The 144,179-nt window shown below is 37.3% G+C and overlaps 1 protein-coding gene across 2 annotated transcripts; it reads right to left on the bottom strand.

The window, feature by feature from the left end:
* Positions 1 to 11,580: 11,580 nt before the first annotated feature.
* LOC131043577 (uncharacterized) lies at positions 11,581 to 112,207 on the bottom strand. Of its 2 annotated transcripts, XM_057976795.2 has the most exons (9): positions 111,566 to 112,205; positions 88,564 to 88,625; positions 61,726 to 61,780; positions 35,253 to 35,351; positions 34,848 to 34,934; positions 32,916 to 33,032; positions 25,541 to 25,633; positions 12,202 to 12,232; positions 11,581 to 11,964 (listed from the first exon to the last, which is right to left on the bottom strand). In XM_057976795.2, exons 1-9 carry the CDS (start codon positions 111,659 to 111,661, stop codon positions 11,738 to 11,740), a joined length of 867 nt encoding a protein of 288 aa, XP_057832778.1. In that variant the 5' UTR covers positions 111,662 to 112,205; the 3' UTR covers positions 11,581 to 11,737. The 2 variants fall into 2 exon arrangements, with proteins under 2 accessions (XP_057832778.1, XP_057832779.1); XM_057976796.2 differs by lacking the exon at positions 35,253 to 35,351 and having other exon boundaries at positions 111,566 to 112,207.
* Positions 112,208 to 144,179: the final 31,972 nt, after the last annotated feature.

The following is a 144,179-nucleotide window of genomic DNA, read 5'->3' on the forward strand; positions in this document are numbered from 1 at the left end:
TCTAAAAATCTATTTTTCGGGCGGAATTTTAAAATGATTAAATAGACTAAAAATCAAATCGGAAAAGTGACACGAATATGGTGACGTGCCAGAAAAATGGCAGAAGTCGTGGGACCCACTACATCTTAAAATAGGTACCATCGACCGTTGGATGAACAAAGATCAATGGCTAGGTTGGATTTCGACCCGAATGTGGGAAGCAAACACCTTTTTGAGAACTTCGCCCGGAATTGGACATTTTAAATTTAATTAAATATAATTAAGTCTAAAAATCTCTTTTTCGGACGGAATTTTAAAATGATTAAATAGACTAAAAATCAAACCGGAAAAGTGACATGAGTATGGTGACGTGCCAGAAAAATGGCAGAAGTCGTGGGACCCACTACATCTTAAAACAGGTACCATCGACCCGCGACCGTTGGATGAACAAAGATCAACGGCTAGGGTGGATTTCGGCCCGAATGTGGGAAGTGAACACATTTAGGAGAACTTCGCCCGAAATTGGACATTTTAAATGTAATTAAATACAACTAAGTCTATAAAGCTTTTTTTCGGGCGGAGGTTTAAAATGATTAAATAAACTAAAAATCAAACCGGAAAAGTGACACGAGTATGGTGACGTGCCTGAAAACTGGCAGAAGTGATGGGACCCATGACAACTAACAACAGGTACCATCATCGTTGGATGAGCAAAGATCAACGGCTTAGGGTAGATTTCGGCCCGAATGTGGAAAGTGAACACATTTGGGAGAACGCCGCCCGGAATTGAAACATTTTAAATTTAATTAAATATAAGTAAGTTTGTAAAGCACTTTTTCGGACGGAAGTTTAAAATTATTAAACAGACTTAAAAAACACACCCGTAAAGTCACAACAGGTACCTTGGTCCCTCGTCCGTTGGATGAGCAAAGATCAACGGCTTAGGGTGGATTTCGGCCTGAATGTGGGAAATGAACACATTTGGGAGAACTTCACCCAGAATTGAACGTATTACATTTAATGTCCTCAGAAATTCAGAATTTATACTAAAGTATTGAATGTTTTGTCCTTCGTCATCGAATAATTAATAATAATTAATAAAATTACAACATGATTCTTAATGTCCTCGGAATTTATATTGAAGTAATGAATGTTTTGTCCTTTGGCATCAAATAGTTATTAATAGTAATTAATAAAATTACAACATGATTCTTGATATTTTGCCCTTTAGGTTTTACTTTTCTACTTTTTAGAGTTTTCAAAATAAGAGACTCGTAAATCATAATCGTCTTTCATTTCTTGGATAAACCTGTAAATCGAGGGAGATTCAGAAACAGCTACTAGATTGAGGAATGCAAGTTGCAATAGAGACTGTCTGCGCCAATCTAGTGAAATAGAAATTCCAATTTCTGGGTAAAATCTAGAACACCTACATCCCACCTTTTTTGCTTTTGGTAATCTCGTGGTCTAATTTAAGGGTTAGCATTTTCAGGTTTTTATCTAGCTACCTAGCATTATTTTGAATTATTAACAATAATAGTGATGGGGAAAACGGGAAGCAGTAGTTCAACAAGAAGCCAAGTGAAAAACAAAATGTACCTTAACCCAACTGAACTGGTTAAAACACCAAGTTTCACTGATGAATACCATGATATTTATGACCCTGCTATCCATGGTGAAAAGCATATCATAGATATTAGATATACATTGTCTAGTAAGGCGGCAGATGCATCAAGGGCAAAATTTACTGTTTTCAACCCAATGTTACAACAAAAAACAAATAAAATCACATCGTGGGATGTTGGATTGGGAAGCATGGTGTTACCTGAAGTATTCCCTTGCCCTGATTTTGTCATGGTCTGCGTCGAAAATTATGATGAAGATAAAAAAGCAATTGTCAATAAAAATACAAAAGAGGAAATTATATCCATAAACAAGGGAGAATTTGCTCATTTGTTGAACCTAAGATTTGAAGCCCAAAATTCAAACGTCCAAATTGACCTTGAAAAGCTAGCAGGGAATTATGAGAGTCTCGATCCAAGTCGCAGAGATTCATTTATCAAAGGTCTAATAAAGATTGGTACTGGTATTGTGTTGGATCAGAATCATAAGCCTCCTTATGATTCTAAAATTTTTGTTCCATGGGTTGAGGATACTATTTCCTTGCTGTCATTTTGCCTGGGATTGGAAAATGATAGGAAAGTGGGTGCAAGCCTTCTTGAAATGATTTATAATATCCATTATGCAAGTCAGCCAGTAAGATATAATTTTATTGATCACATTGTAAAATCCATGCAAAAACAATTACTTATGATCAAAAAAGGTTCCTGTAAGACATTTAGGTTCTCATCCTACTTGTGCTATCTCCTTCTATCCAAGTATCGTGCAATATTTGAGACCAACAAGCTTCAAATTGTGAGCTATAAGATTGATGAGAAGACTGGGAAGAGAACAGACTGTCCAATATATGATTGGAGCCCAAAGATAAGGATGCATGATAACAGAAAGAACTACAACCATTTTGTAGACTTCTTTTTGGCACCAATGTATAATGAAATTACAAGCACTCCAATGCCTAGGTTGCCTATGTCTTGTAGAGATTGCATTCAACTTGGAAGTCAAATAGAATTGGCTGACTGGTTCTTCATGGAAGAATTCACTGTGTTAAGGTTTTACGGATCGGCAGTAAAACCATACAAACTTCCAATACATGTGACAGAGAGGGTATTTGCATTAGAGTATGTACGGCAATTGGAGAGCACAGATAGGCACTTCCATGGTCAGCAAAAGAAGAGCATATTTCCTTCCTTGCCTTTCTCATGTGGAGGGTTCACATTTGAGAGAAAAGCATTCATTGTGGCACATGATTTCTTGACAGTTTTTAACTTTGGTGACGAGGTTCTCTGGCAGTATGATCCAATCGGTGTAGTTCAAGCAAGGCTTAAGAAAAATGGGAACTCTTCAGCGTTATGTCAACATGAAAGTAAACCATTGCTAGAAAAGCTTAGAAATAAGTACTCTTGGGATGAGGTTAAAAAAGAGATGGAGAAAATTGCAGCTGACAATAACATTTCAACAGAAGAAATTTCAACACAAATTATGGAGGGCCAGGGCATCCAAAATAGGAGGTCCTACAATTTCTACATAAAATCTGCTAATCCATCTAAGAAAACTATTCCCAAATCAATTCTGCACGAATGTAAAGAGAATTACTGGACTCAAACCAAAATAAATGATTTTTGGACTATGAGGAGGAATCTCGGTGAACCAAAGACAAGTGCAGAATTTGATAGCATCGACGAGGATGAAGAGTTTAGCAAATTGTGGAATATGGAGCATCCCACAACATCATATGACAGGAGTGAAGGTGTTGATCAGTATGAGCTTGAGGTTGAGCCCACTCAAACAACTACTAAAGTCCCTAAAATATTAGGTGCAGTCAATGAGGCAATGAAAGAGAAATATATCAAAGGGTCAAGCATTGCGGAAAAAATGGGATTTGAAGGTGGTGGTCTAGGTCCCAGAGGAGAGTGCATTTGGTATCTACTTCAGGTACAAAATCCATCATGGTCAAAATCAAAAGGTCCTTATAGACCAGTCATTGGACTTGATTCTTCAGATTCATCAGGGATAGGTACTACTCATTACCCTCAGGGTCCACCTACATTTGTTTATGGTTCAAATCCACAACCACCACCATATCATGGTATTCCCATTGGTGGTGAATTAAGTGCCACTGCCACTGGTGGGGAATCTGGTGATAGTATTCCTATTATTGTTCAGTCAAGTGTCGTTGTGATTGGTGTTGGACAAGGGCAACAACAAAATATCTCTCGCAAGAGGCCACTAGAGGTAGATACTCAATCTCATACTATTGAGAATCCTATATCAAGTGCCACTGACACTACAAATCAATCATTTGCAGCTTCAAATCACACACCTCAAAAGACTATGAAAACTACACATGAAAGTGTCAGTGGGAGTGGGACAGCATCAGGAACTGTTGTTGGTAATCCTAATCCTGGTCAAGCATTAGTTAAAACCACAGGAATAAGTGGAACTGGAGCCTATGGTATTCCTATGTCACCTTTCAAACATTCAATTGCTTCAGCAACCCCAGATTTTCAATTTCGTGATTACTATGAAAAATTTGAACACACGACAAAAGTAAATAAAGAAAAAAATAAAGCATTTCATAGGAATTCCATGTCTGAAGTTGTAAACGAACAACCTGCAAGGAACAGGGTATTTCCAACATATGACCCACAGAAAGATATGATGGAGTTCATGGTTGTTATGCCCCCGGGCCCATCTAAAGATAAAAATCCACCACACAGTCAGATAGATTCCTCTCAATTTCAAGTTAGCACCCTCCAAATGGATTTCTCCAAAGTACATAATGTGGACAAAATTAGTGTGTCAAAAAGGACTAACGAAGTGGTCTACACTTCACTGCTAAAGGTGGAGAGAGAAAAATAAACTGGAGAAACAAATAAAAAAGTTACAGGCAGACCTAGAAAACGAGAAATCAAGGAGGAAAGCAGCAGATAGCAAGTGCAATGAATTACAGAAAAGGATAAAAAATTCGAGCTCTACAGTAGAAATTGCAGAGCAGGACAAGAAGGATGCAGAATTGAAGGACCTAACACAAAAACTGGCTAAAAGCAGTAATAAAATTGTTGAGGAAAAAGCCAGTTTTCAAAAATTATACAAAAGTTATGAGTCTGCTGAAATGAAAAAATTATAGGACCTATTGGATCATGGGAAGGAAAAAGAAAAACATTTGCAAGAGGAAGTAGAGGAAGAAAGAAAAAAATGTGCACAAATGAAAGAAGACCTGCACAATGCAAATGATAAAATAAAAACTTTGGACGATAGATTCAAAGATAATATGAAAAATACAACGAAGTATATACAAGAAAACATTTGGCGGCAAATAATGAAGAGGAGTGAGAAGTTGTGTGAATGGTTTCAATTGACTGAAAGTATGAGACAAATTTTTTAAAAAATCAAAGGGCACTATGAGAAGAGCACACATGTTTATTCAAAAGAGGAAATGGCAAAAAAGATTTTGAAAGTAGTCTATAGTTCCAGTGACAGCTACTTGGCATCCAAGGGAATTAAGAGCCGCATTGATGCCACAGTTAAGACATCATCTATCATTCAAAAATGCCAGAAGCTAAGGGAAACATCAGAAGTTATGGACAGTTGTGGAAAAAAGATAATGGAGCTGCAAGAAAAGAAAAATAATTTGATTAAACTTGGTTTGCCTAAGCCTGTTGACACAAAAAATAAATTCATTAGACAAGAAGCTTACAAAAAAATCATGGAGAAAAAAATGAAGTCTGATTTAGACTTGCTTCCAAAGGACACAACTCCCAAAAGCTTTCTGGAATTCATCCAACCATTTACAACTCTAAATTCGCTATTGGATGAAACAGTGATGTCAAGTAAATCTTCTAAATATGGAATGTTGACGAAGTTGGAATTGACTTTCCATAGTTTACAGAACATTGACCTTCCATCAGACGAAGAGTGGAGCACCCTACAAAAACTGGCACAGAATTCTTAAGAATCATAGTAGGTATTGCACAATTTTCTTCTTTTATTCTTAATTTCAAGGTTTTTTTTTTCCTGTTTGCTATTTTGCTAATCCAGCTTATGAATCTAATTTATGAATAGGAAAAAACAGCACTCGCTATTGCTATTTTGCTAATCCAGCCTATGAATCTATGATGCACAGTGCAAAACTTCAGCCAGTAAATTTATATTCTCAAATTCTCCCTTGCTTTAACATTTATGCATTTCTCTATTTTTGATTAGTAGGTTTTAGGCACTGCTATAGCTATTATCTATGTTTAATTTGTCATGACACATGGCGTGAATTAATATTTAATTTTGAACTCTGTTTTTTGAACAGGAGACATCAAACATGTAGCAAATGTTAAATTGCTAATACGGCCTGTGATGGCCATATAAATATATGCTAAGTTTGTGATTTTGATATTCAGTGTTCACATGTTGCAAACTTGCAATTCGACCTGAAGTTGTTGTTGCTCCCTTGTTTCTATAAAAGGGAATTCAGGGTCATTTGCAATTTTGCAAAGGGTTCTGAAACTTTGTATTCACTTTTGCATGGACATTGAAGAATCACACAGGAGTTGTTGTTGCTCTCTTGTTTCTATAAAAGGGAATTTAGGGTCATTTGCAAAGGGTTCTGAAACTTTGTATTCACTTTTGCAATTGGCATGTAGAATCACACAGATTGGTGTATTACTATTGAATGAATTGTATCATATGGCTATATTTTGAAAGAATTAATGAAAATCTAAGTTCTCGACATGTGTATTACTATTGAATGAAATTTATCATATGGTTCTGAAATATATCACACAAATTTGAGAATCAAACATGTATAAATAAACAATAAACATCTCTGTATCAATAAACACATTATGGTTTTTTTTTATTATGCTATTTTAAATCTGGAAATAAAAAGTTGAAAAATAAAATTACAAATCAATATTAAATTCTAATTGCAAAAAGTAATATGCTTTTGTAATATGAATGATGTGATACAGTAATAAGATTAATAAATACCAATCTCTTACAGTTGCCATTCATCCTCATCAAATTCAGTGCTTTCTTGATTCTCATCTATGGTTTTTTTACTCTGAGACTGAGTCTACATATCTTCGCCGAACTGCATCTCAATGCTACCAGTAGGTCCACTAGTCCCACTGGCACTTTGGTTTGAAGTGTTGCCCAAACCTCTTCTTTCACATTTGGACCTCCATATTTGCAATGCCCTATCGTAAGGAAAAGTGTGGACATCATACCTAGATGTATAGAGCCTCAAGCAATTTTCCAAATTTTTGTCTAGTTTGTTTCTTAGCTTTCATTTTAGGAACCCCAAAGCACTGAAAACTCTCTCATCTTCCACCGAACCCAATATCATGGTAAGACATAAAGCAGCAACCTTCACATATTCTGGCATTGAATCACGCAAGGATGCATTCTCAGCTATATATTTCCAAACCCTTGTTACTGATCCCTCTTCGCGGGGGTTCTCCATTTTGGCATATTGTTGTTTCATAGTGTATGCAAAACGAGATGATTGTTCTCAAAGATGAGTTTCGTCTAATATTCCATTTATAGTTACTCCATTCAATTCTTTGGATATGCAAAATTGTTTTATCAAAGTCAATAGCTTACTTCGAAAATCAGATGCACTGTTGAGGCTCCAATAATGAGAAAACACAATAGACATGGCTTTGAGTAGGTTGTTAGGAGGGAATCTGCTTCTAATTTCTGAAGAAAGATCATATGCAATTTTCTTCACAGAAGTAGTTACAGTCTCAATAATCTTGTCAAAATATTCCTTTGTAACTCTTGCTAGTTTCTTCCTGGGGCGCTTTCCTGGCTCCTCGAGGTCAACCGTGGCATAAAAGTGCATTGGTATCTCAACTCCCCGTACATTGGCACATACCTCCCCGTCTGCACCGATTTGTAAAAAGTAATCAAGATTGTTCAAATCTGTGAGTGTCCGCCACTTAACAAATTTTTCATCAGATAGTGTTGGTTCATTTCGATAGAGATTGTCAAGGGTCATGCATGTCATCTTACGCAGCGTAGCATATTCTGCAATATACAGAGCTCTTTTTTGGGCAGCCTTCATAATATTCCTCATTTCCTCTAGCATGGGCAGAAGAGCTACTAAAGTTAAGAGTGTCTCTAAATTACTTAACCTGCCAAGAAGTTCAGGAAATTTCGGTTGATCTGATTCGTCGCGAGTTGTGTGAAATAGTCCAATCAAGGATGGATATTCTAAAAACACTCGATGCGTTGGACCATCCAAAGAGATCCATCTGGTATCATTATCCTTGAGAAGCTTGTTCCCATCAATTAATCCATCAGCAAAGTGTTGAAATTCCATAAATCGCTTGGGACTTCGACAAAAGTGTGAGTAGAGCTCTCTGATTAAAATTTCAATTTTTTTAACCAAAGCAAACTTGCTTACAATTCCAAAAGCTAGATTCATTCTGTGAGCCATGCAGTGAATTGCAATAATGTACGGTGCAAATGAAGTTTCAATCTTTGTACAAAGACCGTTCCTGTGACCTTGCATTATTGAAGCTCCATCTGCTCCAACACAAACCAATTTTTTGGCTACCGTCATGTCATCCATACCTCCATATTCAATTAAACTTCTCTTTACTAGTTGAAATAAATTTTCAGCTATCGCACTCTCCTTCATTTTAGCAACAGATAGTAGATGAGGTTGGCGGGTATGATTCTCTACAGTATAAACATGCATGCATACCCATGAAGTATTGTCTACTGCCGTAACTTCGTCTAAAGAAAATGCAATGAAGTTTGACTCTCTTATTTTTTCCTGTACATCTTCTATTTCAACCTCAGCAAGACAACTTGCCCATTCCCATCCACTGTTTACTGACCAGTGTCTATTAGGATAGTTAGGAACTTTCAAAAAGTGTAATAAACCACTAGTTGATGGGAAATCTGTCATAGCACGCCCTCTGCTCAAAATATGAAAAACAACGCTTAACTAAACAACTTTTCCCAGTTGTTCTATTTGCATTGCTTTTCCAAAAAAAGCTTCAATAGAACCTTTAACTACAGCAGGCTTTGTCTGTAATTTCTCATGAAAATAATACTCTTCGGCATTCCTCACATGCTTACATTCATCCTTTGTTTTCCATCTTATCACTGATTTTTCAACCCCGTCTATCATTTGTTTTTCATAAACTTTACCCATATGATTTTAGCTACAACCTAATTTCTTTCTTATTTTTCCAAGTGCAAATCTTACACCTGCATTCTATTGGAGGCTCGCCTTCAATTGGATTCTCCACTGGTTCAATGAATGGATACTTCGATGCCCAATTAATTTGAAAATTCTTGACTGACATATCCCACTCCTGATCCTTTTTTTATTATGGTTCATCGTTTTTTGATATGGTTTTTCTTTTCCCCTTCCATGCATTATTATCAATGGAATTATCACCCAAGTCGATTATATCATTCTGGCTAACTTGGGTATCTACCAGATAATCTTCTTCAAGATCATCCCGATCTGAGATATCAGGTTCGCCGCCATCTTCAACATGCGGTGCAGGTGGCGAATTTTGTACTTGTACTTGTGATGATGTACCTTCCTGATTTTCACCAATACCACAATCTTTTCCAATGCCAAAGTACGAAGACAATGTTCTTCTTTTTGTTGGCCTCTCCTGGCCTTCCCCACATTCAGGTTTCCTACCCCTCTTCTTGTTCGACATCTCCAACGAAATAAAGGCTGGCAAAAAAATATCAATTTGCTAAAGAAGCAATAATAGACTATAATGTATAATATACCAGTTCAAAAATATGATCACTCACCTTTAGGCTTTAGGTAACTAGCAGTCGCCAATACAATCAACAACAATGATTTTCCTTGGTCTGAAACTTCGCTATTGATCAGAATTCAGAGCCTAGAACCCACCAGATTGTGTTGAGATAGATCTGATCTTTGCATGTATTTATACCAATCCTTATATGGCGAATTCCACGGGAATTTACCAGTATACAAATATTCGGCGAATCTCGTGTAATTATAACACGACTTATGTAATTTTCGAGGCGATTATAGGTCGTCCAAATACGACTTACGTAATTTTCAAGGCGATTATAGGTCGTCCAAATAATAGGCGAATAGCGAATACAAATAGTTGGCGAAAGTTGGGGTGACTGGAGACACACGTCGGCAAGATGTCGAGCGAATTAGGTCCCCCTTGATAACAAATCTTCACATGCCTATAGGCGAATTAAGGTCATCTATTAAGGCAACCTCAGAGAGTGTAGGGGAAATAATTAAATTTACCATGTGTCCACCATATATTGTATTGGCGAAATCATCGCATAGAAACATTTAATTGCATAAAACATATGGCGATCGGGTCGTGACGTTGATGGAAATTGATAATGTTCTGGCAACATGGCCACCCCCAGACTATACAAAATATTCGCCATTTCCGACAGGGCTGACATGAAAAATTCGCCATTGGCTAATATTCGCCACTAAAGTAATCTCTGAAGAAGAGAGGGATGGAGAAAGAGACCTAGAGAGCAGAGAGAAAAGAGAGCTAGTAGAGAGGGATAGAGAAGAGAGATAGAAGAGAGATACCAATGTCAATCTTTTTCTATAAAAAAAAAAATTCCGAGAACTCGGCCTATCGTCGGAATTCCGACTCCACAGGGTAAAATTCTGACAGAGGAGTGTCGTCAGATGCACAGCATCCTCGTCGGAACTCTCCTAGAGGTTGTCGTAACTCCAGGAGAGTTCCGACGAGGATGCTGTGCATCCAACGACACTCTTTTGTCAAAATTTTATTCTTTGGAGTCGGAATTCCAACGATAGGCCAAGATCACGACGGTATTCTTTCTGGGTATAAGCATCCATGGTGGCCGTCGGAAAGGTTGGAGGTGATGTCGAAATTGCGACGACCACCAAAAAGTTTTCAACGGCTTTTTTTGTCGGTAGTGCGACGAAATGTCGTTGGAATTCCGACGATTTGCCATCGAAATTTTGACCCGAATGTACTAGTGCACGGATGCATATGAGTCTCCCATAGCCCACAATTTGAAACTGCAACCCTAAATAAAAAACGCTGAAAATTATGTGAAAATGACATTCATAATGAAAGCTTGTGTGGTTATACGAGGGGCACTGCCCCTTGACCCCATTAAGGGCTCTACCCCCAAACCCCCGCAAGGTGCACTACCCCTTGACCACGTTGGGGGCTTTGCCCCAAACCCTCACAAGGGACTACCCCTTGACCCCAAACCTCCACCCACCATTCTTATTATTAATATAATCATTGCAATGTTTGTTTTTATATCTATTAGTTTAAACTTCACATAGTATGCTAAAGTTTCATTTGCAATTCTAATAATTATTCTTAATTTGCTCCCAAAGTTCCAAAACTTTACCCATCAACATCATTGTTAATGTTCAAATTTTAATGCAACCATTTTCATGTTTTTAATGTTTATTAATGTAAACTTTACATAGTGTGGCAAAGTTTTATTTACATTTCTTATACTTATTCCTTATACATCTTTTCCCAAACCCCAACACACCCCACCATCCCCAACTTATGCCCTTGGTCCCACCGTCCCCAAAGCCTATCCCCCTCCTAAAACTTTGTGGAAAACTTTCTAAAAGAGATTATTTTACAAGTATTACTTTTTTCTTTTCTGAAAATCAATTCCTTGATTATTTTATTGCTAATCTAACTATGTGAAAGCATTAAGTAAAATATCTAGAAATACTTTAATCATCTATAAATGAAGTTTTCAAAAGGAAGCAGATTTATTCAGATTAAATGTCTTGAAAAAAGTTATCTTACGGGTTTTCCTACATTCATCTATGGAAAATGGAAAATGGCAAAAAAGACTTGTAATGCATGAAAGAGATTGAATTCATTTCTTACACTAGACCTACAGTATAAGTCAGATTATTTTGTGTAACTAAATCTTATCTTGCCACAAATAGAATGGGCATCCACTTATTTATAGCTTTACTTTCAACTCCAGAAATCAAAGATTTAAAAAATAAATAAATAAATGACCCGACCATAGTGTGGAACTTTCATGAATACACAAATTACAGCTATGTACAATTTTCACGAGAAAAGAATATTTGATTGTGTTCTACAAATACAATGAATAAAAAAACTATTTTGTCATTTATCGTTTACAATAGAATCTCTTTGTTTAGAAGTGCTTGTTGAAGATCCACATATGATTCATCTACGGTAGGATACTCTTTAACTACAACAGCTTGCTGGAAATCCAAGTACGGTTCATCTACAAGCGCAGAATCTACTGATATATAATAGCTCTCAGCATTGGCATTATCCTCCTCAACTGCCTCATTAATTGCCTTTTTGGCAATTCGAGTTGCCAAAACCATCAGGAGAACTACATACAATAAATAAACTTTTAAGTTGATGCTAATAGGAAAAAAATTCTGCAGAGCTGTATTTATGCAATTCGTAAACACGGTCTTGTCACAATGGCCATGTGAATTGAGAATGTCTAACAATTTACAGTTATCCAAACTTGTTACTATTATGTCCCTTCGCAAGAAAAAGCACCATAATTTCTAAAAAGCAAGAACAGAAAACCTGTTTAAAATGAAAAAAAAAAAAGACTCACTTGTTGCTATAACACTTGCTGGTAATATTATCTGTGTTGTCAATCAACCAAAGAAAATGTCAGAATCATATAAACAATAATGAAACAAAAAATGATTCGAGAGAGTTTTACTAGCCCATAAAGAAAATAGGGAATTTAGAAAAAGAAGTTCAATAAAATTGTAAAAATCTGAAGCGAATAACAAATTTGTTTAATTCAAATAATATGGTACAAAAATAATAATAATTCAAATAATAATTAAGATGTCCACAAACCACTTGTTAAGAAACTAGTCGATGCGTCATCATGCTGAATGGTGCAACGTTGCTTAGAAAAGTACCATGTGCCTTTAGAAAACTCAGCATGTACTCGGTCTCAATTGTAAGCATTGAAGCTTTTTGACATCAAACCATTCCCTTTTCCTTCCTCACCCCAGGGTCAACCAGGAGTTGATCTTGGCCTCTGCAAAGAGTTTATTGCATTTGCTTCCCTTTCAACTGCTTCACCTACTCTGACGGCTTTTGGGGTGGGCTCTCTCGTTCTCTTCCTAGTGCAAATTGTGCGTAGGCATCCTATCTAGGGTTGTCACTGATGCTCCCCAGGCACAAATCTCAAATGTTTTACATCTCATTTCATCCCCACTGTGCTAGACTATAATGTCCCCATCCTAGGTGCTTCTATTTCTGAGCAAGTATAGCCTATCAGCAGCAGTTCCTGTAGGCTATTACAATGATTAGAGGACCCATCTAGGGACTCGTGTATGTTTCCGGGAGCTTCATTTGGCATTATCAGGCCCTAGAGCCAGTTTCCTATTTTTTTTGTAGACTTTGATATTTTTAGCCATCACCTAGGGATCATAGGTGCAGCATCCGTCTTTAGTTTGCAATAGCCACATGATGTTTCAAAATAAAAATTAAAATATTAAAGTTATTCTATAGTTGACTTTAATGTTTTAATCTAATAAATTAAAGTTACTTTATAAAGTGACTAGAATAATTTAAGTTACTTTTAAATAATTCATAAAGTAACTTTATGTAATATCAAAAATCACGCCTTGTACAATTCAGCACAACAAATGGCACCTTCCTCCACGTCATCGGAGGTCATGTACCGCCGCTTTTGTCTTTTTTCCCACCTATATTGCTTCGTCAGCTCCAGACTGGAATCTTACCAACTCTGTTGACTTGTCATCCTCAGGGCACAAGCATGACGTGGAGACGTCAGCTCGACATGCTAGCGTCCCACGAATTTGACAGTCCACAGGTGGTCGTTTGAGCGTTACGCCTGCTCCTGGAAGGAATCGTAACGCCTCTGCATGCGCCCACCAACATCAGTTTTCCTTCCAAGGTCCATATCTCTCCCGTTTGAAGGCATTTTGGAGGATTCTGGATCATTTCTTGTAGGTTGAAGGTCTTGGCGATCTTGAGCAATATTATAGGTTTTCATAAGTCCGCCATCGTTGCAAGTTTGGAGAACACAACATTTTCAAAGCATCTTCTTTGGAGCTTCATAGGGTAGTTATCTCTTTTTCTCTCTCTCACATATTGTTTTATATATTCTCCTTGAATCCATATTTCGTTCATCTTTTATTATTTCTTTTCTATCCTTCTTTATCTTTCTTTTCTCGTTGAATCTACTGGATTGTCCGTGGAGGGGGAAACACCAAAACGGGGGTCTGACTGAGGCGGACTCCAAAACACAACCCCCAACATTTTCCTCCTTTGCATGTGTGCAGGTTTGTGTTTATGAGGAGCTCACTTAGCCGGAGGCTTCCTAGCTTGGACCTCTTGTGTGTTAATCTTTTTCCTTACCCTCCATCCTTTTATTTAATTTCTAGTATCTACATTTTTCATATCTTTTAGTTATTTTACTTTATATGCATCCTTTTGTATGGCTCTATGTTTCTGTTCGTACAGGACGCCAACGCGTCGCGCTGTAGTCTCAAATACACGCGCTCGTCCTGTCCACAAAGAGTTGCCAGGGCTGTCTAAGGGCCCCAACTGTCTTGTATTAGCCTAGCTTTAGTATCCCCTGGCTCACCCTTAACGCCAGTATAGAAGAGGTACTGGAGGGTCAATTTGTTCTCTAGGATCCAGCATCCTTGAGGCAACAAATTTCCTCCACTACACTATTATTTTATTAATAAACTGACTTACTTAAGTCATAAAATGTTGCAATAAAGTGGACATCCCTTTATGGAGAAATAAAGTGGAAAAATAAAATAAACATTTTAATGTTTAATTAAAAGTGAATTGCCTCCATGAGAAATCGTGGGTTTTGGGAAATATAAGGTAGAAAGTGAGAACGAAAGCATCATTCAACATATTTAATTTTGGGAGATTGGCTTTTCAGTGTGGAGGTGAAGAAGGGGGGTTTCTCAAAACCAGCTATCAGAAAAGGACAATTTTCTCTCTGATTTAGTGGCCTTCAGGTGTGAAAGATCACCCAAGGGTTGCTTTGATAGAAACTTCACACACAGGTTTCAATCGTGCTTTAATTTCAGGAAAAATTTAGAAGCATATTTTCATATCTGAGGAAGAAATTTGCAGCAGGTCTGAAGCATTATATGATTGCAGGTTTTCTAGGGTTGAAATTGCACCCAAAGGATACTCGTACCCTTTCCACAAGCAGGCGTCCCCTTTATGGTGGAGGTCGTACATTTATTGTAGGAAGGCGTGGGGTTTTAGGCAATTAAATCTGCATTTTCAGTCAACGGGAATTTCTATCAGCATACACTATTCTGGCCATACAGTTGCAGCAAGGTTTCCAGGGAATTCGCAGAGAATTTGATCTTCAACAGGGGTTGGGCTTTCCTGCCAACTTAGCACCCGCTAGGGTTTGGACTACATTAATTTCCAAATTTGTTGATCTTGTGACAGCAACTGTTGGAGGGTTAAAAACATCATTTCATGCTGGTTACAATTTGCCTGCAAGTGCGTTGGACTTGGTATGTACTCATATCACCAGTTTATGCAATAATATGATAGAGTTTGATAGCATTGTTGGTCAATAGTTTAGAAAATTGTTTATTTCCATTACGCTGCAATTTTATTTCAGTTTATTGCAAAATATCAAAAAATCAGCAAATCATCAAAAAATAATAATAAAAATAATAAAACTTTTCAAAACCCAAAAGTACAGCTTCAAGGGTGGTTATTACAGTGGTATCAGAGCTCAAGTTTTCCTGCCATCCTATAAAGCGGGGTTCTTGATGTGTGACAAAGAGTTTCAGACTTACACTAGGGAAGAGCATCACGTCTAGTGGCAGCCACCACAGGTTACAAAAGGAGAAACAGTTTTTGGAATTCTTGGCATTAACATGACTCTTTCTAGTTATAGTGAGCATCACAGGTGCCATGGCAGAGAAGGGCAAAGGGCATATTGGGTCCCTTAGTCCAAATTCTCGGGCAGAGTGTAAATTTGACACCATGATGTCACAATTGTTGGGGCAGATGAGACAGTAGATTGCTATGCAGCATACCTCTCAGCACACCACACATAGTGGTGAGTTCAGTGGGACTAAAAGTGGTAGTCAGAGAACTATTCGGGTTGGGCGTACCTGTTGTGACGTATTCACACATTGCCCCATTACAAATGGGGACCCCTACTTTTTTTGCTTTCTAGGGTTTGCTTTCTGGGTGTTTAGGGTTTGTCTGTTAGCCTTTGCATTTTGAGTGTCGCCAGGGGATCAATAGGATGGTAGGCTTTGCTTGAGCCAGGGGAGTCAGCAGGTGCCCCAGAATTAGGGTTTCTTTGAGAGTCTTCCTTAGGGCCTGGTTTTGCTCTCGTTGCTAATTGTGTCTTGCTTTGTGAGTGGGTATCATTCTTGAGGGTCTGAGTTAGGTCGAGTTGGTGAGTGATGAAGTCTGGAATGTCATCCTGATCTTCAAATGCCCTGAAATTTGGCTAAGTCTGGAATGCCCTGATCCTAAAATTTGGCTAAGTCTGGAATGTCCTAATCCTGAAATTTGACTAAGTCTGGAAAACTGAAGAATCCTCCAAAAACTAGATTTTGCAATATAACCCCTGGAGGTCCGAAACCACTCTCAAACATCCTGAAAGTATATATGGAATATAACTTAAAGTATAAGAATACTAAAATGTTATATTCCATAAAATGATCCTGAGGGAGAGTTCAAAATGTCAAATTTTGCTCCTGACCCTTCCAAAGGGTCCAAAGCGAATTTCGCTCCTGACCCTTCCAAAGGGTCCAGAGCGAAATTCTCCATAAGACATTCTACTTTGACCAAAACCTAGAACTAATGCATTCCTAGGCTTGAATGAAGGTAAAAACGCTTGTTTGAATGAAGAAATGTGAAAATGAAGTCAGGATCTTGGCCAAGATTAGGAATTTTGCTCCTGACCCTTCCAAAGGGTCCAGAGCGAAAATCTTTATAACTCTTGTTTTCCTCCTTATTTTGGCTAGGCGTTGGCTTGATGGGAGATGAATGGGTATGTTTTTGCCTTGAGAGGGAGTTTGATTGATTTTGAAGAACAAGATTTTGGCCTAAAGGAGAATTTCGCTCCTAACCCTTCCAAAGGGTCCAAAGCGAAATTCATCATAAACTCCGTTTGCTACCTTGTTTGACCTTGAAACCTTCTTCCTCGGGTGGAAAATGATCTAAGTTTGCTTCTTGAAGTGGTTCGAAGTTTGAAAAATGAGTAATCTAGCCTAGAATGAGATTTTCGCTCCTAACCCTTCCAAAGGGTCCAGAGTGAAAATCTTCTTAAAGCTCATTTCCTCCTATGTTTGACTAATTTTTGATTTGCAGGGTATCTTGGAAGGAAGGATGGACATTCTTGTTGCCTTTGAAGTGTTTGAAAGCATTGAGAAATGAAGGATTTTGGACCAAAATTGGAATTTCGCTCCTGACCCTTCCAAAGGGTCCAGAGCGAAATTCCTAAAAGCTCTTATTTTTACAATGAAGAAGATCAAGTTTTGATTTGTTATGACGTGGATGGAAGAGAAATAACTTGTCTTTGCCTCTTGAGGTCGTTTTGAAAGGGAGAAATGAAGAATCTAGCCCAAGTTAAGATTTTCGCTCCTGACCCTTCCAAAGGGTCCAGAGCAAAAATCTCTCTAAGAGGCATTTCTTTCCTTATTTAGCCAAATCTTGATGACCAAGACATGATGAGAAGAAGAATGAGCATGATTTATCCTTTGAGAATGTTTGGAAGTTATGAAAATGAAGGATTCTAGCCAGGAAAGTGAATTTCACTCCTGACCCTTCCAAAGGGTCCAGAGCGAAATTCCTTATTAGCCTACTTTTTTAACCTTTCTTGGACATGAAACCTTGTTCCTAGGGCAATGAAAGATGAAATCCTACCTTGCAAAGAAGTTTCAAGTTGAAAAAATAATGATTTTTGGTCAAGAATGAAAATTTCGCTCCTGACCCTTCCAAAGGGTCCAGAGCGAATTTTCTCAAAACTTCTTTTTGCTATCAAGTTTTTGCTAGGTCAAGTGTGGGATAAGGAAAAATCAAGAGGAAGTTGCCCTTAAGAGTGACTTTAAGTTGCTAGAGACCATAAAAGATGAAGGAATTGAGCCTAAAAGAGATTTTCGCTCCTGACCCTTCCAAAGGGTCCAGAGCAAAAATCCTTAAAATCATCTTTTCTTCCAAATTTTGAGCAAAGCCAAGCTTGGACAAGCATGAGAGAGGTCATTTGGATTGCTTTGGAGTGGATTTTGGTCACCAAGAATGCAAATTTTGAAGCCAAATGAGATTTTCGCTCCTGACCCTTCCAAAGGGTCCAGAGCGAAATTCTTAAGATCACCCTTTTTTCCTTGCAAATCAAGTCAAGATTTTGGTTTTTATACCCTGGAGAGGAGTGAGGCAAGATGTTCTAAGTCTTGGAGGTAATTTGAAGTTGAAAGGATGGCAAAATAGCCCTAAAACAAGATTTTCGCTCCTAACCCTTCCAAAGGGTCCAGAGCGAAAAACCTAAAATCTACCTATTCCTTTCAAATTTATGCTAAGCTATGCCTAGACCAAGGTGAAAGATGCCCTTGAGTTGATTGTTGTCTCCAGGAATGATGATTTTAGGCTAGAGGAGGAAATTCGCTCCTGACCCTTCCAAAGGGTCCAAGGTGAAAATCCTTCAATCACCCATTTTGCCTTGCAAAATCAAGTTAAACTTGGGTTGGACGTGAGAGGAGAAGTGTTTTCTAGCCTTTTGAGGTGAGTGCAACTTGAAATGATGGAGGAATAAGCCTAAATTAAGAAATTCGCTCCTGACCCTTCCAAAGGGTCCAAAGCGAATTTTCTCTAAATCACACCTTTTTTCCCAAATTTGTGCCAAGCCAAGTGCTGACTAGGGCGAGTTTTGATGGGAGAGGTCCTCAGGAATGACTTTGACTTAACAATGATTATCAAACTTGAAGGAATTGAGACAAAAAGTGATTTTCGCTCCTGACCCTTCCAAAGGGTCCAGAGCGAAATTCTTAAAACCTCCATTTTTGCCCCAAATTTACATCAAGCTTGGTGTTGGTTGAGAATGAGGACGTCCTTGGGCATGTATCTAAGCAAGTATGATCACAAGGTGAGAAGAATTTGAGCCAGGAATGCAAAATTCGCCCCTGACCCTTCCAAAGAGTCCAGGGCGAAATTCTTATGGACCCTGTCCTTGGAAAGGATTTTAAGCAAACTTCATTTTGATATCTTCTTGTTGATGATTTAAGGTAAGAAATGCTATGTTGAAATGAATTTATTATGTGTCCTTAATCATCTCTTGATTTGTTTTGCAGATGAAAGAAGAGCAGACATCATCAAGGACGACCTCCTCGAGCCCAGCATCGACAGGGACGACCTTTTCCAGCCTAGCATTTTAAGGGAAGGTACAACATCCATCCTGCACATCAAAGACAAAAGAGGATCAAAGTAAGGGTCCGTTGGAGAAGCAGATAGTTTCGAAAGAGTTAATTAAAGTTAGCTTCTCAGCATCACCAAATTGAGCATCAACCAAGTGTCAGACAAGGTGGCATCCCAGTCATCACTCCTCCAGTCGGGTTGGTCCACTTCAGCATGTCTAGATACAATGTACCTGACTCATCAAAAGATGGCACTAACTTCGATGTACCTACCCCGGCTATCCATTGGTCGAATATTCTAGAGAAGACGTGTCCAAATAATGCAATTATTTCATTGGTCAGAATTAAGTTTGTTGTAACAAACCCTAATTAGGGTTTTCATTGTAAAATCTCAGCCATTGATCTCAAATTGATCTGAGCCATCGAATTGTATTGAGGGCACTATATAAGCCCTAGCTCCTCATTTGTAAAGGCTAATAGTTAGTCATTAATAGTTAGAAGGTGAATAGTTAGTTCATAGAGGTTAGAATAGCTAATGATTAATAGCAAATAGAATAGCAGCTAGAGTAGAATAGGAGGACAAGGCAAGAAATTGTTGCCATTGATTGTAAATAAACTCCAGTTTCATTGAAGTTATGGTGAAGTGTGTCGTTTCTTGCAATATGCATGGTTTCTTGTTGAATCTTCAATTCTAGATGGTAGATGATTAGATTGAATGAAGAAAATTGTTGAATGCACCTATGTGGAATCCATCTAATCCAAACCACTAGCCTCTTGCTGATGGTAAGTGCGCCTTGCGTGATCAACTAGAATAAAATGAGCTTAATCTTAAGTCGTTACACGTCTATTGTTCATGCATTATCTTGAATGGTGATTAGTGTCTGATGGTGAACGATTTGAACATATCGGAAGCACCCCTTAGAAGATCGCATTGAGCTGGTGTCGAATTGTTCAAGCCTAATGGTGAGACCCAGCCCAGTAGGACTCCACCTGGTCATTCATCCATCTTATCGCATTCTAGGTAGTAGAGTAGACTTCCTGAACCCTGCATCTTTTGCCATTTGTTTGTCTTCCAGTTAGTAAATAGGACTTGTGATTCCAACAAATCAGACGTTCAGGTCATCGAGTGTAAGTCCCCTTGTGATTCCAGCAAAATCACATCATACCACGAAGAGCTTATCCACGAGTAGAGATCCTAAATAACAGAACCTTGGAGTTGCCTCAACTGATCCTTCGGTGAGATCTTCAACAGTCGGGAAACTTTATTCAAGAGAGGATAAGGTACCTTTAGGTATTTTATTTTGTGTTCGCATGTGCATAAAAAACACATCAACAGTACCCAATCTATAGGTTCATTTTTGAGACCCTTACAGCCTACATTTACTCATAGGGAGACACCACCAGTCACACCAGAGTAGAGCTAGAGCCACGGGGATCATTGGCAAATGAGATCAAGCTTCACTATGTGGAGTACATGACCCTTCCACTTGAGATCAGAGACATGTTATCATTGGAGTAGTTCCTTAATCAGAAGAGGAGACCAAGTACAGTAGCTAGAACAGAGCACCATACGGGTCAGAGGGACTTACAGCAAGTTGTGAGCAAGCTGAGCTTGCCACATTTTGATGGCAATAAAAGGTGTACTGCGAGGTCATGGGTTCAGAAGCTGGACAATTATTTGTCACTAAGGCCTATGCGCAAAGAAGATGCAATTAAGTTCGCCACACTTCACCTTGATGGCGTGGCACATGAGTGATGATATCATGGTTTGGTGACGTTGGGTCATCATCTCATCACCACCTACAATGAGTTCACAAACAGACTCATCGAACATTTTGACAAAAAGGACCTAGAGGAGTATTTCAAAGAACTTGCACAGCTTAAGTAGTATGGGTCATTGGAGATTTACATAGTTGATTTTCAGAGGTTTTTCGTAATGGTTCCCAACATTTCAGAGAGGAGGTTGGTAATACTCTTCATAGAGGGGCTCATAGAGCCTTTACGTGGTTGGCTTAAGGCCTTTGATCCACCGACCTTACTGAAGGCCATGAAGAAGGCCGGGAGTATGGAACTTGCTGCTCCAAAAAGCAAGTTCTCATCTAAGCCTTTTTCGAACAATAAGGAAAAGATACATTTCCACAAAGGGACTGGCCAGCAAAGGAAACCTTTCCAGAAAATTGATGATGTGCCACTAAATGACTTGAGATGCAAAAAACAATGTTGCAAGTGCAAGGGGCTATGGGATAGTAGTCATAACTGCCCTCTGAAAGGGAAAGCTAACAAGATGGAGAACCATTCAACAGATGGAACTAATTCTAAATATTTAGATAAACGAACTGAAACATGTAATAGTGAAGCAGAAAGTGCATCCAAGGAGTCGGGGAAAGAACAGGAGGATGATAAGTTTATTGCACAACTCTCTAACATTTTGCGAGAGGGTTCTTTCATGATACGGGGAGTTCTTGGTGGCCAAGGTGTGATCACTTTGTTGGATCCAGGTGCTACACATAATTTCATCGATAACGGGTTAGTGGCTAGAAGAGGGCTTAAGGCTGAAGAGTTTGAGGGGTTTAGAGTGGTAGTTGCTGATGGTTTCACTCTCACGTGCAATAGAATGATTCCCAACTTGACCCTTCAGTTGAGTGACTATGTGTTTCAGGCTGACTATTATGTGGTGAGTATGGGAGAATGGATATTGTGTTGGGCATGAGGCTTCATATGATTCAGGAGTTTTACCTCAATGTGCGCACTATGGAGATGAGGTTTGAGGTAAACAGCAGGAAACATGAGTTGAGAGGGATGCCAAATGGGAGCCTTCATGTGGTTTCCTTGAGGAGGATGGAGAGATTGATCAGACATGATCAAGTAGAGTGGGCTGCGGAGTGTGTTGTGATGCCTACAACAGTGGAACAGCGGAAGTGGGATTATCCTCTAGCCATTCAGGGACTATTGTCTAAACACAGTAAGGTGTTCAATGATATACCACCTGGGATACCTCCAAACAAAGGCATTGAAGTTTGAACACATCATTGAGTTAAAGGAGGGTGCAAAGCCCATTATCATTACCCCTTACAAGCATCCTAAGCATCTTAAGGATGAGATAGAGAAGACTATCAAGGAGCTGCTTGAGATGGGGCACATTCAACTGAGTAAGAGTCCTTCTGCATCAGCTATTGTGTTGGTCAAGAAGAAGCATAGGACACTTTGTATGTGTATTGACTACCGTGCCCTGAACAAAAGACTATTAAGAATCAGTATCCCATCCCACGCATTGATTAGCTGATTGACGAGTTACATGGGGCATGCTACTTCTCCAAGATTGATTTGAGATCTGGATATCATCAAATTCGGATGAGAAACAAGGATGTAGAGAAGACAGCTTTTCGGTGTCATTGCGGGCACTTTGAGTTTCTAGTTATGCCTTTTGGCTTAACCAATGCACCAACTACTTTCCAATCCTATACGAACAGGGTTTTCCAAAATCAGTTGAGGAACTTTGTCTTCATCTTCTTCGATGACATACTCGTTTTCAATCGTTCTTGGGATGAACATTTGAGACACCTTGATGAGGTGTTGAGCATATTCGAGAGGACGTCCTTGTGCGCCAAGGAGTCCAAATGTGAGTTTGACATGACAGAATTGCTTTACTTGGGACGCATCATTAGTTCAAAAGGTGTTAGAGTTGATCCGAACAAGATTTGGACTATTGTAGATTTGCCTCCACCCAGGAACCTTACTCAACTTAAGGGATTCTTTAGGCTTTGTGGTTTTTACCAGCACTTCATCAAGGAGTTCTCACAGCAGGCTGCACCACTTACTAACTTGACGAAGAAGGGGGCATTCCTTTGGACAGATCAGGCACACCGGTGTTTTGACAGGTTTAAGCAGTTGATGAGTTCATGTCCAGTTCTTGCCATCTCGGATTTCACTAGACCTTTTGAGCTTCAGTGTGATGCTTCTAGAGAGGGGATTGGTGTAGTATTGATGCAAGATAAGCACCCAATTGCATTTGAGAGCAGTAAATTCAGGGGTGTATGGCGGAGCTAAAGCATATATGATAAGGAAATGTTAGCCATAATGCATGCTTTGCCTAAATTCGGGCAGTACTTAGTGGGCAACAAATCTTGTGTTAAGACGAATCATAGTAGCCTGAAGCATTTTCTAAATCAGCGGGACCTCAATGACTGGCAACAGAAATGGGTAAGCTATAATATTACGACTTTGACATTGTCTATATCAAGAGCAAGAATAATATTGTTGCTGATCCATTATCGAGGAGTCCTCATTTGAGCTCCGTTGTTGAGATTACAGCTGATTGGAGAGTGTGGATTTCAACTGGTATGCCAAGGACCAGTGGGCCTTAGGCATCATTGAGGATAAAGTGCATGATGACAGGTATACCATTGTAAATGAGCTTAACATTTACAAGCCCGGGATTCTTTTGGTACCAAGATCGGAGATGAAGAAGAAGGCATTGAGGGCCATTCACAATGTTCCCATGGCAGAATACCTAGGGTATTTCAAGACATATAGACAGATTTGGGAACGGTTCACATGGAAGGGTCTCAAATCTGAGGTTCTTTAGTACATGAGAGAGTGTCCAGTTTGTCAACAAGACAAGCAAGTGCACTCTTTTTCGGCAGGACTACTACAGACCCTACCCATTCCTGATAGGAAATGTGAGTGCATATCTATGGATTTTATCACAAGCTTGCCCAAAGCCCAGAGTAGGGACTGCATTTATGTTGTGGTTGATCTACTTACAAAGTTTGCTCACTTCTTTCCGATCTCGTCCACTTATACAGTAGCACAAATTGCTGATCTTTTCTTCAAAGAGGGATTCGGGCTCCACAGGCTACCTCACAGTATGGTTAGTGATCGGGACAGCAAATTCCTTAGTCACTTTTGGCAAGAGTTGTTCAGACTCAGCATGATAGAGCTTACCATAAGAACTAGCTACCACCAGTAGACTAATGGTTAGACAGAGATTGTGAATAAGTGGGTGGAGGGATACCTCAAGAATTATATTGCAGGTCAGCAAAACAAATGGGTTAAGTGGCTACACTTATGTGAATACTGCTACAATACCACATATCTATTCAAATGTCACCCTTTATGGCACTTTATGGGTATGACGCACCCAACTTCTTGGATCTATTGTTTGGTAATAGTAAAGTGCCTAGTGCCAAGGACTTGCTAAAAGAGAACCAGGACATTATGAGGTCTGTTAAAGAGAATATTCAGAAGGCACAAATTCAGCAGAAGCAATATGCGGATCAACAGAGTGTTGAGCAGTCATTCAAGGCGGGTGGCATGGCGTATTTGGTGCATTTGAAGTGAATACATGCACAACACTAGCTCTTGAGTGCATCTTAAGGGTATCATTGTACAAAAGGGAGCACAATTGAGAGGGAGGCCCGCATAAGTAGGATGAGCGCATTCTAGGGGGTGTAATGCACAATGTTGCCTTGTGCGCACTAGGAGACCTAGTTTGCACTACTTAGCCAAATTTCATGATTTTCCCTTCTTGAGAACTATTGAAGTAGAGGTATGGCCAAGTTTGTACAAGCAACAAGTGGGTCACTTCCAAACTTGGACAATTTCCACACCTCCTTTCCTACCTAGGTTTTACACAAACATAAGCTTATAATGCATGACCTTAAGGTGTTATGCTTGCAATTCCTAATGAAATTACAAGCAAGCTTACCTATCCTTGCTCAATCATCCATTTCTAACAACCTCTAGCACCTTGACAACATCAACAACATTGACAACTATGACAACTTGGCAACTTTACAAGATGACAACGTTGGCAACTTCCCTCAATCCTAACACTTACAAAACACACCTCCTCTGACAAGTGAGAGTCGGCAACTAAGACTACTGCCAAGCATGACAACAACTAAACAAAAACACCCAAGCTAAAAGTGAAAAAAATGGGGGTCCCCATTTGCAATGGGGCATCTATGTTTGCAACATAGTATATAAATATGCATATATATATACACAAATACGTATATACACATATACATATACATATATATGTATGTATATATGTTATATGTATGTGTATGTATATGCATATACATGCATATGTATATATACATACATATATATAATGGCTGAGATTGACCATTTACTTAAGGCCAGTTGTCAAATATCAAAATGCAGGGGATGAAAGAACATTGATATATGATATTGGAAAGACATATAAGGTACTCTCGGGATATATTTTGTGTCAATCGCACAACAGGCATCAAAGAAAAGTAATAAAATGATGATATACCCATTACCTAAGATACTGTATCAAGCTTAAACAAAGATAAATCAGGGCTCTCCAAAAAGCCAACCAAAGATGATAAGCATAGAACAACTAGAAACCTACTAATTCTTATTTATGTGGATCTTGTTTTCCCATATCCAGGACAATGTTTGTCAGTTGCAAGTTGAACATGGCCTTCAAGTGTTTGATATTATTGGCATTTTTTAATATAATAAAAAACTCTTAAACTAAATAAAATAGATCTATATATCTCAAAATATTATGCTTACCCCATGAGTTGATATGATGTCTCTCCAAGTATGAGTGACACGAGATAGGTCATTGATTGTTGTTCCAATATACACAAAAAACAGGGTTATTGGCTGCACCATATAGCAAAAGTTTTGTCAGAAGCTGCTAAAGAATGCTGCCATAAATAAAGTTAAGCAGTCAAGATCTCACAGAAATTTTATATTAATCTAGCCACAAATCTACAGTGCAACCTTACTCCTTAAGGTAGAAAAACATCTCCCATTTTCGTGTGATGCTCTTTTTACATTCCAGTAGTTTATACATTTTATAGCACTGATAATGACATATCTGTAAGCGTTAAGCTTATGACTTCCAAGCATGAACACTCATGTAAACACCTATAAAATAGCCATTTTGAGTGACCTTATGAAAATCCAAATAATTAGAAGTTAATGATAACAAAGTAAAGTCAACACCTTTCACTGAAAAAGAAAAGACTCATCTTGGTACCAGATAAGATTGGCATCATCAGAATTATACTCATAGAATCTTAAAGTAATTGTTTGTATAAATCCAGTCTAGTATATTTCTTAATTCCATCTTGGATCACAGGAAAATTAATGATCGGGATCATTTCTAAGATTTGCATGTGTTTTCCTGATGCTAGAATATATCTATTAGTTTATATCAAAACTATAGGCACGCTCACATCCATCATCACATGTATGAGTCCAATACAGGCATGATACTTGGAAAGGAAACTAAACATATCATACCAAATATTTTCCTAAAATTCAACAAAACTTATCTATTAGCCAACAAGTAGGGAACAAAAGCCAAAATATAAAACTGGATTAGCATGAATGTGTATGGGGAAAGTTGCAAACAGAAAAATCCATTTAAAAATCCCACCAGTATTTTTACAATTTATCAAGAAAGATTTGTAGATTGTGAAAGGCTTCTCTATGTGAAATGAAAGCTAAAAAGGTGCTTATGAAGCTATTGTTGGTAGCACACTCTTTTGCCATAGAGAGGGATTGAAGCAACTGTGTTTATGCACTGGGTAAAACAAAACATGTTGAGATCAAAGGAGAAAGATCTACGTCTTCATGTATCTTAGACTTTATCATGTTTCTTGAAAGAAAGAAAGTACACAAAATGACAAAACAAAGATTGGAATATAGATCCTTAAAACATGTCCTTTCTTTCACTTTGATCTTGAGGATGATGTACATCCTCCCATTCAACTTCTACTATTAGTTTTACATCATATAAGTCTTCTTCTAGTGTTTTTCCTGCTTTTGATGACTTTGAATATTGAGAAGTATATCCCATGTAGCTCATTTTGGTTTTTAGCCTATAGTCTATAAAGGCAAATCTTTAAGTTCTTTTTGTTCTTTCTCGCATATATATCCTTATTTAGAAATTCTGACTATTGAAATTATTCATTGTAATTCTACATGGCATGGAGTAAATACTGTACTTCACAGCATTCACTGACTTTATTACTATTATGAATTCTGTGCGTAAATTTTTATATTCCTATTTTTTATTAATTAGTTATTTCCAGCGTCATTCTTCGTCTTCAAAGGGTTTGGGGGATCAAGTTTCTAGTTCTATATTGTATTCATTTTAAATTATTTTAAAACAATGACCATTTCCAGTATCATGCAATATAGAATTTTGGCTGGGGTAGTTTTGCTAGTACGTCTTATTTATTTTTAAAGATGTTTCCAAACTACACAATTCTATTTGCTTTAGCTTACTATCAACACAGCAGTTTCTAGTGATGTGATTCATATGAGATTATATAACATCATCTACTTTCTTCCAACACTGACTAATGACATGTAAAAAGTGAGGTCTTGTTTCTAGATGCCTTTCAAATTTGCAAAGGCTCTATTGAGAGTGTATTTCTTTGTCATGTCCCCATCATCACATTAGACCAAACATCGAATAAATCTTAAACCTTAGGCAAGAAATTGTCTTAGATAAGACTTCACAATTTCTCCAATGCTACAGCCATCTATCTTCCGCAAGACGAAGGTATTGCAGGCCGACTGTAGGATGCTCGTGAGAATATAATCCTTGAGAAGGCGCAAGTATAACTCTCAATATAAACAATCTCACTTTATAGACAAACAAATTGGTAAGGAGAAATCGGGTCATCAAGAGGCATCATCAAAAGCTAAAACACAGATTACAAAGGAGCATCGGCCAGCAAGAAGAGACGCCTCTTCCAAAGAGCAGTTGTGAGTGCAGGGGAAAATCATGACCCTCCACCGCCAATGGAGGGGTATAAAGGATCAACCAAGCAGTCAAAGGAAATCATTAATCAAGTAGAGATCTGATATAAGTGAATAACATTCAGGCATACAGCCACGATACATTATACAAGTAATTGGCATGAGATCTAGGTGTTTATGCATCAGTTTTCTTATATATTCACAGATATTGACTCTATTAAGATTTATAATTGGAAATGAATAAATATAAGTATATGTACATGTATGTGTGTGTGTGTGTGTGTGTGTGTATACATATATATATATATATATATATATATATATATATATGTATGTATATATATGTATGTATGTATGTGTGTATATATATATATATATGTATGTATGTATGTGTGTATATATATATGTATGTATATATATGTATATGTATATGTATATACATGTGCATGTATGTGTATATATATGTATGTGTGTGTGTATACATACATACATACATACATATATATATATATATATATATATATATATATATATATACATGTGTGTACACATGTATATGTATATATGTGCACATGTATATGTATATGTATATATATATTCTGTCCCATAATCAATTATGTGTGAAGTTGATGGAAATAAGCTAGGGAGATACACTTTATCAGTTCCCCAAAGCTGAGTACGCCACGCCAAGGGATGGAATTGTCTTAGTGGGGCACTGCATGCTCTTGGGCTTAGTTGGGCTGAGCAGTTTACCGGCCCCCTTTCAAGGTTTTCCTAATCAAACTGAGCTATGATTGGTTATGGAGTGGTTTATCATTCCATATGATGTATTTGTTCACTAATCCATGTATTTATTCATTGATTCTTAAGTTTATTAATGATTAGATGAATTTACTTTGGTATGTTATTGCTAAAAGATATATTATATTGTTGAAATTGTCAATTTGGGCAAACACGGGTTTATCCCAATTTGGGGGCATTACAATTGGCATCAGAACTAGATCTCGCCAGCCTGCAAGATCAGTGTTAAAGTTATGGGTGTATTAGTTCAGAATAGGGCATATTATCCCAATGATAATTGAAGATTGGAATTGTAGAGAATATATTATTTTCATACCTCAAAATACAGTAGTAAGTGCTTCATTGCAGTAGCCAAACATCATTAAAATAAGTAGTTCCTTTGTCTTATAATGGAGATCGCTCAGATTAATTCATTTTCCAACAAATCTCAAATCAAAATTTGAGTAACTGTCGGAATTGTTTGCTGACATTTTGCCCCGCATTGACATTTTGACATAACAATTATTATAAAGAATATGCACCTTCTGATCAAAAGATTGTGAATTATAATAACTAAATTTGGCAAAGTTGGAATTATGCTAGATGTGGACACAAACATATAAAAATGACCAAATTGCCTCAGATTTGTGGAAGGTGAATTAGAAACAACCTTAGCTATCAATCTGTACATTTTTAATTTTGGACTGGTGAGTCAAACACCCTACTTACCTATACACCTAGGGGTAAACTTAACCAAGAGTACTTGCCAATTGTTAGATGCCGGGCTAACTTGGTGGCTCACAGGTTAGACCTAGTTGCAAGATCAATCACCTCAGGCATATAAACCTCTTCAGCCCAATAATTATAAATCTATGAGCCAATGAGCTATGCCACATGGTCTACCAGCTTGAGGCTTAGATTTGTCAGAAACTAATTTAATTGCACCTAGTTGTTCATTTCATACCTACCTATGATTTGTCTACCAACTGTATCTACAAAGGTTTGTGAGAAATTTGTGAAGCACTTGCATTCTGTTGATTTCCATGTGTGAATTGTAGTCTGCAGGGATGCTGCTTGTGAGAAATTTGTGAAGCACTTGTATTCTGTTGATTTCCATGTGTGAATTATAGTCTGCAAGGATGCTGCTTATTCTAAGTCTGTTGCAATTAGCAATGACACTCTTCTATATTAGATGATCAACATTGTTCAATACAAACCTAAAATAAGACGAGGGATTGCATTGCATCTCTCATATAAATAACAATTAGCACAGAAGTAGAGGGAAAATCATATATAGAATTTTGTAGGAAACAAGTAGAGCATAATAAAATAGATAAGTGTACTAAGCAGACAACAAGCTCAAGGGATAGGGATATACTTAACAGATTTAAGGATTTCTGCCATGCTTCTATTGTCAGGACAAACAAATTTGATAACAAGGTGCTTAAGCAGATCAAATCTCATATTTGCAGCTGCTTGAAATTCAGGTTGCAATGGTATTTGATGAGAACCATGTGTCTATTATGGAAAAGATTTTGTTAAGAAGAGCTGTGATTCCAACCTTATGGAAGAATTAAGTAATGTAATAAAAAGGAATGATAATTAATGTATATCAAGGGATGTCTGAGTAGTTGCAGCTCTTGGAGTGGGGAGAAGGAAATTGAAGAAGAACAAGCAATGGATAAAGTGACACCAAAACTCTTCATTGTATCCTTGAGAAAATAGACAAGTTAGAATATCGTAGACCAATCATAATATAAGTCATAAATGCCTGCCTTACAAAATATTCAAATAGAATTGAGATCTCAAACTGCATCCTCCCAATTAGTAGCGGACACTATATCATGTATACTTGATGGTTGCCTTACACAAGGTTCTGAAAATAATCTACATGCAAGCCTTGCCTCCTCGCACACAAAATCAAGAGCTCATAATGATTCCAATAATTCCATGATTGTGAACTTGACTTGTCAAATATAATGCAATAAGACGACCTCACAAGGTGCCATATGAATTTAATAGTGTTTTGTAACTTTCCCCATTCAGCATGCTCTTGGGTCACAACCTTGACTGCACATATTCTTCTGGACAAGGTGAGAGGATTGTATAAGTACCCCTAGGCTCTACCATTATTTCAGTTACCAGAAGGCTAGGCAAGATGAAGCTTGTAACTGATTTGATCACCTTATTTCTGCAATAGTCATTCCAGCAATTCAGGCAGATTAGATGAAGCCCCCATTTTCCCCGCTAACCCATTACCTGGATGCCCTAACAAGGAAAAAATAGCATAGCCCAAACAGTTTATACAAAATGAATACATGAAGTTACATAACACAACACATACCCACCTATAGTAAATGCAGACTTCATTAGAGTCGACTTGATAAATGATCAGAATCCTTTAACTAACATGATCAAGATAATTCTTCTTCTCTTAAAGGTTAAAGTCTAATATCATACATAGAAAAGAGAAGCATTTTCGAAACTCTCTGATTGGCCCAGTTACAAAATGAAAGAATAACTAAGAGGAACCAAACAAGGTATGAATTAATTTAAGAAAAGAACATTGCATTTAAGGTTATAGATGTGTGTCATGCTTCTAATCCTCATCTTAATATGTGTCAACATTGCCATTGCTTCAAAGAGATATCCATGATATTGTGCAAACATAGGGCCAACCAAATGGGTTCTTGCAAACACTATTGATGCTATTACAAGATGTCCTTGTTCCTCCTTTAAAAAAAATGTGAGAAAACTTGTCATATTTTCATAATCAACTAGTCATGCTCAGTCATGCAGTATGATCAGATGATAAAATGTATTCTTTTACTTTACTTCTTCTGGGTCTCAAATTTGTGGCCTTCCAAACTTCATATGGTAAAGAAAAAAATCCTAACACATTGGGTTAAATTCAATTGTCCAATTCTTGAGGAAGAGCCCAGCTCTGTTTGGGAACATGACCCTCCTTTAAAGTCAGTTTCCTAGATTCATTTAGTGGCAAACAATATTGTAAGATGACCTCTTGGTCCTACCATTTTATCCATGTTTCCCCATATGGAGGTCCAATTATCTTATCCAGTCTTCTAGTTTGCTGAGGACTGATCCAATTTGCATGATGATCTTGCACATGCCTTCTGACTCCTTCAATGACAGGTACATTAACCCGTGCATGAGGTGCTCTTTTAATGAAAGCTACTATTAACCCTCAAGGTTCTTATTTTCTACAATAGTTATTTGATTTTTCTTTTGCTGCAAATTTTTTTTTTGTTTTTTTTTCTGTTAGCAAAGCCACTTCTCGAACTAATGCCTGCTATAAGTAGGTGAAGTGAAACAGAGAGCCAATCCCTATATGCAATCAAACAATATCAGAAAAAATGGAATATTTTTGTATGTTAGATAAATTACTGAAATATGCATGCATCAGAAACATCTAGCCATAAAGATAAAACCATTAAACATCATCAATGACAGGTTAATATTTTACAGTTTTGGATAACATGCCACAACACATCCCATATGACATCAGTTTTGGATAACAAGCCACAACATATACCCATGTGCCATTCAGTATATATTTTTAAATAACAGTGTTTATTTTGTAAATGCTGCAACTTGCTGACATTGATCACCATTATTTGATTTTTCTTTTGCTGCAAATATGTTTTTTGTTTTTTTTCTGTTAGCAAAGCCATTTCTCCAACTAATGCCTGCTATAAGTAGGTGAAGTGAAACAGAGAGCCAATCCCTATATGCAATCAAACAATATCAGAAAAAATGGAATATTTTTGTATGTTAGATAAATTATTGAAATATGCATGCATCAGAAACATCTAGCCATAAAGATAAAACCATTAAACATCATCAATGACAGGTTAATATTTTACAGTTTTGGATAACATGCCACAACACATCCCATATGACATCAGTTTTGGATAACAAGCCACAACATATACCCATGTGCCATTCAGTATATATTTTTAAATAGCATTATTTATTTTGTAAATGCTGCAACTTGCTGACATTGATCACCATCACACGCCCAGCAATTCAAAACATCTTATATCATACATGACAGATGAATATTTTCCATTTTCAATTAACATGCTAGAATGTATGCCCATGTGATAATTAGTATCTTTTAATATGAAGACGACAATTTTTTGGCAAATAGTGCTAGCTTGCTAGTTTTAATCATCATTATAATGGTCTTTTGGCACTACAAAAGGAAAATGTTAAGTTCAAAATATTAAGTACATATTCTTAAATAAAAACAGAACAAGAGACAAACAAGTCACGTGACAAATAACAAAATTAAGCATGGAAAAAATAGCTCAGTAATTGTGTTAATCTAAGGCAAAAAATTATAATAATAGACATCATCACTTACCACCATACCCATCCAAGAAGCTAATATGTAGTCTTGAATACTGATAGGTGTTACAGAAAGAAGGTAGTTTACAATGTTGAATGGAACCAGTGGTGCAAGTCGAAGAAGGAAAACAATCTGCAAAAGAAATAAGATAAAAATATTTACATCTATTCCTTGGATTCCAGAAGTTTATGAGTAAAAAACATGTAACACAAAAGCTTTAAATAAAAAGCAAGTGAAAGGAGCTGGGAAAGCGATTGAAAAGTCACATTAACCTTTATCTAATATAACACATAGGAGGCACAATTTTTTTACAAAGTCAAACCATATTGAATAATTTGATTGGCTCATAAATGTATGTGTAACAAAATCGAAACATAATTAAATGTAATTAGCTGTCCGATAATAAATACCATTGGTATATGCAACATAAAATATTCTCCTAAATACACTTCACAAACATAGCTTGATTGGAGAAAACTGCCAGTAAACAAGAACTATGAGATGTTTCAAAGCTCAGACAATAGTAACAAAAACCTTCTAGGAAATAAATTGGCAAACTAAAACATTAAAACCCTTATGAATTCTACGTAGTATTTGCCAATCAGAAGGACGAAATCCCTTCTGAGCTCACAGAGTTGGAAGGATGAAAACTCTTTCATGCTATTACTGAGTTTGGATCCAAATCTTGGTCAAGGAGGACAAAAACCCTCCAAGGTGGACTAAAGAGTTGAAAGGATGGCAATCCTTTCATGCTCTTTGGCAAGCTAAGGACAAAAGCCTTGGTATTATCACTGTTGAGTTAGGGATGAAACCCTCTAGTTTAGCAGATTTGCAAAGTATTTCTGGAGAATTCACAATTTAATCAACTTTGGGTATCGCGCCATGATTTATTGTTCTAAATATTATCATAAATTCTTAATCTTTGATAAAACTATTTTATCAGTTTTGAGTAAATATTATTGTGTTATGGCAAAAATCAGGAATATCCCAAAAAGGGGACACTACAAACTGCATTGTCTACTCAAATTGATAGGTCTTAAAGACCAATCTGGCCTGAAGAGCATTAGAGTCACTATCTTCATCACAGGTAAAGCAAGCTGATTTTGTCTGGCTCAAGCTGTAACAGATACGGCAACATCACTTGGACATAAAAAGTCAAGTCTAGGGATTAACCAAGAAGCTTAAGCCAAAAATTATTAATATCATGCTTTGAATCATAGATTTATGACAAATTTAATTCCATGATATCCTTTATGATTCATGTACAATCACAACCTCAGGATTAAAATGAGTCATCAAATGATTTATCAGGAATTCTAATCTTGTTAAACTATCAGACATATGAAAGACATGTCTTCCTAAGCCCTAAAACCTGTACCATAGAGTTTCCCAACTGACGGGCATGCTCAACTTCAAGCAACTTCTAAAATTTCTCTTTTCACGTGTTCAACAGGGCTACAAACTTATTCTGGACTTCATTATGTGCAATCTACATAAAAGGAAGATTTGACTGATATGTTACCATTAACAAAACAAATTCATTAAAAACACATTAAACAAAAACAGCACATGTTACAAGGTCAGTAGAACCATGTAACATTAATGAATCTCATCAAGAGCATCACCAGATATATAAGTTAACAGGAACTTGCATTTTATGCCCCTGTTTGGCCTAAGGAAACACCTCCAGATCATCCCACCTACAAAAAGGGTACATAAACCAGTGTTCAAGCAAAGATGTTTCAAAGAGATTTCACATGCAACCAAACAATAGCAAGCGCATATAAGCAGCTTGTAACAATCAATCAGCCAACAAAACCAGAGTATGTCTTGCCAGATGTGTACCTGAGCCTGGGAAATGAGAGGAGATTATCAAAAGTATACAAAGACATTAAGACATTCAGATTTCATGCAAGCATATTTAATAATTAAAGGATATGGAAAGACCTTAAATCCTGATCTCCGAATGGCTGTATCTATAGCTTGTAATTTTGGATAGTCCTTCAACACAGACATCACATGTTGCCTTCCAACCTACAATCAATATCAAGGATAAGAAAACTATTTTGCACAACATGTGATATTCAAAATGAAAATTGATTGTTTTTTGAAACAATAAAATATTGTTCACTGCCATGACAGAAAATAGCTTCCAAACCAAGAAATTAGCTACTTACCTACTGTTTATGGTACCAAGGGCAATTCAAATGCTAAAAACTCATTTTGATTTCTTATGGTAATCACTAGAATGAGAATAATTATTCCAAAAATATAAGTAAAAGTTGATAGATACATATATGAAACATTTTAAGGGAAAACTCCAAATTTATATAGCATTAATCAGCTACTGACCATTTTACCAATAAGGAATGCTGCTATTGCACCAAGAATAGATCCAACGGAATCTGCAATAAATCCAATAGGCAGCCCAAACAGGTACCCACCTCCTAACTGCAACATAATTACCATAAAAAAAGGTATGCAATGAGTCCTTCAATATAAGGCCCAAAACATTTTTCATCCAACAGAAATAACCTCATGCCTGAATTATTCGAGGGTCTGGGAAAGAGAAAGGGCTCTTTCTTCCTGGATCATATACACTAGTAAACGTTTAATCAATCTTCTATCTTGCTGAAAATCGTTTCTAATCTCTGGGCATAAAAAATAACTAGCAAACTGCACTTTTGTGCCATAACAAGTGAATTATTTGTTTTTAAGGAAAAGTTCATCTAAACTATGTGTTCATTTAAGCATCCAGTTTCACAATGGTAACAAATCTCTAGCAAAAAATATGAATAACTGCAGAAAAAAATTCCACCAGTAATTATTAAATATTGCTTGACCAGCATTTTTGTGCCATAACATGTAAATGTTTTAAGAGAAATTCATCCAAACCATGCATACATTTCAGGGTTCATTTTTTCTGATATGTTTAAATAAATGCGTTGTAGCACAGTGGGTTAAATATAAACTTTGATTTGTTTTAACACAGTGACTTGGAATTTTTAAAAATAAAATCCAATAAATACCTCATAATAGAACACAATCCATATAAAATGTACTTGGATTAGCAAAAACGGTCATTAAAAACAAGTGAAATACGTCTGTGATGCATGCACAAAGTTTCTAAGGCATACCCAACCCAAATCCACCCATCTCTAATTGGTTCCATACAAAGAAAATGATAGTAAGTTCACTGTCATTTTTAAGTAATGTTAAGGTTGTCAAATTTGTAAATAACTGACGAAGTTAGGAGAAAGTTAGGAATCTTTATAGTCAAAATCCTAAATCATATTCTAAAACACAGCCCAACGGAGATATCCTTATCAACAATCTAAGAGAGAGTGGCTCTGATGCCAATTCAATGTGGATGCAGCAGGTTCAGAAAATTGAGGATACATGGATTTAACAGTACATAAACAAATCAGTATTAATGGGAGCATCAACCTTCACTTGTATTTAAACTGCCACTCCCTGAATTTCTTGTTTACATAATCGATAAAATAAACTACAGTTTTGGCCCGTTATTGAGCCTAGACGGGATGATCTGTCTTCTTGCCCTCCTATGGCACAAAATATGATACAGTGGGCACCCCCGGACGAAGGATGGGTTAAGGCGAACTTCAATGGAGCTTCTAAAGGCAATCCGGGTGTATTTGGGGCAGGGGTAGTGTTTAGAGATTGGAAAGGAAATATATTAGCATTGGTTGCTCAAAAGCTGGATATGGGGGACAAATAATGAGGCAGAGGCTCAGGCAGCTCTAATGGCGATTGAATGGAGCCTAAAACTTGGTTTCTCTAAACTGTATTTGGAAGGAGATTCTTTAATTATAATCAATGTGTTAATCAAAGGGGAGACACAGGCTTGGATTCTAGATAATTTTGTTAAAAAGATGAAACATGATTTAAATTTTTTTGATGACTTCAAAATCTCGCATGTTCGTCGGACAAGGAATGAGGTGGCGGATGTGTTGTCGAAATGGGCCACGTCATTTGAATTGGAAAAAGCAACACGTTTTGAAGATTTTCGAAATCTAGCAAAAGATGATGTGGAAGATGATTTTTAAGTAGTCGTGCAGATTCTAAATAATGGCAAGTACGGAGAAGGAAGGTGGCAAACGTGCTAACTGGATGAAGTGTGGTGGATTAAATGCTGCCATAGTAGGATTAGAATATTTGTATCCTGGCAAGGACAATGCATTAATGAATTAGCATTAATGAGCAGGGTTTTTGATGGCGTGGGTTGGCGGATGGCTCTTGAAACGGCGGCCCTCTAATGAATGCTTTGGATTTTTAGGTGTGATTTTTTTGAGGCATGCAATTTGTATTTCTATCAGCTTCCCATTCTCATTTTCACAGAGTCTAGTTGCAGAGTGGGTTGCGAAGTGGGTTGAGTGTTGGAGCAAAGGTGGTGTACTGTAGAAGCGAAGGTGATGGAGGCAAGTTTTACATTTAAAACAGAGAGGGGGTTGGTTCCTTTCGTCGAGCGAGTATCTCACAGAAGATTGAAGGGCCTCTTTCGGTATAAGGACAAGAGGTTGTTTGATGCTGTGAAATTGGTTATGGGGAAGAGAATTAATCATATTAGCCACTAATATAGGACGAATATGGATGTATATTCGTTAATGGCAGCATGGGGTCTAGAATTTGCAGTCTCGGTGGAAGCTATGAAAATGGTTATGAAGGCTTTGGTTCCGAAGTATTATTTGTTAGGGATGGACTCCATCTTTGAATGGGCGGTGCCTGGAGATGGTTTTGATGTGTCTGATGGTGGTAATGGGGATACTCCTACAGATAAATTGCCATTTGTGAGATGGCAGGAGGGCGAACTAAAAGAGAAATTCCGAGCATTGGCGCAGCATGGGTGGGAGGCTCTAAAGACCTTCGTGGAGTTGATGCATGTGGAAGAGGAGCTAAGGGAGGCAATGGAGGTGGCTAGGCGGGAGGTGGGATACAAGTTACGTCCAAGAAAGAGGAAGACTGTGGCAAAGGGAACTCACCCAAAGTTGTGCGATGGCTCCGCCTGAATGTACTTTTTGTGTCTGTTGTGTGTGTTCATAGCTTTGACGTAACTCTGTTTTTTGAACCTATAAACTGGTAGTTTTACAGCTCTTGGTATATGTGTATCTGTATGTTATCGAGTAGAGTCGAGCTCGTTTTGTAGACAGTTTGGATGTTTTCTGGGGGGTTTTTGGTTGACGCGAAATGGCTGTAAGGGTAGTTTTTGCTGTTATGAATGGTATTTTTGGAAGCTCTGTAAGTTGAAGACTTTTATTAATAAAATCAAATTATTGCCAACCAGGAAAAAAAAAAACCTACAATTTTACAAGAGTTGTAGGAAAGGAATACTTGGTGATTATCACACAACTGCATCTACTAACTTGAACCTCTTAACCAAGCAAATAAGGAGACTATGCAAAATTCATGGGGTTCAATCAAGCAGATGAAGGGTATTGTTTTTATACTGAGCTATCTAAAGGAAAGTTCTTGTTCACAAAATAACAAATTATGCCTTTGATAAATTTGCTAGCTGCATTGATTTTGGCAATACATATAAAGTGTATATGTAGAAATGAACTAAAGTGGAGAAAATAGATTAGGCTAAATGGTATCTATACTATGGGGAAGGCTAAAACTCTATAATTGGCTGAAAACTTGTTTTAATATTGTTCATAAGCATGAGCCTGAAAAATAAATTGAATGAATGATTCAATAATCGGATAATTACATTGAACGATATACACACGTATATATAGAGGTTACAAGACAATGTTCTATAAATAGAACTAGTCGTTAAAGTGAAATCAAATAAGCTAAAAAGATAAATATGGCTTAAAAGGCTAAATAATAAAAAGTTAAATAGCTAAATAAGTCGACAACTAAGATGATTGCTAAAAATAGAAGATGACCATTATAGAAAATATTAATATTATTTTAACACCCTCACTAATGGTCATCGTACTCAATACCCTACAGAAGACACTGCAGGTGTTACGACCACAAATGCAAAGAACACTCTACTGCTATAGAGACCCTCCCAGGATCTGTAGAATATAAATGACCAAGAGTACCAAAAGTCATCCAATCTAACGTAGCCTTCACACGCAAATTAGAGATCTGGCACACACAAATTACTGAAACCTGAAACCATGATTTTGAGGAAAAAATCAGCAAACCCTTTTGCAGAAGAGTACTGAGCACTGTTTGCTCCAGCAACTCCTAAACAGACTGCAAGATACCAGGGTTGCAGATGTTCGCTCTGACAGTGCGACCCAAAACTGACTGCAACAAAGCATAATTTTTAGGAGAAAAATCGATCAAAACTAGATAACTTCGCAAATCACAAATCCCACATGAACTTCGCATATTACAGATGATTTTTGAGGAAAAAATCATAAAAACCAGCAAACAATTTTTGAAGAAAAAATTATGAAAACCTAGAAATCCCACACAAGCTTTGCGGATGATAGATAATAATTTTTAAGGAAACATTTTGAAACCTTGCGAACAATTTTTGAGGAAAAAAAAATGTGAAAACCAACCAAACAGGAAATTCGCTTATCACAAAGCATAGAAGGCTAACTCCTTCTCTCCAGCCTAGATTACACAGATGCCAACAATTTCCTGCATTCGTTCACCATATGGCCAAACTAGTGACAATAGTTACATTGTACACTTTTCTTCTTTGAAGATGGAGAATATTGACCTTGCCCCTTCTGCTGGAAGAACTGACCTTTACCCTTGTTCTTATCCAAAACTGTAGCTGTGAAGGCCTGTTCAGTGGACGAACTAGCGTTGCTTCCAAACTGCTACTTCCATCGATCCTGTTGTAGAAGCTTGTTGCAGAGATCAGGAAACTTCAAATCAACACTAGTAGATGAGATATTGAGAGTATCAATGAAATGCTCGTACGATCTGGGAAGGCCTTTCAATGTGATCACTACCATATCCTCTTCCACCATGGTTCGACCTATAGCTTCCAACTGGTCACGGATCTCCTTGATCTTCATGAGATGTGCTTGGATAGAAGACTTCTCATCTATCATGATAGTAAAAAACATATTCTTTAGAAAGAAAGCTCAGCTCTTGTTGGACGTTTCATGAAAATCCTGTTGTGACATTTTCACACATCACCCCATTGCAAATGGGGACCCCCTTCTTTTTAGGCCCTGTCGATCTTTTGGCTTTGTTTTTTGGGTCTTTTCGCATCAATCTCTGCAATCTCTCTGCTTTGCAAGTGTTCGGGGGTCAGATTGATCAAGTCTACTTTTTGTTTGAGCGAATTCGGCTAAGTCTAGGACTCGTTTTGTGAAATTTAGGGTTTTTGCCTTTTGTCCTAGATTTTAGGGGTTCCTGTTAGGGTTTCGGGAAAACTAAGCATACGACTGGAATCAGGACCCTTCAAGAGACCTCCCAGTGAAATTTGAGCCCAAATGGAGCAACTTTCTATTTTTAGAAAGTCCCTATTTTTTAGGGATTTTTCCAAGTCCCAGAATGTCGCCATTTGGCCAAAAATCAAACTTACTATTTTTAGTAAGTTCTATTTTTAGTAAGTTTCTATTTTTAGTAAGTGCTTTTCTGACCTATTTTGCTCAAACCTTGACATTTTGAAACACTTACTATTTGGGAAAATCTATTTTTGGCAGGATCTTCATAGGAAAACACTGAAGGTTGAATATCTCTGAAGACGCTGAAGATTGAACGTTCCTGAAGACCATTTCTAAATCCAAAAGAGTCAAAAGGCGGACAATTTGGGTCAAAAAATGGTTAAGTTTGGAACTCCTATTCCAGAAGAGGAAAGCATGCAAAATCATCCAAGTCCAGAAATTCACATCAATCCACCAATGTCATCCTGATCCAAAAATGGCCTGAAATTTGACTAAGTCTAGAAATTTGGAAGATCTTCCAAAATCCAGAATTTGCATTATGATTCCTATGGACCTGAAACCACTCTCAAACATCCTGACAATATATATGAAATATAACTTAAAGTATAAGTGGCATCACTTATACTTAAATGTTATATTTTATATCTATATCCTGACGAAGAGCATGGAACAAGTGGAAAAATCCACCTCTCCATGGACATGTTGAAAATGCGCCCAAGTCAGGGCTGGGGCGCCAAAACCAGAAATGCATTCACAAGTGGAAAATTCCACCTCTCCATGGACACCTCCAAAATGCGCCCAGGTCAGGGCTGGGGCGCTGAATTGAGAAATGCATTCACAAGTGGAAAATTCCACCTCTCCATGGACATCTCCAAAATGCGCCTAGGTCAGGGCTGGGGCGCCAAAACCAGAAATGCATTCACAAGTGGAAAATTCCACCTCTCCATGGACATGTTGAAAATGCGCCTAGGTCTAGGCTGGGGCGCTGAATTGAGAAAGCCATTCACAGAAGGAAAATTCATGAATCCTTGGCATGGTAAAAAATTTCACTCAAGCAAAAAATTTGAAATTTTCCCTAAGGCATGGAATCCAAGGAGTCGAGGAATTAAAAAAAAAAATTCCCCTTGGGCAAATTTTTGAATTTGCTATTTTTAGACACCGAATCTCGACAGGGTGGAGAAAATTTCATAGATTCAGAATCGTGGCAGAATTCTCCATCCAATGAACTAACTCCTAAATTTTAGGAGGATCCCTAAAAATAGGGATGTTGAAAAGGAGACATGGACAATTCACAAAGTAATGGAAATTCCTTCCTTCAGGACATAATTCCAGGAAAGATGAAAAATTGACTAAGTGTTGGAAATTCCTTCCTTCGGGACAGAATTCCAGGAAAGATGAAAATTTGGCTAAGTATTGGAAATTCCTTCCTTCGGGACAAAATTCCAAGCAAGGAAGAAATACACCCAAGGATGAATTGAACATAAAATTTCTAAGGCAAGGAAGGAATCAGGGATGAACCGAACAAGAAATTTCCCCTCCAAGGAAAAATTTGAAAAATCAATTCTCGGGCATCAAATCACATCCAAATTTCAAAAGTTTTGCAGATTTGGATTCGTAGGAGAATTTTCTCTCTCCTGGACCGTGGAACCCTAATTTGGAAATTTTCCTAAAAAATAGGAAATGTGCAGAATTGATGAAAAACCTTCTTCAAGCAAGGAAAGTTGAGGAGACTTCAAGAAAATTCTTCCTGAATCAAATTTTCCCTCTCCAACAATTCTAGATGTGCAGAAGCAGATATACGACAACAGAGTCCATTTGCATGGCAAGGATCTATTGAACGCATGGCAGTATGGTGGCGCATTCATTGCCGAAATATTTGACCAAATGGCAACCTGGTCATTGCATGTTGAATTTATGGTAGATTCCTTTTGCATGCAGTCGCCGCATTTGGAAATGATGGAGCATTTATGACATAATGGGGTGATTTTTGCATGGATGAATATTCAACACATGTTGGGCAAATTTGAAGGAGGTGGTGCATTTAATGCGCAATGGATGCTATTTTGGGTACTTTTGAATTAATTGTATATGGGCATGATGGGTTATTAATTGGAGATTCCCACCTTGTTGCATCTTGAGTGGAGAATCTTTTAGGGAAAACCCTAATAAGGGTTTTGCATGTAGCCAAGGCTTGAAGCCTATATAAGGGATGGCCCCCCTCATTTGTAAAGGAGGGAGCTTTGTATGAAATTGTTGCGATAAGTTTTTGAGAAAATAATAGTGAAACATTGTTCTCTGATGGTGTCCACTTGAGTTATTTTTTCAAAACTTGCATGGTTTCACCTTCCTCACTTAGATTAGAAGTAGTAAAGTGCTTTGATTTCAATGGAGAATGTAATGGTGTATGATGAATTTCCATGGTTCATACTTTTTGTATCTTGCTGATTGTAAGTTGCAGTGTAAACTTAGCCTGAGCCACTAAACTTGTGCTAAGTTCGGTTGTGGACAGTCGTTTGGATTGCGCCATTTTGGGTATTCAAATGTACATTCTCGATTTGAAAATCCTTCAATATCCTCAGAAGATTGCACCGGTTCTTGCGGAGTTGTAGTTGAACTTGGCGAAGCAGAGCTTGGTTTATTTGAAATTTGTCCACCAGAGCACTATTCATTGTTATCACTGCCCTCAAGAGTAGATTTAGATCCTTCTAACCCTTTCCCCTTTACTTTTAGTTCATTTTAGTCCATTCGAAGCAATAGCATCGCAAAATTGCCATATCCAATGATGGAGTTCCAGCCACAGCAAAGAAGTGAAAGAACGGTGCACACGTAAGGCCCCTTGGATTACCAGCAATCACATCAGCCAACTGAGTCACGTCCACGGATTGAAGGAACCTTGGAGTCAATTGTTTGAACTTTTGCAATCTTAGCATGCAATCGTACTTTGATCAAGAGAGAGTGAAGTGACCGTTAGGCAACTTTATTCGGTGTTAGACGTTGTCATAAAAAACACGTCAACAGATCCTTCAAAAGATCCTAGATCTCTTTAGTTGTTTTACCTGAAGGCACCTGAGGGAGTTGATCATCTGTGACTGCGAGTTTGATAAACATGACAGTCTCTCGATTCTTCGTATCATGTTTGTCTTGATCTTCACCTGCTGTTGTAGGACGAGGAACCTTGCCAAGAACAATCTGATCAAGGCATTGATATTCAAATATCGATAACATGCGTTGTTTCCAGGTATTGTAGTTGAGGCCACTGAACTTCTGACTATGTTCCAACATGATGTTGGTCAAAGACGCCATCACAGAAACCGAGGTTGAGCGAGGTCAACCTTGTGAAGGCAAGAGACAGAAGAATCTAATTAAAAAATCAAAATAGAATCAACTGCACAAAGAAAACTAAAATCTTGGAACGGAATTTGAGGCACGAATCCCAATGCGCAAATTTTGGAAAACCCAAAAGATTTTTTGACAAACCCAGAAAACCAAATTTCCTGAAAACCTGAAATGTCAATTTTTTTTTTTGAAAAATAACCAAAAAAATAGGAATATGCAAAAAAATTAAAAATAACTGATTTTTTTAATATAAAAAAAATCAGCAAAACCCTAGGTCGGATGTATAGCATAAACAACGCCCAAAAGACACCAAAATTCTCAACGTCCACAAAATTAGTAGAAATCGCAGACTGTTTTTTAATTCCAAGGCAAATTTGCTTGCACAAAATTTGAAGCATGGAAAACGAGGCACCCAGAAAAATATGAGACCAACCCAAAAAAGCTCTCGAAAAACCCTCCAAGAATCTGAAATCAAAATCCAGATCGGACGGCTCAAAAATCAAGGCACGGAAAATGATGCACCCAGAAAAATCTGACGACGACCCAGTTGAAGTCTTAAAAAACCCACCAAGAATCTGCAACCAGAATAAAAATTTCGACTTGAACTGAAGGGTCAAAACCCTTGTCGAAAATTGCAGAAACCCTAGGCAGCCATGAATGAACAAGATCGAGCAAAAACACATGACACGATTTGCAGCAAAAAATCCACGAACTGGAAGCAAACCACTTCAAAAAAACTTTTGAATTTTTTTCTAAAAAATTCCTTTCGAAAAGTTTTAGAATAACAAAAAAATTTCAAAAAAATTTAATTCTCTGCTCTGATACCATGAAAAATAAATTGAATGAATGATTCAATAATCGGAACATTGAACGATATACACACGTATATATAGAGGTTACAAGACGATGTTCTATAAATAGAACTAGTCATTAAAGTGAAATCAAATAAGCTAAAAAGCTTAAAAAGCTAAATATAGCTTAAAAGGCTAAATAATAAAAAGCTAAATAAGTCAACTAAAAAGCTAAATAAGTCGACTAAAAAGCTAAATAAGTCGACAACTAAGATGACTGCTAAAAATAGAAGATGACCATTATAGAAGATATTAATATTATTTTAATAAAGCCCAGATGGAAGACAAATTCTCAAACCATGTGGCTTCATCGTATCTATTTTTTTCATACTTGTATGTGCCCCATGCTTTTGAGCCCAGCGCAATTGGCTAAAACTTAGACTAGCTTACAGAAGCCTATAATATATAATTTTTCTGATCATTATTTATATAAACTAATATATTTAGCATATTTCTACTAATGTCTAGCTAGATGTATTTGGGCGGAGAATCCTTATGGCTTTGTCACAGTATCATCCTCCGTCATCATTAGTTTTGTTGTTTCACTTGTTTGGTGACTCTTGGAAATGGAAAAAACAATGACTTGGAATTCTCCACCTCTATGGAAAAAATAATGACTTGGAACTTCATGCCTCTCCTCACTGTGTTAACTTGCATCTGGTCAATACGGTACAAAAAAAAAATTTCAGTATGATTCATTTGTTGACATTTATAAATGAACTGCATGCCTCTCCTCACTGCATTACCTTGCATTTGATCAATAAGGTACAAAGATAAGGTATAAAGAAATTTTATTGTTTTAAAGATGAATTAGCAACTCAAGCTTGTGCTAAGATCCATTTATTGAAGCAGAAGCTAAGCTAGTAGTACTTTCTTGGATGAAGGGAAAAGGTTATGCCCTACATAGTTCTTGATCATTTAATCATCTCACTTTGTAAAATAAGATACTTCTTCCATTACAAAAATGTAGATAGCAGTAATCAGTAATGAGATTAATGTATTTGGAACCTTATTGTGTATAGCCTCCACCACTAACGATTGACAACAGCATTGCCAAGGAAGTTTTCGATATTTGTGGCAATTGAAGAATATGTTGTCACCACTTATAAATCAAGATTCACTGGCATATTCCCCAAGGTGATATAGAGATCCCAGAGTGTCCCTTGCTACCTTTTTTTGTACCCTGACTAGAGATACTTGGAATGATGCAACTTTACCTTCAAAAAGTAATCCCTCTCAAACAACACAACCTTTGCAAGGTACTTGAGGAACACCAGATTGGTTACCTCTTCCTTTGAAGTGCTGAGGCAGGGATTAAATCGAAGATTCTTGCTTGTTATGCCCTTAACCCATTAGATGTATTGGGATTTAATCCCTGCCTCAGCACTTCAAAGGAAGAGGTAACCAATCTGGTTTTCCTCAAGTACCTTGCAAAGGTTGTGTTGTTTGAGAGGGATTACTTTTTGAAGGTAAAGTTGCATCATTCCAAGTATCTCTAGTCAGGGTACAAAAAAAGGTAGCAAGGGACACTCTGGGATCCTTATTTCATCATTTATTAGTCCCAAGTATATTTATTGTATGTTAGATCACCATCATTGGGATTATGGAAATATAATATTGCCCAATGATATCTATACGAGAATGAATAATTGTTGAGCATCAAAGTTTTGTTCTTATTGCAAGCCTCAGAGATTGCCCCCTCGAAGTGGTTCATTCTAATTAAGTATTTGCATCTTCTTTTCTCTTATATTCTTCTCTTGCACTAAGTAATTCCATTCATGTGTTAGTAAAGCATGTTCTTGAAACCTTTAAGGCAAAAAAGAGCAAATTTATTGGGTTTAGGAGGTAATGTTGTCAAGCAAATCTCTCTCTCATAATTCCACTGTTTTTCTAAAATCAAGAGGGGTGATCAAGTACACATTAAAGAAGCTACACTCAAGATTTGAGGAAATTTGAAGAGTTTTTGACAGAGTCGTGAAATACAGATTTTTACCAAAATTCACTTCCAAGACAACAAAACACCAATTTTTTGGATGTTTTTTCTCCAATGCAAGGACTGGGCTCAAGTAGGTTACAGTCAAAGTTTCAGCAAATTTGGATTTCTTTTAAATCAATTAGTACAAAATTAGTTTGGTAATATCATCACAGGAGTGCAAAGGAAGGAATCCAGTCACACCAGAGAAGTCTCTGGACAAAGAAAACCCAATAATAGAAGAGATGGCGTCCCTAGATTTTGAAGCTACTCTGCATGTAGTAACCATCAAGGTCAAGGAGGAAGTTGTTTCAGTAAAGACTTCCAAGTCAAATTTAGTGGGCTTGACTAGAGAGGAGCTGAAAAGAGCAACTTGGAAAGAAGATATCAATGGGCAGTAATCTAACATCTTCAAACATCTTTTCTCAAGAATGTTATAGACTCTCTAAGGGTGGATTCACATCACAAGAATTGGGAAGCAAATGTGTCACCTAAAGGAAAAGAGGAATCTTCGTTTTCCTTCGATTCAAATCTAACTTTGGATCAACATCCAACTAATTCTTTGATCTTCACCAAATTCCATGTCAATAGAAAAAGTTACAATGGAATCCTTATATTTGGAACTAGATCAATTCATTTGCTATCATTGGTTATGTGATTAAAAGAAAAAAAGGTATGTGTTGTCTCATGGTCTATTTTCCTTGAGGAACTCGTGGCACATTATGGTGGTAGTCTAATGAACTACTTCAGCTAGTGCACCAAATAAGGCAAACAAAATTTCAGACCTTTGAGAGTTAAGCATGTTCCAAGGGAATATTTAATCAACTTTTCTAAAGGGATTTGTAATATCCCCTATAGATATTTGCCCACATTTTAAAGCAGCGATACTTGGCAACCAACACAATTATGAAGTTTCAATGAAATAGCCCAATTTCCTCTTTGAAAGCAATACTCAAAAACTTCACAATGATACTAATATAATCTTGCAAAGGATACCATGATATTACAAAACCACCTTTTATTGTAAAGAATTTCAAGATGAATACCAAAAAAATTATTTTACCTTATTATTTTGCAAATTTGTCTTTGAAAGATACTTCAACACATCTCCAAAACTTCATATATTGAATCCAGTTGCAAAATCTATGTGACTCCACCAACATCAGCTAGGGTGGATAGTTTCACCACCAAAACTAATCTTCCCAAGAGGGTTTGCGTCCTAGAGAGGTTGAGTTGGATCAAATCCCAACTCTAGAACCACAAGGGTTACAAGCAAAGAAAGAATAAAACTCAACATATCTCCAATGAGCCTCTTACTGCTCTTTTATAACCCTTCTGAGCAACTCTTCACATTTAACCTTTCCGCTTCCCTCTCTCATCATATTTACCTTCTTTTTTATTTTAAACTTTTAACTTGTGAAATAATAAAGTGGCCAACTTATAATTTCACATTGACACTAATGTGGTCACTTAAAGCTTTGGTAATTAAATAATTAAAACATAATTTTAATTATTTAATTATATTTTTGGGCCATGTAAAAGGGGACATTATAGTCCTCCCTTCCCAAAGATTGCTTTCCCTCAAGCAATCCTGAACTTGCATGCCAATACCACAATCCCAAATAAACCTGTAAAATGCTCCAACAAATATCCCCTGCTTCAAACTGATGCAACTGAACCCAAAAGTTTTGTCAGACTTTGTCAAACTGTGAAGCAATCCATTGTATATAATCTACCCATCAGAGAAATTGTTGGGTCCCAAGTAAGCGTAGGAGATCTGTAACACCCTCTGCTCAAAACACAATCCTGTTGAACACCTGTAAAAGAGATATCCCAAAAACCATTAGTAGGAAGAGCAATCCAATACTGCACAAATTCTGTCAACTCCTCAAAAAATTGCCCTTTGAAGAACTCAAACACCATAGGAGTAAGCTCATAATAGCCATCATAAGCCAACTCATCGCCAAAAGCTGCTAAACTGCAATCCCATGTGATCCTGGGATTCAAAGAGTCTCTGAAAAGAGTTACCACGCTGCCACTGTGCCACTTTGATCATAACAATCTGACTCTCATACCCAAACTGCATCCACCTCACTTGGAATCCTAAGAAATACACATTGTCTAAATTCAAACTAAAATACACGAAGGGGCTAAAATAGATATCACTATCACACTCATTCCTCGGTAATGACAAAATACATCTATTCACCACAGAATAGAAATCTCAACATATTCCCTCAAGGAGTTACGAGAGAAATTCCAACAAACTGCAATCATCATAGTGTTACTTGGAGACATGTATAACAATACGCTGGAACATTTATAGAAATCATTACTCACTATGGTGGAGACAAAAATCTGAATTGTACCTAAAGAATCTCTCACTATTAGCTGCCATAATGCAAGCAATGGCTCAAAATCCATCTGATCACAAACTGATGCTATCAATGTAGAACAACAAAGGCAGTGGCAATCATTATATAATCCCTTAGGAAACATAAGAGATATGGGTATGGACATAGCTGAAGAGTTATCTCCTCTACCTACCAAACTCAACCATACAATACTTGTCTGCTGGTCTGAAGAGGGAATGCCATGAATTGCAATTCGTGAAAATCGATTGGGAAGTGGACAGCAGTAACATCACTGAAATCTAACCCACAAATCCAATCCTATCTCATCACCACACTAATGGAAGACGCATTGGGATCCCAAATCATGTGCTCAACTCCTATCTCATCACTGGAATCAAAGAGAGTTTCTTCATCTAACTCAAAGAGTGGAATATCATGAGTTACATCAGCATCAACCTCAAACAAAGGATTGTCAATGAACTGAAGATTATTCTTTACTCCAAACTCATACCAAGATTTCAGCAGGTCCCAACTCCTATTACTTGATCTTTTGGGACAATGGTCCAAATCATAAGTCTCTTGTATGTTGTCAAGTTCCTTAATCACCTCCTTGATCTCCTCAATCCTTCCTTTGTTCTTCTACTCCCTGAAATGATTAGTGACAACAATCTGATTTTTTGCTTCTCTCAATTTAGACTTTGTTTCTTTGTATAAATCTATTGCTTCATCTACAATTTTAGTAGCCATATCTTTGTCATGGATTATGTGCAAGTATGTCGTCTTGATTCCTTCCAAAGTGTTTTCCATTGATTGCAAAACAGCAAGGGTAATGTTAATCTTGTTTTGATTTCTTGGTGTGAATTTAACTTTCCACTTGCTTATTTGTGCCATCGACTCTACATAAAACTTGCACTTCTTTATCAGCTGTTACCAAGAAATAACTTTTCCAATCATGATCAATTGCTGTCAGAATTAATCTCATACCTTCCAATTGTGTCTCCAAGGCTGTCATAAATCTTATGTGCCTCTTCCCTTTCCTGTTCAACAGAAAGTTGAGAACTCAAATCATCAAGGTCACCAAGATTTTGCTTTAGGCCATCAAATTTAGCTCCTTCAATGCCATCCTCAATGCAAGATGTAAGAAAAAAATTAGAACCTTTCTCCATTGATTTGGTTTATAAGTTAAACCAAAGACCTCCCATGTCATTGAAATGAAAGAAAGAATTATTATTAGGTGATTTGAAGCCATCATCTTTATAGTTTTCTCCATATCCATAATCAGAAAGCACATTTACCATTCCCACATTTGTATCAATTTCATAAAATAGCTCTACATATGTATTCATAGCTACTGTTTGGGCAATTTCATTGCACTCATCTTCAGCATGTATAGATGCATGCACCTCGAAGGAAACATCCTGGAAATCTGTCGCACCTTCATCACTTTACACAAGGAAGATTTCAGCTTTTCTTCACACTGTTGACCTACTTATAAGCAGCAATAGAGGCAACCCATTCTTGTTTATAAACAGCCAATAGCATAGACGAGATAGGTTGGGATATAACATCACTTTCATTTATACACAGGACCATAATCGTCTCCATGGCTGCAAGAACTTCTTTATCATGTTCTCTCCTAATCGTGACCAAAAAATGATGAAACAATTGTAGACCAGATCTTGCAATTCCAAGTCCAACATAAGGTTGCTTGCTCTGATACCTGCAAAGATCTTCAGTATGGTTACTCACTTCTAATGTCATCAAGGTCTTGAAAACTATCTACAACTGGGTGCAATACCTCCTTCATTAGATCATCATCATAGGGAACTTCATGTGCCAAAATTCTCATAATACCACTTAAGCATTAAGTAACCATCCACTTGATCTCATTATCAGGATGCCTCAACAACCTTTGTTTTCTTAAAGAGTTCACTACAGCAACAAGAGCTAGCTGCAACGAATTTGAAGGTGGCTACTCCACTAAGCACAAACAACCATCTGACCCATTCAAGGTGTTGAAGACAACATCTCTTGGTTGATGTTTTGTGCCAAGATTTCTACCAGCTTTGTGTAGAACTTTGGCCAACCTTTGTCTATATTTTGATGCCATGCTTCAAACTTTGATTGTAAACACCCAGTTGAAGATGATTACTCAAAAGGATTAAATCAGAAATTTGCACTCAGAAATTTAAGAACTGTTGCACCCAGAAAAATCAGCTATACCATTGTAGAATCCCCTCTGGATTTAACCCAAATTTTCACTTTTCCTTCTTAGAAATTTTGTCAAACAGTTTGAAGATTTGTATATAATCATTCCCAAATCTCATGCAAACATTTATCACCGTATAAAATAATGATTTAATACTGATAATAATTAGAACAAAATTACTTGAAATGCTGTTAAAAACTGAAAATAGCAGAGGGAAGACCCGATTGCTGACCTCAATATTAAATGACAGATTTATATTGAGATTGGCACAATAAATTTCCACACCTGGCCAAGTCAAGACATTAGTATTGCTTGATCCCACGTCACAATTATAAATAGTAATACACAAATCTGCAGTAGATTATCCCCAAGTAGCCAACTCAAAGCTCCACACTTTTAGATATACTCTGGACCAATCGCCCCTCAACACTAAGCCTTGACTGAAATTCCACCTTCACTCACCTGGGAGATGACAAATACTGAAAATTAAGGCCCCCTCAATTTGGCTTGGATACTCATGCCACTACCAGCATTCCACATGAATCTCCAATACTCAATAAATTAAATGGCACCCAAAAGAAACTGCAAAATGAAAGTAGTGGCTTTGCTCAGGCTCCACAATTCTCCTTTCTCCCACTTGCCTGATTCTGAATCTGCTCCTAAATGCACTGGATGCTCATATATCAAGTTCAGAAATATAGGTACTGTGCAGTCCAATAAAATGAATATCTTTATCCTCTCGAAAGCAAACCGTGATTCCCTTTAACTTCAGAATGCAAACCACTTCTACGACCAACAATGAAACCTAAACAAGAAAGAATGAAGGAATCATAATTGTAGATAGGAAACTCATTTTTCAACATGGGATGTCGTATCAATTCCCAATTTGATGGAATGTGAATTGGCCGGCGGACTACCACACCAAACTCCACTGTCTTCCATTACAGAATTCCTTACACCAAAGTGACATAGGTCTTTCGCATCAATGGAGTGGCTTGAATATTGAATTCATTTTTCAAATATATCAATTGCCAAATATGTCAACAATATTATTATAACAAAAATCCACAATTTTCCTAAGTAATGGTCAGCTTCAGGAAACGATATCTGAACTCAACGCGAAACACAAAGTGGCTTGCAACTAGCAGAACCTCACACAATCACCAGAACTACTCTGCATGGCAGCACATTAAGAAATGGTGCTCCTTTCTAGTTGATACCATTGACAATCTTTCCATTCGCCTTCAAAAAGCTCACATATTTAGAGATTGTCGTCTTAGAGAAGTAGCACTCAGTCTTGTAATACTCACACAGCCATAAATGGAAATTGTCTAATGAAATCCATCCAACAGGATGCCACAATGAAGATGCATGCCTCAACAAATATTTAATATAACTCAGAGTACGTTTTTACACTCACAAAATCTTCAAATTCCTCACGTCCCACTCCACAAGAATCTACCACTGTGCTATGAATGCAATTCCATCTTCAAGAATAACCACCACACATTCTTCCTTGCGCTGAGAAACATAAAATATGGCCAACAAGGAGTCAAAAAAACCACAAACTGTACAGCATGCAATCCTGCAAACTCAAAAGCATCACCATGCTATCCAATAATTCCAAGAAATCCGCACCAAGAAGTCACATGCTAGGATAAATTTCTGCAACAAGGAAAGATTACTCTTATACAGTTGTCTCCCTTCCAGAAGCTTTCGACCAGATACAATCACCAAAGAATTGTCTTTATCGTGTTGCTAACCAAGCAAATAACGGAGTCATGAAGGCACTCATAGAAAAAGAGAAATATCAATGATTTGCTTTATCAGCAGTCCAATTACTGAAGAATCAGAATGTTACACCAGTATTAGATGGTCAATCTTTTATCTCCTTCCACGATATGCCCAATATAAAGCTACTACTAGTTTTAATTCAATTCCTTTGGAAGCAGTTCATAAAAGAAAGTATTATGAATCACTTTAAAAAGACCTTTCACAAATTCACAAAATCGCATTCCAAAGAAAACTTTATCGAGCCTTCAATTCACAGCATACACCTTTATTCTAATGCACAGTTTCTTTTTTTATCATTCAAAAGACTCTTCAAGGAATATCTTATGCATACAAATTTTGAACTACGACCAGCAAAAGGAAATATTAAGCATGCACGCAAGTAGCTCAACATGGATATAAACACTTCCTTTCAATGAAATCTTCAAAACCAAACCAGCATCCAATAAAATATTATATATACATGATCTAAATTCCTTAACAAAGCTCATTGATGCTACTAAATGCTTGTCTTCTAGTGTCTAAAGACTTTTCCTCTACCTTGCCATAATAACGTATTGGGAGAGAGAAGTTGGATTGAGCTTGTGTATCTCATATTTGATGCGATCCTTTAATCCTGTAATGTCCCCTTTTACATGGCCTAGAAATATAATTAATAATTAAAATCATGTTTTAATTATTTAATTACTATACCTTTAAGTGACCACTTTTATGTCATTGTGAAATTATAAGTGGGCCACTTTATTATCTCGCAAGTTAAAAGTTAAATTAAAAAGGAAGGGAAATATGATGTGAGGGAAGCGGAAAGGTTAAATGTGAAGAGTTTCTCAGAAAGGTTATAAAAGAGCAGTGAGAGGCTCATTGCAGATATGCTGAGTTTTTTTCTTTCCTTGCTACGTAACCATAACTCTTCAACATATATTAGTCATCATCATTAGTCATTAGTTATGTACCGAATCATTCACCGTGCTCGATAGTATCGGGCTTAACAATAATACTTCAACTTCGATAGTCATCGGATAATACAATGATGATAGTCATTGATCTGCCGTAAGCAGTCGGCAATATGTTAATGTTACTTTCATTCAATATATATATGCTTGTGATTTATGATAAATATATATATATGTGTATAGTATATTGCTTGCTTCAATCCGAATGAGGCGACATCCATAACACTCCCTCTTAGCAAAAGAGGATTGAATTTCATAATTATGTTTAAGGAACAACATTCTAAATATATATTCATTTGGTATGAGCATATACATTCACTCAATAATGCTTACTAGTGAAATACTTCATATCTCAGGGAGATATGGAATATCTGATCTCCAGCACTCTGGGACAACAACTACATGAAGTCTATCATATAACAACCTTGATTCTAGTAAAAACTGTAAGATTGTCATTATCACAAGTATTATGTTCTTCAACATATTAATTGTTGTCAATTTTGTACCTTCGTTATCATGACTTCCAACACATCTCGGGACAACAATTTGTGTAGTCCATCATGATAATGAATCAAAACTTAGGAGCAATAATTTTAGTATCATGACATCCGGCACATTCCGGGACAGCAAATTAATGTAGTCAATCATGGTATGATAGTTATCATAATCTCTGATACATTTCGGGATAACACTTAATGATAACAAATCAATAACTCAAACACAACAAATTCAGTATCAAGATTTTCGGCACATTCCAAGACAACAACTTAATGTAGTCAATCTTGATAACAAATCAAGCTATTGTTGAGGTCGCCACCTTACAATAGCGATCTTACACATACATCACATGAAAGATCGTCGCCTTTCATGACATAACACACAAATGCAATATTGCATCCAAAATATTCATGAATATATCAAATTACATATGACTGAGATTCAATACCAGAAATTTCAATTATAATTTAGTCATACCAAGTTTACCTCTAAAGTACTCCACTTTCAACTTTGCAAGAAGTTTAGTGAATATGTCGGGACTTTGCTCTTAAGTGCTAATGTAGGCCAATTTGATAACATCTTTGTCTACCATATCTCTTATGTAATGGTAAGGGATTTCTATATGCTTGGATCGATTATGAAAAACTGGATTTACAGAAAGTTTGATGCAGCTTTGATTATCACAGTGAATCACTGTGGGGTTCAGGGGCTTCCCAAATAGTCCAACTAGCAATTTCCTTAACCACACTGCTTCACGAGCTCCCATGGAGGCAGCCATATCATCGGCTTCAGTGGAACTCTGAGCAACTGTTGACTGTTTCCTGCTAAACCAGGATATCATAGTTGATCCAAGACTGAAACAACACCCCGTTGTACTTTTACAATCAATGGAACTGCCTACCCAGTCAGAATATACCCTTGGAGTTGTATCTCAACATTTTCATACTTCAAGCCAAGTCCAATAGTACCATGCAAGTATCTCAGAATATGCTTAGCAGCCATTAGGTGAATCTTCTTAGGTTCGCACATGAAATGACTTAACACATTAGTAGCATAACAAATATCAAGGCGAGTGTTTACCAGGTACATAAGAGATCCAATAATTTGTCTATAGTATGTAGGATCTGTAGGTTTTGAATCTACTGCTTCACTTGTGAGCTTATGAAGATTTGTTTCCATTGGAGTGGATAGAGGTTTACAATCCATCATACCAAATATGGTCAAAATATCAGTGGTGTATTTTCCTTGATTTAGGAAAATATAATTCTCTTTTTGCCATACTTCTAGACCCAAAAAAAAAGTGCAGAAGACCTAGATCCTTCATATCAAATTCAGCCACAAGACCTTGTTTGCATTTTGCAATGAGATGATCTTCTCCTGTTATCAACAAGTCACAACATAGAGAATTAACATGTCACCATCCAATATTTTGAAGTATATGTTAGGATCTGCTTCAATTTTGGAATACTATCGATCCTTTCATACCATGCCCTAGGGGCTTGCTTAAGGCCGTAGAGAGCTTTTTTCAGTTTACACACGTAGAGGTTTCTATCATGTGTAGCAAAGCCTTCAGGTTGTTCTATATATACTTCTTCCTCAATAACACCATTCAAAAATGCGGTCTTTACATCCATTTGATGTATCTTCCACCCTTTAAATGCTGCAATGGCAATAATGGTTCTTACAGAAGTATATCGAGCAACTGGGGCAAATGTCTCTTTGTAATCAATTCCATCCTTTTGAGAAAACCCCCTGGCAACGAATTTGGCTTTGTGTTTTTCAATACTACCATCTAGTGCATATCTGATTTTGAATAACCACTTTGAAGAGACAACTGATTTGTCTTTTGGTATAGGTACAATGTCCCAGAGATCATTTTTTAAGATAGATTGGTATTCTTCAATCATTGCATCTTTCCAAGCTTGACATGTTAAAGCCTCTTCAACATTTTGATGGTTCAGATTTTGTAAGCTCAGTCATGAGCGCAACATAGCATGATTGACTTCTTGTTTTCTTATTCTCTCTGAAGATATCATCAGGTTCCACATTATTTTCTTCAATCATCTTCCTTGCCCATAGTGGTATTTTCTTGTTGTTAGGATTTTCAGCATTCTCAAAATTAGATGATTGAGGTTCATGATCTTCTATGCTATTCTCCCTCTGATTCTCAATTGTAAGATTTTCATCTGATTTTGTGATTTGATCATCTTCTGCACTTAGAGAGAGTTTATAAGCAGCATCTTCTTCAAATTTGACATCTCTATTGATTTCAATAGATCTTCATCCTGGAATATAAACTCTGTATCCTTTAGTGGTTTCACTGTAGCCAACAAATATGCCTTTCTTCCCGGAGGGTTCTAGTTTGGTCCTCTTTTCTTTAGGAACATGAATATATACGTGACAACCAAAGATTCTTAGATGGCTTAAATCTAGTTTATTCCCTGTAAAGGCTTCTTCAAGTGTTATATTCTCTAAGATTGAATGAGGGCATCTGTTTTGAATGTACACAGCTGTATTTGACGCTTCAGCCCAGAATGAGATATGTAGATTTTGATCATGCATCATGGCTTTAGCGGCTTCGATTATGGTTCTGTTTTTCCTTTCTGCGACTCCATTCTATTGAGGATTGTAAGGTACTATACACTCCCTCTTAATCCCAACAAAAATACAGAATTCTTTAAAATTTTCAGAGATATATTCACCCCCATTATCTGATCTTAGTCTTTATTTTCTTCCCAATTTGATTTTCCACTAAGGCTTTAAATTCTTTGAATTTCAATAACACTTCATTTGATTCTTTAAGTTTTATGAAATAGATCCAAGTTTTCCTAGAGTAGTCATCAACAATATCACGTAATACAAAAATCCCCCTAGTAATGGTAATGACATTGGACCACACAAATCAATGTGGACAAGTTCTAGTACAACTTTTGATTTGTGTTCACTTGAAGGAAAGGACCCTTTTGAGTTCTTCCCTAGAGCACATCCTTTACAAGTTCCAACATGATCAGATTTTAGATTAGGTAATCTTGTGGTGATCTTTCCTATAGAAGGTAGGGCACTAAACCGAAGATGTCCTAATCTTCTATGCCAAATTTCATTAGAATTTGATACTTCATGATTTAGTGCATGTTTTTCAGCATTACATAGTTTATATAAACTACCATCTCTAGATCCTATAGGAATAGCATTCTTTATGTTAGAATTTTTAGGCCAAAGTAGAACTTTATCTTCATGGAAGGTGACGTGATATCCTTGATCAACTAGTCCTGAAGTAGAGACCAAATTTATTTTGATACCCGGTACAAAAAGAACATCTTTCAATTGTAATGTAACTCTTGTTCTTAATTGAATTGAGCAGGTCCCAATTCCTTTTACTGGATAGGTAGAATTGTCTCCAATTGTAACTTCTTCAGTTGAGTGCCCTTCAAAGGTTTCGAATTGATCTCTAAATCCGGTTATGTGTCGTGATGCTCCGCTATCGATTATCCACATATTTTTGTTTGAATTTAGCTCGCTTGATAAGGCTAAGAAGAATAAAGGATTCTCTACTTCCTTGAATTCAGCTACGGTTGCTTGGGCTTTCTTTCTTTCCGGGTAGAACCTATGAGTGTGTCCAAATTTATCACACCTGTAGCATTGAATCTTGGAGAAGTCTCTGTTTTTGTGATTTTGATTGTTATTTCTTCTCTTCCGTTTGAACTTCTTTTTCTTCCCTTTGTTGCTTGTGTTAGCATGTAGTGTTTGAATTTCTCCCTCTTTGTTTGGACCCATCCCTCTTGTAATTAGTCGAGATTCTTCTTGAGTGCAATCGTTCTTGAGTTGATCGAATTTCAGTAGTGTAGTCCGAGCACTAATGCCTTGAATAAAGGATTCCCAACTAGATGGTAATCCCTTAAGTGCTATTAGAGATAGCTCCATATCATCTACATTATTTCCAATAGTTGACAATTGGTCTTTCAACTCTGAAATCCTCATGAAATAAGATGTGATTGTTTCTCCTTTGTTCATGTTGATATGCATTAATTGGTGTTTTAAAGTAAGCAATCTGCTTGCATTATTTATTTCATATGTATTTTGGATGGTCTTGAACATATCATAAGTTGTAGTTAGTTTTGATATGGTTGGAAGAATGTGATCTTTAATAGCATCAATTATTATTTTCTTAGCCTTGTTGTTGTGTCTTTTCCAAGTTGTTTTCTCTGGTTCATCTTCGGGCATCTTTGTGTCTTCTTCTATATATGCATCCAATTCAAGTTCTTGAAGAATTGCTATTATTCGAATTTTCCATGAGACAAAGTTGGATGCGCCTTCGAGTCTATCCTCCACTCTAACATTGTTCACCATGATTGTTCATCCTTTGATTTTGAATGCAAGTCTGAATTTTAATTAAAAAATGTCACTATTTTTTATTTATTTATCTACCAACTTGGCTCTGATACCATGTTAAGGAATTTAGATCAGTGATAGAGAAAAACAATAGTCTAATGCTATATAGTAAGAACAGACTTTCAACGTGACTGTTGATATGTATATATTGACCATTGATATATATATTTGATTCTGTCAAATAATAACTGATGAATATGATAATTATCGACTGCTTGTTGTATCATGTAATTGCCACTGTTATTGATTATCATCCACAACAAGCGTCAATATCATTGTATCTGTATGTCAGTGAAGGGTCATGTCTACGCATGACCCTACGTAACCATTACTCTTCAACATATATTAGTCATCGTCATTAGTCATTAGTTATGTACCGAATCATTCATCGTGCTCGATATTATTGGGCTTAACAATAATACTTCAACTTCAATAGTCATCAGATAATACAAGGATGACAGTCATTGATCTGCCGTAAGCAGTCGGCAATATGTTAATGTTACTTTCATTCAATATATATATGTATGTGATTTATGATATATATATATATATATATATTTCCATTCAAACATATATATAAATATATATATATATATATGTATAATATATTGCTTGCTTCAATCCGAATGAGGCTACATCCTTAACAAGCTTAACACCCCATCACCAACCTTCCCTTGACCTGTCAAGCCAACACCCACACAAATTGAAGAAAAAAAGGCGAAAGGGTTATATTTTCATTGTGGCAGTAAACATAATATGGGACATAGTCGCATAAGTGTGTGGAGAAGAAGCTTTTATATTTTGAAGCAGCGACAAAAGATGAAGATATAGAGACAAAAGTTGCGTTGGAGGAATCATTGGAAGAGCACAAACTGAAAACATCTTGCCATGCACTATCAAGCTATGTTCCATGGGGATGCATCCCGACCTACAAGCCATGCATCCCCATCCCGACTATCATCCCAAGGGCATGAGCATAGCAAAGGTCATCCCTGTTCTCTGGGGGAATCAAGGTTGCATCCCCTTTTTTTATAATTTTCAAACAAAAAAATAATTCAAATTTTCTTCAGAAAACAAAGAAAAGAAGTATACTAATCTTCAGGTTTTTTCATTGTGTTATAAACTTGGATCATGGTGATCCTATATTCATCAAAAGTAGATTTTGTGTTATTGGGTGGTATTCTTCAGTTTTTTGGTTCTACATAGTAATAAATTGGGTGCATCATATGTTCAATGCATCTAATGCTAAAGCCAAGGGCCATTGTAGATACTAAATGCATTATTTTGTCTCCTTAGGTGCTCATGATAAATATACCATGCACAATTGTAGTATAATATTTTAGATCCTTATGAAATGTAACATTTAAAACAGGTTTAATGTCATTTTCATTACTTATATGGGGGCATGCTAGTAGCTGCTTTTGTAGAATGGTTAGCAATTTTAGCCTTAGCAGTCCCATTTGAGAGTGCTTCCCATCATATAGGAATTTAACAAATCAAGCAACAACTAAAGTAAGACCAGAACTGAGTTCATTTTTTTGAGACTACTAAAGTAATTCTTAAACTTTAAGTAGCCAGTAAGACACTGCTTCATTTTTTTAATATTAGAGTTGACACCATCACTAGTCCTCCATTTGCAAGATTGTTTTTCAATCATTGTCTTTGCAGTTGATAGTGGAGACAACTTGTCATTATTTATCCTTAAAAAACTATCACTAGAAATCTCATTTGCCATTTCAATATCAGTATCACTTCACATTTTCTCAGTTTTTATCATGCTTAGACATAGTTAAATTAAAACCTCTAATGCAGGCTATCCAAAAGGGCACTGGAAAGAGCATAAAACCTATCAATCTTTCAGTAATTCTCTTTGTTATAGGTTGGTAGCAGTAACCTCAAATATATACATCTTAATGGAAGACTACCCTAATAGGTGAGGCAAAAATTTGCAACTTAAGCACTACACATGAAATGAATCGGACAAAAACTAATGTTACAATGCAGATATCTGTACTCAATAGAAAAAGCATTGACACTGGACAATGAAAAAATGCACTTGTTCAGACACAGATTAATATCACATAGAGAAATTCAAGAAAGCAGGTGGGCATTGGTGACTGAGAATACCTTAAGCAGAAATCTTTTTTCTTCAAGAAAATATCTACTGCCGTTCTCTTAAACATATAAAACTAAAGGGGATGCCTAGAGCAGAATCACCATGGGTATCAACCTTTTGATAAATATCACTGTGGGAAAGACTATTCAAGAATGTAAGAATTTTGGAAGCTTCTGGAACAGCCAAATACTTATCTTTATGGTGCACATGTTGCACAAAAAATACACAATTTATTGTATACATACAAATGTTTATCCATGTTAGACAACTCTAGCGGATTTACAATCAAACTGCAATGCTTATTGACTGGAGGATAGAAGAAAAACACAATTGTAGATATCTGAGAGTGCAAAAAAATCTGCACAGACTGACATGGCCAGACACTAGCTCCCAAAACCATTCCAAGAAAACTTTGATAGAAGCAGTGGAGCAATCCTGCCACAAATAGGAACATAAATGGCAAACGCTATCTAAGAACTAACAACAAAGATTTCCTTAACAACTTTGCATTCCATTTATAAAATCCTAGTATAAAACATCAAGAACCTAAGAATTGATAAGAAATTGTTTTTCCTGTATCTTGCAAGAAACAAAGAAGAGAATATTCCCATGTCCATGAAAGGTAGGAGCAAATAGCTGAGGTGCATATTCAAGAGATTTTCTTCACCTTTGTATACAAAGACTAGTTAATTCATGTTCAAAGACCTAGAAACACTTTCTCCTAATAGCCACAGAGGAAGCTTGTTACTAAACTGAAGCTAGCCTTTAATCCAACTGACAACAACATAAAGTCTTCAATATAGCACCCTTGCAGTAAAGGAAACATTATTATAGAAGTCAAATGATCACATGCCATAGAGTACAAAATACTTGTCACGGAAAGGAACACAAAATAAATAAGTAAAATGTAAAGGCAGTGGATCTTCTGATCAAGGCAAAAATGTATTGAACATGAGATATGTGCTTACTGTAAGGATAAAAGCTGGAACTCCCAGCACTGTCAATGGGATATAGGACAAAGTCCTGCATATTTTGTCAACACAGTCAAAAGTATTTCAGTGTGGAATATTTTTTCTCAAATGAATTTACCTGAATTGCAAAAGTTTATTTTTTGATTGCTTTAAGGCCCCTCTAATTATAAGACAATAAGATGCGGTTTTCTACTCATTAACATAGTTAAATCAGATATGAAATCAAACATAATAGTATCAAAAAAAATTATTCTACAACCAAAATCATTAGTTTTTGTCTATATAGCAATTAAGAAAATATGAAAGGTCCCTATATTACATAATGCAAATGGACAAAGTAAATAATAAAAGATGAATCTAGAGAACAGTTCTTATAGGATATTTTTTCCCAATTAAACCGAATTTATTCATATTTTTCATTTAAAGATCAGCCATGTCCAAGAAGATCAGTAATGTAGGGAGTTGAGCTGGCCGTTTTTCCCAAAAGATGCAAATGTTTAGGAAACCGCTACCATCCCAATTAAAGATCTCATGGGAGGTTGTTAAACCATGTTACAAATCCCAAGGGGAGACACTGGACACATTCCAAAAATATCCCCCTGAGCGTTACTTGAGGGGATTCAAACCTACGGCTCCATTCTAATACCACTTGTAGGGAGTTGAGCTGGCCGTTTTTCCGAAAAGATGCACCTATTTAGAAAACCACTACCATCCCTGTTAAGTATCTCACAGAAGTTGTTAAACCGTGTCACAAATCCCAAGGGGAAATTCTGTACACATTCCAACAAGTAATCTCTAACCATTTCATATATCAGATCTTACTGTAACTTGTAATATCTGCAATTTATGAATTAACTCTCCTAGTTGGATAAGATATTGTTTTGTCAATACCTGCTGAAGAAAGCTCTAATAAGCTATGCAATATTTAGGCAATATACTATTTTAGAGTGGTTGTTATACAAGTTAAAATTGTTCATCTTTCATGCCGAACAATTAGATATTCAATTTTCTCATAATATTTTATTAGTAATCCATATATATTTTGTCTGTTAGAATTAGAAATACAAGTCATATGGCTGAGGAGCAATAGTTCTTTTTTTTAAGATGATGAATGAAAAACTGAAATTAATGACCTGTTGGCCCCTATACTCCAAAACATTGTCCAAGTAGATTGGAAAGTGAAATGGGCAAGGCCTCACAAATAAGGTGGTCGCACTTTGAATTAAATTTCAGATTGCTTGACACCACATCAAGGCCAAAAGTGGCATCTATGATCACAATAGACAGAAAAAGTTGATTCCTATTGACTCTAACGCATCTTTCCTAACTTATTAAGTTGAAAAGTTAAACACAATTAGTAATTCTGATGCTCCATTCAACGTGTTCTTCATTTGAATATTCCCTACCAAAAATTAAGAACTATAAATTAGGAAGCTGCATATGATATTGGCGAATTCATTGTTTTCTCCATCACTATGTGATTTTAGAAGCAGAATGTTAATACATCTGACACTAACTTAAATGTCTTCCGTTTCAACAAGCCCATCCACATTAAAAGTAGGCATAGCATTTGAAATCTTATTTGTAAATCTAAAAGCCAAGATACAACAGTCAAATAAGGTTGCCAAGGGAAACTCTTTTTACAAACAGGTTGTCAGGAAACAGGTTGCATCCATTATAAAGAGACCCAACAAAGATGTGATCAAAGAGTTATTTCAAGTCAAACAAACTTTACCAAAAAAGCCCTTTGACAATTTCCCCAAGTAACAGTTGTCAAACCAACCCATGTTGGCCTGGTAAGTGAACCTTAGAAGAAAGATGCAATAAACTGCATTGCCAAAAAGTTGGGAATTAAAGAGATATTGTTTATTCAAAACCATATGAAATTAAAATAGTGATAGGGTCCTCCAATTATGGTCCTCTTAGGAATTGGAGGCTCAAACAGGTGTTGATGTCTTCACACCAATAAAACCTGTCTTTTGAAGGTCATTTTCTTGAGTCTTGCTGAAGTCATCCAGCAAGGTATCATGTAAGAGAGCTGAGAGTGTTGTATTATCCTTATTGCCTTCGTTGCATACCCCATCCATAACCAAAGTTGATTGTCCTAAATGTTCTTTTTTTTCTGTTGATCAGGTCATGTATGACAGCAAAAATGACGAAAGTCAGTCTAAAAGAAAGAAAGGCTTGGCTAGGTATTTGTGGAAGCAAAGAGATCGTGTTGTAAAACTCTTCTAAAGGGTTTGCCATGGTTCAAGTGATTATCATGATAGAGAAGTGGACCTAGGTAGGCCTGGAGATGCCAAGGTTTGAGTGGAACAAACAAAGAAGTGCACCCAAGGGAGTGCTGTCAAAACATAGGTGGCAAAAACAAGTAAAAGTCACACCTGTAAGAGAAATAACAATCCTTATGTGGCCATAGCTGCTTTGGCGTGTGCCCCTGGTAGTTTTGCCATGTTTTGAGTGTCACAAGCTCACAAGTGAAGGAATGGCACCCATGTGCATACATGAACTTAAGTGGCAAAAGTGAGTAAAAGGAGTGCACACCTCATGTAGTTTGTTAGGTGTTGAAGAGTTTAAGTGGTCTAGAAGCACACCTTTGAGGTATGGGCTAACTTGCAAATTGATAAACACATAAAACCAAGGCACTGACTTGCTTTTATGCTTAAAAACAAGAATATACACAAGGATAAGTGCCATTCTTCCTGTTTGTATGATTCAATTGGACCTTTGTTCCATATTCCACGTGCAGACTAGCATTCAAAGGCAGACTTTGGTGCTAGGGTTTATCATTTTCATAGGTTATTAGTAGATTTCAAGGGTTCCATTGCAACTTCAACGGTTTTTCTTCATTTCCAAAGGGTGACATACGTTATTGTCATGTTCTACATCATTATGCAGACATTTTCAGGCACCTACAAGGATTTGCAGACCCCTTTTCTATTTCTGATCCCCTTGTGCAGATATTAGGGCTCGCAACCATCAATTTTCAAAGTTTTTGCATCTATGATGAAGGGTTTTGGGCAGTTTTGATGTTCCTGATTTTCTTTCCTAACCATCAAGTGTTTCATTTTCCATGTAAAGATTAGAAGTCAAACCCTAGGAATTTGTCTTTGCTTTCCCAGCTTGGCTGCAGCCATCTTGATGACATTTTTCAGCAGATTTCTAGTCTTTTTTACTACTGGCTTGTGTATTAGTTGCAGGGATTTGTGGCATTTTTATCAAAGATTGGCACTAGGGTTTAGTTAAATTGTTTTCCAAAGGTTTTTAACTACATTTTCAATGTCATCAAACCATAGGATTGTAGTTTTCAGATTCTGAACAGTAATGGAAGCAAAAGATTGACTTTAAAACATGGCATTCCAAGAGCACGTTATTGAACCAAAGACACTCCTAGGAAATGGATTTCTGCAGATTTGTGACACCTTGCTAGGGTACATCAACATCCTCAATTTAAAGATTAGTGAGAAAGACAAAGTGGATAGCGAATTTGCTAAAATGTTAAGGGACAATGGATTCGTTCAGACAGCCTCTTTCCTTGTTTCAGTCCATTCTCTAGAATTGGTGATAGTGTGTGCATGCCACTATCATCAAAGACCTAGCTTGTGCATTCCACTATCACTAAGAGAAGCAAGCTTACCTCTAGGAGCGTGGACGAACTAAAAAGGCGAGTTTCTCTATGGCAAACAAACTAAAAACCTAGAACAATAAAAAAATAGATAGTGTGGTTGTCAATGGAGTATGTCCAAGGCTTATCTTGAAGGTTTGAAGGCCTGAAGAATGCATTGAATGGTTGATCCATGAAGACTTGTTCTTCCTCTTGCTCTCCCTATTGCAGCCTTGTTCTCATTCATAGATCACTCTTGCTCAATGCAATGGAAACTTGATAGTGATTCAGATTGATTGTGGAGTATCTTTTTATAGGTTTATGAAGTGTGTGGGACTAACGAAACTTTTAAGGTCAATGCTAGTGGGCCACTTTTCCCAAAAATATCCTTTTTAAAAAACTCGCTTTTTTATCATTTAACAATAGGGGACAAGAACAAATTTCCAAAACTTTCAAGGGACATGGGCAAGTTTCCTCAAGGTCTTCAAGACATCTCGGCATCCGTCAATGTCCCCATCAAGGGAGGATGCCCCAAAAACACACACCCCCACCCCTCCCACTAAGGAATATGTCCCAAGGACGTCTCCTCCCTATCAGAGGTGATAGGGGATAGCAAGAGAACATTTCATCAATCTGTCCACAAAGACAACATTTACTAGGCGGGACATATCCATGTGTTAACCTAGCAAGACAAACGTTAAATTTCCAATTCAAATTAGTCCATATAGGTGTGCATGAGTCATAGACACAAATTACACAAATTTGGAAATTTCTAATTTTAACTTCAATGTTAACCATAAAAGCACAACCTTCAATTCAAAAGGTCTCATGCTTGAGAGACTTAGAATGAAGTTTGCCCATGTGCCAAACATTGAGGATTACTAGACAAATTGTGCAAATGCCTTTGGAGCTCAAAGAAGGAAGTATAATCATATGACCTTGCAGCAATTGGATTCTTTCACCTCACTTTTGTTCATGCAAAGTTGGTTTTGAAAACCCTGTCACCAATAGTGGGGCTACCTGTTGTGACCATTTCACACATCGCCCCATTAAAATGGGGACCCCCTCTTTTCGCTTTTGTTTTGCCTGTTCTTCTCTCTACTTTTAGGGTTTTGAGTGAGTGAGTTGTCTGGGCTAGGGCTAAACCTTAGGGGTTTCTTTTGGATATTTTTCAAGCCGAGTCCAATCAAATTTTGAAAGTTATTAAGCGTCCTTCCGAAGGTTGATTATTGAAGTAAGATAAGTCTGTCAGGAAGTCAAATATGTCTTAGGTTAGGTCTAGTCAGGGTTTTTTGAGGGAAAATTCAAATTTTGTCTAAGTGTTAACACTTTGAAGATGAAATTGTATATTCTTGCCTAGGTAAATTTTGATCAAATTTCGGAGGCAAGATGATGCCTGAAACAGAGAAAGTGCTCCTGTCCTTCACTGGAGGCCCAAGGCGAATTTCATTCTAAGTGCAATTTCTTGTTTTGCGAAGGCTTGCTAACTGATTCCTGGCCTTGAAGATGACCTAACTCTGCCTTGCGAAATGATTGGAGACCTAAATTTTGAATATTTTAGCCAGAAAGGACAAAAGCGCTCCTGTCCCTCACCAAGGGACCAGAGCACAAATGTTATTTTATGCATATTTGTCACTGACTTTTCTATTTTGTTTTGTGCAAGGTCTTCCGGAATGATAATTGGACATGACTTGATACTTTTGAAGATTTTGAAGGCACAAAAATGGTGAATTCTGAAGGTTAAAGGGAAAAAGTGCTCCTGTCCCTCACCAAGGGACCAAGGCGAAGTGCTCCCGTCCCTCACTAAGGGACCAGGGCGAAAAGACTTATTTGAGCCATTCCTGGCCTTGTTTGGTTAAATTGAGACATCAAAGGCATGGTGAAGGACGAAATGAACATTATAGAGCATCCAGACTTGATCGAAAACAAAGAAATGATGAAATTTTTGCCTAGAAGGTAAAAAGTGCTCCCATCCCTCACTGAAGGACCAGAGCACTTTTCTTTATATGCACAATTTTAGACCTTTATTTGACATTAACTTCTATTCATAGCATGAAGTAAGATGAAATCTTCCCTAGCAAAGGAATTTCGAGGTGCAAAGTGAGACAATTTGGCTTAGAGGGCAAAAAGTGCTCTCGTCCCTCACTGAAGGACCGGAGCTTGAATTTCAAATTTGCACTGCCTTTACAAGATTAAAGTGATTTTATGGTTTGAAGAGGTTAAGGGAGGCATGTTTTGTCCATTGAATATAATTTAAGCGGATCACAAACGAGGAAATCAACTCAAATGACAAAAAGTGCTCCCGTCCCTCACGGAAGGACCATGCCACTTTTTCAAGTTTCTCCTCTTTGTTTGATATTTTATGGCAAAACTTGGCTTGGATAGGAGGGAGAAAGGATGTTCTATGCATTAGACGCGATCGAAGGTTTAAAAGACAAAGAAGTAGGCCAAGAAGTCAAAAAGTGCTCCCGTCCCTCACCAAGGGACCAAGGCAAAGTGCTCCCGTCCCTCACTGAAGGACCAGAGCGATTTTCTAAAAATGCAAATTTCTTGCAAAGGCAAGGCAAGTTTCGTGATTGAAATGAATTAAAGAATGTAAGATTCATCCATTGAAGATAATTTGGAAGACTAGCAAAGGATGAATTGGCTTGGAATTGCAAAAGTGCTCCTGTCCCTCTCCAAGGGACCAGAGCGATTGTAAAAAGTGCTCCTGTCCCTCACTGAAGGACCAGAGCGCTTAACATGTTATCCTGCCTTTCTCACCAATTTTGGACAAATTGAGGCCAAGGCGCAAGTTTGAAAAAGTGTTTAAAATGCCTTGAAGTGGAATTGAGATGCGAGAGTTGCAAATTTTGACGACAACTGGCAAAAGTGCTCCCGTCCCTCACCAAGGGACCAGGGCGCAATTTCCAAAAATGACCATTTACCTTGCATTTTGAAATGATATTTTTATTACCAAGGCTCAAGATGGAGTGAAATGTGATATTCTACGCCTTGAGGATAAATTGAGGATTAATGTGATCAAGAATTCATGCAATGGACTCAAAAGTGCTCCCGTCCCTCACTGAAGGACCAGAGCGCTTTTTATGAAAACAACTAATTCCCTCCAAGATTATGCTAAGGCAAAGTTGTATGAGATGGTAAGGATCTTCTAAAGCATGGTAAACAAAGGTTTGACTTCAAAAAATTGAGAATCCTAGCCTAAAAACGAAAAAGTGCTCCTGTCTCTCTCCAAGGGACCAAAGCGATTTTCCAAAAGGTGCTCTTGTCCCTCTCCAAGGGACTAGAGCGAAGTCATTAGCATTCTTTATTTTTGCCAGATCCCAACGTTGATATCCTCCAAATCGCATGAAATGCCAAAATCATCAGCTTCAAAATATTTGGAAAAAATTAAATTAAATTGGCATTTAATAAAGGCGCATAGCATTTAATAAATTAATTTTTAGCCTCAAAAAATCATTTTTTTTTTTTTATTATTAAGGCATTTAAAATTAATTTTTTTAAATAAAATTAAAAGATGGAGCACTTGGAGGTTTATTTTCATTCATTTTATTAGGTCGGCCTTCTTGTTTTTGCAAATTTTTTTTTTTTTTTTTTTTGGCCAATTTTGCCAAGTCGGCCTATGGGGAGGTGACGTGGTGAGCGCCCTATATAATAAGGGTGTTTTGAGCAATTTTAATCATCATTCATTCATTACTTCAAGTGCGATTTGAGGAGCAAGGAAGGAGGTGCGAAATCTGGTCTAGTTGGAGCGAATTATCCTAAGTGTTAGAGGCTTAAGGTGGCGGAATTGATGCTTGAGAAGACTAAAGGAGGCACATTTTGCTAAAGGAAGGACTTCGATCTACATTTCGCCTAGCGAATTCACCTTATTTTTGCATCATTTTTTAGAATTAATTCTCAAGTGGAGGTATGGCGAGATCATCCTAGTCCCAACATTGAAGTTTTAAGTTTTGAACTTTAAGTTTTTGAAAATTGCGTAGTTAATTAGGAAATGATAACTCAAGATTTATCATGAAGTTTCCTAATTAAAATCTTAAATCTTCCTTTCTACTCTATATTTCTACGTTGCAAAATATATTACTCATTATGAAATGTTGTGTAGGTGTCAAGATGGCGACCCCAAAGGCAGGAGCATCCACTAGTCGTCCAGCTCTCATGAAGGAAGATCAGAGGAATGACGAATTGGAGACCAAGATCGTGTCAAAGTGGAGCAACATTGGAGATACCAACTTGGGAAACTTCAGTGTGAAGAAGTTTCGAGAGGTCCCTTACATTGGAAAGCCATCACCTGTCGCAACGAGAATAATTGAAAGTGGCATCATCAAGGCAGCCGGTTTCCCTCCAACAATCCAGTGCCATGAGCTGATGATCGAGTGTGCTCGCCATTATGACCCACAATCAAGATCAATCGTGTCCAAGGAAGGGAACACTTTGCCTTACCTTTCAGAGGAGGCTATAAGTGAGGCTCTCCATCTTCCAAAGCATAAAGATATGATTTACAAAAGCTTAGAAAGAGCCAGGTCCATGTATGAAGATGATCTAGACTCTTGCTTGAGCATCATCAATAAGAGTTGGTTACTTAAAAGTTGTCCTCGCCTGAGCAAGATTCCTAACACACCACATAGGATCGACTTCCAGGAGGAGTACAGAGATTTGATAACTTTGCTCAATCGAATTACAGGGGCCCCTCAAGCCTTCTATTTTGAGAAGTGGATGTTCTACTTCATCCAAGTGATAGTTCAAGGAAAAGGAACAATTCATTGGGCTAGAATTATTAGCCATTGCTTGGACGTGCAGTTAAGAAGACTAAAGCCTACCAAGTCATTTCACATGAGCTCATACGTCATATATGCCTTGATCAGGAGTTTCGAATATGCAGGACTACCTCACAGAGGAGTGATCGGAAGAGGACCCGGAGAAGTGAGAGTTTGTGACTCTTATGTTCATTTGCATCATCCACCTGGGAGTGACTACAAGTTAGTCAATGATACCTTCACGATGAACATCACCAGGATATTGCAAGGCGGGATTCACAATCGACTATCTCTGGATGCACAAGAGCTTGTAAAGAGGTATGGCGCTTGGTTCATCCAGTTTCCAAAGTTTACATATATCAAAGTCCATGGATGTCCTTCACCCCCCTACATGTTGCCGAGGTATCCGATAGACAAGATAGTGCTACTCGAGGTGACTAGGCAATTGGCAAACTATGCGAAGGCATTCAGACACAGGCATAGAAATGGAGCTCCTGTGCCCATCATATTGGGGAATTTAGTTGAGGTATGTCCTAATGCTCTAGCCTTAGATGATGCAGAGAGGGAGTTAGCCTCATATTCATTCACGTTCTTTGCCTCAAGGGAGAATTTTGATCCTTATGGGTATATAGAAGAGACATATGGTAGGAAGTACAGGCACGAATTTCAGGTAGAAGACATTTGGATGAATCTCTCAAGTGATTTAGAAGTGAAAAGAAAGATGCATTCCAAATTGCCTTTAGATTTCATCAGGAAGTGCAAAGTTTACAGAGTGGCCAATCAAGCTCAGGACAGTGGCAGACATATCCAATCATCCTATGACAGGGAAGACAAAGCAGTAAAGATAGATTGGAACGAGCCTGAGATTATAGACTTGAGAGCTTTGATGGCTCCAGTTTTGTCATGTACTCGCAGATGGGTGGATGTACAACATCAAAAGTTAAGAGAGCAAAACGTACCAATGACTTGTACTTTGGAAGAAAGACTAGAAGAAGGAGGAGCAAGTGCAAGTGAAGACAATTCTCATCCTAGAGGCGCGAAGAGGAAAGAAAGACCCGAGAAAAGAGAACCCTCCAAGAAGAAGCAAGAGGCTAATCGAGATCGCTCATCAGGTACATCATCTCAACATGAGAAAAGGGCAAGTTAAGTTGAAGGACAAGAGATGACAATGCCTAAGGTGGATGAATCTATGGAGTCAATCGTATAGAATGATAGACCTGAAAAGGGGAAGGAACCTCAGCATTCGTCAAGTCGATCTCCACAAGTTAATGAGCTACATGAACACAAGAATGATGATGAAGTGACATCTCCTCTCCGACAAGAGGAACCATTGCCTAAAGAAATACAAGTTAGAGAGACAAGATCTGCCATTCCAGATTGGTTGAAGGAGAGACTAACAAGGGTGATTGTGATCGAGGATGAAGATAATGTGATTGACTTAGAGAGCCTTGTAGGGAATTCTCAGGAAGTAACGGAGAAGAAGAAGGCCACCAAGATGTCCAAGGTGATCAGAGACGAGACAGGGTCCAAGAAATTGCAGATAGCTACACCAGTAGTGGACAAGTATGAAGGTGAAATCCTTGCAGAAGAGTATGATGTAGAAACATTTGAGCTTGGTCCACTCACTGCTGAACAGGCACTGGATGAGGCAACCAATTCATTTGAAGTACTTAAGGACAAGCTTAAGGAAGAAATGGAAAAGAATAGAAAGCTTGAGAGAGAGAGAGGTGCTTGGAGAGGCTACTTTAGCCATCTCAATCAGCCCTTAGGACGTCAGGATCCAGCAATGTCTCCTGTGCAAGCACTTCCCCTTGAATCAGTTGGCGAGGCAGAGAGAGTCAAGAGCTTGGTTCAACTTATGAGCTCTTGGATTGACAAATCCCACACAGTTGTCGTTGAATTTGCAACAAGAATGATGCAGACAATCCACCAAGCTATCCAGGTCTTTGAGATCATCCACAACCTAATGATAACAGTAGCCGCTTTTGCCCACACTAGAAATGTTATCATTCCTGTTCTACAAGTAATCAGGCAAACACCAAGGAAGATCCTGGCACAAGAAAAGATAATGGATGGAGGAGCTCATAATTTACTCCAGTGGTCAACTCTACTCCAAATGAAGGAGGTTCTTTTCGAGGACATCAACACCAAATGCAATCAAGTTGAGGGCTTCATCCATCCAATTCAGGACAAGGTGTTTGAGGTGTTATGTACCATTCTTGGCAGGAGGATCGAAGTTGAGACAGATGTGGACCTTCAAGAGTTGGAGGAAAGAGTCAAGGTCATCTTTTGCAAAGATGAGAATGTCATCACAAATGAGCAACGGGATCAAATGTTTGCTACTATGCTCCTGATTGAGAAGATCAAAGAACTCGAACCTGGATGGGATGCAGCTCTTCTCAAGGCCTTTGATCAGGTTATCCACTTGGAGGAGCGAATGAGGAATCTTCCCAAGATTCCTATTGCTAAGATTGAGGGAATTGTGTCCAGATTCATTGCATATGCTAAGAAAGAATATTGGAAAGGGAATAAAGTTCTAGAAGAGAGGTTGTTGTAGATGATGTGGTGCCTTAATTATCATTGGTCTATGTTTCCTAGATTTTTGTGCCAATTAAATATTTGGCTATGCATTTAATATTGTTCGATAAAGGGGGAACTTTTTGTAACAAACCCTAATTAGGGTTTAGGTGTCAGAATCTCAGCCGTTGATCTTCTTTTGATCTAGGCCGTTCATTGTAATTGAGGATGCTATATATACCCTCACTCATTTTCATTTTGTCATTAGAAATTAGATATTAGAGATTGGATAGTTAGAAGTTAGAAGATTAGAGCTTTTGGAGAGAAGAAAGTTATTTTGTAGCAAGATTGAGCATTGAAGAAAGAATTTCAAGCAATTGTTGTCTATTTTGGCTTTGAGATCAATAAAATATTGAAGTTATGGTGTTTTATTGCAATTCTTGTGGCTATTTTCATGGTTGTTTACTTTCTTGAATCATTCTCGGTCAAAGTAGTATTTAAGTTTGAAGGACTAAGTGTTGGGCTTGATCTTTGGTGAGATTCACATTCCAAACCACTAGCTTCTTACTGATTGTAAGAACGCCTTGTGTGGTCAACTGGAGATATTTGGATTGCTTGAACCTTCAATCATTATTGAACTATTGATATGTACTTTCATGGTAGTGTCTATAATTCTTGATGATTTGAAAAATCATTAGTCACCTTAGAAGATCGCATCAATTCCAATAAAGTTGTAATTCCTTGGCGATACTGAAATTGGTAGAATTTTACCAAGTCTAGCCTACATTGAGTCATTCGTAGGATTAGGTTAGAATTCATCTCTTGCAAACCCTACCTTTTGATCTTTTTAAGAACTCGTTAGTTTTAGGAAATTCTGTTCCTACAATTCGGAAACGTAAGGCCCCTTGATGAAACAGCATTCACAACGACCACTGGTGCTTATCCACACATAGAGACCCTACATCAAAGAACCTTGGAGTCATCTTGATTGATCCTTTTTCGCGACATCTTCAGCAATCAGAGGCTTTATTCAAGAGAGGATAAGGTACCATTGGGTATTTTATTCTGTGTTTGATAGGGTACAAAATACACATCAACACTACCAAGGAAGGTACTTTCCAAGATTGGATGAATAAAGTAGTCATAGATAGAATAAGAAGTTTCTTAGAAAAGAAGTTGGCTGAACAAACTGTGAGTGCTCCAAAGTAAAAGAAATCAAAGAGTCCTAACCAAAATCATAACATTATAAAGAAGAGGACAATCACATGTACTCCAAGCACAAATAAGAATCAATGAGAATGTTATAGGTGGTAATGGCAGATATGACAAGGAAAGAAAAAAGAATTTGAAGGCTTCTTGCAAAAATAGTGAAACTCCCAAGGTTGGCAAATTCAAATTGGTCAAAAAGATGAGAGTTAAACCTCCTCCACAGACACATCTTAGTCCTACTCTTCCTACTCCATTTTCTCAAGTTCCCGCACCCATTCCTCCTCTTGTTCCTTCCAATTCTTCTATTCACAAATTTGCTTCTATCTAGCCAAAAGATACATTTTTAACTTATCTGCATCTGCTTCATGATCGTAATCCCTCTTCCTAATCTCCATTTATTCTACTTATTCAACCTATGAAAGAAATCTCTATACCATAGTTGAACCTTCTGAGAAACCAATTGTGCTCCAAAGTGGGTGAAAACATCTTTGGCAAGAAAGAGTTGGGATGTAATCATAAAATCCCTCATATTTAGGTATTGTGTCTACCATGATCAAGGAGGAAGTCAAAACAATGGAAAGACAACCAAACTCAAAAAAGAAAAAGGGGTATATCATTGCAAAGACAATTATTCCACCAACAAACAAGAATGTTCAAGAAGTGCACACCTTTGATTTCATATTAAACAAACTAATTAAGAGCCAATGAATAGAAAAGGTGATATGAACGTGTTGCAATTTGCAACAATAATAACAAGGAAAGGGTCTCAAAGTATGGAGAAGAAAAGGCATCCCTAAAGGCTGAAAAATAGAGAGTTGGGAGCTTATGTTACACATTTGGTCAATCCCTTGGCCAAATCCAGCTCATCGTCACCTCAAAGAGTTGAGAAGGATATTAAAAGGAAACAAGTGAGGCACTAAACAACGGGTTGGTCAGTTTTGTGTAGTGGTTAGAGGCTAATAGATGAGATAAGTGATTTTCTAAAAGAGATCAAAAGAGCTTGGCAATAGGCAATGAAATAGGAGAGTGTTGTGGTTATTGACATTTCATCTTCTAAAAATGGCATTACCCATTTGCAACCAATTGACTTTTTGGGTGTTGATGAGATAAATGGGATGGAGCCATTTCTAATGCCAAGAAATATCTTCTTCCAAAGTGGTTAGCATCTTTACAACTATTTTCAAATATTTGAGTGTCTATGTTGAAGATTGTGAATGAAAATGTCAAAATGATGCAGGTTGTAGAATTATTGTTTAAATGCATTGCCTTTAGCTCATCTATTTCTTCTGCATCTATAGAAAATAATCTAGAAGTAAGGTTGAATTTGATCAACTAGTTTGAGTGCACTTAGGAGGGCTCTTCTTTTGGTCCAAATAGAATGGAAGAATCGATGAATCTTGCAATACAATTATCAATGGAAGAGAAGGAAGAACAGGTGATCTAGGTTTTGGTTGAAGAAAGCAAAAGTTTGTTCATCACTAACTCAACAAAGATAAAGTAATCTGTAATTTATATACCTCTAGCAACTATTGCAAGGGTATTAATCGAAAACGTTAAGTTGGTGTTGGGATTGATGATTAGACTCCCACCACACCCCAAAGATCACCTACAATCAAAAACACCCTATCACAAAAGAGAAAAGGATTTGCTATGATGCTTGAGATTTCATTAGATACAAATGAATAACGATTAATTATTATAACAATAAACAATGAATAATCTTTGTTATAAAGACAAATATGAAACCCTGTAATATGATATAACTAGGTCATGACATGTCTTAATCCAACGATTTGAGACAAAATATCACATGACCTAAGTATGCTAGCGTGAATAGGACCTGATAAGAAACAATTAGGTGATAAACCTTTTTCACACTAACAGTTGGCACTTGAGAAAAATGGCACAGCTGCTCTAGCTTCTCTAGTTTCATCAAATTCTTTGAATTCTTCAAATTTAGAGGAGTTTTTAGATTAGCTATTTTAATTAACAGGTTACCTTATTTATTCTTTGTTTAGAACGGTCTTTCGCTTTAAAATTATTTTTTTGTAATGTCCCCTTTCTAGGCGATAGGAGATGAGCGGGGGTTGACCTATCATTCAAGTTCCCGTAGGTCAACGGTATGATTAGGGGACTCATTTTGAGGGTCATGGAGCTTTGCAGGGGCTCTGTAAGCCGTTTTGGACCTTCAGACATTAATTCCTACTTTTTAAGGAGGTCTCCTATTTTTTAGGGAGAACTGGCAGTTGACTGGATGACCACCTGAGGGACCAGGGAGCAAAGCAGGATCCTTTTGAGCAATTACAGGTGTTTGGAGAGAGGTTCCTATTTTTTAGGGCGAGACCCTACTTTTTGGGAGGAATTGTTAGTTGGCTTGCAGGACACGAGTAACATCTGTGATCACAGTGTTTCATACAGAATTCAATTCTGAGTCCAAATTTGGATTTTATGAATAAATTAGGAAATATTAAAATATTTCCTAAGTTGGATTAAATAAATAAATATAAACTGAAATTATAAAATCCCTTTATATTATACTAAACTGGCCCCTTGGCACATTTCCCTAGAAGTTATAACTTAAAGGTTATAACTTAATAATATGGCCACTTTTAATGAGGAATTAGACACTCAATGGGTTAAACCACTTAGGGGAAGTTATTTTTTAATAAAAAGAAACATTTAGCATGTTTTATGATGTCAAAAGTACAACCCTAACCCCAAATTCGAATTAGGGTTTGAGGCATGTTAAAAAGACATTTTGGAGGCTCATTTTGGCATTATTGTAATTCATTTTTTGGAGATTACTTTTCATCAACAGGTCTGCAACGTGGTTGACGGAGATCTGAGAGCAGATTGGAGACGAAAACCTCCATCTTTGTGACAAGACGTAACCCCTTTCACTAATTCAGCATTTGGACACACAAGGAACTTCATTTCAGGCCATTGGGGCCAAAAATCAGAAGTTTGCAGGGTTAGACAGCAATTACGAGGCTTTTACATCAGGTCTGAGCATATTTGGATGATCTTACCAGCAATTCAAACATTATTCCAGCAGCTCGTACCATTCCCAGCTGAGCCATACATCAAATTCTTGCCTAGAGTTTGTAGAAAATAATTACAAGGGTTTTAACTCAGCCAAATGCACTAAAATTCATTGTTGGCAATTAGGATCAGCAAATAAGAAGTTATTTTGGAGAAATAAGGTCATATGTGATCAGCATATTCAATAATACAGTGAAATTCTTCATTCCTGGAGGGCCACACCTGGCAAGGAGTTAGAATTTCACCTTGGTCTGCATAATTCTTCATCAATTGTTTTAGGTAATTAATTTTAGAGTCAATAAAGTCTTTCAGAGCTAATTCCACACTCTGGAAGCTCCCATATCAGCATGTATTGAAGTTCAGTCAAATAAGGAGGCTCAACCAAGCATGCTCAAGACTCCTGGTATGCAAATTTGCACCTTGAGCAAAATAAATTGTCTTTCCTTCTCAAATTGCACTGCTGTAATAAAAATCAAAGTTCTGATTTTCAATTTTCAGAATTAGTTTAGTTTTCTATTTGTATTGCATCTTTTGTGCAACATTCTAAAAATCAATAACACGCAAGTTATCCTCAAAATCTCTTCAAAACCCAAAACATCTACACGCTGGTCAAAGAATTCTATAGAAGCCAACCAATCAGATTGTGCCAATCAGCAGTTGGCATCCTTCATTCTTCCCTGTTTTTAGTAGCTTTAACCATTTTGCTGTGAATCAATGAGAGATCAATCAACACGCAACTAGTTCTCATCCATGGACATGCAAATATCCTTGGCTAGGCTGGTAGGACAAACACCCTGCCATTGTTGTGTTTTTTTTTAGTAAATTTCATATCAAGGTTGCATTTGAACCTACATCTGAGTTATTTTCCTAATTTTTCCACGCGGGCACTGTTCTCTAAAAAACGAAGATCTGAACCTAATAGGGCAGCGCATGTATTCACACTCCTTGGCGATCAGATATGGGTTGCTAAGCAAGTCCTTCACCATTTTCAGGGTCTTGTGAGCTTTTTACAGCAGCATAATCACCCCAAAGGCGGAGCTTTTTTTCAGTCTAACAATCTACGGCCATTTTGAGGCAACAGTTGGCAATCCAAGAGCAGATCTAGGGCAATAGAATAATAACAATTTGTCGACTGCAGTCCTAAGCAGAAAACAGAAAACCCTAGGTGATCATTGGCAGATCTAATGCAGAAAAAAAAATTGCAGACTTATTTGAGGGTTTCATGTCTCAATCTCAAGGTTAAACATCAACCAGGAGGCACCTACAAAACCCTTAGGCAATCATCTCCCATAGTTTTGCCTTACATTATCTACAATTAAGATCCCTACAGTGAAAGAGCATTGAGAGTCCTGTTAATTGGCCTAATTACTCAGAAATTGCGTTTCCTCCAAAAGAAAACAGTGAGATCAAACTCACCTTAGACCAGGTTCATAAATTACAAATTTATTTCTGATCTGAACTGTTCAAATATTTAAATTTTCAATTTTGAGGTTCATTGCTAAAATGAAGTAAACTACAATATCACAGTTATAGCATTTTTTTTCAGACTGAGTGTGTGATCAACAAACTATAACTGATTGAAGCAAAATATTAAAACCTATGGTTATTACAGATCATTGATATCACTTCTGCCAAACACCCTAGCTCCTCCACTTCCCCTCCCAACCTTGTCCCAAAATGTGTTCTTGACTGAGGTGTGTGCAGGCAATTAATATAAGCAGCAAATATTACATTTAGGTGCTACATTCTCTCCTCTCCATCTTGGTGTCCTGCTGCTTGCATTCAAATAGTCCACATTAAAAGGGGCATCTCAGATCTCATCTGCATGGTCCAGTTCAAATGCTTTCTTCCTAGCTGGTTTGGGAGTTCCAGCATATTTCTCAGTTGCCTAGGTGCTGTAGTTTCTCCCCAATCTCTATTGAAAAATATCTTATGTTTTCTTTGCACTCTTTCCACTGGTTTTTTCTCTAAGGTCCATCCTGCTGCTTGCATTCAAATAGTCCACATTAGAAGGGGCATCTCAGATCTCATCTGCATGGTCCAGTTCAAATGCTTTCTTCCTAGCTGGTTTGGGAGTTCCAGCATATTTCTCGGTTGCCTAGGTGCTGTAGTTTCTCCCCAATCTCTATTGAAAAATATCTTATGTTTTCTTTGCACTCTTTCCACTGGTTTTTTCTCTAAGGTCCATCGTGGCTAGCAAAACCTCATCCTATTTCTCTGTTCACTGAAAGGTGTGGCTAAATCCTCCAAACAAACACCCAAACATCAAGTGAAATTAAATCCCTGCCCTCCTAAAAAACCTTGTGCCGACTCAAGTAAATAGTCCTCTAACTGGATAGCTAATTGCCATGACTGTCTTGGCTGGGGCAGAGAGTTAAAGAATATGGAAAAACTTGATTTAGAGAATGACTCTAAGAGCCTGGCGCCTATGAAAATCCGAGACACTCTTGGTCCTCTCCCTTTAGACAAGAAATGATTCCCGACCCAGGTACTCTTTGCTTAATAATGCTATGGCCTTTGACATTTTAAACAAGCCCAGATCACAGGGTTTATAAGGCTAACTAGGTTCATCTAAGAGATAACTACAAGTTGGAAATTGAACCTATAGTGGAGGACCTGCCAACTATAAAGGACCAACTTGTCTTTTCCATGTTCATGGGTCAACCCACAATATTGTGTCCACCATCTGTGCCATCCTGATTTTCGCCTAAAATCACATTTGTTTTTAAAATTATATGATTCAAGCCCTGAGAGGTTCCATCTAAAGGGCTATAATTGAGGAAGGTTAGGTCAAACCCCATTATATCAAACCCTCTTGGATAGAACCACCCCAATCTTAAATCAAACCTTCAATGCAGTATCCTCCACACCTATTAAAATGCTCACGAAAAAACACTTTTACTTCACCTTTTGGGGGGGTCAAATGAACTGTATATAGCCCTTATTATAAACTTTCCAAAAAGTATAATTTTGAGTATATTTATTTTGATTATAATATTTATTTTATGTAGGTTTTTCACCGAAAAATCAAGGTCTTTGTTTAACACAAAAAATTAAAAAAAAAGAGACAAAATTATATAAAATATCTATGCATTAGGTATTGATGTCCTTATTTTAAAAAACAAAAAAAGAAGAATTTAATTTGGATGGATACAAAAAAATTTATGCAATGACAATTTAACCTATGTCTGAAGTATAGTTAGTCTCACTTTAAAAAGATTAAAAAAAAAAAAAAAAAATGGATATGCAACAAAAAGTTATAGAAAAATAATAAAATATTCATGTACAAGATATTTGTCTTATGAATCTATATTTTAAATTTTATAATTTTATCCTTTCTACATATAAAGTTATGCTTTACCAAGGAGACATCACTTTTTAAAAATATTGTTAAACTATTAAATATAAGCTATTAAAAGTTACATAAAAAAATTCACAAATCATTTCATAAAATTTTAAATATAGGCTTGTAGAAATTGGCGCAGTAGGGTTTATCCTGCACAAGTATCTGTAATCTCACAACTATGTAATCTGGTTTTTATTTATAGAGGGAGCTACCCCCTTTGGTAGTGCTTATCACTATACATGCATACATACATATATATATAAACAAAATATTAAAAATCACTAGTTGATGTCATCTTCAAATTTATGATGGTTTGGTTGCAAATTTGGTCAGGAATTATGATTTTAATGTCCTACTCTGACCCAAAAAGTGGACACACTATTGTCGGTTAACCCTTAAACAACCTCCTTCCAAGAGTGATTCCTCTTCTGCCCCTAACAGAGTAAAAATCCATGCTGCCCAAGTCCCTTCACAAGATATTTTGCCCTCAAAAAGGAGGTGAAGAATCTCAAGGACATAGTCATCAGGTTTTACGAGATTTCTCAGTTCAAGGGGGACAAGAAAAAGATAGTGCCTAAGGACGGTATCCCCAAGAAATCGGATCTCAAATTTGAAGACTTTAAACACGATGTCTACATGACTGGTGAACACATTTATAGATCCCTTTATGATGTCAGCTATAGAACAGCTCATGCTTGAGATACACTCTACAATCTGCACCTAGGGCTAATTACTAATCTATTTATAGAAGAGAAGGTGGAGTGCTTGAGAAACACTCTACAATCTGCACCTTGGGCTAATTACGAATTTGTATATGGAACAGAAGGTGTAGGCATAGAGTCCTTGTCTAGTCCAAAGGTGGGTTAAAAACGTATGGTGAACATTGAACAACATGACAGGAATAAAGGTTTTACTACTGGCCCTACAAATTTTGGTATTGCATAATTTCTATCTATTTATGTTCGTGATGGTTTCTATTGGGAGAGGATATGCCCTTGATGATCAACGTTTTGTTCTCGCAACTTTCTTGGAAAATTGTTTTATCAACTACCCTATGTTTGTATTATCATGCATCAAAACCCACATGGTTGGCAAATACTCATTGAGTTTTTTCGCACAGCAAATAACTCAAAAGAAACCCAGTGAATCTGTCACAAAAACTCGGCGTGGACATAGGACACAGCTGGGATGCACCAAAAACGCATCAAAAACTCTCTTTTCACTTATAAAAGCACCAACGCCCTCACTATTCCTCACACAACAATTGAAGAGCAAATTTGAGCAACTTGGAAGGATTTCTAAGCAAATTTGAAGAGCAAATTTCAAGATTTTCCAGGGCAAGTTAGTAATTTATTTTAACTTTTTTGTTCAACCATTTAAATTCATTTTAACAGCTAGAATCAACCATGTAGGCTATGTGTAGAAACCTTAAAAGGTCCTCAACTGAGACAACTGACGTTTAACTGAACCTATTGCGTTTCAAGTGTGTTCTTTGCCAATTTGTAGCAGCAAATATAATTTTGGCAAAACTTAAGCACAAAAAGCAACTATAAGGAAACGCTAGAAATCAATTCTAATTCAGTAATAAACTGATCAAACCCTTATTACATGTATTCAACCTTTATTTACCCTCAATACATAAACAGACAATAAAAGATAGGAACTGAAAAATACCAAGAATTGTTGGAAACCCTTATTTCTTCCTTGCTGGTCATACACAGTCCATTATGACAGCACGCTATAACTCACTCCAGACTGACCCAAACAGCTTGCATGGTAGCTCAATGGATGACTCTAAGCTAGGCGCACCTTCTCCTTATTTTGTTTATTTTTTTGGATCCTTCCAACATGCAAATCGCAGCCCCTTAGGTGATTGGCGCTACTCCCCAAGCAGCCATACAGCCATCAAAAATATCTCCTTTGGGTATCTTTGTTTCCTTGTTTGCTGCAGCAACAAAATACTGATAAATAACGGTGCCTCTCTGACTAATAAGCACAAACTTGGTCCCTGAATGAAACCAACTGTAAGAGCAAGATCAACTGATATTTCACAGCCTCTGATGCTGTTGTACAAGAATCCCACGTTTTCCTGTACCGATACCTCTGATCACTGCAGAAGAATCTTTTGCTGAAACCCTTGGCCAAAACTCCTCTCAGGGCTCCAAACAAAAATATCAAAACTTAGCATCATGAAAAGAAGACCTAAAATCTTCTTTAAGCTTCTCCATTTAGGGTTGGCACGATTCCCAAGAGAGGTGCGATTTGGCCTTTAATGATGTTTTAACTTTTATTATTTATTTTTGACTATTGAAGTGTCAAAAAATAAATCATTTTCCATTTAATATAAAAACTGGCCCCATCTGATGAGAAATAGACCCTCACTTAAGGTATAACTTAAAGTGACTTTTAAAACATTTAAAACATTAAAGTTTGCCATTTAATATTTAATTAAAATAATTAAATATTAATATCTCTCTAAGTATTCATCAAAAATGCCTATCGTCTGAACTGGAGACTGCCAAACCATAATCTATCCTTGCCCAACCCACTGGCTATAAATAGCAGGACTGCTAAAAATAGAAAGTATCTCAAACGGAGTCCTAGAGACCTCAAACGAAAACCAAACCTGGAGTGCTCGCTCTAAAGATGGTGAATCAAACTCTGGAGGACCCTCTACCCAACCTCATCAGCCTACGAGGGTCAGTGATAGGCTAATCTACTTAGCTGACAGATGTCAACTAGAAGGGGACATCACACTATGAAAAACTTACAATTTCCTAAACCCTAGTTTTTTTTAAATTTACTTCCAAAAAATTGGATTTAACAGCACTTTTTTTGCATTTATACTGAATTTTTTAAGGAATTTACTCTTCTTTTATACAGTTTTTTTCTAATTTTAACCTCACTTTGGGAATAAAATGATTAGGTTATATTGAATTTATGTTCACTTCAACTAATGTATGCTGATTTATATAAATTTTAGGCTAAACTTATGTTAATTTAGAGTAATTTATGTTGAAATTAGGTTTAAAATATTATTTAAAAATTAAAATGTTGTATCTTCACTTTGTAATTGTAGATTTACAGTTAGATACAATGGCAAATAGAGAGGCCTTTGGATCAATGTTGCAGGAGCATCTAGGCTCACAAGCAATCCTGCATCACCAAAAAAAAAATTCTTTTCATGTTCATGTTTTGCATTTTTGGTGTAGGTTGGAACTTCAAGAACATATTTTGGAGTGTAAAGATAAAATATTATTTTTATCAAGACTTGTCTTTCATTTCAAAAATCAAAGACAAAGAGGGTGTTTAATGTGATTTTACACGTATTAATTTGCATAATTTCAAGGTTTCAAATGAGGAAGGGATTAATTGGCATATTATAAATTGGAAATTAATTAATTTAACCAATTTGGATGCTTAGGGAAGTGTTCATCAGGCAAGTATCCATTGGCATTTCACTCTTGTTTTATTATTTCATTTCACGTGCCTAAAATGGAGATAAAACTAGTCATTTTTCAGAAAATAATTTAAAAAATCTTCAATTTCCCAAAGAGCATGACTTGGTTCTTGTTTTTATTCACTCTTCAAAGGAATTTACAACAGAAAGTTGTTTGATATTGTTTAGCAAGCTTGGGTGCCATATTTGGAAGCATTTGATGAAGAATTTCAAGCATATACATAGGAAGTTAAAAAGACAATTGGAGGGAAATGAAAGGGCAGGTTTGGGTGTCTCTTGCAATGCCTCACAAGCGTAATAATCTCTATAAAATGCAGCCTTCAATGGTGTTAAGAAGCAGCAATCAACAACAGCAAGATTGGAGAAAGAACTTGCAAGTTACTCCAGAGAACTGCATAAGGAATAATGTTGGCAATTAGCTTGACAAGAGGAGAAAGATAGAAGAAGTGAAAAGAATGAATTTGCAGGTGTGTTGGTGATGTTCAAGGCAGCCATGAGAGCTGTAAGATGAAGGAGAAAAATCAGATTCACAAGATGAGAGAAGCCATGAAGGTGTGAGGGCATGAGGTTTGCAGATTTGAGGGCATGAAGTGCCTGGAACTCTTGTAAAATTTTAGTGGGATGATAATATAAAGGCTGCAAGATTGGGTAGTTTGATAAGACCCCCTGATCTTGATTGCATCACTCAAGCTCACCACAAAGGACGACGGTTATTGGCACTCATCCAACAAAAACTAGAGACCCTGCTTGGAAATATGGCATACAAGGACCCACAGTTGGGACAATTGTTTGCGTTAGATGCCAGAAGCTACTTCATGTAGGGCATAAATTGCCTCAAATACCATCTTGCAAGCACTACTCATCGTGATGCCAAGCCTTGTGAGAAAACCGCACATGAGATCAAAGGCGAGATGAGTGCACACTTGGCATTGGCAAAAGACAAAAAAGTACAAGGGAGAAATCAAAGGCAACCATAGCAACATTCATACTTATTGTCAGCGGTCATGGTCATCAAGCAGAAACAGATGAAGAAACAACATTTGAAGGCATAGAGGGCTCCCTTCGTGGTCCATGCATACAAAACACATCCGCTTCCACTTCAAGTAGAGTGCCTACACCGGCTACACACATGCCACATAGCTTTTTTGTGCCTAGAAGCACACTTGGAACACAACCATCATTAGAAGGTAAAAGGTGGAACGAGGAGGTGCATGAACAAGCAAATATGGCATGCATTGATATTTGGAACTTCAACAACCTTCCTTTCAATATTGCAAGCAATCCTTATTGGGAGAATTTGGTAACTGTACTGAAAGTTGTAGGATAAGGCTACAAGGCACGTTCTCCGAAAGACTTAAGTGGGAGGTAAGTAACTGTAAATTTATGCTAATTTTAAAATATTTTAGTTTATTTTGAATTTTAGGCGATATTTATGTTGATTAATCTCTAGTAATTTATTTGAATTTAGGCCTTTTTTGTATTGGAAAATTAAAATTTTGTACTTTCACTTTGTATTTGTAGGTTGTTCAAAATAGTGGAAGAACAAAATAAGCAATGGAGAAAATATGGCTGCACTATTCTTTCAAATGGGTGGATAGACAAGAAAAATTGCACCATTATCAATTTTTTGGTAGCTTCAACTGGTGAGGTGATTTTTTGAAATCGATTGATGTCTCTTACAAACTAAAAATTGCATAAACATTGTGTCTGATGTTGGAGGAATTTTTAATGGAGGTGGGCATAGAAAATGTGGTACAAATCATAAGTGATAATGCAACAGCATATGTGGCGGCTAGGAGATTGCTCCAAGACAAGCATAAGCCACTCTTCGGACACGTTGTCCAACACATTGCATTGACCTTCTTTTGGAGGACATGGGAAAAATTGATTGGGTGAGACCGGCTATAGATGATGCAAGGAGCGTAACAAAATTTATCTACAATCATCTCTAGGTTCTTAATTTGATGAGAGATCACACCCAAAGGAAAGAGTTGGTGTGATCGGGTGTCACAAGGTTTGCAACAATTTTCGTTATGTTGCAAAGCATTATTGGTGTGTTGACTTCTTTGAAAAAGATGTTTGTGAGTCAAGTGTGGCTAAACCCATCATATTCAAAGAAGCCTAAAGGAGAGAGGGTTGCAAGCATAGTCTTTGACAACCTTTTAGCACAAAGAGCTAGAGAGATTGTGAAAGAAACCTCAAAACTTTGATTTTAAATACAAATTGAATATTTTACTTTCTAGTTTAAGCCTTTCATTATAAATTTGAAACTTTAATCTTTTTGTATTTGTAAACTGCAGGTGTCGGAGCACTTGGTAAGAGTTTTCCATTTAATAGATGGGAGAAAATCCCAATTTAGTATATTTGTGAAGCCAAGGATAGGGCCAAAGATTCCATACAAAATTATTACAATGGGGACAGCCTCAAATTTGGTCCCATTTGGGAGATCATTGATCAAAGGTGGACCAACCCATCCATGCAGCAAGGTACGTCGTCAACCCTTAATTTTTCTATTTGAATAGCTTCTCAAATCCTAATGGAAAGGTTATGGAAGGTTTCACGATATGCATTCAAAGGATGGCAACCCACCCAAGTTGAGGTGAGAGACCTCACTATTCAAAAATTGCATAGTTAAAGGACTGGAAGGGATAGGCTCTTTTCTTCGAAGCTAGCTACCCGAGGAACAACCACTTAGGCACCAAGTAATAAATTTTGAATCTTTATATCACGTGTCTTACAAGTTACAAATTTCAAAGTTACAAGAGTTGATAATTTGATAAATATGGTTTCACTTTGCTTTCTAATTCTTCAACATTTTATTTTGTAGATTATTGGTGGATTTACAATTGTTGATAATTTGATAAAATATGGTTTGACTCTGTTTTCAAATTCTTCAATATATTATTTTGTAGATTATTAGTGGATTGATAGATACAAATACCCCAAAATCTCCAAACTTTATCCCTCTACATTTTCTAACAACCTTGTAGTGCATCCAACTATGAGCGCAATTGGAGCTCGTTTGATGCCATCCACACAAGGAAGAGGAACAAATTAGCTCAAAAAACACCTCAATGACCTTGTCTTTGTGCAATACAACCTTCAACTTCGCACAAAAAAGGTAGAGGATAAATCAAAGAAGCTCACTAATTTAGATGAGATTTATCCTTATAGCGATTGGACAAGGCAAGATGAGCAGCCTCTGCTGTTTACTAAAGATGGCATTCCTGATTTTGAGAGGCAAGTGTTGGAGGATGTGGGTGCAACAGGAGATATCAAATTAAAAAAAGGCTGAGGAGGAGCCAATGCCATCTACTAGTAGGATGGGGGTCAAGCCAAAGCCGCAAGCACAACCTTCTATGCCAAGTAAGGAGCCACAGCACACTCCAAGGATTAGAACCTCAACCTGTCCTCACTACATGGGGGAAGAGGAAGATGTAAAATGTTGTATTTTGTAATATGTGATATATGAATAATGATGATGATTTTCAAAGACAATCATCATAAATTCATAATATTGTCAATTATCTATTATATTAGCCATCAGGATTATGCATGATGATGCAATTTTGTACACAATTCGTATTCAAATCAATCAAATTTAATAGAAGACACTTTTGTATTCATCAATTTTTTAAGTTGTCAAGTTTCTATCAAGTCAAAAATTTTGGGTCTGCCAAGTTTTTGCCAAATCCAAGTCTGCCAACTATGGTTGCCAAGGCTATGAGTTTTAAAAATGGTAAATGATATCTTTTGCTACTGGAGTCTCTTTCAGACAAGTAGCACCCCATTAAGGGCAACTTGGATTTTCCACATAACCCATTGTGCAAACTGGAAGGTTGAGACACTTTTAGTTACACCAAACTGCATTTCATGTTTTATTAGCTTAGCTTTCTTATAAATGTATAATACTGTTCACCCTTTCCAATTAAAAAGTGATAGAGGATTTCAGCTTTTGCAGACAAGAATATTAGGAACACCTCGTTATCTGGTGTTCCTACAACAAAAGTGTTTACCTGAAATAATGTCCTAAGTTTTCAATCTCAAGGCTCAGTTCTTAAATAATCTTGTAATTTTATAAATATCCAGACCTATAATAAAGTTGTCCAAGAGGTTAAATACCCTGCAAGGTGTTGCATATGATAATTTTATAATATAATAAACACAAAGAAATACTTAAACCCATTGGCCATAACTGATGAGAACTCAAAAAATGGATAGGTTTCCCAGTGAAACCTATAAAGAGACTTCAGATTTCACCAGACCTGCTCCACTCAAGATGTAGCAGTAAGCTGTATGAAATTTGTGCTTCCGAAAGCTAATCAAAAACATGGAATTTTTGTATGAATCTCCAACCCTAGAAACCCTACGATTGTCACCCACAAGAAGGCATGTTACTACAATAAATGCTGTTACAAGTTTTCTGAAAAAAATCCCCACTCCTAGAGTGAGGCGCATCCTTCCTAACATTATTAGAAAGGGGAATTCAGTTCATTTGGAAATCTCACTGAATTGGTAAAGAATAGAATCGCTAAGGATAATAATTCATAAAGATTGGCATTAAAAGAACATAAGATATTAATTAGCCTATAGAAAACTTTCCACTCTAGAATTGTGCAAGCATTCGGGTTTGAAGTGTTTGCCAAGACAGTACTGTAAACCACATTGTTTGATGCTTTTGCCAGAATTAAATAAACATGGCTCAGGCAGGAGCATTTAGCCAATTTAGATCAACTCTTTTTTTTATCAGAAATACTTTATTGTATCTCGCTGAATCATCATTAGTTTCCATGCAAATGAATGACTTCTATCCAGAAAAAGCTAGACAAAAATTTTGATGATACCAAAATATTGTAAAAATAGATATGCCCCAAATAAAGCAAAATGTGATGATACTTACAATACGAGAGGCCCCCAATGACCTAGATTTGTGTCAATCCACACCAAGAAATTCTTTAATATCTGCAACATGCCAAAATAATTATTATGTACAACCTTAACAACCCAAAAAAATGAAAAAGAAAAACATTATAAGCATGGGTTTTGATGGAGAAAGAAACACAAACACATAACAATGTAATTTTTCCCTATTTCAATACATTTCTATGGTGATTTAAATTCAAGATTTCTCAAAGCTACACAGGTCAAAACAGCATGTGGAAATTAAATGTGAGATGGAAATCCCTGTTGAACATTAACAGGTTTAAAATTTAAAAACTTATGAATTTGAATATTATGGGTGTAATATGTTAAAGTAAAGAGAGTATTTCCTCATGCATGCCAAAATTATTATTATGTACAACCTTAACAACCCAAAAAAATGAAAAAGAAAACATTATAAGCATGGGTGTTGATGGAGAAAGAAGCACAAACACATAACAATGTAATTTTTCCTTATTTCAATACATTTCTATGGTGATTTAAATTCAAGATTTCTCAAAGCTACACAGGTCAAAATAGCATGTGGAAACTAAATGTGAGATAGAAATCCCTGTTGAACACTAACATGTTTAAAATTTAAAAACTTTTGAATTTGAATATTATGGGTGTAATATGTTAAAGTAAACAGAGTATTTCCTCATTTACCAAATCAAAAGGTTGCTAGTGTTGAACTCACCACACGACTAAGAGTGGGGGTGAATCAGTTTGAAACTCAAAGGTACTTAATTTCTGATCTTCAAACTTTAAACTATAACCATATAATCACAGCAGATTTGAATCACAAAAGCATAAAGCACAACAAACACATGAACACCAAATTTGCATCGAAAACCCAAGCAAGAAAAAACCACGGTGAAAATTAGACTCACAATATGAATATAACTTATTACAATATTGCCTCTGGAACTCACTGCTCCTGAGAGGACTTGAAAAACTAGGTGCACAACCTTAGGGCAAGATACAAATAACTTGCAAAGCTAAAACACACTGTTTCAAGGCAAGATACAGAAAGCTGCCAAGAGACTCATTGTCTTCCGGCAAAGAATGTAATAGCTGAATTGAAATGAGCAAGATCTCTTGATCATGAAATTGTCCTCGAACCACTGTGTCAAGCAACTAATATCATGGCAAACACATCTGACTTCAAACACTATCTCAAAATAGTGTCACACTAAAGATATCATCATCAAAGCTCTTCACAACCATCTTTTGCTCATCTCCAATACCAAATATGCTTCAAAATCATTCACATGCACAACACATTAATTCACACACCTTCCATATATTCACTCATTCATCTGCACTCCTTTATATACAAGATTAATCATTAAAACTATTAACTAGGTCGGCCACAAATAGAGTAAACAATATTACATAAATTTGGCCACCAAGACCAATAACAACCATTGTTGTCCACTCCAGGAGATAAAGAGAACCCAAAAACATCATAACACGTCTCTATCAAATGATTCCAATGAACTGCACATGCTAATGCGTCTTCCAAAGTCGGCATCAAATGAAACATGTAGATACACATTAAAGCACATTAGCTAGTCGACCAAAAACAAATCTCTAATGCAAATTGCACAATGTGTATCTACACACGCCATGGTGAGACCCAAAACACTAACCATACTCATCCTCCAAAGCAAACCTGAACCAAAAGAATATGATCCAAGTAGGATACAACATCACAATTAATCGAAAGCCAAACTAGCTGACAACACAAAACTCTAAATATCATAACTCCACTTGCTAATCAAATTATCACCTGAAAACTGAACTAGAACACTACACAGACCACAAGAACATGTCCTCCAAACCGCAGCACATGAATCCACATATCCGGAAGCTATCAAGCATTCTCCGAACTTGTTGTGACAGACAGCCTTATAGTGAGAAACAACGCCAACCATCTTTCTCAACTAAGCAATAGAGGACTTGCAAATCTAATAATGCAATGTACACAAAACATAGACATTATATTTAGAGTCACAAAACATAATCTTCACATACTGGAGCAATGGAAGGCATCTTCCACTGGGACATTAAATATTGTTTCCAACATATTGAAACTTCTACTATAACAACCTTCTGAAAATACTTCAACATCTCCACAAAACAATTTAACAATATCAAAACACATAAATACTCTTTCTTGCATATAGAAACTTCCACTACACCATCCTTAATACAACATCGACAACACAAGATAAGTTGACATCAATGACAACATAGGACAAGTTGACATCAATGGCAACACAAGACAAGTTGACATCATGAACAGCAAAGCACAACTACTCAAGTTTCCAACATTCTCCCCCTTTGTCATTGATGGCAACATGTGTACCACCAATAGCAAAGACAACTAAACTCAACCTATATATATCTCCCCCTTTGACATTAAGGACAAAGGGCACTATACTGAATTTTCTCCCCCTTTGGCATCAAAGACAAGAAACACAAATCTAAATAGCTCGACCTTCAATTGAACTCTTTCTCCCAATGAATGCATCACGTCAAACAGTAACCTGAAAGTACCACAAGAGACTATAATACTCCCCCTGACAAGGATGTAACCATTTTCAGAAGGCCTTATCCTTATCTGCTCCCCTGAGGGCAACAACAACATCAATCTGAGAAGCAAAAACAAACAGCTCCTCCTAAATAGATGCACCACTACTTACAATCTTTTTGTCGTCAATATTTCTATCATACATATTTCCTATATCTTCTTGAATCTTTTAGGATCATTCTAGCAACATTATCATTTGTAATTTCTTCCTCTATATCATCAAGATCAACTTCTAGACCTGCTCCAACAAGCAGCTTCCAGAAGCCCAATATTCTTGCAATTTCAACAGCTTCTCCATCTATATGCATGATCAATCCTCTGTAGACTTCCAAATCTTCACCAATAATGAGGTAGACAATAGAATCTCTACCATGCTGAAAACATCTTCAGTGTCAATCCGCAAGGGGGGTCCTAAGATCTTCATTTCACTCTCCCCTTCAGTCAATGCATGCTATCTAGTTACTAGAACAAGAATCAACACCAGAGAGTGCAGACCCATCGTCACATTTTTCTTCCACCTTTCCTTCCGATTCCTTCAGCCACATCTTTTGCATCTTCTCTCTTTCTACATTGAAATCAATCTTCTTTACATGATCATTCTTCCCATTTCTTCATCTACAAAATTTGGCAATGTCGAAGTTTGTTACAATTGTAACATATCAAACCTTGCTGAGAATCATTACCATTTGTTTTGACATTTCTATCTCTTTTGATACTTCCACTCTTTTTTATAACACTTTTGCACTCAACAACCTTATGACCAAAATTGTTGCAAGTATAACAACACCCATTAAAAGACTGAACATTCCTACCATTTAAATTCAACATCATCCTACTTCTGCATTCATTAGCCCTATGACCAACCTTCTTACAAATGTAACACTGACCATTAAAAAGTTGAAATCTAATTTGATTTTTGCATTCATTAGCTCTATGTCCAAACTTATTGCATGAAAAACAATATCATTAAAAGTTCATGAGTACCTGATTTGCGTAGGAGGAGCATGAGACCTCCTCAACACTTTCTTGTTCCAGATCTGAGGGAAGCCATTTGGTTAAAGTTCCTTACTTCATCCATGACCTTTCCTCTACTAGCTTCACTCAACTTGTTCATGAACTCCCACTTATCTTCTGCTAGATTCTTGTCTATAGGGCTAGATACCGATTCCACTGTCTGACTTTCCTTTGCTAGATTCAATTCTTTTTCTACCATCTTTGCCCAACTTTTATCTTTTGAAGCATTCATCTCTATTACAATAGCAAGGGTAGCCTCAATCATAGGTACATCCTCAGTCTGATTACAAACTTGTGCCAATAGACAATTGCCTCCATCATTGTCCTTCACATAGTAAACATTGTCATTAGTCCTTGTACCTTCTACAACCAATCTTCCAAAGCTTCCTTTTCTGATTTCACATCCAAACCCCTGAAATGTGACCTTATAACCTTTGCTACACATCTGACTCACACTTAATAGGTTATGTTTCAAACTTTTAACATAATAAACATCATCAGTTTTATGCTTACCATCACTAGAGGTGCTTCCTTTTCCACATATAGATGCAGCTTCTTCTCCTGCAAACTTAATTGATTTGGAGTTGATGATCCATAAAATTTGGTTACACTTTCGCATGTAGTGCAGTCTTCATACTTACAAATTTCCCATCTTCAAAACTTTTAAATCATTCATCATTCATTTCTTCTATAGCCAGGAACAAATATTCTTCATTTGAGTCTTTATCATCTTCTTCAAATGAAAAGACCTTTGTTAAACAAAAACTCCTCTTCTACTTGTCCCTATCATCTCTTCTAATATCTTTGTTATTTCCTCTATAGTTTTCCTTTCCTTTGTTATCATGATTGGGTCTTCCACCATACTCTTCTTTATACATACATCTAGAAACATAATGACCTATTCTTCCACAAATAAAACATTTTAGGGGCAACTTACCTTTGTACTTCCCAGTTCCTCTCCTCGATCTTCTTACAAAGTTTGCTTCAATCTCATCCAAGTCTTCATCTTCATCTGGTTCTCCTTCAGGCTTCTTTGTGGCTTTGAATGAAGCTTCCTTCCTTTCCTTTTTGATGCCATCTAATTCAACAAGCAAACCAAGGAGTTGATCAACAGTGTACTTATTCATGTCATGGCATTCCTCAATGGCATATTTCTTCAATTTGTAGCTTTTGGGCAATGTTGCCACTATCTTCCTTACAAGTCCACTTTCTTCCACCATTCCACCAACACCTCTAAGGGCATTTACAATTTCATTCACTCGATTAACATAGCCTTCAATGTTTTCATCATAAGACATTCTCACATTCTCAAACTTGTGCTTTAGATTGGTAATCTTGGCTTGCTTTGTCTTTTCATCACCTTCAAATACACTCTTCAATTTCTCCCAAATTTCTTTAGTTGTCTTGGCCCCTGTGACTTTGCTAAACACTACATCATTCAAGCAAGTGACAATTGCAACTGTAGCCATTGCATTACTCTCATATACTTTGATTTCATCCGGAGTTGTAGGACCATTCTACGGAGCAGTATAACCCTTCTTAATGCTTTCCCAAATTTCAGCCAACATAGTTGCCAAATGATATTCCATCCTTTTTCTCCAATAAGCATAATTTGTTCCATCTAACTTTTATTAGCATATTGTAATATTTCTTTAATGGTCATCTTAGTCTTCTTAGTCATCTTTAATTTATTTAATTAGTTTCTATTTTCAGCTTAAGTTTACGATTGTTTCATTTAGAAACATAGTCTTATATTTGTCTATTTAAGGAGACTTTGTCTCCATTGTTTAATACATCGAACATCGAATATTTTAACATGGTATCAGAGCCAGTCTGAGCCTGTCTCCCTCACAGAAGGGCTCAGGATTATGGTAGGATTTTCTGGTTCTCTGTTTTGGTACGGATTTGCAAAGGCGAGTTTCTGTGTTCAAACCCATGAAGGGTTTTGACCTGTCTTCTAGGCAAAGATCATGTAGGATTTTTTTGATGCAAAATTTCATGTGCTCTTTTGGAGCTATAATTCGAAATTTTTGTGGGTTTGTAGATCTGTGTTCGTGGGCAATTTGGGTGCTGCATTTGAAGATCGTGGAGGTTTTCTAATGTTTTTTCATGCACACAGATTTTTGCTTTCTATTCGCGACTATGGTGTTTCAGATTTGCAACTCGCATTTGTATTCTACATTCTGCGACCTAGGGTTTCAGATCCTGTGTACCTGCGGTCTAGGGCTTCATGGAGTCGAGGCTTGTTCGATGTTTTCGTCTCCCTGAAAAAAAGCGACTAGGGCACGCAATTTGCCTCTTAGTTTGGTCGCCTGGAGATGTTTTGATGGGTTTTCATAATTTTTTCCTTAAAAAATTTCTAATGGGTTTCTAATTTTTTTCCCTTAAAAAATTATTGGTGGGTTTTAATAAATTTTTTCCAATTTCTGAACAGATGTTCCTGTCTTAGGGTTTCTAACATTTTTTCCTCAAAAATCGTGGCTTCTTGCAGTCTGTTTTGGGGCGTCATGCTCATCTGCAAAAGTTTGTGGACGATTTATGTTATCCAAAAGTTCTCCAGATTTTGACAGGGTCAGTGGCAGGCTCATGTCGCAGAACATTCTAAGAAGAAGGGGGCAGCCTCCTCTGTTTTTCTCTAGGTAGTTAGAACGATGACATGACCATTAAGGGAGGGTATTAGAATATTGTAATGTTTCTTTAATGGGCATCTTAGTCTTCTTAGTCATCTTTAGTTTATTTAGTTAGTTTCTATTTTCAGCTTCAGTTTACGATTGTTTCATTTAGAAACATCGTCTTGTATTTGTCTATTTAAGGAGAGTTCGTCTCCATTGTTTAATACACCAAACATCGAATATTTTAACAACTTTGGAGCCTTGAAAAAGTGTAGTCCTGTGCCATCTCAGACCTTCCTCGAGCGGTTAAGCTTCTTAAGAGGAACCTTGCTCTGATACCAATTGTTGAACACCCCACAGGACTGAGATGGGGGCTGAATCAATGCAAACCTCAAAGGTACTTAATTTCTGATCTTCAAACTTTAAACTATAACCATATAATCACAACAGTAATGAATCACAAAAACGTAAAGCACAACAAACATGTGAACACCAAATTTACGTGGGCAAACCAAGAAGGGAAAAACTAATATACTTATTAAGAGTTTTAAATCCAAAGTGGGGTGCCAATTACCAAGGATCAGTCACAATCATATATTTATTTAATTTGTCTTGCATATTACAAAGAGGATGAAGGCAACAATATGAATGAGGGATCGGCCAGCATTAGTAAAATCTCTCTTTTATTAATTCTTCTTCCATTTGAGTGCTATCACAAAAGTGGTCTGCCATTATGAATTTTGTTTATGTTGAATTTTGAATCTATTTGTAAACTCTAAAGCTCCAACCACTAACCCTAGATCTACAAACTAATTCAACACAACATCAATGAAGAATCTATCAAACATGCAAATACTAATGAAATCAAACAAAGTATATCTTTCACATGTCCAGTAGACTTCTCTCCTATTCTCCTATCCTCCATGATCCTATGTTGATGATGTTGTTCTCAAATTTGTGTTGCACTTGCACAAGAGCTCAAGGAAGAATGGATGTGGTTCTGATGATGTGTGCAAGAGAGATTTTATTAGAATGTAGGTATGCTCAAGCTATGTGTTATGGAGAATGAGAGGAGGAAGCCTCTTTTATAGAGATCCTCCTTATAAATTGAGGGTTTAGATTAAGAGGTTAAATGATAAATGGCCAAGATCACGTAGGTGAAAGAGAATCAATAAGATTTGATGGTAGCTAAAGATGAAAGGAGGAGATTAAGAGGAGGAAAGGTAAGGATAAGAATGAATAGGATTAAGAGGTTAAATTAAAATAAAGGGCTAAGATTCAGAAAAAGCTAATGAATTAATTAAATAAATAAAAATATTTATTTAACTAATAGAAGACATTAGGATAAAATAATTAAATAAATAATAAATATTCATTTAATTAAAAGACGATTTCAGGTGTCTACAAATTTAACTCCATTTATTGCAGCCTTGGTGTAGATATAGTCTTCCCCTTTGACAGTGATTAGTTCTTCTTGGCCATTTGCTTTGACATCAATGACAACAAATTTTTGAACAAGAACCAAGAAAAACACAATTAGGCTGGGATGGTAGCAACAAAATTTTGCTGCTACAATAATATACCAGTCAATGTGGCAAGCAACACATATTGGAAAGGATAGGTAAACAAATTAATAGTTGTTGGTGTGGGGTTTGGGTTTCCAAAGGTTACAAATTCAAGTGATTCATTGCTAGAGGAAGCTATCAAAAATATTGATCACAGAAGAGAATGTAAGAGAAAGGTTTGCAGCATTTTATCAAATGGATGGATGGATGTCAAGAATATGATACCTATTAACCTTTTAATGGCTTTGTGTAGTGATCGGTGTTCTTGAAATTTGCCAATGCCTCACATGAAGTCAAGAATGTTGAAACTTTATGCGATCTGTTGGAGGGGGTGGTCCTAGAGGTAGGGATTCATAATGCTGTCCAAATTGTCACAAACAATACAATAGCATATGTAACCACAAGGAGACATATTCAAGAAATGCATCCCATCATTTTATGGAGACTTTGTGCTCTACAATGCTTGTATTTAATGCTTCAAGACAATGGAAAGATTGGATGGGTCAAAGGTGTGGTTAAAGATGCTAGAAAAATAACCAAGTTCATCTACAACCATACTTGGGTCCTTGTTTAGATGAAACAGCACATAGAAGGCAAGGAGCTCATGTGATTGAAGGTGACACAATTTGCCACCAACTCATTGACTTTGTAGAGCATTGTAACTTCTTGTGACGTTTTCACACATCGCCCCATTGCAAATGGGGACCCCCATTTTTTTTTGCTTTCTAGGATAGTGGTAGAGTCATTTGACTATTAGCCTTTTGTTTGAAGAAGTGCACTTTCTCAGGTGGCTAGGCAGCGATAGGGTTATTTCTCTCTCCTTAATTTGGAATGAGGTCAGATTACTTTAATGGCTTAGGAGATAAATGATTTTTCATCATCTTTGAAGTGGCAAAAATCTAAGATGAAATGTCAATTCGAGCATAGAAGATAAGGAAGGTTAGTAGGGCTAAATTTGACTAAGTGTGGGAAAATTTCCTTTGCTCCCTGGCAGGAGCGACATCACTTCCTTTGCTCCTTCTTAGGAGCGAACTCCCTCCCCTTGCCTTCTAGGAAGTCTAAGGCACCCTTTGATCATCATATACTGCCTTTTGTCAAGCAATGAGTTCAATTTTCGATCAGCAATCTCAAAATTTGGCAACTTTGCTCACTTACTTTACCAATGGAAGGGAGCGAACTTGCTTCCTTTGCCATTGGAAGTGAGCGAACTTGCTTCCTTGCCATTGGAAGGGAGCGACGTGATTCTCTTGCATACTTGAAGATGATTTAGTGAACTCGAACGAATGGAAAACAAAGTCTTAAGCTTCACCTTGCGTGGAATCTCACCTTTGCTCATTGAAAGGATCAAGTTGATGGAATGATGTTGAAGGTTTGAACCTTCGCTGACCTCCTTTGCCAAAGGAAGGGAGCGAGGTGACATCCTTTGCCATTGGAAGGGAGCGATACCACTTCCTTTGCCAATAATAAGGAGCGAAATGGCTTCCAAGGCGCTCATTGAAGATAATTTGATGAAGTTTACATACATGAAGACTAAAACCTTAAGGCTCCAATTGATGAAAAGGGACGAATGGATGAAAAAGTTGCTAAGAGTAAGCTAGATGGTTACTTCGCTCACTTCCTTTGCCAATGGAAGGGAGCGAACTGACTTCCTTTGCCATTGGAAGGAAGCGAACTCACTTCCTTTACCAATGGAAAGGAGCGACCTCCCATATAAATGCACCTATCAGACCTGCAACACAAAAAATCAGAGATCATATCAAGTTAAGAGGGTGTGTAAAAGTTATATATCATGTGTGTTTGATACCATATTTGTTTTGTTTTGCAGATTTGAGAGGATGATGATGCAAATTGCAAAGCAACACCTTGAAAGAATAAGAGAAGGAGGATTGCAAGACCCACACCACCATGCAACTTCAAGGGGAAAACTTCATCAGCAAGCACAAGGGTATCAAGGAAGGTGACCACACAAGAAGGATTTCAAGATATTCAAGAACTTTCATGAAGAGGTCAAAGGGGTGTAAAGGAGAGATCATGCAATTATCCCAAGGCAAGATAAGCAAGCAAAGATAGAGGAATGACTCGAGCATAACAATGCTTCCCATCATCATCACTACATTTGAGCAAGTGATTAATGAGTATCAAGAGATATTGCTCAAGCATTTTGTGCTGATCTACCAAGTACAAGCGAACTAAGGTGTCATCCTAGTCACCATTCCATCAATCAAAAGGTCCTACATCAGCATGTTCGGATTCAATGAACCAAGCTCATCCATGGGGGCACAAACTCCAATGTACCTACCCCCACTATCTATTGGTCAAATATTCAAGAAAAGACATGTGTCCAAATATTGTACTTATTTCATTGGCTAAGAAGAGTTTGTTGTAACAAACCCTAATTAGGGTTTCCATCTTGTAATCTTGGCCATTGGTCTGAAATCAATCCTGGCCACTCATTGTAAAGGGAGCACTATAAAAGGCTTCTCCCTCTCATTTGTGAAGGTTAATAGAGGTTAATAGTGAATGGTTTAGAAATAGTTAGCAGTTCAAGAATAGTTTAATTGCAGATAGCAGCTAGAGTAGAGTAGGAGGAGAAGGCAGAAATTGTTGCCAAAATTGTAAATAAACTTCCTTTTCATTTAAGTTATGGTGGAATGTGTTGTTTCTTTACAAGTGCATGGTTTCTTGTTGGATCTTCATATTGGATGATGAATAATTAGATGAATGAAAAGAATTGTGAATGATTAATGATGAAATTCATATATCCATACCACTAGCAATTTGTTGATTGTAAGTTTGTCTTGTTTGGTCAACTGGAATTCTTAATGAGCTTAACTTCAATTGCTATTCGCCTATTGATATGCACCGTCTTGATGGTGTCTGTCGTTGGTAGTGATTTGAACATCATTTTGCTCTCCTTTGAAGATCGCACTAGCTTTGTGGAGTTGTTCTTTGATGGTGAAGCGGAGCTTAGTTGAATTTCACTCAATCATTTATCATCTCTTGCATTCTTAGGAGTAGTGCAGTCCTCTTCAACACTATCTCTTTTGCTCTTTTTAATTCTCCTAGCAAGTAGTTAGAATTTAAGTTCCAGCAATTCAGGCATTCAAATATTCAAATGTAAGTCCCCTTGTGATTCCAGCATTATCACATCAAACCATTAAGCTTATCCACACGTCAAAACCTGACATTAGGAACCTTGGAGTTCTCTCATTTGATTGCGAAGCATAGCATTTGAGAGACTTTATTCAAGAGAGGATAAGATATCTTGGTATTTTATTCTATGTTCGATTGTGTCTAAAAAACACATCAACACAACCTTAATTCCTTCTCGCAAGTAGATGTTTGAGAGAAATGCCTTGATAGAGTCTCTATATCCAAAAAATGAAAGTAGAGAAGATCACAAAGACAATTTTTTTGAGGTTTTCATAAAAAATAATGGAAGATACTCAAGGTAAGTAACAATACAAAACATAAGTTTTATAAGGATTGTGTTTTAGATGTTTTTTGTCTTTAGTTATTATTATTTTTATTTTCTAGTATTTAAAATTTATTTTTCCATTTTTTAGGTGAAAGAGTCTTTGGTCAAGGTTTTGTATTTGATGGATGGAGATGCCATGCCAACAAGTTATCACCATGAGGCCATGGATAAAGCCAAAGAGGCCACTTTTCTTCAACATGGTGGTAAAAAAAGATATTATCATTGATTGCAGATAGATAAAAAACCTCCACCAACCAACCTAGGATTCTAATTCTATAATACATTTAAAGTTGATGAGGATCTCATAGAAAGTGTCACATCATGCATAAAGAGGATGGCAACAGATAAAGACATCAAAGATAAAATTACTGAAGGTCTACAAGGATGTTAAGGGGAGGTTCTTTTCTTCCCCTCCAAAGGAGGGAAAACCAGCAGCCTAGTGAAAAAAAAGTAAGGCCTTTAATTTTTATTTCAATACTAGAAATTTGACAGTTTTAAGTTTTGAACCTTTAATTAATACTTATATTTTTCTGAAATGTCTATTTGTAGATTTGTGGTTGGAGATTTACGATGCTAACATACCAAATCTTAAGAAGTTGGTTGTCCATGTTTTGTCCTAGCCTTGTACCATTTTTTAGTGTGAATGCAATAGAAGGCTACCTTGTAGCGTTTTTTAGTGTGAATGCAATTGAAGGCTACCTTGTAGCATTTTTTAGTGTGAATGCAATTGAAGGCTATTTGAGTGCATTCACAGCAAGAAAAGAAACAAGTTCAGCCAAGAACACCTCAATGACCTCCTCTTCATCCACTACAACCTTAACCTTCAAACCAAAAAGGTGGAGGATCCTTCTCATGATACCATTAACTTAGATGATATTGATTCATTTGCTGATTGGACTGCCAAACTAACAAATATCATGTTCGCTGATGAAAACCTTGTTGAATTGGAAAGAGAAGCAACGGCAGCAGAGGTGTTGGACAATGAAATATTTGAGAAATCATTCACTCCTTTTGATTATTCCAATTTACCTTCTATTTCGAGATTCAAAAGTACTAGTACAAGGAGGAGGAAAAAGATGTAGATTTTAATCGGCTGTTTTTTGACATATGTTAACAGTTTACAATTATTGTATATATAATGTATTGTTTGATTTTGAAAGTTTGAAATTACAAATTTTGAGCATTTGCAGGTCATATGAGATATGTAATCTTTAAATTACGACAAACTGATAATCAGACTAAACTTGTGTGTTCTCTAAATGCATCAATTCAGTTTTTTGATGTAAATATGTTTGTTTTCTTTTTGCTAAGTTTTTGCTGACTGTTTGCTGAATCCCAAGTCCAACTCAAATTTTTGAGGCTGCCCTGTCTAAGTTTTCCAACTATGGGCAAAACAATTGTCAAACGGCAAACGTCAATGTTACACAGAAATTGAGACATACAGTTGCAGGCACATGCCAAGAGATAGGAACTCTTTTTGTAGTGATTGCTACCAAGCCTATTTCACTATAAAGTTTCACATATTACTGTTGGCATTCCGATATTGTTTTGCATGACCGGTAAATGATATGGTTATCATTGTTGGCAACATCATCTCCTTAGTCTTCACAGTCCATCGGTAGTAAGTAGACTAGGATACTGAAGTCAACCGGCTAAGCAATAAGTAAACAGGATAAACAATGAGTAGACCGGCAAGCAGTACGTAGATCGGCAAGCAGTACGTAGACCGGCAAGCAGTAAGTAGACCAGGTAGCGGTGAGTAGATCGACACAGAAAAGGTCCATCGGCTAAGCAAAGAACAGACCGGTATTCACGGGGAAACCAGCTAGACAGATTTTGATCGGTTCACCGAAAGAGTCTGTAACGGACAGACTGGTAACGTTCAGTTACATTCAGCTAAATCAGGAGTCTTCTCCAGTCAACCAGTAGACTTATCGGCATGTTCAACTATATTGACAGAGATTCTTGCAATATTTTCAGAGACTTGATTTAAGGCATGATAATGGAATTTTGAAAGGAATGTTTTGGAGGGAAAGTTGGCGACAGACTAAAGGGTCTTTAAATACACATATCTCATTCTTGAGATGGTTGTTGTCGAGGTGAATGAAGATAATGTGAAAGTGGACACAGGGGGAGTTTAAGAGACTGTTGAGCCGAGTGACAGAGGACCGGTAGAGTGGTGACTCAAGTGACAGGGGATCGGCAGTGTGATATCCAAGGATCAACAAATCGGCAAAAGGCAGAGTTGAAAGTGCATTCAGGAAATCAGAGTTGTGTAGAACAGAGACAACCGATGCGGACCTAGTGTGATTCTTCAGTGTGACTGATCAAGCTAATGGGTAGAAATTTTAGCAGATCATCCATTTGTTGCTTTCTAACAACTGCAACATAAATCCCTTAACCGGGTGACATCTTAATTGTTGTTCTTAAGTCCTTTTACCAGGCTACTCTTAACAAGGTAAAGGCACTAACCGGCCTTGAACAAAATCCCTTAACCAGGTGGCACCTAACAGTGTCTTTGTAATCTCCTAACAAGGATGGCTCTTAACCGGGCGCACTCCAGAAGAGTACGAATTTTGTGAGTTCCTACTCACACCGTAGTTTTCTCCCTATTGGGTTTCCACGAGATAAATATGTGTGTCATTGTGTATCTTTTCATGTATGCTTAATCTTCTGTAGTAAATGTTTACATTGATGAATGGTAAATTAGTTCAAACTTAAAGTAAAAGTTTCAATTGGTTAAAACCGGTAAAGTGTTGATTCACCGCTCCCTTCTCAGCACCGGTTGGGACTAACAATTGGTATCAGAGCTCAGTTCCTCTAAAGTGAAGCTTGACAGCTTGAGGATAAAGATCATGGAAGAGTACCGATATCAGAAGCAGATTGATGAAGCCAATGAAATCATTGCTCAGCTAAAAGAGAGACTAAGAAAATCTCTTGCAAAAAGGAAGGAATTAGCTCAACAGCTAAATGAGAGTCAGGATATCATAGATCAACTCTCTGAACAATTGGATCTGAAGAAGCTGAAGAAGCAGTCTCAGAACTCATTGAAAAGAACAAGAAGTTGACTAAAGAAATTACACATCTCAAAAGAGAACATCAAGGTCAGGCCTTGAGAATGACTGAGATACTGGAAGCCAGCAGAAGTGCTGATGAAAGAAAAAGGGAGGCAGAAGAAGAACTGTCAAAAGCTAAAAGAGCCAAGAGGCTTGCTGAAGATGCCCTGAGAGAAAAAGATGCAATCATGATTGAGAAAGATGAAGAAATCCGAGTTCTCACTCAGGAGAATGAATACATACATAAACATCCAAATGACAATGCAGAAGAAAAGGAGAAGATGATGAAAGAGATTGAACAACTCAAGAGTGAGTTGAAAACTAAGAATGAGAGAAATGAGAAACTGAGAAAATTCAATGAAAGCTCTAAGAAGGTAGATAAACAGTTGAAAGTTCAGAGAAGAACAAAGGATACAACCGGCCTTGGTTACCCCAGTTCAGGTCCTATGGAAACTGGAGAATCATCTAAATCCAAAAAGATGAAGGATGATAAAAGAAACCATTCAGAAGCAAAAGGTATGAAGTCTTCCAAATTCTCTTGTAATCATTGTGGTAAATTGGGTAATAAGACCAATGACTGTAGAAATAAACCAGTTAGTCAAAAGAAGACTTTCACCTTTGATGGTTATTGCCATAATTGTCATAAGTATGGCCACACTGCTTATGAGTGTAGATCTCAACCTAGCAGTATGTCAAATGGAAGAAGATTTAATGGACATTACTTCACATGCAATAAGTTTGGACACAGATCTGAAGAATGCAAGTTCAAGACAAATGTATCAAGATCATCGTTCAAACCGGTCAGTCCTAACAAAAGGAGTAATCAGTTGAATGCCACCTGTTCCACGTGTGGTAATTTTGGTCATGATGCAGAAAATTGCAAAATGAGAATGGGTAAGAGAAACAATTCAGGACCATGGAGGACAACTGGTATGGCATGCTTTAACTGCCATAAGATCGGCCACTTAGCCAAAGAATGCAAGAGCCGATCCTACAACCGGTTTGTAGACAAGAACCGGTTTAGCAAGAAGAAAGAGCAAAATGACCTGAAAGGAAAGAAGACAACTGAAGAAGTAAGAAATGAAATGAAAAAAACATGGATCAAGAAGGATGAAGGAAAAGAAGGAGAAGGACATTCTGAAACCAAGTCATCATCCATTGGTGATAACAGTTCCTCTTCTAACTAGGCATAGTGATGCCCAGGGGGGAGCACATATGGTAAGATTACTTTTGAATCCCCTTAACAAATATAAGGATATGTTTATCTGCATAGTTGTGATGCATAAAAGCTGGTCTAAAAGTTCTTAATTGAAGTATGTCCTGTGAGTTATTTATTTGTGTGTTGGTATCGGCAACAAATAACCGGTAAAGTCAAATCGGTGTACTTTAAGTTATAAGTTTCAAAACTGACCGTTGGATTGTAGCGCCGATAAATCTCAACGGATAAATAAGGAAATGTTAACACATTTTCATTTACACTAACTTCTTGTGAACTTTCTTGAGCTCCTGTGCGATCAAAGGCGATTTGAAACTTGCTAAGTTTTGTTTGTGCGGAAAATTCAAGTTGAGCAATAGTGGTGTTTGATATTCCCTAGGAAAAGGTTTTCATCCTCGTCTGAGAAAAGCTTGTTTGAAGGTCATCATGGCAGCGCCGATATCGACTCTTGTGTTGGTTGAAGCTATCAAAGAAGCCCAACCCGAGTTCAAGCTGCACCCGCTGAAAGCCAATGAAATCGACAAGACCGGTGCTTTATCATATGTGCCCTCTAATGTATTGTTGGTAGAAGATATTCGCTCCTACATTCATTGCAAGCTTGAAGAACTTGGAGATAAGTTCATTCGAAATGAGTTTAATGGGTTTTGTGACAATGATAAATTGAAAGCAAAATTTCTACCTCTAAAGACCAAGGGATTGGCTAATGCTATTGACTTTCCTGATCAATTTCATGGTGACTGGGTTAGATATGTACTAAGCAGGGTTCATGATCAATTTTTGTGGCTGGAAGGTCATGCACCGATCAAGATCACAAAGGAGGTGATTTGAAGAGTGACAGGGTTCAGTGCAACCGGTGAAGCATTAACCCTAAGAACGATTTCATCAACTGAAGTCACCCAATTAACCAAATCCCGGTGTGATAGTAGAGCAATGACAATCACCCATATTGAGGATGCTAAAGTAAGATTTTGTAATGTCCCCTACTAGGATTTGGCCTATTTTAACCATAATTAATCCATCTCAACATACTTATGATTTAAACTAAATTGATTAGGAGACCAAACTATCTTAACATGAATCCAAACAGGGATAACAGAGAAACATAAGCTTCTTTCTGATATTAACTTAAGGATTCTATCTGATTTATATTCTAATATTTATTATTAATATACATAATTATATCTTTATATATTTTTTTATACGTTATTTATTCTCAAATGTTATATTATTGCAGATTCTCAGAATAACTTTATTCTCAAATATTTATTCTCAGATTATTATTCTCAGATATTTATTCTCAGATACTTATTCTCAGATATATATATTCTCAGATTATGATATATATATATTATTTGTTATATATTAATATATTATTATTATTATTAACTATATTTATATCACTATCAAATTCTGCATAAGAACATTATCGGGCTTCATATATTAAGCAGTCATACCGAGCACATCATCATGCATACCACCAAGAACAAGGACGAAACTGCCCCATAACTTAATAACATTTTTCCTTCTGCTCTGAACCATCTTCCCCCACGGCTATCTTATATCTTACCAATGAAAGGGGTTGCATCTCTTCTTATCGACGAGACACACATCCTTGTTCGGGACTCCTTAACACTATGAATCGCATCACTTTGGAGTAATTAATTAGTTATTGGCAACTCCATTTAGGATTCAAATCGCACCCATAAACTAATCGTCCTCCTTACGTCATCATTATGTGTCTTAATTTAATCACTTTTATTTCCTATTCTTCCATACACAATAAATGTAGAAAATGAGTTTCATGATGGCAGTGGCCTCCATCAATATAATTGGTTCCCCAATGGCGATCGATTGCCTATTCATAATGGAAATAATTTGTAGGTTGTTAATCGGTAATCTATTGATATAGTTTGTAGCATCTTCCTTTATTGGGTATCGATGAGGATTGATTGTTCTGTCTATTCAATAGTGATGGACCATCGCTATGTCCTGCTATGGTTATCTTTATAGGATCCTCGATTACTACTCACCATCATCGTCAGTTATGTATGAAGCAGATTGATATTTATGTTGTGTATCGATCTTCTCCAATCTTTGAGATGCAGTTACGGATATGTAAATTATGTTTATAATATTAATTTATTTTTCATTTGAATATCTCATGAATATTACTAGTAATAATGATATTTAATAAATAAATTTCTAATAATCATTCATTGGAAATTATTATAATAATTACTTTATTCAGGATATATACATCGACCAAGGAAGGGACATGACAGATTTGCCTCTGCAGTGTTGGGATACAGGGTTTATCAATCAAGCCGGATGAATAGTGTGTCAAGTGGTGCCATCCATGTTGGATATCAAATTATCAAAGAAGATGCAACCTATGATATATGTGAGATGATTCAAAGTTAGTTCATGGTGAACATGGAAAGAATAAAGAAGGACAAGAAGCAATCTTTCAAATATGGCTCACTAAGGGTATGTATATTTTTCTATGTGCAAAAAATTTTCCCCGGTAAGGGTAATGTAGTATGGTCACAGGAGAAACCTATCATGGTTCAGATAGGTGAAATGATTAGGGATCTAGGAAATAAATTTGGTGAAACAATGTGGGAATACTTTAAGGAATTCCAAATTAGGAATGCACAAGAGGGAAAGAATTCCAGCCAGAATAGTGCAGAAATACAAACACAACATTTGTTTCCTAATTGACACAGATTGTTGTATCATTCAAGCAATTCAACCCAGAACTTTTTGGGTTCCCCCTATGGGCTATGAGGTTGCAGCAGATCTTGTTAAAATTCATATCAATATGCTTTTGTCTAAACCAGTAGACTTGAAGGCAAAGAGATTTGGAACACATGAGGAGGCAAGCTCTAAAATAAAACAGGAACTTCAGGTGCCAATCATAAAAAGAAAAGTAAGAAAAATGATTGATACCCTTGACAAGAAATATGGAAGTGTAGCATCTGATGCCACTACCTCCACTGGTGTTAGTGAGCAAACAGGGGTCACACCTGCTAAAGATGAAGAATTAACAGGTGGAAAGAAGAAAGTGTCAAAGAAAAAACCTAAGGGGACTGCAGCAACTAAGCCTGCAACATACTCAAAGGAAAAGGATCTAGGTGCTCCTGTGTCTTCACCAAGTAAAGATAGACCGGTAGGAGTGACTTACACCAGAAAGAAAAAGAGTGATTCAAAGCTTAAAAAGGATGAGAAAGAAGGTGATATCACTAGCAAACCATCAGATGTGGAAATAAAGGAGGTTAGAAGAAGTGGAAGGAACAAAGCTCCAACAGTTGATGAGTTGGTGCATGGGATAAAAGAATATGGAGGTATGGCCGGTGTTGGAAGGAGATATTCGCTCAGTAACGAAGAAGAAAAAAAGAAAATTGAGGAAGATCTGGTCTAGAACTTGCACAATTTTTGTAGGACTCCTAGTGAATTATATGGCATAATCCCATCAGATTTGCAAGATCAAATTGAAGGGAGATGGAAGATAGCTCTAGCTAGTGAAAAGGAACTCAGAATAAAAGCACTCGTGGAAGTGCAGCATGACTTAGACCTTGATCAAGCTTCACTAGTGGCTGAAGCATGCATTCAACATTTCAAAATAAGGAATAGAACTGGGAAAGTAGCAGTAGGTGAAGTTGAAGCAATGCACGTTGAAGGTGTTGCCTTGTGGAAGGAAATTATGGACCAACAAAAGGAAGTTGAAGAAGAAATTGAAAAGGAAACAAAACTGGACAAAGGTGCAGATGTCCTTGACAAAGGAAAAGCTAAGGAAAAAGACTCCACTAGCTACTTTGATACTTTCATAGTTGAGGACATCATAGGAAAGGTTGTGTCAGACGTCCCCAATCTAACAAAGGGTATCGAACAACCAGTACACACTTCACCGATGAAGGAAGCTGATCAAACTAAGCCTCCCAGTCAAGATGAAGTGTTAGTTTAAGACATTCCTTATGAGGATACACCTCACAGAACCTTATTGACACCAAATCCTATTCTCTCTGAGGAAGGAAAAGAGGAAGAGAAGAAAGTAAAGGATAATAAAGCAGTGATGAATACCCCTCTGGCAAAGAGGAAGTTAGACTTAGACAATGAGAGTGAAAAGAAAAAGGTAAGAGTCATCACAACAACTAGCTCAAAAGTTGAGACTGTAAAAAAGAAGAAGGAACAGAGGAGGAAGAAGAAGGTGACTCGGTCATTGATATAAAGAAAATGACCCCCAAGCAATTGATGAAAGTCTCAGAAAAACTAAGAATCCAAGCTGAAAAGGCTAAACTGAGAGGAAAGAAAAAGAAGTCAAGAATCCTCACTTCTGACAAGACAATTCTCTCTGACCTCATCCCAGATATTGCAATTGGTGATACTGCACCCATTATTGACCAGTTGGATACTCTTGTTAAAGCAATCAGTTCAGAGGCAACCGATCTGGAGAAGGTTGCAGTAAGGCAATATGAAACAAAGCGAGGAGATAACTTAATGGAGCAAATAACAGTTCGAAAAGTTGCTCTTTCTACCAGAACAAAAGAAGTTAAAAATTTACTGTAGCAAGTTGGTCAACTACTGGTGAAATCTTCAAGTTTTTCTGCTTTAATCAAAGACTTGAAGACAAAAGAAATAAGATTCAAAAGGAAATTCAAGATCTGGTAAGCTCTTTTGATCCTCTTATCAGTTCAGCATCAACCTTTACTAGAAAAGCCAAAATGCTAAATCATGAAATCAGAAGGTTGAAAGATGAAGAAGACAAAAGAAGCCTTAGTTTGTTAGAGCTCCAATGCTATTTAGCACCAATTGTTGATTTCATGCAACTAAACATTAAAGAAGCAGACCGCCTAATAAATGAACCTGACTGTAAGACAGTGGATGATATGGAGGTCTTCATTGCAGTCTTACATGGCCACTTCACCACCATGAAACAGGTTCAATCATCATGGGAATCTTCCTTGAAAGTGGCTCAAGAAAACTTCAAAGAGATTTTTGCTTTATTTTGATAAATCTTTTAGGATAGTCTTTGCCATTGATGGCAAAAGGGGGAATTTTGGAAATTTTGGAATCTTGTCTGAAACAGGGGCCAAAACAAACACAGTTTTGTAGCGGTTTGTAGTATTTGCCACCAATGCCAAAGAGGGAGTTTGTTGGCATTCTAATACTGTTTTGTATGACCGGTAATGATATGGTTGTCATTGTTGGCAACATCATCTCCTTAGTCTTCACAGTCCATCAGTAGTAAGTAGACTAGGATACTAAGGTCAACCGGCTAAGCAATAAGTAAACAGGATAAACAGTGAATAGACCAGCAAGCAGTAAGTAGATCGGCAAGCAGTGAGTAGACCGGCAAGCAGTACGTAGACCGGATAGCGGTGAGGAGATCGACACAGAAGAGGTCCATCGGCTAAGCAAAGAACAAACCAATATTCAGGAGGAAACCGGCTAGACAGATTTTGATCGATTCACCGGAAGAGTCTGTAACCGACAGACTGGTAATGTTCAGTTACATTCAACTAAATCGGGAGTCTTCTCCAGTCAACCGACGGACTTATCGACATGTTCGACTGTATTGGCAAAGATTCCTGCAATATTTTCAGAGAAGTGATTTAAGACATGATAATGGAATTTTGAAAGGAATGTTTTGGAAGGGAAAGCTAGCGACAGACTAAAGGGTCTATAAATACACATATCTCATTCTTGAGATGGTTGTTGTCGAGGTGAATGAAGATAATGTGAAAGTGGACACAAGGGGAGTTTAAGACACTGTTGAGCCAAGTGACAGAGGACCGGCAGTGTGATATCCAAGGATCAGCAAAACGGCAAAAGGCAGAGTTGAAAGTGCATTTAGGAAATCAGAGTTGTGTAGAACAGACACAACCGATGCAGACCTAGTGTGATTCTTCAGTGTGATTTGATTAGGCTAATGAGTAGCAATTTTAGCAGATCATCCATCTGTTGCTTTCTAAAAATTGCATCATAAACCCCTTAACTGGGTGGACTTTAACAGGTCCCATTGTAAAAATCCCTTAACCAGGTGACATTTTAATTGATGTTCTTAAGTCCTTTTACCAGGTGACTCTTAATAGGGTAAAGGCACTAACCGGCCTTGAACAAAATCCCTTAATCGGGTGGCACCTAATAGTGTCTTTGTAATCTCCTAACAGGGATGGCTCTTAACCGGGCGTACTCCAGAAGAGTACAAATTTTGTGAGTTCCTACTCACACCGTGGTTTTCTCCCTATTGGCTTTCCATGAGATAAATCTATGTGTCATTGTGTATCTTTTCACGTATGCTTAATCTTCTGCAGTAAATGTTTACATTGATGAATGGTAAATTAGTTCAAACTTAAAGTAAAAGTTTCAATTGGTTAAAACTGGTAAAGTGTTGATTCACCCCTCCCCTCTCAGCACCGGTTGGGACTAACAATTACTGCCCACTTCCTCTAAGTGTATGTCTGAACCTCCTAATCAGCAGGGGGTAGCGTTTGAGCCTTGGGCCTTGCCCACTTAAAAATCTCACCGGACAGAACAAACAATTTGTGTATCCATTTTTTAGTAAACATTCTTTGCATCTGTTTTCAATTTGCATAGTATTTTCTGAAGTCAGTTTATTAGTGGAGAAGTTTTTTTGTCAGGTTATAGATTTGATCATTCGGTTTGCTGCAGTAGAAACCGAAATTGTGTCCACTAAAAACACATTTTAATAAATAATGTAGTTAAACCATGATTTTCTTAGTATAGCTCCCAAGGATTCCAGATCCACAACTCGGGGAATCATCCTAAACACAGCCCAACTCTATCATGACTTGCTAAATCGAACCAATACTATAATGTGCATACAACATGTGGTTTTTATTCAGCAAATAAATTAAACTCATACAACGGAGATATTTAAAGACTTGAATCCAAACCAAGGGAAGAGCTTATTCTACGTGTATCTCCAGATATTTTGTGCTTTAAATCAGAAGTGACAATCAAACACCAAAGAGCGCGATTTTACAATGTTAAACTTGCTTCTGTGGTTCTGGTGATCTGGTGGAGGTAACTCAATTTTGCAAACAGAGGAACCTTCCTCAGATGAATAAACATATATTATTAAGTCCCCAGCTAAATTTTATTACTTCATCCCCTGAGAAAAGGTGAATCTAGCTCACTACTATTCGAATCCTATGTCCCAAGACCTTCTCTTGTTCTTCAGCTATTTTAGGACTGCAGCGTACCTTCAGACCACACCACTTGGTAAACCTAATCATGGAGAAAGCAAATTTCATATCATCGTGCCAAATCCGACCCATGATACCAACAATACAAATGCATTTCAGTGCCCATAGCAGTCAACGATTTACCATCGCAAATGGCACCCAGATGATTAACGGCCACATGGAAAAAGTTTACTAAAACTAACCAAATAAACCAAACTTCAATGCAGAGATGCGTACCTTCTCTATCGGGAGAGTAAAGCAGGCAACAAAGAAGGCGGACACAACTAGTAGCGCTACAATTGCTTTAACAACACAAGCCAGTGTGACCGCCATTGCAATCTTTGAATGTCAGGCTCTGGGGAAATGTAAAAAAGTGCCGCTTGAACTCTCCGCCAATATAAAAGCTACCGTTCGGCTATGGCAATGAACCGGATCACACTAGAACAGCTGATTTAGGGCAGAATTGTTTTTAGTTTATGGCTTGAGGTGGACTGAATCACTAAGTTTGCAATGACCCACATGGTATTTCAGTTGGATTTAAAAAATACTGTTTTAAATAAGGATTCAAATTAGGATTTGGCAGGAAATGGCAGTATGGGGCCGACTATTGTTTGTTGTTCACCCGCCAAATTCTTATGTCAAATGATTTCTCACTCAGTTAAACAATAGACCCAGCTGTGTTAAATTGGCTTCGAAGGCCTCTGGGTTGCGAGGAAGATGATGATTCAGGGCATCCATCCCCGTGGGCCCCTAGAGACAGAAGAAAGAGGGAAAACCGTTGGTCCCTACTTAAGAGGCAGGTTTGAAAGCTAGATTTTAGAGGCCTGCAAAGCGCAAGTGTTACCAAGTTGAGCTCTAACTTGGGACAACTCGCCTTTCCTCGCTCTTTAAATTTTAACTTTTAACCTGTTACTCATTTGTCTTACATCTTTGGATATGACAATCACACACCTTATTAAAATATTTTAAGCAAAATTAATTAACTATTACAGGGTGATTAGTTTTTCCCTTGCTCTATTTATATTATATTTTACATTATTAAAAATCTATATAGAATGATAGATATCAAATTTTAAATTATAACTAGCATATTTATATTATTAAAAATCTATAGAAAATAAAATAATATGTATCAAATTTTAAAAATAAAATTAAAATAGAGAATGTAATCTTTATCTCTTTATTTTTTTTCTAAAAAAATAAAGATAAAAATCACATGTATAACAAAATAATAAAAATAAAAACAAAAAAAAATCATTTTTGAAAACAATGCTTTTGATGAGAGTTGTATTTGTTTTTAGAAAGTGTTGAGTGTAGATTTAAGATGTAATTATTGAAAACATTTTGCACTTTAATACTTTGCAATTTAAGCCTAATTAATAGGTTTTTTTTAGATTTTTTTATATTTAAAAAATAAATATCTATTTTAAATAGCTTTTTTTTATTTTTTATTGATAATCTTATAAATAAAGTGATTTTTTTGTATAAATAAAGTTTGAGAATATAAAATATTTGTAAATTAGTTTGAAGCATCAATGCATAGAATCCATAAATCAATTGTTCTACATTTGAATAATTTTAATAAAATATATAAATTTCATTTTAAAGTAGTTTGGAGTTCAAATTTTTTAACCATTCATAAATGAAGTATGATGTGCAAGTAAATTCAATGATAGATGATGTTTTAAATTGAATTTTAGTTTGTTTATTTTTGTTTGATGATCGTAATAAATAATACATAATGCGTAAAAGAGTGTATTTAATTAAATTTGAATTATTGATAAAATGAGATAAAGGCAATATCACACTCTTTAGAACTATGACAACAAAATTTGTAAAATATTATGCAAATTTAAAATTTAAAATCATTTACCAAATAATATTTCATAAAGAAAAAATTCACTTAGTTAATCATTTATGCAAAGTAGTAATAACTCACAAACAACATCCATAATATGTAATCAAAATTGAATTTAGTCATAAATACAATATGCAAATAGTTTTCAAAGATTTGTCAAATAAAATTTGAAGAAAATTCTCACTTAGTTAACCATGTATGCACTGGTAATAACTCTCCATTTTCGTTGTCATCAAGAAGAGCTCAAAATTTGATTGTCACAATGAGCTTTACGACTTATAATGTAAAAATCTCATAGTGTGCATATAACAACTTGAATGATGGCATCACTTGATGCACTACAAATTTGATTGAATAATTAAACTTAAAAGTAGCAAGCAACCATTTTTCAAGAGGGTCTTGTTACCTAAATTTCACTACAGTTAAATTTGGTGGCCTAAGGTGGCCTTATACGTTGCAAATGAAGAAAGGTACACAAAAAAAAATTACAAAAACTTCATTTTTGCACATTGTTATATCAAGATTGAAGTTTATTTCATTTATGCAAAAACTTTCCAAGAAACAACAATAGAAGATTGCATAGAAATAACTTTTTAATTACAAGAAATGTATAAAGTATCCCACACAAGTCATGGGAATAGATGACTAGCTACAGACATACACTCTCATACAGTTATATAGCTAAACTATATAAATAAATGTAAGGATGAGTGTAACAGTAGGGTGACTCATCATTGCCTAGAATGACGAGCCTGAGCTTTAAGGAGTGGTTGGATCTTCATCTACTCATCCATCTTCAGCTTCTCCCGCTCTCATTCCATCGGTACATGTAAGAGAATTGAAAAAATTATGTTAGAGCAATGAGGATAACCATACTTTCACACTCAAACTCATCAGAATACATAGTCTATTTGCATAAGAATATCAAAATATATATCTACAACTGTCAAGGATATCAGATTCAGAAGCAAAGGAATCAACGTAGAGAAGGTGCCATGAGATAGCAACAAGTATCATGTTTTATCTAATTTGTTTGTTTCATGTGCAGATACAGGTTTCATCATAAAGCATGTGGGGTTAAATGAGGCTACCACAAGGGTTGAGGCCAGCATGCTAATATGTCAATATCGCTCCATTGAGCAAGGACCCATCATTCACAGCAGTGAAAATTTCAGGATCACTGTTATGGATGACGTTCCTCTTACCAATGTAGTCATATTGGCATATCAAACACCCAAACAACCTTATGGGAAACTCATAATACAGTAGCAGATGTAAAGTCTCAGAGAGAAGACCATTCATGATTAATGTTGCAATGTGTTGGTGTAAATAATTATTCATCTTGGATATTATTACAATTTACTTAAGTTTACTTAGGAAATGCATTTCATAGTAGTTTGGGTATGAGACACTTGGGTGTTTGTGACACATTGAGATAGTGTGTGTAGGAGAATGTCCACCTTTTGTGGACTTATCTTGTTGTTACATTTCACATTCAGTGGGTGATCCACCTCATGTGGAATATTATATTGTTTCTCCTACCTACCCACACCTATATCCTACCTACCCTTGTTTCTTATTGAGCCAAATGTCATGTTTGTGTGCTTACATATCCATATAGCCTTCCCTATATAAGTAGGCTCATATTCATTGTATATTTTTGAACGATTGATGATCTAGTTGATCAGTATTTTCATCTTGATAGAATACAATTTATTTTTATCATCTATTTTGTTCTCTCTTATTTGTGTTTTCCATTGCCTCTTGATCTTGGCAAAATCTCACATGGTATCAGAGCCATTAGAGTGTCATTGGTTTGCCAATTGAGAGAAATTTGGGGATTTCCATTTTGGAGCTTTCTATTGCAGGTTATTATTGGAGCTTGTTGGGTTAGATATGAGGTCACCATTGGATTGAGGAGGTTTGAGCAATTAAGAATTGCCTTTTATTTCGTCCAAATCCGACATCCGAGGACAAATCTAGAGTCGTTTGAAGGTGGAGGGTGGTGACTTGTCCCAGCACTGATCTGCAATTTTGGAGCATTTTTGGCCAAATCCGTCATCGCCATTATGCTCAGAAGGCCCAAAAACCCCAAGATCGACTATCATATCGTCAAAAACGACTTTCGTTACCCCGAGTTGAAAAAATCTCCCCTCCTAGCCCACCATATGGACTTGCAGGTACAGGTCTGAAAATATTTGTTTTATTTCTTTCATTTTTAATTAATTTCGGAAAATCAAAAAATAATATTGAAGGGGGGTGCTTTTTTTGTTTTTTCGTTTAAAAAAAAAAAAAAAGAGGCGAAATTTGGGGGGAAGGTGCCGTGGTACTGCGGGTCACCACAGGCCCTGCGGCCCCGCAGTGTACCTACAAGCCCCTCCCCGTGTAGGGGGGCTAAAATTATTTTTTATTTTTTTTAATAAATAAAAAAAAAATCACTTTTTTCTTATTTAGTTAAATAAGTTTTTTTTAATAACAAAAAATAAAGCTTTTATAAAAAAAATTTTATCTTTAATAAATTTTTATTAAAGTTTTTCTCATTTCATTTTTTTTCAAAAAAAAATGACAATCATCTTATTTTCATTTTTTTCTTTATTTTTTAATAAATTTTTTTATGGACTTTAATGAATTGTTTTTATTTAGATTTTTAAAATCTTTTAAAAACGCAAACATCATTTAATAAGTCAAATTGGGAACACTTTTTTTTGTCACTTCACACCTGTCTTGTAGTGCTTCCAACCGGCAGTCAAGGGGGGCGGGATTGATTCGCTCCTTTATATCTCTTGGCCACATCCCAGTCGGAGGTGTCTTTTTCTACAGTATTCTACAAGGCTTCTTGGTGGCATTATTTTCATGTTTCCAGATTTGCACTATCATGTTGTATGCTCTTGCATGAGCAATGTTGTACTTGTAATGCCCATACCCTAGTTGGACTTGTAAAACCCGTTTGACCTTGATTGACTTCCTATGTGGCATTCTTGAATGGTAGGTTAACCGTGGTGCTAGGTGTAGTTTAGATAATATAAATAAATTGTGCATACTTATTATTGTGCTTTTGCATCGATTCTTGTGTAAATGTAATTGTTTCCTAACTCTTGTGATAAATCTCGAGCTAACGCCTTCATTGAATATGTATATGTATATGTATATGTATGCTTGCATGATTCATGAGTGCAGGAGATTGCAGGTACGACACCGCCTAAGGCGAGGTTCATCTCCTTTGGGGTTCGCAGGTTTGAGTAAACCTCCTCCATCCTTAGAATTCGGATTTGGGGATCATTAAACTCTCATCTTGCCTTAGCCATGGTCAGGTGAGCATTGCATGTGTGGTTCGTGGGGCTTTCTTTTCGTTGGGTTGCATGTCAGGTGATTTGGTGGACTTCCTCGATTTGCGTGCCTAACGCAGGGTATGTGGAGTTTGTTATCCCAAATGTTCAATTCAATTTAATGAGTACAAGTACGCACTAGTATTTTGGAAATTTAAAATAGGAAGTTTCTTTTATATGAATAATCGTTAATTTAAAAAAGAGATTGCTTTAATTATTAATGTAGCAAGCTTAATGTATTTAACTTGGATTAGTGTGCTCATTTACGCATTTGTAGTTGAGAAATTAGAATAAATAAGACTCTTGCATTAGATTAGTCATTCATTTTAAAGGTCACTTTATTATGTTATAGCGAGTCAATTTAATAGTTAAATTTAAAAATAACGAATTTAATGAGCTATGCGTTTTAGAAAGGGAAGATTTAAAGTCATTTGAGAAATAGAAATAAATTAATCATTTTCACATGTTGGAAGAGAAAGGGTAAATTTTATTATTTAAAAGGAAATTATTCTTTTTACTTGCAAATTGATATAGTATAAAGGATTGATTTTTTAGATTTAAATTAATTTAAATATCTCACCCTTGTTAACAGTTCAAAATATAAATGTAGGCCTAAATTGATATTGAGAGATTTAAAATTTGAATTAAATAAGAAATAAAAACATGTTAATTTTAATAAAACAAGTTAGAATTATTGAGCAGAGGAAAATAATGGTTTTCCACTTTCATGTTTCTTTTATTTTCAAAAAAAAAAATGCCTAAATTCAAAATTGAAAATTAGGGCAAAAATAGGGTTTCTCATTTTAACCTAGTTTGGAAATGTTTTTTGGGGTTCTTTCTTTTGGGTGATCTTTTTGGGAAAAAAAAAAAGGGAAAAAGAAGGAAAGAAGGGAAGAAATGGAGATTTTCTTGCAGGTGTTGGAGCTCTTCTTCGAAATCTTGCCCGGAAATGCGATGGAGGTAGGATTTTATTCTTCCCATTTGTTCTTTGCTAAATAAAATAAAATAAATATAGAAATAAAGAAAAAGGGTATTTTGTTCTTCACGATATGTTTTTCTTTATATCCATGAATACTCTTAGATTCAAGTTCAGTTTTGAGAATCTTGTCATTTTGGGGCAAGATTGTTAGAAAAAAAGTAGATAAAAGAGATTAAATCCTTTTGGGTATTTGAGTTTTATGATCTAGTTGTGAATATTGTCCATTTCGTTCCTTTGAATATTCTGGAAAAAAAAAAAGAGAATAAAAATATACAGTTCTCTATATGTTGATTTCTTTTATTATTCTTCATTTTAGGAATCATTGATTTGATTCAAAAAAAAAGAGAGAAGGAATAAATATTTGGGGTTTTAGAGATGTTGGATTCTTTTCTGTTTTTAATCCAAAAAAAAGAAATTATTAATGTTGGGTTTTGGGAGGGATTTGATTTATTTCCTGTTAAACCCCAGAAAAAGAAAAAAAAATTTGTTACTGTATATGGTGAAAATGGATAACAATAAACAACAATATTGAAAGGCTAAATGAATCCAACCACTAAACCCTAGCCTATCAATGAACAAAGATCCACCATAACATATGAAGATAACCTAAGACAATGCAAAATAACTCAAAATCACAAAGATTATACCATCACATGTCCAATAGGGTTTTGATCTCCATTCTTCCTATCTCCATTGATCTTGCTTGATATATTTGCTCTCAGATTTTTATATGCACAAGAGCTCAACAAAGAACGGAATGTGGTTGCAAGTAGGATCGTAGTGTAGTCAATTGATCAAGTAGTTAGGGTTTGACAATGAAGAAAGCATCTCCTTAAATAGAAGACACAATATGAAATGGAGGGATAAGATTGAGAGGTGTAAAAATAGAGGTCGGTTAGGATTAGAGGGTAGGTATAAGAAATACCAAAATAATGAAAGGGGTAGGTAGTGTATGAATTAAGAGATGAATGACATGTGTCATGTGTAGAAAAAGCTAATGAATTAATTAAATAAATAAAGATTTATTTAATTAATAGAAGAAGTAGGACAATTAAATAAATAAAATATTTATTTAATTTAGGAAATGGATAATTTAAATAAATAAATGTATTTATTTAAATAAGAAATAAGGCTAGAAGAGGATAAATGAATTAATTAATTAAATAAAGATTTATTTAATTAATAGAAGAATTAGGCTTAGATAATTAAATAAATAAAATATTTATTTAATTAGACATGACAATTTTGGGTGTCTACATTTTGCCCCTCTTTGAGACAATGCGGCTTGTCGCGTTGTTTCAAAGAAGATAAGATGAACTGATACAGAGTTGCCCCAGAATGGGAATGATATGCCCCCTCGAGAGATTGGGTGAAAATGTCTGAAAAGATTGCAGACAATCTCTCGATAAGAAAGAAAGGCTAGAATGGACTGACCGGATAAAGTGACAGAGTCACGGGATGAGAAAGACTGACTCGGGAAAGGAAGATGAGGGCTAGGCTAGGCTATAAGATAGACCACGGGCAAAAGATATCCTCATTGTCATCCACACCCTTACGAGATCACAGTGCAGAGCGAGAAAAGAGCAGCAGCAGTCAGCAGCGATGGCTTTCATTCATAGATTCGATCGCGTTTGTCGATTCTAGCGACCAGCCGATGCAGGAGAGCCGGTAAGTACCCGAAAACCTCCTCATACTTTCACGCATTTCAAGTTTTGTCATTAATGCATGCTAGGTAGCAATAAATGCGCTAGGAATAGGGTAGTTAAAAAGTGCAAAAACGCGCAACCGCGTCTGTGTCAGTGCCAGGCGCGTCTGAGTCGGACAGGCGTGTCTGTGTCGGGTCCAGGCGCGTCTGTGCCTGGAACCGCGTTTGTGCTGAATACGGACGCGTTTGTGAAATGTAGAGGCGTCTATGCCCTGTAGGGGCGTTTATGTCATGCAGGGACGTTTGTGTTCCCTGGTTGCGTTTGTGCATGGTATAGGCACGTTTGTGTTCAGAAAACGCGTCTGTGTTGCAGAAGCGCGTTTGTGCAGTATAGAAGCGCGTTTGTGTGTCAAAATGCATAGTTTGAGTCTTTGAGGTCAAATCGGCAGTTCTGTGATGAACATACGCTGTCGATTGGATAAGCTGCTGAGAGGATACACTCAAGCAGGTCCTCTAGGAAGACTAGGATAGATCAAGGCACTTTGTGACGAACAGGGAGCACCAAGATAGGCAGCACTTTGTGATGAACAGGGAGTGCGAATGTGAGTAACACTTTGTGATGAACAGGGAATGTCACACACGTAGTACTTTGTGATGAACAGGGAGCACTACTAGGGTAGATAGCAACACTTTGTGATGAACAGTGAGTGTCACTATGGTAGATAACCATATGCATTTAGATAGCAAGTAGCATTTTGTGATAAACAGTGAATGCCACGATAACTGACATGATTGATTGGTTGACTGCAGGAGTATCTGCCTATGTTGGAGTCACGGGAGAGATTCCCATCGACTCAGAGGTTGCGACCAGAGTTGTCGATTCAGGATATGATTTCTATTGAGGAGATGGGTCTCACACATGTGCTCTATGTGCCTGAGTTTCGGGCAAACATGGGGTTGCTGACTGCGTTGGCTGAGAGATGGCACTCTGAGACGTGCACGTTTCATCTGCCGATGGGTGAGATGACAGTGACACTGGAGGATGTTTACAGGATTCTGCATATTTCGATTGATGGAGAGTTGATTCCATATGATCGAGATGGTGATAGGGAGGCACTGAGACGGGTATTCCAGGATCCCGGGTTGGAGATGTGAGCAGGTCACGTGGCATGGGATACCATGACCGCTACAGGTTTAGCTTTACCAGCTGTTATCGGAGGAGTCATCAGTGGTTATTTGTGTCCGGATAGAGCCACACGGGGATTGGCAGTTGGCTGGGGAGGGGCATTGGAGACGCTGATGATAGAGCACACCAGATATGCATGGGGGCCATGTGTCTTGGCACATTTATACTATGAGCTGCATCAGTTTGTTTACCACGGATCAGTGGGCTTGGGCTGCGGCGTTACTCTCCTTCAGATGTGGGCATATGAGCACCTTCCCATCACACGGCCGATCCACTTCAGAGGCAGAGGGCAGGGACGGAGCTTCGTGCATTTGTACGACATGATCACATCCCAGCCTCGGATTGGTAGATTGGAGCATTGGAGGCGCGTCATAGATGACATAGACATGGTTATCTGGAGGCCGTACCTGGGGTGCGAGGAGTGGGATGACGACGCATTGGAGCTACCCTATGCATTCAGGAGCAGGTATCTTATTGGGCGGACGCCCTATATTCTAGAGAGGCAGCTTGTCGACAGGGTATGCAGACAGTTCGGCAGGATTCAGCAGATGCCACGAGGCTCGGGCATGTATGCCCGCACAGTCAGAGATCAGGTACAGTTCGGGCCACTGCTATCATATGATCAGGCCGTGACACAGCTGGCGGAGATGATGTCGTTACCATGGGACATGTGGCCAGAGGTAGAGGATGCAGGGATGGACGCAGAGTACTCTGCGTATTGGGCAGAGCATCCATTTTCGAGATTGACAGATCCGGGAGAGCTGTTGGAGGGAGAGGCGGGAGGGGATGATGAGGATGATGGTGGAGGAGATGGAGGCAGGGGCCGACGGAGGCGGAGGGGAGTGGTGGGAGAGAGGCGAGTAGCGCCTCGGAGGGAGGGAGGACAGGAGAGACCAGCCCAGGTGGTGGTGAGGGGTCGGGGTGGATTGCCCCTACATGTACCAGCAGCACAGGGTCCTAGAGCACAGGGACCAAGACAGGTGCAGGGACAGGGACAGGCACAGGGACAGGTACCTATTCAGGCACCTAGACAGGAGGAGCCACAGGCAGAGGCTGAGGGCGGAGATCCTGAGGAGGATGAGTTGTTGAGGCTGCGAGAGATCTGCCAGGGCCAGGCAGATGAGATTGAGGATTTGGTGCGGGAGAGGGATCGCCTTAAGATCAGGCTCAGGGACACAGAGCGAGAGAGGGATCAGGCTATCCAGAGATACACAGAGGCCGAGACAGCTCTGAGGGCAGGGAGGCGGGAAGCAGAGGATGCAGGGGCAGGCTACGCATATGTCTTGCGAGCCGGAGAGGAGATTGCCTACTGGAGGGATCTATACTATGCTGCCGTGCCAGCAGATCAGCGGGCGAGGAGCTTCCATAGATCGTCGCGCACAGCGACGGCTATGGGAGGGAGTCGTAGGAGGCAGGCATCCAGCGGTGGGGTCATGGGTCCTCCACCACCACCACCAGACAGGCAGGGGGATCCTGGAGCGGGACCATCTAGAGCTCAGACTCCGTCGAGGCCAGGCGGCTCCGAGGGAGGGAGTTCATCATAGCCATAGAGGGCTCCCCTTTGTATCAGTATATGTACCATTTTTGTATAATGATGTAGACACCTGTGGGTGATTCTTTTGTAACCATATGATTCTTTTGACATCATTGTATCATGACACATTTTGATTATATATGACATGATTCATTTTTGCGGCAGCTATATGCATGTGTACCTTATGTGATGAGATGTTCTTATGTGATGCATGTTTTATGATATGGATGCTTATATGATGCAATGCCATATATTTTTGTTCTTTTATGTTGTATATGTAATGCATGATGCAAATGTGAATGTATGTAATGCAAATGAATATGATACTGCAAATGATTATTTACATAATGAAAATGTGAGATGTGCTAACATGTGTTGTATGCAGGATGTGATGCAATTGTGATATCTATATGTATGTATGAAATGCTTATATGTGGTAATGCAGGTGTAACTATATGAAATGCAAATGTTTTTTTGGTGTGTTAGTATACTCAGTCATGTGACAGCGGGCTACGCAGACTCGAGAAGGACAATGGAAGTCAATCAAGAAAGGGGGATGGAAGATAGAAGATATGAATGTGAAAGAGCTTCTTGTGCGTTATCATCATTGAGCTTTATTATGGCAAGTAGGTTATGACAATCGAGGCATATGTTTGACCCAGAAAGTCATTGTACCTGTTTGCATGGAGATAAGACAGTCACAAACAAGGAATGCCCCAGTTCATACTAGACTCACAGTGTCCTCATATCCTTGGACAAGTCATAGCATTACTAAAAGACAATCCACAGACAGCAAATACAAATAGGTGACGATACCCCATCCTTGCCTTTCTAGTCAAAGACATCCTGGAGATAGAATCTCTAGTCAAAGACATCCTGGAAAAGCTAAAAGACATGTCACCAAAAGATAAAATCAAAAGAAAACCAAGACTCGACACCAACATCCACTGTAGTCCTCAAGTTTAGTGTCTCTTGTCACTTGTATAAGTCTTATTTGATTATGGTCACAATATTCACTTTCACAAAAAGGATAGATAGCACTGAACCATAATGTTGTCTGAGTCTGTTGAAAGATTTGATTTGTTGAAGCCCATTGTTGCTGCTGTGTCGCATCTGAAACTGACTGAATCCATGAAACTGATACTTTATTGCGGAGAAGATGAAACTCTATTGCGGATCTGCGATGCAAATGTTGCTTTATTGCGGATTGTGCGCGGATAGACTGAAGGAATCTGGAAGAAACTGTACTCCTTGAAACATGTGATGTTCTCAGTTCCACACCCATTACTAGACGTAGGATTGGCCGTAGTCACAGAGAGGATCGGATTTGTTATGGATGGAAAGGGAGTGTAAAGGGAGATTTATGGATGGCTAACCAATCTTGGGTAGATCAATAACAAGCCATGATGGGAATGGATAAGTTTATTGTGAACGAATAGGTTGTGAGTGTGTGCAATGTGAAGGATGAAAGAGAATCCTGAAGGAGGGAGGAGCAAAGTCTCTACGCATGGCACTGGTGACCCAGTTTTCACCATGGTACTTGCCCAGGGCGCCACCGAAGTGGTTTTCACCGTTGGACGAAATTATTTCTCTTTACTTTTTTTATTTTTCAATTTTTTTGTGTCACAAGGCGCTTGTTTGCCAGGTTTTCACCAAGTAACGATTTTTTGTATTTTTTGAAATTTTTTGATTTTTTTTTTTTTTTTTTGAAATTTTTTTGATTTTTTTTGTATTTTTGAATTAGGATATTCTGAAGAGCTATGTGTAGAACCTGCGAAGGTGCATGCTGTTGATAGGATCCTCCAAAGGTTCCCCTTTTGTAGTTGAGAGCTGATATGCCCCATATCCATATACCGCTGTGATGATGTAAGGACCAAGCCAGTTTGGTTCGAACTTGCCCTTTTTATCTCTGTCTTGCTGATTCTTGGGGTTCTCTCTGAGTACTAAGTCACCTACCTCAAATGTGCGAGGCTTAACTTTGTGATTATAGCTGCGACTCATTCGTTGTTGGTAAGCCTTGAGATGGTTAAAAGCAGTGTGCCTTCGTTCCTCCAGCAATTCTAATTCTTGTAAGCGAGAGACCCTGTAGTCTTCATAGTTGATTATGTTTCTTAAGGAGACCCGTAAAGAAGGTAACTCGACCTCAATAGGCAAGATGGCTTCAGAGCCGTAGACAAGTGAGTAGGGTGTAGCTCCTGTAGGTGTGCGGACACTTGTGCGATAGGCCCAAAGCGCAGGATTGAGTTGGACATGCCAGTTACGGCCAGCGTCGTCGACTGTCTTTTTAAGGATTTTGAGAATTGTTTTATTAGATGCCTCAGCTTGGCCATTACCTTGGGGGTAATATGGTGTGGAGAAACGGTGGGCAATATGGAAGCGCTCACAGAGTTCACGAACATCCTGATTTTTGAAAGGACGCCCGTTATCAGTAATAATGGAAGTAGGAATCCCGTATCGACAAATGATGTAGTTCAGGATGAAGGTAGCGATTTGTTTCCCAGTAACTTGTGTGAGAGGCACGGCTTCAATCCACTTTGTGAAATACTCGGTGGCTGTAATAATGAATTTATGACCGTTGGAAGAAGGAGGGTGAATCTTGCCTATGAGATCGAGTCCCCACTGACAAAAGGGCCAAGGAGATGCAAGTGGTTGTAGTTCCTGCGCTGGTGCATGTATGAGGTCTCCATGAATTTGACACTGCTTACACTTCTTGACAAACTGATATGCATCTTTTTCCATAATAGGCCAGTAGTATCCAGTCCTGATGAGTTTCTTGGCCAAGGTAGGACCACTAATATGCGGGCCACATATCCCTTCATGCACTTCTCGTAACGCAATCTGAGCTTCGTCACTCTCTAAACATCTAAGAAGGGTGCCATCTAGACCTCGTCGGTATAGGATGTTAGCTAAAATGACGTATCGAGAGGATTGGCGAATGAAAGTGCGGCGTTGATTGTTCGATAGATCGGGAGGTAAGATATTGTCGCGAAGGTATGTGAATATGGAACCATATAACTGGGATTCAGGACCAACAACACATATCATTTCGGTGGGAGTGATCTCATATGAAGGAATCAGCAGGTTGTCTACCAGGAACTCATAGCGGGTCTCATTTTGCGGTAGATCAATGAGCGAAGCAATTGTAGCCATGGCATCAACAACGCGATTCTGTTCTCTTGGTATCTGCTCAAACTCTATCTTTGCAAAGTGTTGTTTCAGCTCATCTACCAGTTGTTTGTAAGGCATTAGCTTTTCATCTTTTGTTTGATAATCATCAGTTGCTTGACGGATGACAAGTTGAGAATCCCCAAAAACACGAAGTTCTTGGATCTTCCATTGAACTGCAATTCTTAGCCCAGTTGTTAATGCCTCGTATTCCGCTATATTGTTGGTGCAAGGAAATGATAAGCGGTATGATTTTGGTATAGAATCGCCTTGAGGAGTTATAAAGAGTATACCCGCTCCTGCCCCATGCTGTGTGTATGAGCCGTCAAAATATAATTGCCATGACTTTGCAGGTGATATTGTTAGAATGGACTCATCTGGAAATTCTGACTATAGAGGAGCATCATCTATCATGGGAGCATCTGCCAATTGATCTGCAATTGCTTGTCCTTTTATAGCTTTTCTGTCCACGTATTCAATGTCAAATTCACTCAAAATCATTACCCACTTGGCCAGCCGCCCAGTAAGTGTAGCTTTGTTGAGAAGATATTTTAGTGGATCAATTATGGCAATCAACTTAGTCTTGTGAGTGAGCATATAATGTCATAATTTTTGTGAAGCAAAGACCACAGCGAGACATGCACGCTCAATTGGTGTGTAGTTTAGCTCATATCCCACCAATGTGCGACTGATATAGTAGACTGTTTTTTCCTTGCCGTCAGGTATTTGCTGTGCTAGGAGTGCCCCCAGTGCTGTCGGAGTAGCTGATATGTAAAGTAGCAATGGTTGATCTGGAATTGGTGGCATCAAAACTGGCGGGTTCAAAAGATAGTCTTTGAGTGCCTGAAAAGCCTGTTGACAGTTCTCATCCCATTTGAACTTGATGTTTTTGTGTAGCAAGTGCTGGAAAGGGTTACACTTATCTGCAAGTTGTGCTATGAATCTTCGTATGGACTGGAGTCTCCCTTGTAAAGATCGAAGTTGACTGATATTCTTGGGTGGCGGCATGTCCAAGATAGCCTTGACCTTTGCTGGATCAGCTTCTATTCCTCTTTTAGACACAATGAATCCTAGGAGCTTCCCGGAGGTTACTCCAAAGACACATTTCTTCGGGTTTAATCTTACCTTGTACTTTTCCAACCGATCAAAAGCAACTGAAAGTATGTCCAAGTGTGTATTTCTGTCTATTGATTTAACCAAAAGGTCGTCAACATAATCTTCCACCGTTACATGCATGAGATCATGAAAGATAGTGGTCATCGCTCTTTGATAAGTGGCGCCTGCATTTTTCAGCCCAAAGGGCATGACATTCCAACAGAAGGTTCCCCATGGACAAGTGAATGATGTTTTATGTCGATCTTCAGGTGCAATCCTGATTTGATTATATCCAGAAAATCCGTCCATTAAAGATAACATTTCATGGCCTGCTGTGAGATCAACGATCAAGTCAATGTTTGGTAATGGGAAATCGTCCTTTGGACAAGCCTTGTTGATATCTCTGAAATCTGTGCATATTCGGATGCTGCGATCCGGTTTGCTGACAGGTACTAAATTGGAAATCCATTCGGGATAATCAATTGGGCGTATGAATCCGACATCCAGTAATTTCTCTAGCTCTGCCTTGACTAGCAATGCCACTTGTGGATGCATTTTCCTTAATTTCTACTTTACTGGTTTTGCCCCCGGTTTGACTGTTAAATGATGCATCACCAAATCCGGGTCTAGCCCAGGCATATCAGCGTAAGACCATGCGAAGTTGATTTGTCGTTCTTTGAGGAAGCTTATGAATTTTGCTCTCTCGGCCTCTGTCAATGATTGAGCCAAAAATATGTTGTGTGGAACCTCTTCTGTACCAATGTTTGTCTTTATAGTCTCCTCTACCAACATGGATGATTTTTCCTCATATGATGCTGGGAGAATGTCGAGCCTTCCATCTTCGGGTGCCTCAGAGAGGTTTTCGCCCTCAGATACGTCCTTTCTTTTTACTTTTTTGGAGTCAGATAGCACCACAGTGTGGTTTTCGCCATAAGACCCTTGTTTTGTTTTTATTTTCACATTTTTGCGACTAGAATGCCCGACACCCTCACCAAAGTATGCTATGTTGTTGAGCTCTATGGCATACCCTGCTTTGTGGTCTCCAGGGGGAAGATCATCTCGAATGCCAAGGTAGTCGATAATAGCTTCGTCATTTTGAAATGTATCAAATTGTGTCAGTCCTTCATGATCCCAGTCAATGAGTTGGGGATGAACAAGGGGAAGGTCTTTAGTGCTTTCAGGGTTTGCAGGACTAATAGTGAAGATGTGGTTATATTCAGGTATGTCAAGGTAATCGTCAAGGTCATCGATGGCACTCTCCTCATCAGTTTCGATCGTGAGCGAATCCAAATTGTCATCACTAGTAGAGCCTTCTGGGACAGGTGTCCTCATCCTATGTGATTTTGACCTAGGACCTTGAAACGAACCTTGTGCGGGATCCTTATGGGTTGGTTCTTGACCAACTCTGAACTTTTTGTAAAATTCCTCCTCCTCTGTGGGTTCATCTGGCTCTCTGAATGTCTCGGTGAGCTCATAGTCACTGGAGGATTTGTCTGAACCCCACTCCCACTCATTTGAATCTGTGGAAGGATAATCCTCTTGTTGAACTTCGACAACTTTAATTCGCCATACCTCTTTTGTTCTTTTATTATGTAGTCTGGGATTCAGAAAACCAAGCCCCTTGGAGCGTTCCCTTCTTGTAGTTAGCTCAGGTTGTAGGGGCTCCATGACACCTTCTTTGCGTAGTCCGAGAGGGCTTTTTCCATCATACCCAAATCTTTGCAAAATTTTGAAGCCTTTGCCATAGTTCTCACAGGGTATAATAATCTGATCATGTGTGTCCTCTTCAACGTCCTTATAGAGCATTTTGTATAAGTTTTCTTCTTCTAGTTCACCCCATTTTTGAAAGATGGTAGGATCCCATTTGAGCATCATGATGGAGATTTGCTTGTTAGGATGTGGCCTCCCATATTCCTTGGGAGAGGTCATGACTTGTCGTAAAAACATTGTTTGATTCAAAGTGTATTCTCCCATGCCTTTGTCTTGAAACTTGGCTCTAAGTTCACCTTGTTTGGATGTCGAGGGCTTTAATGACTCAGGATCAATATATGTTGAAGAAAGAGTAGCCTCACGATTACTGGGAATGATAGTTTCAGTATGTGACCTCAAGTTATTGCAATATATGAATGGATTTGGATCACCATTGACCGTTACCTCGACTCCATTGTGAGGGAACTTAATGCACTGATGGTATGTTGATGGGACTGCCCTCATTTCATGAATCCACAGACGTCCTAGCAATATGTTGTATGTAAGATCAAGATCTAGGACTTGACAAACCACATCCTTTGTGACTGGCCCTATTCTTAGCGGTAAGGTGACTGTGCCCTTGGACGAGCGCTCTTCATCATCATAAGCCTTGATGGTGATTTGGTTTGTAGCATTCACAGCCTTGTCAGAATATCCCAATTGTCTTATGGTACTCAAGGTACAAATATTAAGACCTGCTCCTCCATCTATCAGGACTCGCTTTATTTGATGTTTATGTATGAAGGCTTCAACATGTAGAGGTGCATTATGTGGCTGACTTATGGAGGCGTCATTGGCTTCTGTGAATGTGAGGGAGTGTGGAACGGATAGGTATCCCACCATGGCTTGAAACTAGTCCACGTTCAGATCAGTAGGGACGGCAGTATCTCTCAAGATTTTGTCAAGGATAGCTTTATGTGCAGGAGATATACGTAAGAGCTCAAGAATAGAGATAAGTGCAGGTGTCTTCCCTAGTTGTTCTACAAGGTCGTACTCAGGCTTGGTTGATGAAAGATTGGTATTCTTAGTGGAGGTACCTGGCAATGTAATCTTACCTCGACGGGTTGTAACATGACATTCAGAGGTAGATTCGGACAAAGATCCCACACCTTTTAGGACAATCTTGGGTCTCTGAGGAGGATTCTCAGGATTTTTGTTTTTGATAGTAATGGTAGAGATATGATTGTCCATTGAGATGTGATTGATAGTAGAATCATAATTGTAAGGTGCTCTAGTATAATTGGCTTGATCATCTGTGACTTTGCCTTTTCCTTTGTCATGTTTTGGGAATGGTTCCTTAAACATCTCATGCTCTTGATTAGATGAATGTCCCTCAATCTCTATATCTCCTCTGTCAATGAGATCTTGCACAATGTTTTTCAATCGATGGCAATTACCTGTCTTGTGACCCTTGCTCTTATGAAACTCACAATATTCATCATCATTCCACCAATTTGGTTTTACCTTTGGTTCATAAGGAGGAAAATCTAGAACTGTAATTACTTTGTTTGCTACAAGCTTTTTGAATACTGAGTCAAGTGGTTCCCCCAATGGAGTGTACTTCCTTCGTGGTCTAGAAGTTGTTTGAGTGTTCACCTGATTGTTGGTAGAACTTGATCCAGAAAAGACGAACTTGGGTCTCACTGTATTGGCATCAACAACACCATCATTAACTGTGTTCTTGTTCTTGTTCCAAAATTTTGGTTTGTCCTTTCCTTTGAAGTCCTCTTTGTTTTCTTTGAATAGTTTGATAACTCCTTGTTCAATTAAGACCTTTTCTGTTGCTAGGCCCTTTTCAATGACATCCTTGAATGTAGACAAACAAGCTTTTCTGAGATCATAGCCAATAGCCTTGTTAACATTTTGTGTGAACATCTCCACCATTTGTTTTTGCAGGATTTCACAAGAGCATCTGCTAGCTAGGTTTCTCCATCTCTGTAAAAATGTTGCGAAAGATTCTCCTTCCTTTTGTTTAGTATTGCACAAGGTAGTAACTGAGGCATCTATTTCAATGTTGTAAGAGAAATGTTGAATGAATGCCTCTGCTAGGTCGCCCCATGACTTAATACCAGGAGGTAATTGAGAAAACCATTCCATAGCTTGATCTCCTAAGCTCTGTGGGAATAACCTCATCAAGTATGTTTCTTCTGCCGCTACCTCAATGCAAGCTGTGAAGAATTGTCTTATGTGTGCCTTGGGGTCTCCTCTCCCTCTATATTTGTCAAATTTTGGCGTTATAAAGTGTGGAGGAAATGGAGGCATTGGAATGCTCTTATCGAAGGGATAAGGACATATATCTCTCATAGTGTATGTAGGTTTTGGTGTACTCATGTCCTCCATTTTCTTTTGTAGATCTCTTATTTGTTGCTCCAAATTGTTCTTGGGAGGAGATTGATTTCTTGTAGCATACCCCATGTTTGAAACACCCATTTGAGGAGGAGCTTGTTGCATGTATGGATGATACTGATCGTAGACATGTCCATATGGAGGTCTATATTGTTGCGACATATATGGAGCACTTGGCATAACTTCTTGTTGAGGGACCCCATATCTGTTTTGTGTGTATAAACCATATTCAATAGGCCTTTCATTTTCCATTGTGTTGCCCCCAATTTTGACATGAGGTCTCCTTGTGTCAAAATTTTGAGGATGTCCTTGAGTATCCACTTGTTTTGATTGATTCATACCTTGAGCATGTGATTGAGCATAAGGCCTCCATGATGGTCCTTGAGTGTAAGTATCATATGTTTGAGCTTGTGTATGTGGGATTGCTGGTTTTTGAAGCAAAACTGATGGTGACTCCGGCATCATATTCGGTCCTCTATTTCCTCCACTATTTGGTCTCCTTTGATCCATGTTGGATTGAGTTTGTTGTGAGGGTCGACTTTCCATAAGTTGAGATAAGTCAAAATCATGCGGTATTTTAGCTCCACTTTGTGCCATCATGTTTAAAAAGTATTGACGATCTCTCCTCATTATCTCTTCAACCAATCTATTGAATTGAGGGTCCATTATGGATTCTTGTATGTCTGCTGATAGTATTGAAGAGTTGTCCACTGTGTCATTGTGTGTAGCATTGTTGTTTATAGTGTTTGCGCTTTCCACATTTGGATTGTGTCTATAAACATTCATGTCTGGTAATGTAGTGTGCTCAGGATTGTAGAATAGATCATTGTCATACTCATAAGAGCTCATGTTTGCGGATTTTTGAGCTTCTTTAGCTATTCTCCTAGATTTTTGAAGGCGGGTTTCAACCATGAACTAGGTGTTAGACCAATATGAGAAACTAGACGAAAATGACAAGAGTATGGAAGACCAAGAGTTGTATGGAGTGTAAATGAATCTTGAGGTGTACTTGCAATGTCCAAAGTGTAAGACCAAGTATGTAAGTAGTAGAGTAGGTGTGACTTCCAAAGAGAGGATAGTTTCTCTTGATGAGGTAAGCTGACCTTGACTCTAAGTAAGACCAAATGAGACCCAAAGGTAAGAAACCTTGATGAGGGACCACTTAGCAAAGTGTAGTAGTATGTAGTGTGTTGACAAAGTATGATGAGGACAAGCAAGTGACCTTTTTGACTCAAGTTTAGACAATTATGAATGTAAAATGAGATGTGAAGCAATGATTGACTTTGTGAGACCCAAGGACAAGTTGAATGCTAGATGAAAACCTGAAGAGACAACCTAAGAAGCTCAAGTATGCCGAAACTGATTTTCTTTGTTTGCTTGACTGTTAAAGTTTTCAAATCCTGACACAGACGCCTCTGTATACTTCACAGACGGGATTCCCAGACACAGACGCCTCTTTGTTTGACACAGACGCTGATAAAAACACAGACGTTATTCTGTACTTCACAGACGCGCTTATCTGACGCAGACGCGGTTTTAACAGACACAGACGCGTTTCTGTAACTTTAGTGCAATTTTTCCTATCTGTGAAGTTGTTTTGTTGTGACCAAATCTGATTTTTCGACTGTTTTTCGTGACAAGAGGACACAATGTTGATGACTCAATGTTTGCAAACTGTTTAGACTCCAAAAGTGTGTTGTTTGATGTAAAAAGTTTTTGCATACACTTGAAGACACAAAAGACACAATGTTTTGTTGTTTTGTCTTGAATGTTTGAGTGTTTAGCATAAGACAAGCACAAATCTTAGGGCTGGCCAAGACAATAGTTGTTGATCCCACATAGGGTTTTACCCCCGAGGCTACGCTATTCAGAGCGGATACTTAGATGCTTGACCTCACTGGCTCCACCCTCGGCACTCACTTCTCGGGTCAGCCAAGCATCAGTCCCCATGAAAACTCCCCATGGCGAACTTTGTATCTCTACTAAGAACCGTATGTGTGTGGGTCGCTACCAGAGGTCCGACCTCTTGCCTCAACAACTAGAAGGATTTGGGCATCTAAAACAAAGAGGTGCTAGTAAGGGCATCCGCTCGTGTGGCCATACATGCGGCACTTTCAGCTCTATAAATACAAAAGGCTCCCAGCCGGTAGGGGTTACGCCCTACAAATGATCAAATAAATTTGATCAAACGGGTTTATGGGGAGACATAGTGTCGGTATGAACTAATCAGCACACGTTATCCATATTTTTCACCATGAATACATTTGATTATAGTGGTTTGGATGAGGTGGGTTTTCCTCGCTACCACTTGGGTCGTTCTCTTCTCACTAGTAGTCCTAATGACCACACGGGAAGACAGGCCCTCTAAAGAATAAACAAAAAGAGCCTATTGCTCAAGACACAAAAGACAATGATTCAATTTTAGTGCACCAATTGAAGTGTTTGCTAAGCTATGAAAACAAGGCACACAACAAAATTACAAAAACCCTAGCCAAGGTCCTGCAACAAAATTGTTAGTAGTTTGGGTTGTTTCAAATGATAACCCCTTCCTGCAAGCACACAAGTTAGGTAAATTTTAAAACCCAAAAGACTTTGTGAAAAGGGGCCTTCAACAAAAACGTATTTGCCTCCAAAACAAGCTGCACAAACCAGGTTAGCTAGATCTGCAAGAGTTAGCCGAAAACAAACCAGATCTGAATCCCTAAGTACAAAATCTGAAAACCCGAATCAAAACCAATTTGAAAAATTGCAAAACAGAATGCACAGACGCCTTTATACCAGACACAGACGCGTCTGTATGACACAGACGCGGTTCTGTAGTTCACAGACGCGACTTCCGAGTGCAGACGCGATAAGATCCAGCACAGACGCGGTTAAAATTCTCAGACGCGATTCCAGAAACCTGCAAAAAAATAAAAATTGGCAGAAACACAGACGCAATTCCCGATATCGCAGACGCTTCTGAACAACAAAAACGCGATCCGAACACTCACAGACGCGGAAAAAAACCTAAAATATAGTCGAAATTGTCCGATCTGCAACTTCAAAAATGCGAAATCTGCAACAAAAGTGTTAAATGCAAAGGGACAAGGGTCCCACCGGGCGTGCCAAAATGTATATGGTGAAAATGGATAACAATAAACAACAATATTGAAAGGCTAAATGAATCCAACCACTAAACCCTAGCCTATCAATGAACAAAGATCCACCATAACATATGAAGATAACCTAAGACAATGCAAAATAACTCAAAATCACAAAGATTATACCATCACATGTCCAATAGAGTTTTGATCTCCATTCTTCCTATCTCCATTGATCTTGCTTGATATATTTGCTCTCAGATTTTTATATGCACAAGAGCTCAACAAAGAACGGAATGTGATTGCAAGTAGGATCGTAGTGTAGTCAATTGATCAAGTAGTTAGGGTTTGACAATGAAGAAAGCATCTCCTTAAATAGAAGACACAATATGAAATGGAGGGATAAGATTGAGAGGTGTAAAAAGAGAGGTCGGCTAGGATTAGAGGGTAGGTATAAGAAATACCAAAATAATGAAAGGGGTAGGTAGTGTATGAATTAAGAGATGAATGACATGTGTCATGTGTAGAAAAAGCTAATGAATTAATTAAATAAATAAAGATTTATTTAATTAATAGAAGAAGTAGGACAATTAAATAAATAAAATATTTATTTAATTTAGGAAAGGGATAATTTAAATAAATAAATGTATTTATTTAAATAAGAAATAAGGCTAGAAGAGGATAAATGAATTAATTAAATAAATAAAGATTTATTTAATTAATAGAAGAATTAGGCTTAGATAATTAAATAAATAAAATATTTATTTAATTAGACATGACAATTTTGGGTGTCTACAGTTACAACCCAGAAGACTGGTGTTGTGGTCTGGTATTTTTTTGTTATTTAAAAAAAAAAAAAAAAAATTTAAATTGTCTGAAACCCCCCCCCCCAATGGCTGGGAGGAAACAGGGATGCCACGGGTAGCAACTGCTACCAGTTGGTAGCGGCGCTACCACGGGTAGCAACTGCTACCAGTTGGTAGCAGCGCTACCACTGGTAGCGAACTGCTACCAAATGGTAGCAGCGCTACCAAGGGTAGCGGCCTGCTACCATTTGGTAGCAGCGCTACCAATGGTAGCGTGGGCTACCAAGGGGGGGCCCACGTGGGGTCCACGTGGGAACCCCAAAACTTGCATTTTTTTTAATATTTATTTTATTTATTGTTCTGCCGATATAATAGTAAGTAAATAAATAAATAAATAACAATTTTAAATGGAGTTTTTAATTATTTAAATTTAGTTTTTCTTTCTTTATTCATTTAATATTATTTAATTTGTGTATTAAATAATATTTGGGGTTTAGATTATTGATATTTAGATAACTCATGTAGAAATATATGTTAATAATCATATATTGATTTTTTTTACATTTTGATATATATATATATATATAGCAATATTAATTAGTAATTATGGATAAATGTGGACGTTATTTCTAATTGGTTAAATATAAATTGAGGATTCACGTGTGCATGCTTCATATATATACGCAAGAAATTTATAAATCAATGGGGAGCGTTTTCTTTAATTTCAAAGTCTTCTATCAAGTATATTTTCTTTTGAATAGGGTATAGTTGTGTTGCTAGAGAGGGGTACTAGTGTATAGTTCTAGACCAATATGTCAGTGATGTTTATCTAAGGATTAAGTAAAATACTCGGATGAGAGATGCTTACATTTATGTGAACTTGGTCGGAAAACTTGTAGAGATGTATTTACTGATCGAAGTGGTCATTTGTATTATGGTTGTGATCGCTTAAAAAGCAGGATTGTAAAAGACATGTAAATTTGTAATCTTAACTATATCAAATGCCAGAGGGGTCTTGCAGTTGAGCAAGACCCGGAGATGTAGCCCTTTAGGGGTGAACTCCGAGATCATATCTATGTTATGCGATGTTTTAGTTTCCTTGGATTCATGCTTTAAGTTATCATGTATGGTTGCTATTCATAAGTGTATGATGGAAAATTAACGAATTTAAATCAAATGCACAAAATCAGACATCTTGAGGAATGTAGTAAATCAGATTCATAAGACACTGTAAATTATGATTATGGCAAAGTATTTAAAATATGTTAATTAAAGTTGTAATAGTGGAAAGAATCTTGCTAGATTACATCGTTGGATTAACTTGTTATTAAGTATGTAAATTGAACAAATGAGTAAGGGAAACAAAGATAGAATTAATGTTATAATTTCTAAGTTGGAATCTAAAGGATGATCAACATATAAGTACTTACTTTATCTTCTTAAATGAGTATCGCCATGTTAATTATATTTCGCTTAATCGGATGAATTTACTTAGTTGTTTATGTTTTAATCTTTAAAAAAAAAACCTTATCAGATTAATTTTATAGATGGGTGAACTCGACTAGCCTTCCATAATTATAACCCAAATAAATGAATTTCTTTATGATGGCTAGAAATGAACTAAAAAGGGAAGGATTCAATTAGTTGTTTATACATTAAATCTTAGTAAAAGTATCTCTCTCATATTAACTTCATTTAACAAAAAAAAAAAAGAGTGATATGCAATAAGATAATTGTATTTTAATCCTAATAGAAGAACGTCACTATGATCTTATTATTCTCATCTTGAAATGATGAATGTCATCTAGCTAACGATATTTTAATTTAAAGGATGCTCTCGTGTGTCCTAATGCATATCAACCTTAATGAAATTAGTCCATTTATTTGCATTATCAAAACTTCAAATGAATTCTATGGCTACTCACATTTTACCTTTCATAAAATAACTACAACTCATTAGTTGGCTATGCATGAAATCAAATGAAGGGATCTCACTCTATTAATTGTAGTTAATCCTTAATGAATGAATCTCATCTGATTAACCATACTTTTAATATTTAAGAAAGACATCAATTGTGGGTGGTTACCTTAAACCCAAATGAATGAACTTCATTATATTAAACGCATGAACCTTTTTGGAGGCCTCTTAATGTAATTATGAATTAAAGTGCAATGAATAAATAACCTCTCAATGGCCTCCTAACCACCCAAAGTAAATGAACGCTTCCTAAAGTTATAAGATGTCAAACCATTGAACACATATATAATCAAGATCTATGCATTATCTCGCAATTAGGATATCCAGATTTATGGATCATTTGACGCAAGTTGAGTTAGGTGTAAGGTTATGTAAGCGCGTTGGGAAACCTCTTTGGATCATTTAGCCTTCCGTTGTGATATCTAAGTTGTCAGATAACTCCAATGTATCTTAATGTTGTGTCTAATTATGAACACTCTTAATTATTATTTAAAAAAATATATATTTACACTCTATTCGAGTGTTTTTAACTTAAACCCTTAGGGGTTTCCTGCGCGGAGCATTACAGTACTCGCACTATCATAAAGTGCCACACCTCTTTGTATCTTGTCATTGTTGACTATTTGATGTAATCCTCTTGTACACGTAGATTAGGAATATCTTGTGAGACTTGGTGCATGGCTCCAATTGAGACTTAGATTGTACACATTTGTGCATGGCTCCCATGAGACTTTGATTGTACCGGTATTTCTGCTATTTCTGAGTATCCAGATGATGCTCATAGTAGGTTGTCTCCATGCCTGATCTTCTTTTTTGTTTCAACAAGTGATTCATCATCATCGACATGGTACCTGGTTTTGTCACACTTTGACATTATTGGTGCAGCATTGGCTCTCTTTCTTCCTTATGGGGAGGTATTTTGGTCATCATCATTGACCATCTTTGTAGGAGATTCGACATTGAGGAGGGGCTTCATGGTCTCTTCTTCTCTCTTATGGGGGGGACATAGTTTTGTTCTTCTCATTCATCATTGAGAGCATTGTGTGCTTTCATCGTCTCTCTTTTGGGGGAGGGTTTTTTCCCATTGGGTTTTTCTCTCTTTCTCCGTTTATGGGAGATTGTATTTGCATTTGTACATGGGTACCTAACATGGCTTGGTAGTCGAGACCCATCTTGCATTGCTTAGTTGCATTGTAGACTTAAGTGCATTCCCCTAAGTTGCGCTTAAGGGGGGGTGTTGGTGTAAATAATTATTCATCTTGGATATTATTACACTTTACTTAAGTTTACTTAGGAAATGCATTTCATAGTAGTTTCGGTATGAGACACGTGGGTGTTTGTGCCACATTGGGATAGTGTGTGTAGGATAATTTCCACCTTTTGTGGACTTATCTTGTTGTTACATTTCACATTCAGTGGGTGATCCACCTCATGTGGAATATTATATTGTTTCTCCTACCTACCCACACCCATTTTCTACCTACCCTTGTTTCTTATTGAGCCACATGTCATGTTTGTGTGCTCACGTATCCATATAGCCTTGCCTATATAAGCAGGCTCGTATTCATTGTATATTTTTGAACAATTGATGATCCAGTTGATCAATATTTTCATCTTGATAGAATAAAGTTTATTTCTATCGTCTATTTTGTTCTCTCTTATTTGTGTTTTCCATTGCCTCTTGATCTTGGCAAAATCTCACACAATGAAATCACAATGCTGGGGAAGTGAAATAATGAGATAACATCATGCAAGGCTTTAGTCACACCCTTTATTGTAGCTTTCAAGATAGTTCAAAAATACATCTTAGAGAAAATAATAGTCAATGCACAGTTACTCATGAGCAGTTACTCACGAGCAATCATAGAAGGAGATGCTACATAACTCCAAGGATCAATCTTTGAGATAGTATTCCATTATGTGTTTGAGTAGTTGCAAAAGAGCAATATTTGAGAGTTTTTTTTAGAGCACAACCTTTATAGAGCAGAAGTTAAGAATTATATAATGTGAGCCAATAGAAAAGAAAGTGTTCATGGTAAAGGAAGAGAAGATCATATAGCAACCTTAAAAACAGTCATTGATTCTATCTCTGACAATAAAGACAGAGGGCAGATTAAAGGCATGTTGAGGGCAGTGAGTAACTGTTTCAATGCAAAAGGATCATATTTAGTGAAAGAGTTGTAGCATATCTTTTAGCAGTCAAAGATCAAGGGCAGTAAGATTTAAGGGAGCTTTTACCAGTATAACAGCCACTGTCACACTAAAGAGCATAGTTAATTTTATGTTTTTGCATCTACAATGTTTGGTACCCTTTCCAAGATATGTCACATTGTTGAGTTCTATGATGTATCCTGCTTTGTGGTCCCCAAGAGGAAGATCAACTCTTATTCCAAGATAGTCAATGGAGACCTCATCATTTTAGAATGTGTCAAGTTGTGGAGGCCCTTGTTGGTCCCAATCAATGAGTTGTCGATGAACAAGGGGAAGGCCATCAATGTGTTTAAAGTTAGTAGGTGTAAGGATAAAGACACAAGAGTCTTCGGGTATTTCAATGCAATCATTGGGGTTGTCACTAGTACTCTCCTCATTAGTCTCGATCATAAACAAATCTAAATCAATGTCATTAGAAGGACACTCAGCAACTCGAGTTCTCACTTTTAGCGATTTTCACCTAGATCTTCGAGACGCAGAGGCTTCGGGATCCCAAAATGTTTTATCCATGGTTCTCCACTATCTTTCTTTTCTCGAGATGTAGAACTAGATGATGCTTCTTGACCAAAACTAAATAGATTTCTAAAATTCTCTTCTTCGGTGGGTCCACGTGGTTCTCTGAAAGTTTATGTAATCTCATAGTCACTAGATGACTTATTTGAACCCCATTCCCATTCATTTGAGTGTGTGAAATAGCATTTTTCTTGTTTTTGTTCATTAGTGGAGGTAGGATATGTGATTTGTAATGTTGTTTGGGAACCAAGACCACCTAATCTTAATGGTGCAAAACCAAGGCCTTTGGTGCGTTGCTTCTTTGGTATTAATTCCTATTGCAACGGTTCAACAATACCTTTCTTTTGTAACCCAAGAGGGCCTTTTCCATCATATCTCATCTTTTGTAAGAACTTAAAGCCTTTTCCATAGCTCTCACATGGTATTGTGATGTGGTCTTGATTAGATTCTTCTTCGAGTTCCTTATAAAGCATTTTGTACATGTCATCTTCTTCCATATCACCCCGTTTCTTGAATGTAGTGGGATCCCATTGTATAATGATTATGGATACTCCCTTTAAAGGATGTGGTCGTCCATAGTCCTTAGGAGAATCCATTAATTGTCTTAGGTACATGGTTTGATTCAAGCTATATTCTCCCATGACTTTGTCCTTAAACTTTCCTTTAAGCTCTGCTTTCTTTGATGTGGAAGCTTTCAATGATTCCAGATCAACATATGATGAAGATGGACTCACCTTTCTATTGATTGGAACTATTGTTTCTGGCCTTTATCGCAGGCTATTACAATATATGAAGGGGTTTGGATCACCATTGATTGTTACTTCGACTCCATTATGTGGGAACTTAATACATTGATGGTACTGTTGTCATTTCATGTATCTATGGATGTCTTAAAAGTATGAACATTGTATGTACGATCAAGATCAAGGACTTAGGAAACCACATCCTTTGTTACTATCCCAACACTGAGAGGTAAGGTGATTGTTCCTTTAGATGAGCATTCTTCATCATCATATGCTTTTATGGTGCTCTTATTAATCCACAGCTTGTTCAATGTATCCTAATTGTAAGATAGTTTTCAATATATAGATATTTAGACTTGCTCCTCCATCTACCAAGACACGTTTAATGTGATTCTTGTTTAGAGTATCCTAATTGTAAGGTAGTTTTCAATGTACGGATATTTAGACCTGCTCCTCCATCTACCAAGACACATTTAATACGATTCTTATGGAGAAAGACTTCAATATGGAGGGGTGCATTGTAAGGTTAACATGGAGATGCATCACCCACTTTTGTAAATGTAAGGCATTGTGGGGTGGAAAGGTATCCCACCATGGCTTGAAACTGGTCCACGTTCATATCAGATGAAATGAATGTCTCTCTCAATATTTTATCTAGAATAGCATTATGTGAAGGGGAAATGTGCAAAATCTCAAGGATGGAGATAAGGGTGGGTGTCTTCCCTAACTGGTCTACAAGGTCATACTCATTCTTGGTAGATGATGAAGTTGTTGTCTTGGATGAAACACTTTTTAAGGTAACTTTGCCTCGTCAAGTTATAACATTGCATTTTGGGTTTTTGTCATTAGATGATGAAGACGATGGTCCAATGCCTTTCAAAACAACCTTACCCCTTTGAGTGGAGCCTTCAGGGGTTTTATCCTTGATAATTATGGTAGATACATGGTTGTCCATTGAGATATGGTTGACTATGTAATCATAGGATGTAATCCTATAATTGGCATTGTTATATTATGTCTTAGGGCCTTTTCCCTTATCATACTCTAAGAATGGTTCCTTAAGCATTGCATGCTCTTCATTGGAAGTGTGACCATCAACTTCTATTGCACCATTATCAATGAGATCTTGGATGAGATTTTTCAATTTATGACAATTGCTAGTCTGCTCTTGTGATAGTCACAAAACTCATCATCATTCCACCATGTAGGCTTTACCTTTGGTTCAAATTGTTGATTATCTAGAAATATAATAAGCTTTTTTGAAACCAATTTCTTCAATGTGGTTTCAATTGACTCTCCCATTGGAGTGTATTTTCTTGGAGGTCTTGATGGCCTTTGAGCATTCACTTGACTATTGGTATTGGATGAGATTGCACCGGGGAAAGTTAACTTTGGCTTTATCATATTTGCATCTACTACCCCATCATTTATGATATTCTTGATTTTGTTCCAAAAGTGGGGTTTATCCTTCCCGTTAGAGTCATCTTTACTGTCCTTGAATAGCTTAATGGTACCTTGTTCAATAAGGACTTTCTCAACTTCTAGGCCTTTCTCAATAAGATCTTTAAAAGTAGATAAACAATCTTTCCTTAGTTCCTATCCAATGTCCTTATTGACATTTTGAGTGAACATTTCAACCATTTATTTTTGTGGAATATCACAAGAGCAATGACTAGCTAAACTTCTTCATCATTGTAAGAATGATGCAAAGGACTCTCTATTTTCTGCTTGGTATTAAATGAAGTAGTCAATGATGCATCTATTTCAATATTGTATGAGAAGTGTTGTATAAAAGCTTTTTCTAGTTCACCCCATGACTTTATCCCAGGTGGAAGTTGTGAAAACCATTCCATGGCTCATCCACCTAAACTTTATGGAAATAGTCTCATCAAGTATGATTCCTCTCTTGCTACTTCTATGCGAGCCTTGAAAAACTCTCTAACGTGTACCTCAAGATCTTCCTTTCCTCTATACTTGTCAAACATTGGTGTCACGACACGTAGAGAAAAAGGAGGCATTGGTATGCTTCTGTCAAATGGGTAAGGACACATGTCTTTCATTGTGTAGCCCTTTTTTGGTGCATGCATATCTGCCATCTGTTTTTGCAAATCCTTGATTTGTTGTTGCAAGTCATTACTAGGTGGTGTCTTATCTCTCTAAGGTATTCCCATGCCTGAGCCATCGGGTGGAGGAGGAGGGATATAATGCATGTAGGGATGACATTGTTCATATATATTATCATCTAGAGGAGGAACATAATTGTATCTAGTATATGGGCCACTTGATATGGTATTCTAATGAGGAGCATTAGGCCTAGGACGATTCTATGTGTCACGACCATGAGGATGAATGGTATTATAATTATGATCTTGAGTATTGTCCCCAAATCTAACATGAGGTCTCCTTGCATCATGACCTTGGTGTGTTCCCTTAGGTATGGGTGTATGTATTGGTACTCCTTCGCCCTTGGAGAGGACAAGTACGAGGTTGCTCATGTGTATTTCTAGTAAAATTGGTATAGGCATGAGTATCAATCATGTTGGGCCTTTGAAACAAGGATGAGGGTGACTCGAGCACGAGACATTATCTCCTATTACCACCATCATTACCACTAGGATTTGCATTAGCTTGATTAGCTCGATTGGGATTATCTTCTAAGATTTGTCATACATCAAAGTTATGAGGTAATATTGCACCACTTTGCATAAACATTTGCACGAGGTATTGAGGATATCTTCTCATGATTTCCTCAATAATTTTATTAAATTATGCATTAGATACAATGTCTTGAATGTCTGAAGAAGTAATGGACTCATTCTCATTATCATTGTCAATTTCTGGTGGGTAACTACGATTTTCAAAAGCTTGTGAGTTGAAAAACTCATCTCCATCAAATTCATAAGTACTCATGTCGAGAGATATTAGAGCTTCCTCGACTTCTCTTTTAGACCTTTATGAGAAGGTTCAACCATGAACTAATCTTGGCTAAGATGGAGGATGAAAGAAAAATGTGAACTATGAAAGACCAAGAGGATTCAATGGAATGAGAATTTGGGATTGTCTTTCAATGTCCAAAAGTGTAAGTTCAAGACAAATAAGACAATCTAAATCAAGGTGTGGCTTCCAAAGAGATGATAGACTATTGATGAGGTAAGTTGACCCTAACTAAAGATAACCAAATGGTACGCAAGATGACAAATCTGATACGGGAACCACCTAGTGATATGACGTAATGTGTTTGCAAGAAAGGATGAGGACTACTAATGTGTCTTTCAATGTCCAAAAGTGTAAGTTCGAGACAAATACGACAATCTAAATCAAGGTGTGGCTTCTAAAGAGATGATAGACTATTGATGAGGTAAGTTGACCTTAACTAAAGATAACCAAATGGTACGCAAGATGACAAATCTGATACGGGAACCACCTAGTGATATGACGTAATGTGTTTGCAAGAAAGGATGAGGACTACTAAACAACCTTTTGACTCTAGTTGGAAAAGTGTGTATGGAATATTGCAAGGATGACTGAAAATGGACTGGAAAATGTATGACAAAGTCGTGATAAAGACTCGTTGACTAAAAATGAAGCCTTAGGGAAGAAGCCTTAGAAAATCTTTGATCTTAGAACACATATGCATCATTAGTTCACAAACAGGACAAGAATCTACTTATACGCAGTTTCAGAGCCCAGAGATGCGTTTTTACTATTGATAATGTAAATCTCAATTCCGATACAGATACACACTAAGATGTGCACAAACACAGTTTTAAGACATATATGATTTAATCTGACAAGACACAGTTTAATCTTTGTTGATAGTTTTCTCAATTTCTACTCAAATACGCGCTAGAATGGTGGACAAACAGGAAACGATCTGTCAAATACGTGATAACGAAGTGTATAGATGCGACCAAAAAGATCATATACACTCAGACACAGACACGTTTCTGATAGGTTTCCAAAATTTCATCCAAGTGTTTTTTGCAAGTTGTTGAAAGTTACCAAATCTTAAAGTTGATTGTTTTGTGACAAGGAGACACAGCCAACAAGAAGACACAACGTTTGAAGGTGTATTGTCCAAATTTGAGTGCAATTGTGTATGTTCAAAATATTTCCATTGGTATATCACAAATTGAAAACACTTTTAAGCAAGCACAACGTATGCTGGAAAGAGGATATTACTTGTTGAGTTCCCACTACGAAATTTAATCTGAGCCGCACTTATTCAAAGTGGATAACCTAGAATCTTGATAGCATTGGCTCCCCTCCATGGTAATCACTTCTCGGATATATCAAGATTTGAATTCCCAAAGATCCAAGGATCTCAAGAAATTTATTATCTCTACTATGAACTACGAGAATGTGGGATGGCTTCAGAGGTTCAACCTCTTACACCAACAAGCAAAAAGGGATTTCTGGCTACTACAATAAAGGTATTTAGTGAGGGAACCTCAATGGAACCCAGTGACTACCATGCATCGGTGAGTCACTTAAGAGCCTATCCCAATCCTCATAAGAGGATTTTTATGCATCTCACACAAGTGTGGATACCGAGGGAACCTATCAGATAGCCCAACTTCACCAAGTAGTTGCGGCTTTCACTGAACTTTTCAATTTATATAGCGGGATGAAGA

The sequence above is a fragment of the Cryptomeria japonica genome, chromosome 1, assembly GCF_030272615.1.
Source record: "Cryptomeria japonica chromosome 1, Sugi_1.0, whole genome shotgun sequence".
NCBI classification, from domain to species: Eukaryota; Viridiplantae; Streptophyta; class Pinopsida; order Cupressales; family Cupressaceae; genus Cryptomeria; species Cryptomeria japonica.

What these genes read in the sequence shown, in the direction of transcription:
- LOC131043577 (XM_057976795.2), bottom strand. Translation starts at nt 111,661, where the DNA reads ATGGCGGTCACACTGGCTTGTGTTGTTAAAGCAATTGTAGCGCTACTA. An exon ending in CTTCTTGGATGGGTATGGTG is followed by an intron (nt 25,634 to 32,915) that starts GTAAGTGATGAT and finishes TATATGGTGCAG; the next exon opens with CCAATAACCCTGTTTTTTGT. An exon ending in ACATCATATCAACTCATGGG is followed by an intron (nt 12,233 to 25,540) that starts GTAAGCATAATA and finishes TTGACAACACAG; the next exon opens with ATAATATTACCAGCAAGTGT.